This window comes from Dromiciops gliroides, chromosome 3, assembly GCF_019393635.1.
Source record: "Dromiciops gliroides isolate mDroGli1 chromosome 3, mDroGli1.pri, whole genome shotgun sequence".
Taxonomy (NCBI): Eukaryota; Metazoa; Chordata; class Mammalia; order Microbiotheria; family Microbiotheriidae; genus Dromiciops; species Dromiciops gliroides.
Window position 1 is genome coordinate 185,676,663 of NC_057863.1, and position 144,179 is coordinate 185,820,841.

Below are 144,179 nucleotides of genomic sequence, written 5' to 3' on the forward strand. Positions count from 1 at the left end.
ATAATAAAAAAAGGGAAAAGGACCCACATGTACAAAAATATCTATAGTAGCTCTTTTTGCTGTGGTAAAGAACTGGAAATTGAAGGTATGGCCATCAGGTGGGAAATGGCTTAACAAGTTGTGGTATATGATGTGATGGAATACTACTGTGCTATAAGAAATGATGAGCAGGCAGATTTCAGAAAAGCCTGGAAAGACTTACATGAACTGATGCTGAGTAGAACCAGGAGGACACTGTACATAGTAACAGCAACACTGTGCAATGATCAACTATGATTGACTTAACTCTTCTCAGTAATACAATGATCCAAGATAATTCCAAAAGACTCATGATGGAAACTGCTCTCCACATCCAGAGAAAGAAGCAGGTAGTCTGAATGCAGATAGAAGCAGACTATTTTCATTTTTTTGTTCATTTTTTCTTTCTCATGATGTTTCCCTTTTGTTCTGATTTTTCTTTCAGAACATGATTAATGTGAAAATATGTTTAACATGATTGTATGCGTATAACTTAAAAAAAAAAAGTATCTATCAAACATGCCAAAGGGCTTTCCTTCAGAACAAAGGCTTCTAACCACACACCAGGACATGGGGAATATTTGGTAAATATGTACATTATCCTATTAAATTAACCCCAAAGTAGTAATATTAATGAAAAGAAGTGGATTGAAGTGACAGAGCATTTACTAAGTGCTTATTATGTGCCAGTAGATACAAACAAGAAGTTTACATTCTAATGGGTGAAGACAATACATTAAAAGGAACTGGAAAGGGGGTGGCTAGGTGGCGCAGTAGATAAAGCACCGGCCCTGGATTCAGGAGTACCTGAGTTCAAATCTGGCCTCAGACACTTGACACTTAACTAGCTGTGTGACCCTGGGCAAGTCACTTAACCCCCATTGCCCCGCAAAAAAAAAAAAAAAAAAAAGGAACTGGAAAGCCTGGGCAAGACAGCTGGTTAGAACATGAAAAAATCCAGAGAGAGTTGAGTCAGTCTTGAGACTGGAAGATTAGTGAGGGAGGTAATGAGGAAGAATAAGGTGGGAAATGCTATAAGCACACCTAAAAAATTGGAAAGAGATAATTTCTACCGACATCAACCAAATGCAATTTGCATTTCACATTGAGCTAGAAAAAAAAGCAGTGACAATAACCCAGTAAAAGATGAGCAAATTGATCTTGTCAATTGGTTTCAAATCAATGAAGTTACAAAATGTTTGGTGATTCCTTGGAGAAACTTATGTACCCCATACTAAATGTGTCCACAAAGCTTTAAATCCATTCTAGGCATAAGGATTTTGGGCCCTGTTCTCAATCAAGTCCAAGGCATTTGAACAAATTGGAGGGTAAAACTGATATGCAAATACACTTCAATTAATAAAAACCTATTTTCTGTCTCCTGTGGGGGAAGGGGACATTGAAGAGAAAAAGAAAAACAAAGTTCTTGTAATACGTAGTCAAGCAAAACAAATTCCCACATTAGCCACATATAGAAAAGCTATGTCTCATTCCTCATCCTGAGTCCACTACCTCTCTGTCACATGGTAAGTAAAATAATTCGTCATCAGTTCTCTGGAATCAACTTTCAGACTTACTTGTTTTTAAAGTATGCATTGTTCGTATCAAATAAATTGTTCTGGTTCTGCTCACTTCATTCAGCATCACTTCATACAATTCTTCACAGATTTCTCTGAAACCATCCCCATCATAATTTCTCAAGGCGATGGCATTTTGTTTCATTCATATATCATAATTCATTCAGCAATTCCCCAATTGATGGACACTCCTTTAATTTCTAGTTCTATGTCAACACACACACACACACACACACACACACAATGTTTTTAAAGAAATGGGTCTTTTTCCTCTTTCTTTGCTTTGTAGTTCTCTAGAATGGTTGTATCAATTCATAGTTCTACCAAGAAAAGATATGCATTAGAGTACTCTCCGATGTTTGTTATTTTCTTTTTTTTAAAGTCAGCTTTGCCAATCTTATGGATGTGAGGTGAAATCTCAGAGTTGCTTTAATTGGATGTTTTTAATTATTGGTTACTTGAAGCATTTTCCCCATATGCTTACAGAAAGCAGTCCATTTATAACCTGACCATTTTTCATTTGGGGAATGGTTATTATAAATTTAAATCAGTCCCTTTATATATATACATATTATCAGGGAAATTTGATGTAAAGATTTCCCCCTCTAGTTTCATGCTTCCCTCCTAATTTTAGCTCTGTTGGTTTTGTTTGTGAAAAAACTTAATTTTATGCAATCAAAATTGTCCATTTTCTCTCTTGTGATACTTCTTATCCCTCAATTCATCATGAATTGTTACCCTATCAATAGTTTTGAAAGAGAATTTCTTGCTCTTCAAACTTGTGTGTGACATCATCCTTATTCTTTAAATCATGTACTCATTTGGAACTTAGCTTGCTTTAAGCTTGATCTATATTTAGTTTCTGCTGGACCGCTTTCTAGTTTCACTAGTGGTTTTTGTCAAATAGTGAGTTCACACCCCAGCAGCTGAGGTCTTTGGGTTTATCAGACACTAGGCTATTGTGTCAATTTTTCCTTTATGTTGTATATTTATTTGGAATGCCTGAGTAGTTTGATTAACATAACACTGATATAAACTAGGTATTACTGTATTATTATATTGTCTTAGCCTACCTATAAGCAATTAATATTTCAGTAATTATTAATTTAAATCTGTATTTATTTTTCTAGGGTATTTTGCAGTACCATTCATATAATTCCCATGATTCTCTGTAGATAATCAAACATACTATACATCCTGTATTTATTTTTTAAAAAATAACTGTTTTTTTCAACTAGGAAAAATTTGTCCCTTCTATCTCCATCCTTTCCGCACCCCTACCAACTAAGGATGAAAGAAAAATAAGTTACAAACATACAGAGTCAAGCAAAACAAATATCAGCATGTCTCATTAATCCTCTGATATTGTGATTGGTCATTACAATGATCAGAGCTTCTAAGTCTTTCAAAGCTATTTACCTCTACAAATTTTTCTCTCAATTCTCTATTCACTCGGTATCAGTTCAAACCAGTCTCCCCAGTCTTCCTCTGAAACTGTACCCTTAATTTCTTACCCAACAGCAGGAAAAGTGAACTGGGGAAATGGACTCTTTCCCCTCTTTTTGTATCCCTAGCATGTAGCACAGTGATTGACACACAGAAGGTGCTTAATAAACGTTTACTTATTGATCACCTCCATACACCACAGACCGATCAACCATTCCCCAAGTGAAGGCACTTCCTCAGATTCCAATTCTTTGCACCTCAAAAAGAACTATATTTTAATAGACCCCCTAAGTTTGTTTTGCTTAGCACTAATCCCTCCCTTAAACTATCCTCCCTTTTGTTCTCCTCTTTCCGTCTCCCTGTTGAATGAAATGTATTGTTATACCCAAGTATGTGTGTATATTATTCCCTCCTTTTAATAGTGAAGATGAGAGTGAAGTTCAAATGTCAACTACTCCTCTCCTCTCTTCCTTCTTGTCTATAGACTTCTACTTGTGTACCCAATTATATGGTGCAAATGCCTAATCTTTCTTTCCTCCCCCACTTCCTCCTTCCCCCTAACTATAATTTCTTCCCCTCTTCCCCCAGCAAAAGGTGGTACAGCGGATAGAGGACTGGACCTGGAGTTTGGAAGGCCTGAGTTAAAATCCAGTCTCAGAAACTGTGACTCAGGGCAAGTCACTTAATCTGTCTGCCTCAGTTTCCTCAACTGTAAAATAGAGATAATAAAAGCACCTACCTCCTAGGGTTGTTTTGAGGATCATTCATATTCTCTGTCTCTGTCTCTCTATAGATAGATACACATAGTGCTTAAACTGTCACATGTGTGTTTATATAGGCATGTATATAGGTAGGTAGCAGGTGCTTAATGAATGCTTGGATCCTTCTTTCCTTCCCATACATGTTTTATGATCATTAAGACCTGAGAGAATGGGGGCAGCTAGCTGGCTTAGTGGAAAGAGCAGCAGCCCTGGATTCAGGAAGACCTGATTTCAAATTCGACCACAGACACTTGACACTTACTAGCTGTGTGACCCTGGGCAAGTCACTTAATCCTTATTGCCCCGCAAAAAACAAAACAAAACAAACAAAAAATGACAAAAGATGGTTACTGAAAACATTTCTAACTAGAAAGCCTCATGCTTACTTTCTCATCTCCATAAAATCTTTTAAGAGAATGAGCTACATTATATTGAGAGTATCCTTGATAAAAGGAAATACAGGAGGAAACACAGGCTTTGCAAACAAATTTCTACAGCAAACCAAAGAAAGTATTAAACATAATCTCGTTTATAGATAAACAATCAAGACTTAAACTAGTATAATCTCAATTTAGTATTGCAATAATACTAAGTTTGTGTGAGTAGAAACAAGATCTAAAAATTGTGGGTGAGAAAGATGTAGAAGAGAAACTAGGTATCAATATTAATATCACTGGCTTATCCAAAGTTCTACTTCCTCTGTGAAAGTTTAAATACTTTAGCCCAGACTAACCTGTTCATTCTCTGAATTCCCATGAAATTTTTTTTCTGTATCATATGACTTAGGACTTACTCTCTAATTGTGTCGTGAGGAATTCTTGCATCAAGTCCCTCATAGTATTTTGGTTAAAGAAATCATTACAGTAACAAGTTCCAAAGGTTTGTGATGCCGGAGTGGGAGTGGGGATAAGCTCCCACTCTCTATAAAATGCTCCAGTAGTGTGTCTCAAATAGCCTCTGACAACTGAAACCCAACTCCTGGCCTTCTCTTGGCGGAACTGTTTCCACTAACAGGAGAAGGGGCGAAGGTGAGTCACTGGCGCCTTAAAAACCAGTCGCTTCGGGCAGGTGGGGCTCATTAGCTTTGGCAGGCAACCCGCCTAGGGGAAGGAAACCCTGATTTTAAACCTCTGCTGCCTTGCGGCTATACCCATATATGGGAAAGGCTTCGGGAGTTAACCCAGAGGAAAAATCAGGAGTCAGAGTCCCTTAGGCAGTTGGATGTTGGACATCACATCCCTCTGGCAACTCCTGCGGAGGCACTGGTGCCAAACTATATTGGTTCTGCCTCTCCTTTGGATCCACCAGTGTCGCGGAGAGGGAAAACCTGCTGCATGGGCAACAGCTTGTTTTCCATATTGATCTGCCCAGGCCAGAGCCCTGGAGAGGACACTCCAGCTACTCCTCATGGGGTAGATACAACATGGGATGTGGCAATTACTGGTTATAAGTCACTCAGGAGCTGCGGCTCCCATATTGGACTGCACAGCCACACTGTGGCCTGTGGCTCTTCAAGGCGCTGATCCATGGTTGTCCGTGACTGGTGGAGGCCTACTACTACTACTACTACTACTACAACTACAGTAATAAGCTATTATTGTGTCTTAATCTTGTCTCCCCAACTAGATTATAAAGTTCTATGAAAGCTGGCCCTCACAGTACCTAGGACAGCTATGGGCATACAGTAATCATTACATCTCTAAGAAGTAGGTAATGAGAATTTATTATCAACATTTCTTCCATAAAGAACTGAAACAGGAAGATATCTTACCCAAGGTCACCCAATGAATGGATGGCAGAAAGAGTATTAACATTTATACTTGCATGAGTCTCCAATGCTTAGTAATTTAGTTTTATTACTGAAGAATTTATTTGGAATATTAATACTACCTTCACAAAGGGTATCCCCAAATGCCACCTATGGCAAAACATACCTTTTCACCCCAAAGGATATTTTGCAATTTCAAAAAATGAAATCCAGGTTGGTACTGAAGAAAACTTTTAAGGAGCCTCAAGAAGTAATGATAGCAAACTTAGGGAAGCAAATTTCCATGAAAATTAGATGAAACTATGGAAAGATCTCTCTATATTTTTTCTATTTGACATGGGCTGATGTAGTTCACACTATGAAACCTTCTCTGGAGAGGATTCAATCTTTTTTAGATTAAAATAGAGTTCAAGGAAAACAAACAAAAAAAGGAATACTCCACTGCTGGATTGTCTTCATAAAAAGATTTTACTTCACTTGTAGGCTTGCACATAACTCACTTGACTTTTCTAAGACTCACCTCCCTTTGCTTTACAATCTCCTGGTTTTTATGATTTTTTCACACAGAAACCCACAATTTCTCTGGCACGTATTTTGTATCACCTCAAAAGAGAGTTCGGTCATAGTCTTTCTTTATTGTGGTCGCATATTCTTAGTATTTGTATAGCAGTTAGCATGCTGAGCCTTTGTACAGAAGCGTACACTACTCAGAGAGTGCCATCTAATGGCTGTGTCATATGTAGTCTACATTAAACATTGGTGAAGCTTCTGAATAGAGAAGTCTATCTATGTGCATAATTTGAGGGAAATATTAAATGTGACTTCTGCTTTAAGAGGTTAGATTTTTCCAATATCCGATAGACTGTAAATTCCTTTAGTGCAGAAACTATGTAGCTTAGTTACCTTTGTATTCCCCACAGTATGCAGCACAGCTCCCTGACAAGTGTTTTAGGTCATTCAATCAACAGTATTTATTAAGCATTTACTATGAGTGATGTGTTGGATGTATGAAAACAAAAATGAAAAAGTCCCTTTCTTTAAGAAGCTTCTAATTTAGCCAGAGGAGATGACATGTGTACGTATGTATTTATATATATGTAAATTTAAAAAAATTTGGAAGGCACAATGAGGTTGGGAGGAAATGAAGTAGAATTAAGAAACACTTAATAGGGGCAGCTAGGTGGCACAGTGGATAGAGCACCGGCCCTGGAGTCAGGAGTACCTGAGTTCAAATCCAGCCTCAGACACTTAATACTTACTAGCTGTGTGACTCTGGGCAAGTCACTTAACCCCAACTGCCTCACTTAAAAAAAAAAAAAAAAAAAAAAACAAAAAAGAAAGAAACACTTAACAACATGCACTTTGAAGTTAACTGGGGGTTCTAAGCAGAAATGAGGTGGGTGTTAATCTCAGGCATGGGGGTTAGCTAGTGTAAAAGCAGGGAGATGGGATATGGAGTGCTAGGTATGAGAAACAGTAAAGGCGACCAGTTTTGCTGGACCACAATGTGTGAATGAAGGGGAGTAATGTGTACTTAAGACTGGAATTGAGCCAGGTTGTGATGGGCAAGCTTGTGTTTGATTCCAGTGGCAAAAGTGAGCCCCTAGAATAAATTGTAAGAAGATGGCATGGACAGAACTATGCTTTTGGATTACCTACAGGAAAAAAAATATTATAATGACTATCTCTTCAGTGTAATGGAATTTTATTTTTTAAATTATAGACTAAGAGTTAGAAGAAATGCCAAATGTCATCTTGTTCAACACCATTGTTTTACAAATGAGGAAAGTGAGACTGGGAGAAATTAAAGGACTTGTTCAAGGTTATACAGATAGTAAGTGGAAAAGCCAGGGTCTGAATGCAGGTCCTGACTCCAAGTACTCTTCCTGGGCTACTCAGCTCTGTCCTTCCTGGGACCACACATGTTTATCTTCACCCTGGCCTTTTCTGTCCTGATGCTCTTATTTTACACCAGAGGCCATGCAGCCTCCCTGCACTCCCTGGGACCATGAATCCTTACCTTTAGCCATTTTCCACACTTTTCTATTCCTTCCCTTCTAACTTTCCCTGAGAGCTGTAATTAAATCATCACTCTCATAGCCTCTGAAAGAGCATGTTCCACTTACCATCTTCCCATGACTTCTGATTTCCCAGAGCACAATTCTCTTCCCTGGCCACTACTCTCCTCTATTAAAATATAAGCTTTCTGAGGACAGAGATGATTTCACTTTTGCATTTGTATCTCCAGGGCTTAAAGCACAGTGTTTGGCACATAGTAAGTGCTTAATAAATGCTCTCCATTCATTCACTCCATTAAAGCAGAAAGTTTTCCAAACATTGTAGTTAGAGGCTTCTCCACAAGTCCTATTCATGTGGAATTATCAAAGCCTATGCCACCAGAATGTAAGTTCTTTGGGCATATTTTATAAAGTTTAACAAGATTCAAATATGGCCCTGATGATAGCCTGCACCTGAAGACCAGCCCTGTTCAAGGAGATATACTCACTACTCAAGTTTTCCAGCAAGCAATGAACTTTTTTTTTTTTTGGGTGAGGCAATTGGGGTTAAGTGACTTGCCCAGGGTCACACAGCTAGTAAGTGTCTGAGGCAGGATTTGAACTCAGGTACTCCTGAATCCAGGGCCGGTGCTTATCCACTGCGCCATCTAGCTGCCCCCAGCAATGAACTTTTTTAAGAGAGAGGTAGCAGGAAGGAATGAAGTAATGAAAAAAAAATTTTTATTTGGTTTCAATTTCCTCATTTGCAAAATGAGGGAGTTGGATTAGATATTTTCTAAAATTTCTTTCAGTTCTAATATTCTATAAAATGTTTCTAAAATGATCTTCCAAGACAATTTTAAAAATAAAGAAAAATAGGCTGGATAGAAATATTTATCTATGCATGTGTGTTTATGTGTATATACATATCTATGTATATTTATTGTTAATTTTCAAATATATTGATATCAGTCTGAAAATAAATTACAAAGATCAAAACATTTCTAAAAGTGCTGCCCAGCAGAGTCAATCTTTTTCTTTGAATAAGACTTAGCGTTTCTTCCAGGTGAATTTCCTGCGGGCTCCCTCTTGGCCTGGTTTCTTTCGTTCTCTTACACGAGGATCAGGAGTCAGTAGACCAGCTGTAACACAAGATGAAAATTAATGAGTCATGGGATTTACATGTTGCCTAAATAGGGAAGAATGTGAATGATATGCAACTTATAAGTGTTGGGGAGAAAGATAATGAAGAGAGACAAATTCAGATCACTGGTAAGTTATTCTTTTTGTGGGGAGTGGGGACCAGATGTACTTAGGATTTCAGTTGGTACAGAAAACTTCCATTGAGGAAACTCCTTCCACTAATACAAATTTGCAACTGTTCTGAAACTCCTAGTTTTAAAAAGTCACCTGGGGTATCCGAAGGTTCAATCAGTAAACACTTTCAAACCCCCTCCACCTGAATATGTAATAAAACTGTATTTGTGAGCTGCCATTCAAAAACTATAACTAACTATTAATAAAGATACATAAATCTCAGTGTAATTGATTTAGGATAACAGGTGTGGAATATGTGCAGCATCTTTCATGTTGTGAAAAATGACAGATCAAAAGAAAAGAAAAATCATGAAAATAATAAAGTGAAAAATAGAATGCCCTCATCTGCATTCAGACTCCATCATTTCTTTCTTTGGATATGGAGAGCATTTTTATCATGAATCCCTTGGAACTGTCTTGGATCATCATATAATACTGCCGTTACTGTGGACAATGTTTTCCTGGTTCTGTTCATTTCACTTTGCATCAGTTTGTATCTTTCCAGGTTTTTCTGAAATCAGCCTGTTCATCATTTCTTATAGCAAAATAGTATGCTATTACAGTTATATACAACTTGTTCAGCCACCTCCCAATTGATGGGTATCCCCTCAATTTCCAATTCATTTTGAAGGGCCAAATTAAGGCAATGCTAAGTAGGTTAGTTTGGCGTGTGTGTGTATGTGTGTGTATAAATACACACACACACACACACACACACACACACATACATACATGAAGGGGAGTAATGTGAAAAAAAGACTGTAACAATAGGGTGGAAGAGAACTGTAATGAGCTTTCAAAGCCAAGTTGAAATGTTTGCTATTCTGTCCTAGACAAAAGTGCCATTAAATTCTTCTAAGTGGGAAAGCATCATAGTCTGTTCTTTAGAAAAACTTTTGGCATGTGTGGAAGATGAATTGGTAAGGGGAAAAATATCCAGAAAAGAGATGATGAGGGCCTAAATTAAGATGGTGGCCACATGAGTGAAGAGAAGTATATGGATATGAGAGATGTTGCAGAGGCAAAATTGACAATACTTGGTAACAGATTAGATATGTGGGTTGAGGATGAGTGAAGAGCCAAGGCTAATTCTGCTGTTGTGAATCTGGATGACTAGAAGCATAATGAATTCAGTTTTGGGCATAAGTTTGAGATACCTATAAGAAACTCAGGTGCATATATCTAGCAAACCATTAGTGATATTGGACTATGTCTCTCTCTTGACCTCTAGAAATGAGAAGTAAAAAAAGGCTTGGTATAGTCTAAGAACAATTTAAAGTATTAAACACAATATACCAAGGGTATACATACATATAGATATGTCTATATATCACCAATAATACCATGGTGTATTTATATTTGAAAAGTTTATTTCACTTATCATGGTAATATATGTATATGTTTTCCCTTGATATTTTATCTCAGATTAAAAATTTTTTTTTTGGATTCTACTTCTCAGGGATCACTTAAGTTTATTAAAATAGAAATTTAATTAATATGAAATTCTTGATTAGATTATCAGCTATATAAACGCAGCTATACTAAATACACAGCCAACAGATCAGAAGGACATTCTGTTGCATTGGTATTTAGCTTTTGTTTGTTTGGTTTTTGGTGGGGCAATTGGGGTTAAGTGACTTGCCCGGGGTCACACAGCTAGTAAGTATCAAGCGTCTGAGGTCGGACTTGAACTCAGGACCTCCTGAATCCAGGGGCAGTGCTCTATCCACTGTGCCAACTAGCTGCCCTGGTACTTAGTTTTTAAAACTGGATAGGTATTTTTTTTTCCTCTTTCCATTTTTTTGTTCCATTCTAACTACTTCTGGAATGTGAAACTGCAAATCTCTTAGTACATAAAAGCATATAATAATTCAACATTCAAAGTTGTCTTGTTTGTTTGTATTTCCTTCTAAATGTCCTTCTGTCCTCTGCCTTACTTTCTGAACTGGGACTTGGTATCATGGGCAGGTTACACGGTTTTTCCCATCAGGGCAATAAGGGTTAAGTGACTTGCCCAGGGTCACATAGCTAGTAAGTGTCAAATATCTGAGGCCAGATTTGAACTCAGGTCCTCCTGAATCCAGGGCCAGTGCTTTATCTACTGTGCCGCCTAGCTGCCCCCTGGGTTGCACTTTTGAAAGGAATAGTGGGGCTTTATTTCATTGTGATTTGAATTATCTGGGGTCTGGATGATGTATACTTGTGTTCATTAATGACCTCAGAAGTAGCTCTGGCCAGTGACTTGTGTAGGGGAGAAGTGTTACTCAAAGAAAGTGCTCATTATTGTCCTTCTGCTCCAAGCCCAAGAGGCCCCTGGGCCTCAGTTCTGGGTCAGAGTGATGCTGCTTGTAGGCTCCAGGTGCCTCTCACTAGTCCCTGGTCCCTGAGCTGGCAGGTTTCAATGAGCTAATCTTTTGGGTCAAGCTGCTCTGGTTCAATGCCTTCTCTATTATCTGCAGACTTCTGGCTATATCTTTGTGTGGACCTGGGCTAGAAGAATACATTCACTGTGGTTACTCTTTGGGTTTGTTGCTTATTATTCAATCTGATGTTCTTTTTTTTTTTCCCTTTGTTGGATTAATTGTGAGAGTTGGGCTGTTCTATTCCTACCACTTTGTCATCTTAAAGAAAATCTGAATGAGAATTTTTGATGAGAGGTAGCATGTTAAACTAAATAGAGAGCTGTCTTTGGAGTCAGAAGGGCCTGGTTCAAGACTTGTCTGACAAAGCTGTGGCCCAGGGTAAAACTTATTCTTACAACCATACAATGTTTGCCTTGCCCACCTTCCCCTTGCCCCTATTCCAGCAACACATTGCTGCCTCCATCCTGGGAAGGCTCTATCCTGAGGCTAAACCCCTAGGAGTAATAATAACCTACCTGAACTGAATCTTCAATCTCACCCAGCCACCGTCCCCATGTCAGTGATTTTGTTCAAACCAGCTATCATTGTCCAATTTCTATTTTCTGTCTCCATGGACAGAAAAGTATCCTCCTTGACTACCCCTCCCCCTTGCCCTTATATTCTCCCCTAATGCTATCCACCTCTTCCATTGTGCTCTCTAGAACACTTCTTCCATAGGTAACAAAGTTGGTTCATCTTAAACTTGTTTCTTTCTTGATCTTTCTATCTTCTTCTACTCACCGAGACCTGGCTCCTCCCTGCCCTGCCCCCCAGATGACCCTCCCCCCCATGACATGGCTTCTCTGGCTACCCTTTCCAGCCCTGGTTGTCCTTTCACTCTTTCTCCATAACTCACTGGATCTGATGGAAGCACTCATGGCTCTCCACTGTCATTTCCAAGCTCTCTCCTACCATAACTTGGAAAACTCTCAACTTTAGAGGTTCATTCAAACCCTCTATATCTCCCAATCAAGACTCTGGTATCTAGTGACCTCTACGACACTCTCCTTTGCTCAATGAGTTCAGTGCCTTGCTCATAGGCTTTCTCTCCTTTCCAACTCCTGTTAGGGGACTTCAACATACATAGTAACTATCTCTCAACCTTAACCTCCCAGTTCTTCAGTTTAATTTCTATAACTACTCATCCACCCCATCTCAATTATACAAAGAAATAGATGATCATATTCTTGACCTTGCCAACATCCACAAATGTTCCACATTTATGTTTGAGAACTCTGAAATTCCTTTATCTGATTATAATTTGTTGTCATTCCAATTCTCCCACTGTCCTGCAATCCCTAGCCCTTTTGTCTTTGGTTCTCATTGTTACCTCCAATCTCTTTACCCCTCAGTTCTTTCTCAAGCTATTAATCAACCATTGGCTATATTTTTCCTTTCCCATCTTAACCTCTTGGTGAACCTGTTTAATTATTTTTTATCATAAAAGTATTTTATTATTTTCCAGTTACATGTAGAGATAGCTTTCAACATTTGTCTTCATAAGATTTCTAGTTCCAAGTTTTTCTCCCTTCCCCCTCCCCAAGACAGCAAGTAATCTGATATAGGTTATATATGTACAATCACATTAAACATATTTCTGCATTAGTCATGTTGTGAAAGAAGAATCAAAACAAAGGGAAAAACCTCAAAAAAGAAAAAAAAACAACAACAAAAGTAGAAATAGTATGGTTCAATCTGCATCCAGATTCCACAATTCTTTTTTCTGGATGTGGAGAGCATTTTTCATCATGAGTCCTTTGGAATTATCTTGGATTATTGTATTGCTGAGAAGAGCATCTTCTTTTTTTTAATCCTCTGCCCTCTTATCCTATCACTGATCCTTCTGTGTCAAGCCTAAGCCTTGGACTCAGTAACTTCTACTCATGTCCTGCTGCATAAAGCTTTAGAAAATCATGAAACCAAGCTGACTGATCTACTAGAAATTGATGGTACATATTCTCAACTGGCTCCTAACTGCTGGTGAAATAGCCAGAAAGGTATCCTGCCTAATTGATTCATGATGCCATTCACTCTAGCAGACTCTCCAAACCTTTCCATCCCTCCTCAAATCTTCCAAAGCCTCCTTCACCGTGCAACCCTCTCAGCAGAGAACACTGAGGCCACTCGCCAAGAGCTCCCTCTTATCACTACCTTCTCATCTTATTCCAATCAAATTCCTTGTACCACTTCTTCCTTCACTCCTTTCTCACATGAAGAGGTGGCTCTTTCTCCTTGCACAAATGATCACATTTCATCTTCTCTTTTCTAGCAGGTAGCCCTCTCCATTATCCTCACTCTCTATGACTTCTCAGCATTTCAGACAACTCTAAAACAATACCATGCTGAGCTACACTGACAAACGGAATTTCCTCATATTGAGTTCCCAAATGAAATCACAGATCTGATTCAAAAGAAGGAAAAAAAAGGGGGCGGGACAGCTAAGTGGAACAGTGGATAGAGCACCAGCCCTAGAGTCAGGAGGACCTAAGTTCAAATCTGGCCTCAGACACTTGATGCTTACTAGCTGTGTGACCCTGGGCAAGTCACTTAACCACAATTGCCTCCCCACCCCACCAAAAGAATATTTGATAAGGGAAAAGGACTAAGCATTTATGTAGTGCCCACTATGTGCCAAGTCCTGTGCTAAGTGAGCTTAAATATATTGTCATTTGATAAGAAATAAAATCAACTGACTAAAAAAGTATTCATGAACTGATAGTCTATTGTTGAATGTGTATGGTTAACACATTAATTGATTATATTCAAATGGATATTCTAAGATACTTATAATAAAATTAAATAGGTTAAACATAGAGTAGATTGCTTGCAATACACTATCACTTATTTAATAAATCATTTTCAAAGACAGTATAGACTACCTTTGCCTTAGGTCCAAATAAGTTTGCCATAAATTCCAAAGATTGTAATAAATGAGGTTGTTCAATCTGTGTAATTTTTCTACAATGTACAAGGATTCCTAGATCTACAGCCCTGGTAATCAAAGTTCAAGCAATATGTAGAAGCAGGGGAAGAAAATTAAATTCCAGCTACTATCATAATGATAAGATGAAAATGTTTGCTACTTTTTAAAAGAATGATGATGATACAATTTTTACAAAGATAATTAATCAACAGAAAATTTTATCACAATAAGATGGGAAACAACCAAATACAGTCTCAGAAATACAGCTGAGATACCTGCTTGATACACAGGGGCAAATGGGAATATCTCAAGGCTAAAATATAGTTCTAAAACCTTCAGGAAAAGGAACATTCAACAATGCTTAACTGATAGTTTTCTACTAATTTAAATTTACTATGACAGAAATCAAGACCAAAAATTACTATTATAACTTTGAAGTGTAAAAGTTCCTGTCAGTAAAATTAAATATTTAAAAATATTATTTTCTTATTAATCTCAGGCAATTATTAGTAAAGTTAGGTAAGCTGATATTACTGTGAAAATATACTTTCTTAAGTGCATACCTTGTCTCATCCATTCTACTTCATTTTCAGTGACAAAACTACATAATGCGTTTGCTGTAGCTAAACGAATTGCTCCTGCTTGTGCAGATCTCCCTCCACCCGAGACTGTGCAATCCATGTCATGCTTTCCAAGACAGTCGAGGAAATGGAACGGGAACATCAGCTGTTCTCTGTCAATATTATATATATATATATATACATACATACACACACACACAGAGATGAAAATATATTTTAAAATAAGTACAGGTTAGATCTACACAAAATAAATGCACATCAATACTTTATCTTTTTAAAAAAATGACTATTCTTTAACACATAAAAGTGAGATATAAAACTGCTAACATGACAGGGAGAAGTATGGTACAGAATAATGGCACACAACTGAAACTCTATTGCTGGTTCTTCTAAGTACTGTCAAAATACCTGACTTTTCTGTGCTTAAAATGTAAATAGTATAAAGTCACTAAAACTTGCTTCTTTCTTATCCCACAGGAATTTTCTAAGAATAAAAAAAAACCCTTTAGACTTACTAAATGAAAAAATGAATAAGGTTAATACAATTACTTTATACTACGTGACTATATTTATGCTTTGACTATAAAATGCTTTGAGCTGTGTAAACCATCGTTTGTTTCTATAATCATAATCTTGCTATGATTAGTTTGCACAATTACTAATGACACTCAATTTTCTTATGTATTAGATCTCATTTTACTTACCTTTAGCCTAAGCTAACAACCTTAATAAGCTTTTTAAAATGAAGAAACTATAGCCTTTTTATTAGCATTATCTTTTGGTTTAAGTGACTCAATGCACAACCTTTGGGTATACCATTTCAATTAGTATTTGTCTAAATGAGATTACAAAATAAAGAAAACAGCTCAATTCAATTTAATAAGCATTAATTAAGCACCTACTATACCTTAAAGCACTGTGCTCGGGTCAAGAATAGGTAAAAGAGTTAGACAAGTCAGCTCATAATGAACATGACACTTTCAACATTTTTTCACTTTGCTTCAAAATCCACTCAACATTTTTATTTACACGGAGCAATATCATTCCTAATTGCTACAGGCTAGATAGGTTACTCTCTCTGTCAGTCTTGCTTTCCGGAATGGAAGCACTGCTTATTACCAAACAACTATGGGTACATGTTGGATGACAGAAGACCAAAGTAGACAGGCATTGATAAGGAACAGACTGCTCTTTTTCTCCCCAACAAAAGCTTTAGGATAAATTTTTAGATAAAATGGAAGAGCTAAAAATGTAACAGGCTGCAAAAACAGTATAGTCAGAGAGTGAGTGAAACATATTCACTATTGCATCCATGAGCATGTAAACAGGCATAAGGAAATTTCTTCAGGAAGATAAAAGACCATTTGTTCTGGATGGTTTAGATGATCAACTCCCAAACTTTTTGGTCACAGAACTCCTTTACAGTCTTAAAAATTGAGGCCTCCCCCCAAGAGCTTTTCTTTATAAAAGATATACTTAAAATGTCTTAATATTATTATTAAAATAGTTTTCATTGCATAGCCCCCCAGAAACGATTTAGGGAATCCCTAGAGGTCCGTCCCTAGACCACACTGCTGGCTTGACATTTACTAGATTTTCTTACATGATTTAGATTTGTATTTTCTGGCTAACAAAATTTAAGTGAATCAGTCTGAAGAGGAACGAACTATTATTATCATTATCGATATGAAGAGCTCACATTTATATAGCACTTTACATAGGGATAAGGAACTCCCAGGTAAGTAAAGTCCATCTTACAGAGTTGTCTAGAGCTCTGAGGGGTTAAATGACTTACCCAAGGTCATACAGCCAAGATATATCAGAAATAGGGCTTGAACCCAGGTCCTCCTGATTTTGTGGCTGGCTCACTATCCACAGGGTCACACCAGCTCTGACAGAACTTTATATATACTACGCCTGTTGATTCTTACAACAAACGAATGAGATAGGTACTACAAGTATTATTATTCCCATTTTACAGATAAAGAAAGCTCAAAGAGGCAGTATATGAACCCAGTTCTTGACTAAACACAAGTCCAGTGATATTTCCAGAATGCTTTTATTTTTATTTTTTTTAATTTTTTTTTTGGGGGGGGAGGGGTGGGCAATGAGGATTAAGTGACTTGCCCAGGGTCACACAGCTAGTGTCAAGTGCCTGAGGTTGGATTTGAACTCAGGTCCTCCTGAATCCAGGGTCAGTGCTTTATCCACTGAGTCACCTAGCTGGCCCTTTCAGAATACTTTTAAATGATGGCTTTAGAATTAGGAGGCCCGGGACCAAACCAAATAACAGCTTTGCCAATGATTATGTGACTTTGGGATCTCTCAGGTCCTTACTTTCCAAATCTGTAAAATGAGGAGATTGGACAACAGGTCCTTTAAGATTTCTTTAAACTCTAGATCTGTGACTCTTTGCTGCCTCTTACGGGAAATTAATTTGGGTGTTACTTACAGTTTTATTTCAAAAAATGTACTAACCTAAGTAATACCTTCAGACTTGTTTTTAGCTGTCCTTTGGTAAAAAGAAAAAAATACTTGAAAGAAGGCCGAGTTTTAGGAACAAAATACCTATGCAATTTATATATAGTTGTGAAATATAAAATGACTGTAATAAAATTAAGAATACCCTACTGCAATTATAATTGAAAACAAATGGAAATATGGTTATAAACAATGAGTTGCTAATAATTTTGTCTTGTTTGCTGGCAAACAAAGATTGTCAATTTCCATTATTCCAGGGAGAAAGGGAGAGAAAAGGAGGGCAGGATCTGGAGAGGAACAGGAACAGGGAGAGGGAGAGGGAAAGGATATTAGCATCTAAACTGACAAAAAGCAAGTCATTGGAGGTATGTTTTAAAATACACAGTAAAGAGAAGGGGAAGTTCAGAAGGAAGTATAGATAAGAACAGTTTTTTAAGTAATTTATTCACTTTATTACTTATGAAAAGCATCATAAAATGAAGATTAATGATTTCATTTACAATCCCTTTTGTGTTTTGTTGTATATAATGGAAATGAGTATATTTTGGGTGCATTTAAGTTCAGAACTTAAAAAAACTAAATATAAAAAACTGCCACCATCACAAAAATCAAACCTGCAGCACCAAGGACTCCAGAGTCAAAATATGATATGAGTTGACTGTGAAGATGTTGGGAGGCTCCTAGGTTATGTGCAAATGAGGTTTAGGCCTAGTGTATTTATTTGGAAACTGCCTTTTTTGGGTAAAGTATCATATTGAGCAGTAACTCATATTTATAACCTATTTTACAAGCGATGTTCATCACAAAAAAACCTGTGAGGTAGGTGCTTTTCTTATCTTCTTATTAAAAATGAGAAAACTGGGGCAGCTAGGTAGTGCAGTGGATAGAGCACTGGCCCTGGATTCAGGAGGACTTGAGTTCAAATCCGACCTCACATTTAATCCCAGTTGCCTCACCAAAAAGAGAGAGAGAGAGAGAGAGAGAGAGAGAGAGAGAGAGAGAGAGAGAGAGAGAGAGAGAGAGAGAGAGAGAGAACTGAAGATCAGAAAAATGAAGTAACTCCTAGATCATATAACTATTAAGTGGCAAAGCCAGGATGGAAACTCAGGACCTCAAATTTTTCCCCCCCTGACAACTATATCTCAAGTTGCCTTTTAAAAAATTCCAAACTTGGCACATTGGCAGAATCTTCTGTACATGGGAAGTGCTCAAATAAGTTCTGGCTTATTTGACTAACTGAATCAAAAGGACTGACTGAAGGAACATTTGGTTTGTGTAATTTACTCAGGTGCTAGAGGGTGGTCAGGAGACATTCTATGGAAATTTGGCTGTCACGACTGAATGCATCAAAAAATAGTCTTTAGTGACTTTTATAACAATTTACAAAAGCTCTGTAGTGGCTGATGTGAAAGCAACGTATTTGACAAAACTTAAAATCTGTTTGAGATTTATTTAACCTTAAAGAAGCAGCCTAAGAAAAGGACTGCCTAAAAACCTATTTCCATTCATATATCTATTTTCAATGGAATTTAGGGTAGGTCATTGTTTTTTGATATAGAATACAAAGTAATGAAATCTTTATTGAACTTAAGTCCTGCTGAGAAATTTATAGAGGATTAAAAGGGTAATACCCTTATGTAAGCATTAGGAACAGATGCCTGACATTCTCATTTGCCTTTACAGCCCAAGACGCTTTAAAAAAGAGAGGAGACAAAGGGTTAGGACATATGGGAACAATCAATCAGAACTTCTATTCTAGTGAATAACCTCACTTTCCCTCGGATGTCTTATGTAAGAGTTTAGAAAGGTAGCTAATGAAAAAATGTTAAGTGGCTGAAGAAAAGGTCCTCATACACAGTGATTTGTTCAAAAAGAATTTGTCCAAGATGAGTTATTAATAAAATGCTTCTTGAATTTAATTTATATCATGCTCTAGTGTTTGCTTTATGAGCATTTAATCTTTACACACCAACCTTGTGAAACAGGGAGTGCAGGTATTATTACCTCCATTTTACTGATGAGGAAAGAGGTTCCGGGGGTTAAATAACATGTCAACATCCATCATAAAACTAGTAGGAATCAGAAGGAATCCAAACTCAAGTTTTCCGGACTCTAAATCTAGTGTTCCTTCTAATCAACTATGATGTGTCTTAAGCAAAGCAACATTGTTTATTATTTGTATTTATTTCCTTTTAGATTATATACAACTGAAAAAATATAATGGTTACAGAAAAAAACAACACTAATTATTGCATAAGATTTTGCTATCACCTCAAGCCACTAAGGGAAAATTGCTTTGCCAGCTCAACACATAATCAATTTTCCACAGTGAATAAGAAAAGCCCCTATATTTTCTAACATTTGGGGGAATCAAAAGAATGCATCCTGAGAAATAAACAGCAAGAAATTCACTGCTGCCAAGTTAAAACAGCCAAAGTTTCTCCGGAACTAAGAAAGGGAGAAAAATATTTTTTTGTGGACGTTGATTTAGCATAAGAAAAGGAAAATGACAGCTTCTAACAATACCTAAATCCTAATAATATCTAATGAAGAATTCTAGGTAGCTAACTGTATAAAAATGTTAATTGTGCGTAGGAAAATCTCCCTCTCCAGCTTAATGAAATCATCTTTCTTTAAAACAAAAACAAAAAAACCCCAATGACACAGGAGCATGAGATGGGAACTTACAATGAAAGTGATCAAAAGAAGCTTCACATTAAAAAGCAAGCCGAAACTAGAACTTACCTGTCCTGTGTTACTGGAAAGTAAAGCAAATAATCTACTCCATTCACTTTTACTCTTCCACTTCCATGTTCATAAACTATTACTTTTGCTTTTGCAGTTTTTCTTTTGCCTTAAAGACAGAAAGCTCTTATGAGTGGGATCTTAAGTTCACCTTGGAGTATTTAAAAATACAAATAAATATTTTTAGAGTAACATATACTGCTGAATAATCCTTGCATTAAAATCCAACTAGAAGAGGGCAAATTACCCTGAAAGTTTTCTAAATTATCTAAGGAGCTATATTTATATTTTTCATCCCTGAAATCATCACTTGGGAAAAAAAGGGTAGAGTCTTCTGTTTTCTGTACATCTTTTTTCAGATATTTTACGGTTAACAAATTAAGAGATTTGTGTTTACAAACTTAAAATTATCAAAGTAAAACTGTGTTTAGTGAAATAATGTCTTTCAGAAAACCATCTGTAAAAATGGAAAGAATTAGCAGGACAAAGTTAAAATTATAAATTTCTGCTATCTAGTGCTTAATGAACTCTGGAAAGTTACTTTGTGTTCAAATGTCTGCATACATGAAGAAAAAACATCTAGGATAAAATTAAAGTTAGTAAGTTTACTGTAAATTTATAGTAAATAAGTTTCACCACAGTGGTCATGTGGATTCACTATGCAGAGTCATTTCACAGAAGATAAATTTTTTAAAAAATATTTTCTTTGCTCTGTCAGCTGAAAAAGAGATGTGTGCAACATTAACAGATTCATATAATACTATATGCACATGTCCATATTTCCTTTGAGATATTATTACATATATTTTTCCAGAGATACTACCTTCAGTACAATCTTAGGAACTTGGTAAATGTTAAAATAATCAGGGATGGACAACAAATGAAAATTTTATTTTTCTATCTGAGATTATCTTCTTGTCACTACCTTCCCCACTGCTGTAGGCCATTCCTTGCTCATCATATTGTAGAGGCTCAATCAGCTTTTTTTTGGACTGAATAGGTATAGCTCTGCGAAACTTGTGTATGTATTCTTCTTCAGTGCTACCACATGGCAATGTCAATAACCTTTCGAGCAGCTGAATGAACCGCATATGCTGTAGACAATAAAAATTCATTAGAAGATGCAAGTGTAATTGCATTTGCTAAAATTTTCTATTTTTATATCCTTGATCTTTCCTATGTTGCTTTTCTTGATGAATTGTGACAGGATGACACTTTTGCATCCGCATGCTGCTTTTAAAGCTGCACACAGATGCATCTTATTCTAAGGGTCTGAAAATACTGAATCCTTTCTTTAACAAACAATGAAGTCTTCCACTCAAAGAAAAAAGACAACCTCTTAGTAATACAGCATTATAATATAAGATTGATGTTTCTATTAATTTTAAAAGAAAACATATGGGTGATCTTAAATGTGATTCTAATTCTTTTATTAGAATTGCATCAAGAAAAGCTTTGCAAGTCTTCTCCAATAAGTTATGTACATTGAAATGGAAATAGTTTGATTTCATGAAAATGTACCTCTTAAATTATATTTTATAATACACTTGGCAAATATATCTTTGCCTTTCAAGCTGTGTTCCTTTAATGTTTATGATTTCCTTTAAAACTGAACAATCAAGCTATTTAAAAATTCAAGAGATACTTGACTTAAAGGGCAACCTCTTGAAATAAATTATCCCTGCTACTCTGTGAGGTTTTTTTTAATAGTTCTTGAACATGTGATTAGAAAGTAAACAACTTGATATTAACCCTTTACGAATGGAAGCCAAAATAATTTACCTCTAAAGTGTTAATGCAAAAATCAAACAAATGTTACATGAGCTCTCTAAAATATGGGTAACTCTGCTCTACTCAAATTAAAAGAAAAATTAATAAATAATTTTGTTTAAAGTTTTGAATTCCAAATTTTATCCCTCCTTCCCTCCCTCCTAGCTCCCCTCCCCAAGGTGGTAAACAATAAGATATAGGTTATATATATATATATATTCAAAAAATTCTTACAAAAATTTTTCAAACTTAAAAATTTCATTAATTTACATAGAAAAATTATTACCAAAAGCATTTCCATAAGAGCCAATATTCTTGTGATGTATGAAATAATGCCAGGGGCAGCTAGATGGCACAGGGGCAGCTAGATGGCACAGGGGCAGCTAGATGGCACAGTGGATAGAGCACCAGCCCTGGATTCAGGAGTACCTGAGTTCAAATCCGGCCTCAGACACTTAACACTTACTAGCTGTGTGACCCTGGGCAAGTCACTTAACCCCAATTGCCTCACCAAAAAAAAAAAAAAAAAAGAAATAATGCCAATAATGTCAAAGGTAGACAACCAAGAGTGTTATGATAATCAACATGTCATCCCTTTTCTCGTTGGATTTAACTCTATTTCCTCTTCTATGCTCTTAATTCTTATCATTTATTTCTTTCCCTTTTCCTTCTTTTTTGTCTATGCCTGGCATCTGCAGAGATTACTTAATCCTGCTAGTGAGACTAAAGCATAGCATAGTTGCTGGGCCTCCCACATTTTAGTCTGTCCCACCTCTCACACACTAGAAGGTGAAGAAGTCACACTGGTATACCTTCTTAGAATGTTTAAAAATAGAAAACATTTACTCATAAAACGAGAGGCAGCAAGAAAATGCAACTAACATTGAAATGATTCCCTGAAAGAATAAGGAAATGCAGATTTTTTCTTAAAGAAAGCTCTGAGAGTACCAGAACTGAATTGTAATTTTGGTTAAGGAAAACGGGGTCTAGCTTTAACACCAAACTCTCTCTATTCCTTTATTCAATTTACCAAATATGGATAATAATGATTCAACCTAAAGTAAAAATATAATAATACATATATTGTGTGCTGGGAAGGCTATGTGTTAATGGTACTTTTTCATTTCATTTGTTTTGTACAGAGCCATAGAGCTAGATGGCTAAATTTGAGGTCCAGTCCTCTTTCAGTTTATGAATTGTAGCATTCCTTCTGATAGATTTGAGTGTGGAAGCAACATGAATTATTAACTATAGAGTATTTAAAGTATAAGTTTTCTTACAGTTACATATAGCTATGGAAAGATAACAGCATGTAATAGATAGAAATAATAAAAAAATAGAGTAGTATAGAGCATAGATAGCACAATGTTACTTCCCCTATATCCTTAATTTAACTTATCTACTGCATATAATAGTACCTTTTTATGTACTGCTAGCCAGCACAAACTAGCTAATGTAAGCCTATAAATAGGCTTATTTATATATGAATAATTCCATCTGCTGAATTCACCAAAGTTATTAGATAATGTTGGGGGTACTGATGAAGGGAGTAGCTGGAGAATACCCATACCATTTTCCTAACCACAGACAAGATATTATCAAGGCACAAACTAATGGTAAAAAAGAGGAACATTTTGTTAGGAGCACCTGCCTCTGAGGAATATTTCTATTGGGTTCCTAAATACCGCATGTGTCTGCTTTCTTATGACACAGGTCCCCTTAAATTAAAAAGATTAATTACTCACATCTTGATCTGACAGTTTTTCCACTAACATTTCTTCTAGTTCCTCCTTAATCAGCCATCTGCTGCCAATCAGGTCTCTGTTAAAATATCACATATATTCTCATTTTAATTAACCATGCAATTAGAGTTATATCACAAAGGACCACACATACAGTCATGCATGATTCAGAAAAACATTTTTATACCATAAAAGAGTATGACTTCATTCAAACATCAGGCAACTTACATTAGTTTAAGGCACATTTTACTGTTTTGTCAATGTACTTTTTTAGAAAAAGATATTCATACCTTTAGTGATTTCACTGTATCAAGAATCAAATAAGGAACATATTGGTAATTAAAGGCTATCCTAAATTCTTAAAAATTCATTTTTGCTTGTTTTATAATTAAAAATGTACTTTAGAGACAGCTAGGTAGCACAGTGGATAAAGCACTGGCCCTGGATTCAGGAGGACCTGAGTTCAAATCCAGCCTCAGGCACTTGACACTTACTAGCTGTGTGACCCTGGGCAAGTCACTTAACCCTCACTGCCCCGCCCCCCCCTCCCAAAATGTACTTTAGGATCAAATTAAAAACATAAATGGACAAAAAAGTTCTGAGAAATTAAGAAAAATTAAGTTTATTTAGCAAATGCTAAAAAAAAAATAATAGCAGTGCCATTGACAATAAAGACCATTAATGGCATGAAAAATCAAAGGAAGGTATGTTCAAAGACTTTATGCACAAAAATACCAAAAGAGGAGGCAGATTTAAAACTCTAACATTTACGGAGGTGGTCTACCACAGCTGATCAATCTCTACATCAAAAGATAAACCCAGAGTAAGAAAAAAAGCACATGACTTTTAAAAATGTATATTATGTTCATTGAAGACATTAAAACAAAGTATTATGAAGCCCAAATCTTAACTACAAAATACAATCAGATCAAGGATACGAGTATTAAAAGTCAGAATCAAATCAATATTGTAATATCTTTCTACATAAAAATCACCTACCATTTTGGACTCAAATGATGATAAATTTTTCAGTAATACATAATTTTTAAACTTTAGAAAAACTACAAGTTTTATTTAAAAGTATGTATCTTACCTCAAGAGAGAAACTTACTGTTTATTTTTCTGAGGCAATAGACCTTTGGCTCTCAGCTGATCTGAGTGTTTTTCCAGGTCTAATTTCATTCCATATACTTCCTAGAACATGAGAAAGGACCAGGTTAAAATGTGTACTATTTTAACAGTTTTTTAATACATTATATTCCATATTTCCCTATATATGCTATATTTAAATGGAGCATCCTTTAGCCATAACCTAGATACTGAAGGGTAAAACTAAAGGTTCATTCAAAGTAAAAATACATTATTTTTGGTTTAAATGAGGAGGCTAGCCTTCACCATTAAAGAGGACTTAATATACACTTGCACTTACCATGACTTGTTTTTAAAGTCATGTAAAAATATTCTCTAGCTTTTATTTCAATAAGTTTTTATATGGAACAAATCTAATTGTTTTCCATGATCCCTATGAACAAGTTATGTGTCAGCCTAAACCATTAAAACTGTAAATCTATACAAGGATATATATTCTTTGGAAGAGAAGTGGTTGCAGGTCTTAAATAAAAAATACAAAACTAAATTAATTTTAACAGAAGAATTTATCAAAAGAAAGTTTGATAGACTACAAGTATATATTTTGACTTGCACAATTTATATCTAAAAAAAGGGCATTTTCCGTTAAATGTGTTTTCCATTTTGCTCTGTATTTTACTGCTACATTTTGGATGCAAGACACCTAAACTACATATACAGGGTGTTCCAAAACTCTTTGTGCAGTTTTAGGGCTCAACAGGTTAATTAAGCCATAACAGCTTAAAACTATACTTAAATAAGGTAATGTTTGCCAACATGAAGATAATATGATAATAAAACTTTCTTGGATTATCTGATATGCTTATTTGGAACAGTCACGTGCAGAAACACACTGAACAAAAATGTTGGTAAATTTAAGAGTTATAATTAGTTGGTTCTTAATTCCTCAAGGAAAATTTTCTGTAGAGAATTTTAAAAGTCAACTTTCCGATATTTAACCAGAAAAATCTGTCCTTGTCTTAAAACACAGATCAAGATATAAATGTTCATTTATTAAATTTCAATTAGAACTAACATATCTACTTCCACAATATAGTAAAACATTCAGCTTTTTGGTTCAACTCTGAACCCTAAAATAGCACCACTTTCCCCACATTTCTAATCTTTGAACATCCATCAATAACAAATATGTATAACCATGATAATTATAACAACTGGGAATCCCTGACTGAATCCAGGGCTCTTTCAATTATCCTACATTGCCTCTCCCAAAGAACTAAGATCAGAATATTATGCCCTATAAGCTCTGATTTATTTATTTCTGGTAAAGAAGGAAAAGAGTATTCTAATTGTCTGGTGATGTTCATAAAAGGCCTACCAATAGGTACAAAAAGTCAAAGGAGACTGAAAAGACAGAAAAACAAAAGAGCAGAAAGAAATAGAAGGAAGAGAAAAATACTGGAGGTGATAGCAGAAATAACAGCAGTGATAAGGTATAAACAATGACAGAGAAAGAGACAAACATATAATTTAGAATAATACCTCTTTATTCTGGAGGGCAAATTCAAGAAACGTTCACTAATGATCTACTTACATGTAGTGCAGATTGCTAATTACTAGGGATACAAAGAGTAGAAAAATGTCAGCCTCCACCAACAAAGAACTAAATCTAGAGGGATAAAGCATTTGGATAAGGATAGGATGGTTCATACCATCATTATTTGTATGTGTTAAAAATATGATTATTGCATAGGCATGATTAAGGTCAACATAGTGGCATAAGATATCCAAGGGAGAGGGATTTCTTCTAGCTGGGAATGAAATGTCTAAAGGGCAAGCAACTTCTGAAGTTACAATCTGAAGTAGACTTTAAAGGTTGAGAAGTGTTTCAGATGGGGGCAATGCAAGTGAGCAAAGTCTGTTCCAGTATCATCAGGGGAATTTACCAACTCCACTAGCTGAACCATAGATTTTTAGGAAGGAGAATAGTATGAAATAAGGAAAGAAAGATAGTCTAGGGTCAGATAGTCATAGGTGGGTCTTCAACATCAGACTTAGGAGTCTGTATTGTATTCAGTGAGCTATAGGAAACTGCTAAAGCTTTTTAAGCAGGAAAACTGTGATCAGTTTGGAAGAACATCGAGGGCACAAAAGTGTAATGGTCATAACCTAAAATTATAAAGCATGATACAGTGAAAAGAGGTCATAATCAGAGGCCTGGACTTGACAACAACGGCAGAAATATACTTGCTCCGTAACAATGAGCAGGCGTGTCACTTAGCCTCTTAAGGTCTTAGTGTCCTTATCCATAAAATGGGAATACTAACAGCAGCCTTTTGAGAAAAGCACTTTGCAAACCGTAAAGTGCCATGTAAATATAAATAATTATGACTCCCATCAGCACATCTGATCCTCACAACTCCAGGATGTAGGCACATAGAAGCATTACTGTTACCACTCTGCACTTGAAGAAACTGAACCTTAAGAGATTTGAAGTAACTAATTCATAGTTTCTCAGTTCTATCTTCTGACTGAGCCTCAGTCCACTACTTTTTCTACTCTGTTCCACACCATTACCACTTTACATCTGCATCTATAGCTGCAGTAACACAGTATAATAACTGAAGGTGGAGAATGAATATTTTAAATGATTTCCATAAAACAAAAAATACAGCAATCAGTAACACTAACTTTTCCAGAACCATTAATTCCCTAAAGGTGCTAGATGGCTGAGGTCTAACTGAGTTTATTTTTATGTTTAATATGCTTTTAATTTTCAAAGGATGTAAAGAAGCTTTCAACCTTACAAATCCAACTGGAACAGTATGCCAAAAAAAATTCTATGTACCTCTGAAAAATATAAAGGGATTAATTCTCAAATGTTCTGATAAAGTAAAGAACCAGATAAAGATAAAATGTATAGTTATATAATCCCACATCTTTGAGGTTGGAAAAGTGCAAAAAGTACTTTATAGCTAGAGATTGTTTGCCTAAGGACATCCCGTCAGCCTGGAAGACCCCAACTAATTCTCTACAGCTTTTATGGTAGGAGGTAGAGAGATTTTGATAATATCTTAAAAAAAAAAAATCCAAAGCCCTTCGACTTTGTGGGGTTATAGAAGTTAGAGCCATCAAATGGCCTTCCAAATATCAGTTTAGGAAACTGGAAACAATTTAGCAATCAAAGAGATATACATCAATCAATCAATACATATTAAGAGCCTACTCTGTGTCAAGTGCTGTGCTAAGTGCATTATTAGTGCATTATCTAATACCAACTAGAGAAGTATTATACTCTCCATTATTTTTAGAACTTTATCATATTTTTCTTGAGGGAGGTATAATAGGAAAAGCAAGAATTTAATTTGTTCTACTAGAATCTGAAAATTCAAGTTCCTTTTGACAGAATTATCTGAAATACACATTTTATCTATGTGATTGCTATGTAAAAGCCAGCATGTTCTTAAATTTTCTTTCCACTGCTGTATTTTGGAAGGGGAGAGAGAGAGAGAGAGAGAGAGAGAGAGAGAGAGAGAGAGAGAGAGAGAGAGAGAGAGAGAGAAAGAATGTGTGAATTTGACATTTGCCAATTTGCCAAGAATAAGGATGGTAGAACAATGTGTGCATCTTGATTTTTACTTACATTCTAAAATATTATACATTTGAGAAACATTCAGATGACTATTTCACTGAAATTAATTTAATATTTACTAACTACCGATATGATTCTGGAACTTGTAAGATATGGGTTTTGTATTCTGGATGTGATACAACATATTATAGCTATTTTTCCTTTTTATATACTGAATTTTTTCTCAAATTTTACTTGGTTAGAGGACACCATACACTAAAGAGTAAATTATATAACCTCAAGTCCCCAAAGAGATGTCCTAATCTACATCAAAAGATCCTTGAGAGGATAAAATATGTCAGGAAGTATAAAAATCAAAAAATTTCACCGGCAATTTCTCCTACATCATTTGGTTTCCACTTAGTTTTACAGGGACACTAGAGAATTAGTATGAATACTCTTACAATAAGTTTATATACTGTATTTAGTAGTATAATTTTCAAATATGACAGAAATAACCCAGATGTGAAATGCTGAATCATTAATCACAGTCATGATTAATATTTCATAAAATCAAAGCAAGCCTATCCACCCCTAGTGTCATCATATTTCCATAATGTATGAATCAAATTTAGAAGATGTCTGATTTGAAAATACCAGATGCTCAGGTTGCAAAAAAGGAATGCTCAAAAACTATACCCAAGAACAGAGCATTATTTAACTTTACAGTTTAAATAAAAAAAATATTAATCATATGGAAATTATAGTTTAGAAAGAATAAACAAGCAACATTAGATGGGAGGAGAAATAAAGCTAGCTGTATTTTTATACTTAAGCAGCACATTAACATTTTGGAGATAATATCTTCCAAAAATAAACAGAAAAATCAGATTTAAAATTTAAAGATTACTTACAGAAGAGGTTCTAGAAATGCTATGTGGTTTCAAAGCAATATACTGAATTCCTCAAGGTTTTGGTCAGTGGTAGTACTCACATAAAATGAAAAAATGTGAGAACAAATAAAATCCATTTATCACAAAATCAGTAAGGGTTTAGTTAAGTACTAAAAGCTCTAAATTCTACTGGCGGCCATTATTATCATTTTATGAACTATAAATTGCTAACTATTTAGCACTGGCTGAGACATCACAAAACAAATAAAACCTGTTATGTAGCTCATATTACAAAAATAAAAATACTCTGGGGAATGATATACCCACTAGGAATAATATGTTTTTAATTCAGGCCTCATATATTTTTATTTCTTAAATTAAAGGCTAATTGTTTACTACATTAACAGTTGCCCTAGTATAACACAAGTAACTTGTTTAAAGTGAAAGTAACTACACTTACGGTAAGTTAATCTTCAAACAACAAACTCTCTTAAGTAAATTTAAAATGTAATTCAACTTGCAAAAAATTCACTGAACACAACTTTTAGGAATTTATCTGAAAAAAAATATAATTCAGCATTTTTTTTTCCAGCAACCATGTGTGAGCATGGACATTGGCACCAATTGATGCATATTGGCAAACCTCTCAAAGTGTGCTGTTAATACACTGTCTATTGTAACCTTGAGGCAAAAAACCCAGCCTGAAGGTAGAATGCACCTCTCTACAATTTTAGATAAGCATTCTCCTTCTTCCCTTGACCTTGTTATAAAATCTCCCTTACTACCATTTTTTTTTTCCTTAGCAAAAATGTGAGCAGGTATAAGCAGCCTTGCAATATGTGTATGATGATGTACATCATGTATGAGATTCTGTTTGTACAGTTAATATGTACGTCATAAAATAACATTTTCTCATTTTTCTCAGCTCCTAAAGTAATTTAAAAAAAATTATATGTGTCTTTTGGTTCCCCTTTTCCTCTCTGACTACTAGCAAATTTTTTTTCCAGAAAAAATTTTGCGTACTGATATTTTTATTAAAATTCAAATACTAGCACTTTTCAAAGTTATAAAGTTACCAAAGTCTTATACTTCTTGTACTATCTTCCTCCCCCAACTCCAATATTCCTCTGCTTCCATACAAAACATGTTCAACAACCAAACTGTTTTAGCCAAAAGTACCTTATACTGGTCAGTGTGAGGAACAGTTTCCTTATAATTAAGGTTGTCCTAAAACTGAAGGGCATCCTCCAGAAAGAAGCCAGCTCCCCTTGACTGAAGATCTTCAAGCAGAAGGTGAATGATCAACCACTTGTCAGAGATGGTATAAAGGATGGACCTACTCTATGATAGGTCTAATACATTTTTAACTTTTCTTAAACAGCAGAAATTAATATTTTCCTGCAGGTTATATATTCTGGCATCTATCTGGGTACAGGTTAGATTAGATAACGTCTCGGATCTATCCCAACTAAGAGTTTCTGTGAATCTATGATTTTATCTCTTATCCACCATCCTCTTAGAGCAACTGTGTGCATGTATATCTTCATAAATCCTTTATCCAAAACCCTTCTTCACTGATCTCAGGAAAATTTCTAATTCCCTTTCATTAACCTCAGTTTATTTTTTAACTTCCAATTGACTCAAATGATGCCCAGAAAGCATAAAAGCAACGAAAGTTATATATTTGTTTCAAGAAAACAGAAAACTATAAGTTTTGAAATGAAAGAAAAAAACTAGTGTTGTCAACCTCAAAAGTACTTCAAAATTCACAGATCTTTAGAATTCCCAAAAGTTTCCTCATCATCTTTTAGCCATCAATTTTTTCCTTAATCACTAGTCTTCAAGATTTCAATTCTATTTTTTAAAAATATTAATTACTAATAGTGCAATAGTAGTGTTTTCTACTATTTTTTCCACATCATAGTATTTCAGGTATATGGTAAGTTAAATAGGCTTGGAGCTTCACCACCACTTATAACAGCAGTTCCCTAAAAAAACCAACAACAAAATAACAATTCACTTTTAGAAAATAAACCCATTTATAAATTAGACTTCTTACATAAGCAGCATCCTAATTAATTTATATTTCTGAACTCATTTCCGTACTCCTCATAACAATCCTTTGTCAGTCTCAAAAAAACCCAAAACAAAACAAAACAGAAATGATGGATTTAACAACCCAAGAAAAAATATAACTGTATAAAGTAGTACTCTACCTGCTATCTTTTCACTCTCCCTCAGCCCCCACCAAAATAAGGCTCACAATCATGTCTACTTAATCTGCAGTTGGTAAAGGTTAGACATTGAGAGGCTAACAACAAATACAAGTCACTTAAGGACTTCCCTTAATTACAGGGTTGCATATCAAAACATTTGCTGCTATGCCCAAGTATCAACATAAAATGAAAATAAGGTTTAAATTAAAAAAATTTTTTTTTCAGTTTAGAGAAGGAAGCATTATTTTCAGCACAGATTTATTACTGCATAACTAAGTCAAGAAATAAGCAAACTGCATTCTTGTCTTGGAAAAACCTCCTAGCAGAACATGGACATCACTATAGTGATCTAAAATGTGATTGATCTAAATCCTTCTTGCTAAAAGGTTTGTTGGCCTGCTACATCTCACACAAATTACACGTTCTGAGTCTACAATGTGGGTGTGGGAAAAACACTATTAGTTTTATATATCGAATTCTGAGACCAGGAAAGGAGCTATGTCAACACAAACATCACAAAAAAATTTATTAACTTCAGTTCTGTTTAATAAGTCACAATGTGAAAGGGACTAATTCTTTTAACTGTACACTGATGACTCTTACATACACTTTCCCCAAGCCAGAGCTAAGGATGGGAACAAAAAGGACAAATTAATACAAAAGATATTCAAGTTGTATTAGCAAGGCTTACTTTGTGTATAAAAGGCAGAATTAAAAATAAAAGACATTTTGTAAGCTGTAGAGTTCATAAGCAAAAGAAATGACCTACAAACTGAATAAAATGTGTGATGCATTATATTCAGTTGGCACCTATCTGGATTAGTATTTATTCAAATTTCTGAGCCACAGTAATTACTTTAAAAATTCCACCAGGGGGCAGCTAGGTGGCGCAGTGGATAGAGCACTGGCCGTGGAGTCAGGAAGATCTGAGTTCAAATACAGCCTCAGACACTTTTAACACTTACTAGCTGTGTGACCCATGGCAAGTCACTTAACCCCAACTGCCTCAAAAAAAAAAAATTCCACCAAAGAAGTCTCAAACATATTAACATATTTTTATTAATTCTAAATTATGGTTTTTCTGGTTTAACAAATACATTTGTAATTTTAAAAAATGTAAATCAACTTGATTAGAGATCAAATGGTAACCATCAAGTTTTCTACAACTGTTTAATTGGACCTGATAACACCTTGCAAAACAAAATGACCTCAACATTTTGTTTAATGAAAACATAAGGCATAAAGAACTCTCCAATAGTTAATATTCTTCTTCCACTACTGCTATTACCAATACCACTACTATTATTACTACTACAAATTCCTATTTTATAGTATTTCTCTCCCAAATTTCCCAAAATATCACTTTATAAGCAATGAAATTGAAACTCCTAGGGTTAAGTGAATTAGATGCTCCTGGTGATATAGCTAGTAAATGACAGGTTTAATACTTTGTACTTGAAGGTCAGGTTTTTCCACTACATTATGCTGTCTCCTAATAATTTCAACAAACATTTCTATAATTTAAAAATTTTCAAGTGATTCTGCATATCTTATTTGATCCTCACAACAGCCTTAGCTCCACAGATAGGTACAAGTATTATTACCCCCATTTTAGAGATACAGAGACCAAGAAGTTATGGCTTTCCCAAAGTGACACAGCTAATAAAATGGCAGAACTGGGTTTCAAACCCAGGTCCTCTGACTTCAGATTTGGTATTCTTTCCACTGAACATATAAAATTAATGCCAATCAGATAGTTTGAAGTACCAGTCAAGTGATAGGGAAACATCTGACCCTTTGAGAAGCTGGCATGGTTCCTGGACAATCTTATGTGTCTTAAAACAATACAAAGAATTAAAAGCAAAGTTATACTCCTTGTAAAATGTGTAATTTCTTCATTATGATGGAATGCAACAAAACATCTTGCCCTTGGGTTGCTCTGTTTCAGCCAAAACAAATGCAAATGGCTTGTCGGATGACAGCTGTTTGATAAGGCTCCTCTACAAGACCTGCATGCTTTACTTTTTTCCGTGAAACTTGGGATGAAAGGCAGAAGGCAGGAAGAGAATTAATGTAGCATACAGTCTAAAGGCAATGCTACAACCGTGATTAAGTAGAAAAGTTAAAAGGCACAGATTTTCCACAGCTTCGCTGCGTGCAACCCATCCGTGTAACAAGTTGACAGGCCTAGCGCGTCAGCTCCATCATCCTCTCCGACAGCTAAAACGCAGCATTGCATCCCTTTTCAGAGAAAATTTGCGTCTGCACCATGAAGCGTTGTACATTATTTCTTAGCACTGCAGGGGGCTCAAGTCCATATGGAACCTTCACAAATATTACCACAGATCAAACCAGCGGCGTTTCGAGGCAGATTTGACATACCTATTTAAATGAACAGCAGGGGTCCTCGGGCTGCCTCAGGCTGTGCAGGAGAAAACCTCTGTGGAAAGCCTCGGCTGCAGCTCCATTACTCAGCAAAGACACCCTCTACATTTATCATTCATTTCATTTCTGCCAGGGCAAGAAGCTCATTTGCCCAAGGTCAACAAAAAATGAAAAAAGGGTTGTTCTTCCCCCCCCCCCCCCACAAGAAATGAATGCACCTGACAAGTGGGATTTTGTCCTTTGGGTTTGTAGAGCACAAATAAACACCAGAAAATCTAAGGACAGGAAAGCTTTGTATGGAATAGGAATGCTTGAAATCTGATATCAGATTGGGGAGGAGAGGATGGAGGATGTCTGATAAATACTTGAGTAACTTTTGTAGAAGCATGAAATGGGTGAAATAAAACTTAACAGAATCAACTTCTTTTTAAAATGTTCAATAGTTTCTTCCATTTATAAGTGGCCTTCTTTCTACAGGATAATTCTGGGAAATTAAAGAATTTGTACACTATCAACATCCATGGCTGTGAAAGAACTGTTCATAACACAGCAAAATGAAGCTGGAAGTCAGAGTGTAATAAGCCAATATCTGAGATAGCATTATTATAAAGGTAAATGGGCTAAAATTTCAGATTCATACTCATTTTTGTCCAGGAGTATGAAAACCTTAGATGAACAATTTAAATACATAATTAGATGTAACTGTCTATATTTCCCTCATGTCAAATGCCTCACTGAAACTAACAGCTTTATGTTATACTATATCCCTTTTTTTCTGCCTTATTGCTTTACCAGACATTTTATATAATGCCTTAAAAAAACAAAACCCTAACTCTCTAAGCAAATCATAATATAAAATAAGAAAACTGGCATAACAAATTTCAAATTATTTATTAAGAGAAAATATTTAGAAAGAAAACAAGCCATTCAATTAGAAATTCAATAAAAGGCACATTTATTTAAATTAATGGTAGGAATGTTAAACTTTATCTAATAAGTCTAAAATCAAACCTCTAGGGGTCTTATCATTGTCCATTATGAAAATGAGTAGATAAATTCTGAAGCTTCTGAAAGCTCTGATGTAATTAGTTAACTTAGATTGTAGCTAATGTTATTTATCATAGAATATCATGTACTTACGTGCATTAATGAGTAATATGATGGCTTGCCAGTATAAAATAGAAAGTGAAATGGACGGCCATCTTCTCCCCATTGGATTGCTAAATGAAAAGCCAGATGAGACAGAAAAAAAGAGAGAAAAATGTATATCAGCTGTACTGAAGTGCAGTTTTAAACCACTTGTATAATGCTAATATTTAAAATACAAAGCTAAAAAGAAATATTATGGATATTCAGTTAGATGTTTGATAATTTAGAACATATCTCATTTAAATTTTATTATGAGAAATGGCAATATTCTAATATAATCTAATATATCTCAACATATGATAGATTCTTGTTATGTCTTAAATAAAAGTTTAAGAAATGGGTACTATCACATTTTTACAAACAGAAATATTAAATGTGAATTTATTAGTCTAAATGCACCCTAAAATGACTAAACATACTAAGTGCTACATAATATATTCTTAGCAACAGAAACCATTATAATCAAATGTAGGAATTTATGTGGAAAAAGCTTTGAAAACTGAAACAATACAGAAATCTAAAATTTTTGACTTGTAGGTTTTATTCTTGTACATGCTTTTGTAACTACTATTTACCTCAGTGCTGTTTTGTCAATCTACAAACCTCCCAGTTTATTCACTTGTCAAATACAGGGTCTAAAGGTATTAATTAGAAATTATGTCTGTAATGACAAATTATTCCCAAATAATTTGATATACTAAGTTCTAATATGGGGAAATTAATATGGAATTGAAAATTTTTAAAAATATTTAATTAAAAAAACACGTCAAAAAAGGTATTTGTGTCTAACATAATAGTTCCCTAATTTAGAGAATCTAGAACATTGTTGATGTCTGGAGAAATTCATGTAGGGCTATTCATTTGCAATATTTATTACACTAAAACACTATCAGCTCCTTTAAGTTCTAATTTAGGCAAACTATACTAGTTCTAGAACTCTTAAAAATTCTATTAAATAAAAATTAAACTATAGCCTAATTTGCAATATGCTTCTATGTTGAAAAATATGGCTAAAGAAATAAAATTGTAGAATGGGACAATATTGCTTAAAGAATCAATCAATAAATACATATTAAGAGTATAATCAATCAATCAATAAACATCTAGTTAGCACCTACTATATGCCAGGCACTGCACCAAGTGCTAACGATACAAAATGAAGCAAAACATGGGTTCCTAACTTTGAGGAGCAAAATAATCTAATGGAGGAGAAAACATACAAATATATAGAAATCAAGCTTTATAAAGTATAAATAGGAAATGATTTACAGAGGGAAGACACTGGAATTAAGAGGGGTTGGGGAAGGCTTCTTGTAGAAGGTGAGATTTTAGTTAGACCACTAATCAGAACCTTAAGGAACTTTAGAGGTCACTGGTTTACATGCGAAATTATACTGTTAAAAAGTTTGTCATGAAGCTCTCTCCATGAGTGAGTCTATGTTTAAAAACAGTCCTATTTAAATGTATCTCAAAGATGCAGAATGGAAGTGGGGCAAATCCACTGAAAGAAGGGCACAGCAGGAAAGTGAACAGACTTCAGGAAGAAAGACATCTTCTATGAAAGTTAAGTAAGCCTAATTCACTTGGCATTACTGGGTTAGTAACACAGACACCAAGAATCCTGACTGGGGATGGGCCTGGAATGGTGGTCATGTTGTCTTCTATGCTTTTCTTCATTAATCATAAGTAAATTAGAAAAGGAAAAAACAAAAGCAAGCAGACAAAGAAAAATAAGATAGCCACTTATAAAAACTTTGTGGCTGGGCAGCTAGGTGGCACAGTGTATAGAGCACTGGCCCTGGATTCAGGAGTACCTGAGTTCAAATCCGGCCTCAGACACTTGACACTTACTAGCTGTGTGACCCTGGGCAAGTCACTTAACACCCATTGCCCTGCCAAAAAAAAGATAAAACTTTGTGGCTGTGCCCAAAATGGGAAACAATTACTTGCCCAGGAAACTATGTTCCAGAGCTCAGAAATAACTTTACATTCTGATAATTAAAATTTAGGCTGAAAATAATTTAGATATTCTATGTCTCTATAGTTGCATCCATCTACTACAAAAAATCAAGAGATATATTTAACAGGAAAAAAAGACACAGAATTCTGAATTATGAGCTTTCCCATCTTATTCAGCTATTCCCTTTAACAGCGCCTCATGACACTATGGCTAACTATTTGGGCCTGGCCCATCTTGTTGCATCTACCTGAATTGCTGGCCCAGAACTTAAGAGCACGTTTCCACTGAGCTTTTTTTCCTTGTAGATTCAACCACAGGTAGATTCTGCCACAGTCAGTGGCAGAAACTTTGCATTTTGATAAAATATTTTAGTTCAAATGCTTTCATTACTAAACTGTAGGTAGAATCCCGTTTTAATGACTTTGGGGCGTTGTGATATACTGCTAAGAACACTGGACTCCTATTAAAGAGACCTAGATTCTAGTTCCAGTTCTACCACTAAACTGCTGAGTGACTTAGGAAAAAATCACTTACTCCTCTGGGCTTCTGTGTTTTGTCATTTGTTAAATGAGGGGGTGGCCTACATGATTTCTAACCCTAACTCTTGGAACTCTAAAATTATGAGAGAACAGACCATTTGGGTATTGTTGTTAAAATGGCCTAAAAAGGCTAGAGATAGAGACTGGACCTGTGATTTAATTACAATAGCGCACCCTGGGGTTCTAGGTGGCACAGTGGATAAGAGGACCTGAGTTCAAATCCAGCCTCAGACACTTGATGCTTACTAGCTGTGTGACCCTGGGCAAGTCACTTAACCCTCATTGCCTCACCAAACCAAAACAAACAAAAAAACACACAATAGAGCACCCTCAGAGGAGGCACTGTTACTCTAACTCAGAGAATTGCCTCAAGCACCAGAAGAGTAAATGATTTGCTCAGGGTCACAGAGCCAGTGTCACCATGCTGTTTTTTTCCTACACTCCCTGCTACTACTATGGAAGGCTATTTATTGCTACCAGATGCAGAGAAATAAACCATGTTTATTTTTAGGTATTTGGTTTCAGTTTTCATACTTTTTAAATAGACCAAAATAGTTGCAATGAAATATTCCTGATGCTATTTAACAAGTTTTTTAAAAGCATTATTAATTGACAAACATTTATTAAGTGATTACTGTGTGAAAGACACTAAATGCTAGGGATACCAAAGGCAAAAAACAGTATCTGTCTTCAAGGAATATACATTCTGGCCAGTGCTCTATCCACTGCGCCACCTAGCTGCCCCAAGGAATATACATTCTAATGAGAGATAACATGTAAACAACTTAGGTAGAGACAAGATATAGACAGTGCAGGTGGAAGGTAATCTGAGGGAAAGGCACTAGGATCTGGGGGATGGCCTTTTGCAAAAAAATGAGATTCTAGCAGAGCCTTGAAGGAAGTCAAAGAAAGCAAGAGACAGAGGTAAGGGGGTCAGAGCACTCTAGCCATAACAGATAGCCAACAGGGGTTGGCGTGGGGGGGTGGCCAAGGAAGGAAGGGGAATGTGGAAAAAGTATTTGTGGTATAGGCAGCTTTTGAAGGACCTGCCCTTTGGGGGGAGAAAAGATTGAATGCTCCCTGAAGGGAGGTTAAAGGGCACTTCTGGAACACCAACTCTAGAGTGACTTCCAGAACTCGAGTTCACTCTCTCTGGCTGGTGACTGAGGTCCTGGTGGCACACGAGCAACCTTAGACTGGCGGGCTGTTCAGGTTGGTGAGTTACTTACTGAAAACCCTAAATTCCTTTGAACCAGCTTAAGCTAAGTTTAGAGTTAAGAGCATTTCTCTGTATTTCTATTTTCCTATTTCCTTATCTTTGATTTTTATTAGTTTCACCTTTGTTGTTTAATTAATTCCCAAGTAATAAAATCTGATCCTTTTGTGAACTAAAGCTTAGAGGCTCCTTTCTTTGTTGTTGTTTGTTTTGTTTTTTTGGTGAGGCAATTGGGGTTAAGTGACTTGCCCAGGGTCACACAGCTAGTAAGTGTGTAAAGTGTCTGAGGCCAAATTTGAACTCAGGTCCTCCTGAATCCACTGCGCCATCTAGCTGCTTTACAGGTTCCTTTCTTATTGGCCTGGGAGAAATATCTAAAAAGGGCAGTTCAGAGGGGAAGGTTAAACCTAAACGGGTCCCTCATATTTCCGGGACCCCAATATTAAGGCTAGTCACCCAAATAACGTTCTGTATATCAAATTTTGGCCCTCACAGAACATGAGAGTATAGAGGTACAGAGATAATGGCCTGGAAAAGAACAGAGGAGTGGAAGGAATGGTGATGGTGAAGAAGATGGAATAATGTTAGGGAGAATAAAACAAAGGGAAAGATGAAATGGTAGAAGATTATCATCAGAGAATCATTTACAAAGAAATGGAACAGTTGAGGTGGAGCAAAGGAGCAAATATGTCATAGGAATTAAATATACTGAAAAACTGGGAGGTTAGAGTACTTTAGAGTATATCAATGTATATATGGAAATTCTCTAGTATAAAGGCAGGAACTAGGGAGGAAAGAAAGACTGAGTCAGGCAGTGACTCATTAAGGAAAGGAGAACATCTTGGAGCAAATCTCTAGAAAACAGACACCAGGATCTAGACAGGATGCTAAATGTCATTGGTGGAACATGAAGGAGGAGAGTTCCTTAGTGGAGGGAGTAGTGGTAATGGAGTGAAAGGAGTGTTTCAATTGCACCTCTATTACCTCATGACCAGTGAGTTGGGGGTATGAAAGCATAGCCAAGACTGGAAAAAAAATGGCAAGGAAAAAGTAGTGACAACAGAAGGTGAGTCATGTGTGAGTGGGAACCAGATACAAGGAATGAAGGAGGAGGTTAAAGATAAAAGGAAGTGTGCATTGATTATACACTTATATATGAATGTTTGTTTCCCCTCTTAGAATCCAAGCTCCTTCAGAGTAAAGATTGTTTCATTCTTTCTATCTGTATCTCCAGTGACTGGCACTCGCTCAGTTGTGTCTGATTCTTCTTGACTCCATGTGGGATTTTCTTGGCAGAGATATTGGAGTGGTTTGCCATTTCCTTCTCCAGTGGATTAAGCAAACAAAGGTGATTTGCCCAGGGTCACATAGCTAGTGAGTGTCTGAAGTCAAATTTGAACTCAGATCTTCCTGAGTTCACCCAGTGCTCATTCCACTGAACCACCTAGCTGCCTTCAAGTGACTGGCACTTAGTAGACATTTAATAAACACTTGTTGATGGACCGACTGAAGTAAAAAGGATCAAAAAATCATAAATTTAGAGCCAGAAGGGAACTCAGGGGTCATTTAGTACAACTATAGATGAGGAAAGTGAAGCCAAGAGAAGCAAAATAATTAGAAAGGTCACACAAAGAAGGGTCAGAGGGGCAGCTAGGTGGCGCAGTGGATAGAGCACCAGCCCTGGATTCAGGACTTACTAGCTGTGTGACCGTGGGCAAGTCACTTAACCCCAATTGCCTCACCAAAAAAAAAGGAAAAGAAAAAGAAAAAAGAAGGGTCAGAGCCAGGATTCAAGCCTTGGTCCCCTGAGAAACATTCCAGCCAATGGTTGCAATGGGGCTTTTGTCATGAAATCTAGTCCCAATGTAATGTGAAAAAAAAAAAGTACTTGAGTCCGGGAGACATTAATAGATGAAAACAAAGAACCTTAAGTCCAATCCTTTGCACATAACAGGAGCTTAAAAAAAAAAAAAGTCTGAATGAAAAGTAATGGATAGTGAGTGATGCAACAAGTATAGATGGGTTAGATAAAGAGGCAGAAATCAGAGCACCAGCCAATTTAGGGGTGGAAGCTTCATACAGTACATGATGGTAAGCAGGAGCAAAGAAAGAAATAAATCAATAACAAAACAAGCATTTACCAGACACTTACTATTAGTTTATATAAACTTCACCATCCCACAATCCCCATCTTCACAGATGGAAAGGTAAATTATACTAATATAAGGAGGAATAACAATGTATGGTTCTGTAAACACTTTAAGACCTCATAAAAAAGATTTATGGTTGACCAAAAGAAAGGTCTAGCCATCCATGCAAGAAAAACAACATGGATTAATAATGCATATTGCTTAGAAGATGTTGAAATATAGTTAGACCATTGAATTAGTTCACCACTACATATGCAAGCTTAGACAGTTGCTACCCATAGACAATAAGCTAGACCGAGAATTGTACAGCTAAGTTTATCACGTACATATCAGGCATACATAAGGTGTACAGCAATTTAAATCATACTAAAATGCAGTCAAAGTCCATTTTTTTTAAAGTGAGGCAATTGGGGGTTAAGTGACTTGCCCAAGGTCACACAGCTAGTAAGTGTTAAATGTCTGAGGCCGGATTTGAACTCAAGTACTCCTGACTTCAGGGCCGTTGCTCTATCCACTGCACCACCTAGCTGTCCCAAAGTCCATCTTTAAAACACAAGAACAGGATGGCTGGCCCCTTAGTAATTTATCCAATGATATCAATTTATGAAACAAACAAAAAGCATTGCACAAAATGGCCTTGACTCCTTTGAATATGTTGAAATTCTGTAGTATGATGGTAGACAAAGGAACCAAAACCCACAGTGACTTACACCATCCATAAACACTAATGGCACCTGGTCCTCTAAAAGTGAAATCCTTATTCAATCACCAATGCAAGAACATACTACACTACCCTAAGAACTGAATCACTGAATCAAAGAATCATTCTGAAGGCTCTTAATATAAACAAAAGTAGGAGACAGAAGCGAGTTGAAGTTAAATTGAAGAATGGCTCACAGGTACTCTTAACCCATAAATAAAGTTAATGAGGTGGTTTTATCATGCAACCAAAGACAAAAGGAAACAACTGCATGGGATATTTGGTCTTTTAGGACCACAAGAAGAATAAGTGCAACCTATCCATTAACATCAGTTGTAGAATAAGAAGAGGGAGGTAAGTTCTTAAAGAACTGAGACTATATGTAAATAATTAATAGTAATATTTTTCAGTCAAGTCCTGTGATTCAAGTCTCAGAATCTACCAAGTAGGTAGAGGGGTCAAAGGAATCCAGAAGAAGTAGGAAAAAAGTAATTTTGATGCTACAATTGTACTTTGGCTTGATAACAGCTCAGTGTATCTCAGGGCAGGAAAAAAACCAAAAACCCAATCCTAGAGATCTGAATAGAACCTCTTGGTTTGAATGACAAAGGGTTTTATATAGATTTTTTATCAAAGCATGCAGAATACAAGAGTGCATAGGCATGGACAGGATGAACTGGCATGAATGAGTTGTAATATGCATCATCAGTGAAAGTATCTGCATTGATATCACAGATTCATATGAGTATGGAATAACTGAATATTTTTCAGAGGAAAAATCAGTTGTAGGTGGACAACTGTAGGGCAATGGATACAAACATAAGAGCTGAAGTTTATAATAAAAAATTACTTGCATGCAAAGTGACATAAAAAAAGCTTCATCAAGGATATTGACAAGCTTTCTTTAATGCAGTCTAGTTAATTTCTTATCATAGTCCCAACCACAGGCATTCTTTATTGACTTCATTTTTCTTGTGTGGACAGTTAGGTAAAACTCCATCACTTCTTGCTGTGTTATAAGAACTTTAGATGGCAAATATGGTAGTAGCTATTGATGCTTATCACCAGAAAGGAGAGCTGTGAACATGAAGCAAGAGTGAAGGATAACTGATAGAATGCCCAGAGACTTCACTTGGTATCGCTGAAATATAAAATACACACACACTACCTTGTTCTTATCTTTTTTCAATGGAGCTCAGATATAAATGGTTCTGGAACAAGTTGCTATACTGCCTATCATTCTCTTTTTTTTTTCCCTTCAGGGCAATGAGGGTTAAGTGACTTGCCCAAGCAAGTAAGTGTCAAGTGTCAAGTGTCAGAGCCCAGATTTGAACTCAGGTCCTCCTGAATCCAGGGCTGGTGTTTTATCCACTGTGCTACCTAGCTGCCCCTCTATCATTCTTTCATATTCAATATCCTATGGGTGACTGAACAGTAGAATAACAAAAGGTAGATAAGTAAAAGTATTAGGATGTAAGTTAATCTTTTGTAGGTTCAATTAGCATAATTTGAAGACTTAAGAATTCTGATCAGTGCAATAATTAAACAAGATTCCAGAGAAATGGTGATGAAGTATGTTACCAACCTACTGCGAGAGGTGATGGATTCAAGTTGTAGAATAAGATAAACATTTTGGAATGTGGTAAGGTCCGGAATTTGTTGTTTGTGTGTATTTTTTTCTTTTAAGTGAGGCAACTGGGGTTAAGTGACTTGCCCAGGGTCACACAGCCAATGTTAAGTGTCTGAGGCCGGATTTGAACTCAGGTACTCCTGATTCCAGGGCTGAACTCAGGTACTCCTGATTCCAGGGCTGGTGCTCTATCCACTACGCCACCTCGTTGCCCCCTTGTTTGTGTATATTTTTACAAGGGTTTATGATCATCCTTTTTTCTTTTCCAATGGAGTCATAAGGATGGAAAGAAGAGAGGGGATAGATAGGGTAGTGAGGGGGAAGGAAGAGAAAGTGAGAGAGGGAGAGAGCCTAGAGGGGGGTGGGGGTGGGGGTGGGGGCCGAGGAGGGATGGGGGAAAAAAGGAAGGCAGGAAAATAAAAGGGTCACTTAAAAATCTAATTGGGGGGGGGCAGTGGGGATTAAGTGACTTGCCCAGGGTCACACAGCTAGTTAAGGTCTAAGGCCAGATTTGAACTCAGGTCCTCCTGAATCCAGGGCCGGTGCTCTATCCACTGTGCCACCTAGCTGCCCCCTAAACATCTAATTTTTAAAAAAATGCAGAGAAGAGAAAAGAACGGTGTCACAGGGAAGAAAGGAAAGGGAGAAAGGAAGGGAAAGGAAACAAGCATTTAAGTGCCAATTACGTGCCAGCTACTGTGTTAAATGCTTTAAAAATAATATCTCATTTAATTCTCACAACAAACCTGGGATGGGTGCTATTATAATCCCTAGCAGAGGAAAAAATGAGGCCCAAAGACCCACAGCAATTTATTATTAACTATAGCTAAGAGACTTCCAGGGTGGAGCCAAGATGGCAGAGGAAAGGCAGTGAGCTCCCGAACTCATGACACAATCACTCCAAAAAGCATCCAATAACACAATAGGTTAAATGCCTGGAGCAGCAAAACTCACAGAAGAATGTGCTGAAATCATATTCTAACCAAGACACCTTGGAAGGTCAGAAGGAGGGAGCTGCTGTGCTGATACAGGAGTCGAGCCACAACCCCAGAGTCACCCCTGACACAGATCCAGTCCCAGGACTTTGCATTATTTTGCTTTGGATAACCAAGAAGGCCTCACCAGAGAAGTAGACCCCAGAGCCCTCATGAATCAGCTGAAGTGCCAGTGTTGTCTGGAACTAAGCGCACAGTCTGGTGAGTGGGCTGTAGCCCTCGGGCAGGGGGGGAGACTACAGGGTCTATGCTGGTGCTAATAAGGCAGAACTTGGATTTTACACCCCTGCTGAGAACCAGGTGGTAGGCTTGAGTAGCAGTGGCCCAGGTCGGGGAGGTGCACAGGCTTGTGGGAGCTAACAACCACAACAAACAAAGCTGGTTGATTAGCAAGTTGGTCTGGGGTCATCTAAGAACCAGGGAACAGGCTGGGGCAAGGGAAGAACCTGATTCTCCTTAAATCATACCACCTGGGACTTCTTAAGGCTTGGAATACTGCAGCCTAGAAACAGTGCCCCACTTTAAGGAGCTAAAAGTCAAGTAAAAGAAAGGCAAGATGAGCAGACAGAGAAAGGTGAGGACCATAGAAAGTTTCTTCAGTAACAAGAAGACCAAGGGGCACTCTCAGAGGAAGATGGTCAACATCAGGGCCCCTATATCTAAAGCTTCCAAGAAAATACGAATTGGTCTCAGGCCAAAGAAGGTGCTCAAATAGGACTTGAAGATAAAGTTAGAGAGGTAGAAGAAAAAATGGAAAGAGAAATGAGGGTGATGCAGGAAAGACATGAGAAAAAGTCAACAGCTTGAAAGGTCAAATAGGCCAAATGGAAAAGGATGTACAAAAGCTCTCTGAAGAAATAATTGCTAAGAATTAGAATTGAACAAATGGAAGCTAGTGACTTTATGAGAAACCAAGACACAACAAAGCCAATCCAAATGAATAAAAAAATAGAAGGCAATGTGAAATATCTTCTGGGAAAAACTGCTGACCTGGAAAAAATAGGTCCAGGAGAGATAATTTGAAAATTATTGATCTACCTGAAAACCATGATCAAGGAAAGAGCTTCAACACCATCTTCAAGATATTCTCAGGAAAATTGCCTCTGAAATTCTCGAAGAAGAAGCTAAAATAGAAATTGAAAGAATCCACCGATCACCTCCAGAAAGAGATCCCAAAAGGAAAACTCCTAGGAATATTATAGCCAAATTCCAGAGCTCTCAGGTCAAGGAGAAAATATTGCAAGCTGCCAAAAAGAAAGAATTCAAGTACTGTGGAGCCCCAATCAGGATAGCACAAGATCTAGCAGCTTCTACATTAAAGGACCGGAGGGCATGGAATATGATATTCCAAAGGGCAAAGGAAATGGGATTACAACCAAGAATCACCTACCCAGCAAAACTCAGCATAATCTTTCAGCGGAAAAAATGGGACTTTAATGAGAAAAAAGACTTTCAGATATTTGTGATGAAAAGACCTGAACTGAACGGCAAATCTGACTTTCAAATACAAGACCCTAGAGAACCATAAAAAATTGGAGCTGGGAGACATACCTGGGGTCGTACAGTGGGCGACTGTCTTGTGTCTGAGGCCAGGTTTTGGCTGGGATCCCCTTGGGTCCAGGGGGATGATTCTGTCCACTGTGTCATTTAGCTAGATGATAACATCTTTAGGGTTAAATTGAGGGTGAAGGGAATTCACTGGGGGAGGGGGAAGGGCAGAAGTGAAATCCTACATGAAAGTAACAGGAAAAGGCTTATGGAGTTGGGGAAGAGATGGGAGAGGAGCCAGGGCAGTAAATGAATTTTACACTCATCAGAAAAGGCTCAAAGACCTTAAATTTATCAGAGCTGCCTCAAGGAGGGACTAACAGACACACCTAACTGGGTGGAGTAATCTATTTAATCTGGGCTGTAAATGAGCCTAACACTCATCAAAATTGGCTCAAAGACCACAATTCTCATTAGAATTGGCTCAAGGAGGGAATAATGTACACACGCAATTGGGTGGAGTAATCTCTCTAATCCGGCAGGAAAATAGGAGGGGAAGGGGATAAAGAGAGAGGGCAAAAGAAGGAAGGGCAGAGTGGGGAAGGGGACAGACAGAAGCAAATCCCTTTTGAAGAGAGACAGGATGAAAGAAGATGGAAATAGAATAAATTATCATGGGGAAAGGAATAGGATGGAAGGGAAAACAGTTAACAACAGTAATCATGAAAAAGAGAAAGGGGGAAAAATTGTACATAAAATATTTATAGCAACTCTTGGTGGAGGCTAAGAATTGAGAACCAAGGGAATGTCCATCAATTGAGGAATGATGGAAAAAGCTGTGTTATATGATTGTAGGGAATGGTCTTGTACTACAGGAAATGACAAACAGGAGATCCCCGAAAAACCTTGAAAGACTAATGAACATCGATGTATAGTGAAGTGAGCAGAGCTGGGAGGACTTGTGCATATGTGACAGCATTATTGTTCAATGAGCAATTGTGAATGACTTAACTACAATCAGTAGTGGAATGATCCAAGAAATCCCAAGGAACTAATGAGGAAGTTTTACTATGCACCGCCTATTAGAAAGAACTGATAAAAAGAGCACTTGTGGATTGTACATATTAACCTGATGTGATCTTGTGGAGGGGGGAGGAAAGGGAGGGAGGGAGAAAAATTTGGAACTCTAAATTTTATGAAAAGGAATGTTGAAAACTACCCTTACATGTAAATGGAAAATAAAATAAATGTTTAAAAAAATAAGAAACAACATAAGTTTTAATGATAAGGAAAAGTCAAGGAAGATGGGTACTCTTAAAAAGGCTGTGTCATAAATAAATTAGAAACGAAAAAAAAACTATAGCTAAAAGAAATTCACAGTTTCATGTACAATACTATTCTTCTGAAATACTACGTATATGGAAATCCATTTTATTTCTAAATAAAAGCATTCTACTGCAGCAGACAAATCAACAGGGAGGGCATGTACAGTCTCTGCTCCTTCATCATTTTGATTTCCTCTGCCACAATTTTATATTTTTTAAAGCTTATTATCGTTATTGTTACTATTATCAACAGACAAAATTAATGTAGCACTTTTGAGTTTTATAAAGCATTTAAAATACATTCTCATTTAATTCTCAAACCTTTGCAAGATAAATATACATTATTTATTATCATTTAAAAAATTCATGCCCACTTTTATAGATCAAGAAACTGGGGCAGCTAGATGGCGCAGTGGATAAAGCACCCGGCCCTGGATTCAGGAGTACCTGAGTTCAAATCTGGCCTCTGACATTTGACATTTACTAGCTGTGTGACCCTGGGCAAGTCACTAACCCCCATTGCCCACCAAAAATGGGGCAGCTATAAGGTGGCGCAGTCGATAGAGCACCAGCTCTGGAGTCAGGAGGACCTGAGTTCAATCCGGCCTCAGACAATTAACACTTACTAGCTGTGTGACCTTGGGCAAGTCACTTAACCCCAATGCCTCAATTAAAAAACAAAAAACCAAAAAAACTGAGGTTTAGAGAGGTTAAGTATTTGTCCAATGTTTACACTAGTAAATATCAGAAAGACTTAAATTCATGTCTCATGACTTAAAAGTTTCAGTGCTCTTTCCACTATACATACTGCCTCTCTCAAAAAATCCAAACCAAAATGAAAAAAACTCAGAAGACTTTAAATATTTCTATGAAGGGCATATGAAAAAAAAAATGGAAACGAATCACACAGATTGAAAAGGCAAAGGTGATCTATACTGATAAAGTACCTGCATTGATAAAATCATGAATGTAGGAGAATATTAAATAAACCAATGCAAGTTATTGTAGCAAAAGGTTAAAAAAAAGTCTACAAATCATAGAGTATTTTCCCCTTTGCATGGTAGAGGTAGGGAAAATCTTGGGCAGAAATTCTGAAACTTTTAAGACTTATTAAAATTTGACCTTTAAAATCTATGTGGAGGGGCAGCTAGGTGCACAGATAAAGCACTGGCCTTGGATTCAGGAGGGACCTCAGTTCAAATCCAGTCCTCAGACACTTGACATTAGCTGTGTGACCCTGGGCAAGTCACTTAACCCTCATTGCCCTAAAAAAATAAATAAAATAAAATAAATCTATGTGGAAAGTAGCTTAGCAAAAATTAAGTCTAAATTAGGATCTTACCCAACATATTACACATAGCTCCAAATGGATAAGTAGCCCAACATATTAAAGCTCATAACAATGGGAGAAAGCTCACAAAAGATAAAAGATAATTGTGACTACATAAAATTAGAAAGCTCTTGTAAATCACAATCAATATGGCTAGAAGAAGAGAAACTGCTGAGTGGGAAAAAACCCCCCAACAACTTGACATCAAAAACCTCTACTAAAATTATATATCTAAACTATATAGGAACTGACATAAAAATCTAAAACTAAGAAGCATTTCCTAATACAAATGGTCAAAGGATATAAATAAAATTTTCTAAGCATGTAAACTATTAATTATCACATAAAATTGTCTAAGATCATTAAAAAGAAAAGAAAACAAGCAAATCTTCAAATTAAATGCAAATTATAACTGCAAACTCATGAAGTTGACAAAATATTTTTAAAAACCTATCAATATTGGAGGGACTGTGAGAAGACAGGCACACTATACTGCTGGTATACTTCTGATTATGGTTCAAATGTTCTGGAAGACAATTTAGAATTAAACAAGAAAATCACTAAACTGGTTTTTACCTTCTGATGTAGTGATCCTACTATTTGAGTATAAAATTAAGTAAAGACAGAAAGAAAGATTCTATTATACTGACATAGTAACAGGTAACCTTTTTTGGTAGGAAAAAAAGAGAAAACAAATCAGGTGCCTATTGTGAACATACTCACCTCTACGCTTTGGAAAAAATGTCTTCAGGATGCTGTGAAACAAGTAAAAGATGCATTAATCACTGGATATAACAAGAAAACCATAATGAAAAAAATTTTAAATAGTAAATAAAATCAATATACCTTCATAATTGGTCTGGCCCTTTCTCAAATAAGCCACTTGGGAAGAGATAGGCAATAGCTCTCTAGAAATAAACAAAGCATTTAAATGATCAATTCAATCCAAATTTTTCAAAAAGCATTATAAATGGCTACTATACGCAATGGTACAAAAAGACCTGAGCTCATGTGCCTAAAATCTAGAAGGATATTTTAAATAGAAATGCAAATAATATATTAACATAATTTAGAATATGATGGGCACTAGAAGAATTCCATTGTGTTATTAAAAAGAATACAGGAGGGCAGCTAGGTGCGCAGTGGATAAAGCACCGGCCCCTGGATCAGGAGGACCTGAGTTCAGAATCCACCCTCAGACATTTGACACTTACTAGCTGTGTGACCCTGGCAAGTCACTTAACCCTCACTGCACCTTTCAAAAAAAAAAAGGATATAGGAAGGAGAGAGAATTTCCATCTAGAGTAATAAGTTGATTAAGTTTGTCTTTCCATCTAAGTGGGGTATTCTCTCTAACAACATAATACAATGCCTCCATGATTAAATGTTCTCCAGATAGCCACAGAAACCCATAGATTTCAATAAGCCCTTATAGTAGGAAAAATCATAACCTAACAATAGGGCTTCTCTGAACTTAGCTAGATGCGTCTTCAGAGAACAGAGAGTCCTTCATTAGGTCCAAACTCAAATGACACTTGCAATCAAGAACCCAGGGTCATTTCCATGGCACAATTGAAGCACTGAAATATGACCTTCATTTAAGGACAGTGGTTGAAGGAAAAAACAGTTATTTAGACAGAACCTGATGCCCCGAACCTGTGATTTTAATGTGAACATAGAAAACCAGAAATTGGGGATATAACCTTTGCAAGTAACATCATTTGATGAAAAAAAACTGGTACCATACAATATATTCTCGGTACTCTTCACCAAAGAAATTGATTTTTTTTCTATATTTGTTTCTTCCTGACTTCTGGAGATGAAGCACAGTGCAGTAGAAATAATGAGTCAAAAAGAACTGAGTCTAAATTCCAGCTCTACCCTTATGTGTGATCCACAGCTAAGTCTTTTAGCATCTCTGAGTTTTAATTTCCTTGTTTTTCAAGGGGGAGAATCATATTAATATTATCAACATATCAAGGTGGTTTTGTTAAACAAGTTACCTACATGTGGAATTATATACTTCATGCCTAACATAATGTCCATAGGACATGGGCCAGTGCTTTGAACTTAATATTTACTGAATTAATTTTACTCATTGTGAAATCCTGGGACACAAGGGATGAAAAGAAGGTGGGTAGTAGAGCTGATATACTCTGATTCTAGTCATGTAGTTACATGTAGGATGTCAACTCTTAATGTAGATGATATGAAAAAGAGGTAACTGCACTCAGTATCTAGTTATGAAACAGAAGATACCAAGACTTTCTTAATCTGTTAACTAGGACCCACTGCTAGTGATTTACAGAGGCCAGAAGGAATCTAGAAAAACTGTGAAGGAATACAAAGTCTTGGCAAGGAACCAAGGACCTTAGCTTCCCTCTAACAAAGGGGGAAAGGGAAAGAAAATCTTTGTTTAAACAACAAATGTGTGTGCATGCTTGTGCAGGTGCATTCGTGTGACTATTTTTTCACATCATTTTCTTTTTTTTTGTCATGTTAGCCAATATGATAGGTGTGAGATGGTATCTCAGAAGTTATATTTTAATTGCATTTCTCTAAACAAAAGTAATTTAACAGCATTTTTATGTGACTATTGATAGTTTTTGGTTTTTTCCAAAATTTTTTCTCTCTCTCTTCAAATTGAAGCCCTCCACTGTGAACTCCCTCTTTCCTCTCTCATTCCTCATTTCCTATCACTCAGATATCTTCAGATACTACCCTCCTTCTTCACAAACCCGTCTTCTCAAACTGATGAACCGGCGCTATACTCCTTACCAAGGTTAATCCCTCTATTTGTTCAGGTGATCCCACCATTCCATCCTCTTTCTTCCAACAGATTGGTCCCCCCTCCCCCCATTCATAATTCTCCTCCATTTAATTTCAATCTTTCCTTTATCTACTGGCTCATTTCCTACTACTTACAAACTTTCCCATGTCTCCCCCTAACTGAAAAACTCTCGTCCTGATTCTTCCATTCTCCACTATCATTCTATATCTCTTACTGTGACCTTTAAAGCTAAAATCCTTGAAAAGGACGTCTAAAATGGTACCCCCACTCTCTCTTCTCTCACTTTCTCCTTAACCCCTTATCCCTTCTTCTGAACTTATCCTACTGAAACTGTTTTCTTCAAAGTTACCACCAATCTCTTAAGTTGCCAAATCCTCATTCACCTTGACCACTCTGTAGCCTCTGACACTGTTGGTCATTTCTCCTTGATAATCTCTTCCTTCTGGGTTTTTGGAAAACCACTCTCTCCTGGTTTTCCTATTACCTATCTGACCATTCCTTCTGTCTCCTTTGCTGGATCCTTTTCCATACCCTCTAACTGTTGGTCTCCCTCAGAGTTTAATTCTGGGTCTTTTCTTCTCCTTCATAACTCCTTTGTTTGGTATCTCATCAACTCCTATGGATTTAATTACCATCTCTATGCTAATGGTTTTCAACTCTATCTCTCCTGCCCCAAACTCTCTGCTGACATGCAATCTCACATCTCCAATTGCCTTTCAGACATTAAAATCTGACGTCCAGTAGATATCTTAAACATCATATGTGTAAAATGGAACTCATCTTTCTCCCTGCCTCCTACCTTCCATATTACTGTAGATGGCAACACCATCCTCACAGTTGCCCGGTCTCACAATCTAGGAGTCCATCCTGGATTTCTCATCATCTCTCACCCCCGCCATATACAAACTGTGCCAAGGTCTATTGATTTTCACTTTTGCAACAGCTCTTGAATGTGTCCCTTTCTCTCTCTGACACTGCCATTACTCTTTTTTTTTTTAAGGCAATGGGGGTTAAGTGACTTGCCCCAGGGTCACACAGCTTAGTAAGTGTCAAGTGTCTGACGGCTGGATTTGAACTCAGTACTCCTGAATCCAGGGCGGTGCTTAAACCACTGTGCCATCTAGCTGCCCCTGCCATATACTCTTTAAAAAACAACAAAAAAACCCATATTTATTTTGTTTGTTAGAATTTTCCCCACCCTTACATGTAACAGACACATCTGTAACATCGATTTTAAAAACTTCGTGTTCCTGGGCGCTAGTAGTGGTGCAGTGGATGGAGCACGAGCCCTGGAGTCAGGAGGACCTGAGTTCAAATCTGACCCTCAGACACTTGACACTAGCTGTGTGACCTTGGGCAAATCACCTGACGTCAATTGCCTTACCAAAAAACAAAACAAAACAAACCAAAAAAACTTCGTGTTTCCCAAATTCTCTTCCTTCTTCCCTATTCCCCCTCCAAGGAATTCAATATGTTATATATGTGCAGTCATGTAAAACCATAGCAGACAAAAAAAAAACAACTTTAGAAAAGGAACTAACAACAACAAACAAAATATACTTTCATTGTTCATTCAGTACCATCAGTTCTTTCTCTGTAGATGAAACTGTATTCTTCATAGGTCCTTCAGAGTTGTCTTGGCTCATTGCATTGCTAAAAATAACTAAGTCATTCGTAGCAGATCATTCTACAATATTGCTGTATATTTTGTACACAGTACATTTCACTTTGCATCAGCTCATGTAAATCTTTCCAGGTTTTTCTGATAGCATCCTGCTCATCTTTTTTTTAATAGTAAATTACATTTATATAGTACTTTAAAGGGAGATTTCCTTGCAAAACACCCATAAGGTTGATTATGCAACAAAAATAATAGCTTACATTTTATATGAGTACTTTATACCTGACAAATAATCTCTTCACAATTGGCCCAGCAAAGTATCATCATCCTCCTCATTTACATTGCTCTTGTCTCTCGCTTCAAATTTTTCCCCAGTTACTATTGCTGTGTTTCCCTCCATCTCTATTCGCTCCCCATGATATTTACTCTATTCCTATGTTCTTTCTACTGCCAATTACTCTAATGTAGGCCTTACCACTTCATTACAGCATTATTGGAATAGCCTGCTGGAGGGTCTACCTGTCTCAAGTGTTTCCCCCCTCCAATTCATCCTCATTCTGGTTCTAAAGTGATTTTCCTCAAATGTAGGTCTGATCACGTCATCTTCCTCAATAAGCTCTAGTGGCTTCCCACGGCCCCCAGGAGCAAATACTAAATGCTCTGTTCAGCATTGGAAGCTCATTCATTACCTAGCTCCCTTCTACTCCCCGGACACAGAATCTTCAACCCAGTGAACTGGCCTCTTTTGCTGTTCCATAACAAACAAGACACACTTTCTCCTGAATCTGGGCATTTTTTCTGGCTGTCCCCCATGCTAGGAATGCTTTCCTTCCTCTGATAAGACTATTGACCTCTCTTGCTTCTTTAAGCCCCAGCTAAAAAGCCCACCTTCTATAGGAGCTTTCTCCAACCCCTCTAAAGTCCAACAAAAAACTCATCACTGCTGCAGAAATCTTTAAAAATGTTCAATTAACAAATGGACTACAGGATCAGTATTCATATAGGATGTGTAATACATCATATCTGACTAAGCTGATCATTGAACAATTATAACGAATCATCTTTCAAATTATGGTGGGCTAGCTAACCCCTGGGGGGGAGGGGGAGCATTTTAGAACCAGGATTTTTTAAGCTGAATGATAAAACTCTATCTGGTCAAGCCATCAGGAAATTAACTACTAGAGCTCAAATTGAGCATTATTATAAAAGTTCTAACTAACCTCTTGCTTGAAGTATGGGACAAGTAAAAGAGAAATAAAGTTGTCTGTTGCTTTCTGAAACTCCAATGAATGGAAGAAGAGGTCCACGTATTCCCCTTAAATGATATACAGCTAGAAGGCGCAAGAAAGATTATCAAATCCAAGACTCCTCAATTTGCAGATGAGAAATTGGGAGTGTAAACTGAGTGGCTTCCTACGGTCACAAAGAATATAGATCCTGAATTCAAGTTTTCTCATTGTTCTTATCACACTTACATGTCAACTTGCCTAAAAGAGCAACTCCATCCCCACCTATACGATATCTTGGAGAGCATCATTAAACCGTCCAATCTTGTATTGACACTGAAGAGGGACCCCGAGTTTATACAGGACAACAATCCTTCTCATTGTGGAGATTATGGAGGAGGAAATGGGATTATTTGTTCTCCTTTTAGGTTAGTAGTAGTGCTGGGGGTGGGGGGAGAGATGTGGACTATCAGTCTACCTGTACTGAAGGCTTTCACTGTCATACTCAGGGCCTAAAATGTAACTATCAGCCATGCCTGTGTCTTTCTCCTCCAGACTCCTGTTGCTAAAGATGTAGTATAACCTGCAAAGGCTGGATGCCCATCAGTTGGGGATATTACAGAGGTAATTCTTGTTAAATACAAGCTGGCCGAGTTGGCCTTTGAGGTCCTTTACAATCCATGTTCTGTGATTCTGTGAAATTCAATTCAAGAATGAAAAAAATGTGTACAGCACTGTAACATAAAGATTCACTGATGGCAGTAATTACAAATTCAGCAAGAATAATAACACATGAGGAGGGGATTGTGAAGGATGGGAACAGACATGAAAGAAAATAGTAAATTAACAATTAAAAAAAATACTTGCCAACTGAAATGTTGACAAAGAATAAGTAATCTTGACAGCGATATCAACTACTTAATATGCATAGTGTGTGACCAACAAGATCTTAACCTGTTACTTTCATTAATCTCCTACTGGCATTCTGAACAGAATTTTAAGAATTCTCAAGGTAAACAAAGGATTACCTTGATTTATGAAATGTAATTTGGTTTCTTTCTGTATCTATAGAATAGACAAACCACCTGAAACTCAAATAGATGAATGCTCCATTTGGGTAAGTGAGAAATAATCAGGATAAAAATTCACAAAATCATAAACAGAGCATGCTGTAAATCATTAAACAGGCATGTTTTGGAGCACAGTATAAAGTATAGATGGCTGCTCTATGGTAAACTCCACTCTTTTCTCCTCTTTTTGCTGGTAACAGGGGGATAAAGGTAGTAGACTTTTGTGCCTCATTCTAGAGGCACAACCTTGGATCTTAGATACTACACTACCTAGAAAGCCAGCAAGGATGGACTCATGAAAAGGCTGTTTTAGAGTCTGTGGAGAATGCCCATCCTGGAATGCTTTCACTCTACTTACCAAAATGCTACCAACTTTGTTTTATTTTTGCTGTAGGACTTTATGAAAAACAAGGCAAGGAAAAGTTTAAATCTGCATCAATGGATAAAATATTCATATTAATGAAATCACAATCTTTTAAGAATCCTGAAAAACAATACTTTACTTCTATGTAGGGTTTAACAGTTTCCGAAGCATAGCCCTCAACATTATACAAGGTAAGATTACTAATACCATTATAGGATTACTATCACCATTTTACAGATAAGGAAACTAAGGGTCAGGAAATTTGTGCGATTTAGGCTCAACATTTAAAATTACAAGGAGATTGGGAGAGGGGGATGGGGATTAAAGGTCATCTGGTACGACTCCTTCATCTTAAGATAATGGGATCACATTTCTAGAGGTAGAAGGGTCCTCAAAAGCCATCTAACTCAACCATCTAACTTTACAAAGGAGAAAACTGAGGCCCAAAGAAGTTAAGTGACTTGTCAAAAGTCACATAGATAGTAAGCATCACTGGGGGGTGGGGGGGGTGGGGGGTTAGGTGGCGCAGTGGATAGAGAACCAGCCCTAGATTCAGGAGGACCTGAGTTCAAATCCGACCTCAGACATGAAGCTGTGTGACCCTGGGCAAGTCACTTAACCCTCATTGCCCTGCAAAAACAAAACAAAACAAAGCATCACAGGTGGGATGTGGACATAAATCCTGATTCTAGAACCAGTGCTCTTCTGTTTATAGTCATAAAGTTACAGTATACAACTGGGACTTAAACCCCTATCATCTGATTAATTCTAGTGTTTGCCATTATACCCCACAATGCTTTCTGTCATACTGTAATGCCAACAATAGGGCAGCTAGGTGGCGCAGTGGATAGAGCAGGTCAGGAAAGACCTGAGCTCAAATCTGGGCAAGTCACTCAACCTCTCTTTGCCTTAATCCACTGGAGAAGGAAATAGCAAACCACTCCAGTATCTTTGCCAAGAAAACTCCAAAGGTTCATGAAGAGCTGGATGTGACTGAACAACAACAACCAACAAAAGGCAGTAAGTCAGGAGCTCTTAACCATTTTTTGTGTCATGAACCCTTTTGGGACCTCTGCAAGCTAGCTATACATGCCTAAAAATTATTATAGCGGGTAGAGTTGACAGCGCTCTTCCTAAAACCTCTAATTCGTGTGATCTACTGCAGAAATTACCATCCACCCACTTACGTCTCCATCAAAAATCTCCATGTGGATTTTTTGAACATGATCGTTTTTTTTCCTGTCACTTTAAATCCTAAGACTATCTCCAACCTTTTCTTCCTTCCTCTGCCTTTTATGGAACCTGGCTACTCTCCAATCTAGTACTTGCCAACTCCAGTTTCACAGACCAATCCTGTTTCAAATTCAGACAATAGTTGCTGTTATCTATACTTGAAATTTTCTATTTTCTATCACACATTATTTCATACACTCTTCAAAATTAATTCCTTAAGGATTAAAGGACAAAATCAAATTGCATTTTAAGCTATTGTATTATTGACAATACATCAGTGTTTTTCTTCCTTGTAAGCATGCAGAGTAATAAATACATTGAGCAAAAGTGTGAAACATAAATATTCTGCAATAAGAAGCAGCTCCCTTACCAACAATAGTGAAAACTTGTCATAGTGAAATGTCACTAAAGTTAAGGTGCTGCACAGAAGTGAAATTTTTAAAAAAATGAAATTATGGTAACTCTAACAAAGGGGAAAAGGGAAAGAAAATTCTGTTTAAACAACAACTGTGTGTGCATGCTTGGGCGTGTGCATATGTGCGTGTGTGCATAAAATCCACAGAGGATGGGGAGGTGAGAGTACAAGAAGACAATTTCTGAAAGGAAAGCTTTTGTGGTAAGGCTGGTAATTATTTGCTTTTCTTGGCATTGGCCCTATCTTGACAGTACTGTGACTTTGCTAGTCTGTGAAAGGACAAAGAAATTGATTCTTATCTGAGCAGATTATGCCATTCTAACTTGAGCTTCAATAGTTTGGGGTCAGGGCCTACCATAGGAAGTAGCAGTGAATTTGAAATGTTTTCTTCCCTAAATTAAAATGCTAAAAATAATAACTCCAAAACAATATCTATATTGTTTAGTTGCCCTAAAAATGCTGCAAACAGGATGCAATGTTTTAAATATAACATAGTTATATAAGCATTTCTCCTCTCAAGTTTGAAAAATCTGAGAAAAACAAAAATGCACATAGGCGCTAACCTACCTTTCTAGTCTTTACACATTCCATGGGACAGGCAAAATGGACTTCTAGCAATTCCAAATCTCTAAGGAATACATATGAATCAATATGTGGTGTTATAAGAGAGATCATTCACTAAGGGTAAGAGGAAAAAGAAATCAGTGGTGGTGGTTGTAATTCTTCCTAAAGAGTACCAATGTAATGTCCATTATCACCACTATTATTCAATATTGTACTAGAAATGTTAGCTTTATCAATAAGAAAAAGAAATTGAAAGAATCAGAATAGGCAAGGAGGAAACAAAACTTTCACTCTTTGCAGATGATGTGATGGTATATTTAGAGAATCAACTAAAAAAATACTAGAAACAATTAACTTTATAAAATAAATTCACATAAATCATCAGCATTTCTATATATGACCAACAAAGCCCAGCAGCAAGAGATGGAAAGAGAAATTCCATTTAAAATAACTGTAGACATATAAAATATATGGGTGTCTACCTGCCAAGACAAACCCAGGAACTATACGAATACAATTACAAAACACTTTTCACACAAATAAAATCAGATCTAAATAACTGGAAAATTTTCAATTGCTCACGGATAGGCCGAGCTAATATAATAAAAATGACAATTCTACCTAAATTAATTTACTTATGCAGTGCCATACCAATCAAAATACCTAAAAATTATTTTATAGAGCCAGAAAAAATAAAAAGAAAATTCATCTGGAAGAACAAAAAGTCAAGAATATCAAGGGAACTAATGAAAAAAAATGCACAGAAAGGTAGGCTAGCTATACCAAATCTGAAGCTTTACTATAAAGTGGCAGACATCAAAACTATTTGGTACTGGCTAAGAAATAGAGTGGTGGATCAGTGGAATAGGTTAGGCACAGGAGACAGTAGTAAATGACTATAGTAATCTACTGTTTGATAAACCCAAAGACCTCAGTTTCTGGGATACGAACTCACTATTTGACAAAAACTGCTGGGAAAACTGGAAGATAGTATGGCAGAAACTAGGCATAGGCCAACATCTTATACCATATACCAAAATAAGGTTAAAATGGGTACATGATTTAGACATAAAGGGTAATAATATAGGCAAATTAAGGAAAGGAAGGAATAGTTTACCTCTCAGATCTATGGAGAGGAGAGGAATTTATAACCAAACAAGAGATAGAGAATATCATGAAATGCAAAATGGATGGTTTTGATTACATTAAATTAAAAAGGTTTTGTACAAACAGAGGCAATGCAGCCAAGATTAGAAAAAAAGCAGAAAGCAACAATTTTACAGCCAGTGTTTCTGATAAAGGCCTAATTTCTAAAATATATAGAGAACTGAATCAAATTTATAAGAATAACATGCATTCCCCAATTGAGAAATGGTCAAAGGATATGAACAGGCAGTTTTCAGATGAAGAAATCAAAGCTATCTGTTGTCATATGAAAAAAAAAATCCTCTAAATCACTACTGATTAAAGAAATGGACATTAAAACAACTCTGAGGTACCATCTCACACCTCTCAGATTGGCTAATATGACAAAAAAGGAAAATAATAAATGTTGGAGAAGCTGTGGAAAAACTGGAACACTAATGTATTGTTGGTGGAATTGTGAACTGATCCAACCATTCTGGAGAGCAATATGGAACTATGCCCAAAGGGCTATGGAACTGTGCATACCCTTTGATCCAGAAATACCACTACTAGGTCTGTATCCCAAGGAGATCATAAAAAAGGGAAAAAGACCCACCTGTACAAAAATATTTATAGCAGCTCTCTTTGTGGTAGCAAAGAACTGGAAATTGAGGGAATGCCAATCAATTGAGGAATGGCTGAAAATTTTGTGACATATAAATGTAATGGAATACTATTGTACTATAAGAAATGGTAAGCAGGCGAATTTCAGAAAAGCCTAGAAAGACTTAAGTAGACTGATGCTGAGTGAAGTGAGTAGAATCAGAGCATTGTACACAGTAACAGCAACATTGTGTGATGATCAGCTATGACAGACTTTCCTTTTCTCAGCAATACAATGATACATTTCCAAAGGACTCATGATGGGAAATGCTCTCCAAATGCAAAAAAAAGAAACAATGGAATCCGCAGATCGAACATATTAATTTTACTTTTTCTTTTCTTTTTTTCTTCCTTGAGGTTTTTCCATTTTGTTCTTTTACAACATGACTAATGTGGAAATAAGTTTAATGTGACTGTATATATATATATAAGCTTTATCAGACTGCATGCTGTCTTAGGGAGGGAGGGAAAAATTTGGAACTCAAAATCTTATAAAAATTAATGTTGAAAACTATCCTTACACATAGCTGGAAAAAAATAAAATGCTATTAAGAGGGGAAAAAGCACCAATGTAGTTATGTGTCAGTCTGACAAACAACAGAGAGGTAATGCACATATTGGAGGTATGACAAAGCCTCAATGACCAAATGATCCTTAGCCACTTCCAACCTCCCCTGATTAACATTGGCAGAAAATATTTCTGAAGGATTATACAGTCATGGGCAATGTGCTTAGGGATACAGAGATAAAAAAGCCATATAGTTACTGCTTTCAAGGAATTTACAAACTACTGGGGGAAACTATGTGTCTAAGTAAATATGAAATAAATACAAAGTAATGGGGGGAAGGGGAGGTGAAAAGGACAGGAACTAACAACTGAAAGAATCAGGCATAGTCTTTTGATGGAAATAGATTATGGCACATAAACTGAGCTTTGAAAAGGACTATGGATTATAAGATTAAGTACAAGCACATAGGAAGAACTTAATAAATGTTTATTTACTGACTGAATGACAAGAAGCAGGAGAAGAGGAGATGTGTTCCAGGAATGGGGGGGCAGGTGATGGAGTATTATATATAGGGCGAACAGCAAACAGGACAGTTTGGCTAAAATGCAGAGAAACTGAGAGAGTGTACAATTAAACTATTTCTGGAAAGATAAATTGGAGCTGGATTGTGAAAGGTTTTTAATGCCATACAGGAGTTTGTATTCTATAATAGGAGCCATTGGAGTTTATATTTTATCTTTGGGGGAGGAATATGTTTGAAAATGAAAGTGATATAAACAGAGTATGTGAATAAAATAGGACTAAGAGAAATAAAGCTAAAAATCAGTTACGGTTGACAAAAAATGCTAATTTAAAATAATAGTGGAGAAAATAGGAAGATACTAAGGTTTAGGATGAATGAGATGAAAATAATGGATAAGGGAGAGAAGACAGAACTCTTTGATTCTTATTTTGTTTGTCTCCATTTAAGGAAGAGTTATCAAATTGGCCTGCTAAGCTTAGGAGTTTATCATTAGAGATCTTCAAATGAAGGCTGGATGACCACTTCAGGGAATTCTTTTTTTTTTTTAGTGAGGCAATTGGGGTTAAGTGACTTGCCCAGGGTCACACAGCTAGTAAGTGTTAAGTGTCTGAGGCTGGATTTGAACTCAGGTCCTCCTGACTCCAGGGCCGGTGCTCTATCCATTGCGCCACCTAGCTGCCCCGGAATTCTTGACCTGTATAATACCTTCTAATTCTGTAATTATAAGACTTTGATATGAACCCCCATGCTTGGGCCTTTCAGATTCCTTCAAAGCCCAAATGAAGGTCAAAATCTCTTTCCTGTTCCCCACCTCTCTCAAACTCCTCTGTTCCACACCCCCACCCCACCCAATATCCATATTGTCTGGATCTTTCTTTTGTTGCCTTCATTGCTTAATATACTTATCTGTGTACACTGTATGTGCCCCTATAAACTTAGACATTTTACAGATTTTTACTTTTGTATCTAGCACGTAGTATGCATATACATGCACGCAGTATGCATATACCATGCACGCACGTACACACGAGCACACACACACACACACACACACACACATTTAATTTAGTAGAATATTTGTAACAAATAAACTTTAAAAAAAGAGTACTCTGAGGACCAGACCATGCTCTCAAAGCCCAGGAGAAAGATTTTCTACAAATTCTTACACTAGTAAAAAAAAAAAAGCTTCTTTTGGAAATGATCCTGATTAGAGCACAAATGGTATGGTGTAAATAATCTGCAACATAGAATGTGAATGCCTGGTTAGATTTCAGCTCTGCCCGTGTGGCTTTGAGCAAGCCCATTCAACAATGCTAGCTGCCAGATTAAATGTATATGTGTGTGTGTGTGTATACACACACACACACACACACACACACACTTCACCCCAAAAAAAGAAAAAAAAAATCCAACCAAAAAGGCCCAAACCCCAAATAGACCCTAACCTAAAGGAGCTTATATTTTACTGAGGAAAAACCAACATCTATATGTTGTATACATACACATTTGTGTGTGTATATATTATATACATATTATATATATATGCATCTAAAAGTAATTTCTAGGGGAAGGTACTAGGGAATAAAGGGATAAGAATAGGGTTCCTGTATGGGGTGGCATGTGAACTAAGCTGTGAAGGAATCTAGGCGTTCTAAAAAGTGGTGGCAAAGAATAACATTCCAGGTATTGGGGTCAGCTTATGCAAGGACATAGAGGCAGGAAATAAAATGCCGTGGTCAGGGAAGAGCAAGAAAGTCATTTTGGGCAGGAACACAGTTTGTTGGGAAAAGCAACATTCAAGAATCCTGAAACAGTAAACTAGAGTCATATTGTGATGAGATTTAAAAGCCAAATTCCTATTTTATCATGAAAACCAGGGAGGCAGCTAGGTGACGCAGTGGATAAAGCAATGGCCCTGGATTCAGGAGGACCTGGGTTCAAATTCGACCTCAGACACTTGACACTTACTAGCTGTGTGACCCTGGGCAAGTCACTTAAGGGGGGGGGGGGAAGAGACCAGAAGGAATCAGTGAAGGATTCTAAAAGAAGGAAGTTATATGGTCTGAACTTAATTTAAGGAAAAATTAATTTGGCAGCAGTGTGGAGGATGGTTTGGAGAGGAGAAACACTGAAATCAGGGAGATCAGGTAGGAGGTGATTACAAGAGTCCATGCAAGAAGTGATGAGGGTACAAACTAGGGTGAACAAAACAGGATCTATTAAGTGTTTTTATGCTGCAAGAACAGTGCTAAGCATGGGGGTATACAAAAAAAAGAATAAGATAGTCCTTGTCTTCAGAAGCTTAGTATATTAAAAGGGGGAGATAAAACATATAGGAGGGAGCAACCTCGGGGTAAACAGTAAGGCCCGATGTGCAGGAGGGCACAGAAGTAGGCAGATGGCAAAATACAGAAAATATATATGAATTCTTGATTTTTCCAAGTTCAGAATAAAAAAAAAATATTTGTAAAAAAAATATTCACTTCAAGAAGCTTACAGTCTATTATGGAACTGTGTAAGTACAAATAAGAGGAATCTAGCAAGAAAAGTGTTGGATTTGAATTTAAGAAGAGATGAATTCCAATTCTTACTCTGATATTTACTACCTGTGTGACTATGCAAGTCACTGCATTTAATGCTTCAATCAACTCCCTATGACTGATTTATTAAGTCATGGATATGGCTGCAACCAAATGGTAGAAGGAGTTAACAGTTCAGACAAATTATAGACAATGAGAGAGATCAGGCCTGGTTAGAGGGAAGAGGGTTAGCTTTATGGAGGAAGTGGTATTTCTCTCTTTTATAGAAGTTGAAGAATACTGGTGTGGAACACTAAATAAGCTGGCAGGTGTGTTGGTTAGTTTTTTTAAAATGTCTCCTCCCCCTCTTTTTTTATTCTTTGTTACAAGACAGAAGCCTGGGTAAAAAAATAGGGATATTTTTGGAATTAAAGTGATGAAAAAATTAATTTGAAAAATACAAGCAACCAAAATAGAATTAGTCTTCTCCTTATTCATATATTTATGTGATTTCAATTCCCTCTAAGTACAAATGTTTATATTGTTTTATTAATCAAGTATTACCCAATACCGAAAGACAAAACATTGGTCTTTTAAGTATAGCTTTGACCAGAACACATTTTGCAGTGTTACTTTTTTATTTTGTAAGTAATTTGACAAAAATCTTTAAGTACCTACTATGTGCCAGGTATTGTGGTAAGCAAAGGACACACGAAGATAAAAATGAAATAGTTCCTCACTCCAAGGAACTCACATTTTAGCAATTTCTTAATCTGTGTGGTTTTATCAAAATAAAATGTAAAGGGGGCAGCTAGGTGGCACAGTGAATTAATTAAGCACCAGCCCTGGATTCAGGAGGACCTGAGTTCAAATCCAACCTCAGACACTTGACACGTACTAGTTGTATGGCCCTGGGCAAGTCACTTAACTCTCATTCCCCGGGGGGTGAGGGTGGGGGGGAAGCTCCTAGTGACAAGTGATCCTTTCATACAAATTTCAATGGACTCAAGCCTTGTATAAGACAGACACTAAGCACTAAAGCAACCTCTCTAACTCCCAGTAACCCCATCTACTAAATCTCAACTAACTTCCACTGAGCAAGCACTCTTAACCTCAATTATATGAACTTTAAAAAGAACTATTATCTATGAGAAGAGGTCCAGATGGGTATATGACATAAAAAAATGTTAAGAACTCCTGCCCTAAAGGATTTTGTTCTTGGCATAAGTCCCCACATCCTAGAATTCTGGATTTGGAGTCAGAAAAGATGGGTTCAAGCCTTTGTCATTTAATGCATAATCTTGAAGAAGCCATAAACCTTTCTGGCTTTCAGTTTTCTCATCTCTAAAATCAAAGTGTTGAATGAGATGGTGTCTAAAGTTTCTTCCAACTCTAGATGTATGATCTTATGACTCTTGCTGAGGATTTCCTCTTCAGCATTAGTCTACAAACCACTAACAAATTTATTTTCCTTACCTTCCACTGCATGCTGTAATTAACCAGGATGAAAATTAATTTCAAACTGAATATCAGCAATAAAAGACTGTCAACTATATAACAGGAAGATTCAAAGAAGAAGGAACAGAATCAATAGAAAAGAAAGCTTAATCAACAAAACAGAGACCATTGTATAGTGAGAACTTTTTCATAAATAGATAACACATAAAGAATACTTCTTAAATTACTTCATAAGCACTTAAACAAGTAAATAGAAAACAGGAGAAAATTTTAAAGCCAAAAACTAGTACAAGAACACAATCTGAAGTGAAAAATCAAGTAGAATAAAGCTCTTAGCCTATCCACTTTTGGATGGTAGATATTATAAAAGGGACAAAAAAGAAAATATTCTGATGAAATAGCTTTTAAATTAAAAAATTACTTCCTTTAACACTTTTAAAATACTGAAAAAGACTTCTCCTTTGAGTCAAATAAAATAAAAGTACATTTTAGGTTGAATGCTAATTGAATATCCCTAAGATATATTTCTACTATGATGAAATATAGAATACAGATCCTTTGAATAAAACTACAATTTCTTCTTAAAGAAACATCCTGAGGGGCAGCTAGGTGGCGCAGTGGATAAAGCATTAGCCTTGGATTCAGGAGGACCTGAGTTCAAATCCAGCCTCAGACACTTGCTCTGGGCAAGTCACTTAACACTCATTGCCCCGCAAAACAAACAACCCCCACACCCCCAAAAAAACCCAAAAAAACCCCCCACAAAGAAACAGACTGAAATTATATGTTCACCCTATTTTTTTTCAATATTCTGGGGAGGAGAAACTTTTTTTTTTCCATGTAAGTAAAATATTTAATTAGTATTAATTCCTTATTTAAAAATACATCTGAGACTATATACAACCAGAAAGCTAAAAAATTAATTTTTCCTGGATATTTTGACACCACAGATATATTCAATAGACATTCAGTGACCATAATATTACCTATGGAGTAACTTGGCAAAATTATTGTGTTTCTAAGTGAAGCCACTTTCTAAAAAGTATTCTACATAATAATTTGGCGTCAATAGTTAGCTAATCATTTTAAAAGTGCCTTTTCTAAAACTACAAGATCAGAAAATGACTTTTCTAGTTTTCTGAAAATACTATGCAATACAGATTCTTAAGTTGAACAAACAGCTATATATACAAAAAAGTGGATAATAATAAAAGTTAATCTAAATAGATCATGATGTTTAAGGTAATCTTTGATTATAAAAATATTAGTTACATTTTCAGAATTAAACTAGAACATCAATGGTCTTGAGTGTTTGCTGAAAGGAAGGCAAAGTATTTACTACATCCTTAAGCTTAAATTGAGAACTAAAAAAAGATTACAGACTCAAATGGGGAGAAGCACTGGGTCAAGACTGCAATCTCTATTAATTAGGTATCCCAGCTGGCAGTGGGTATGCAGCTGTTACTTGATCAATGACTTACCTAAATGTCATCTCTACTGATTCGGCTTATATAATTACCAGCAAGTGAGACTAATGTACAGGTGCTAATTTATTTAAACTGTTCTCTGCAGTTTCTACATAGCTTTATAAACTGCATCTGGCACCTAATGTTAGCTGTCAGTTGTACTTAGACATGCCTGTCCTAACGACTCTGTTCATTAGAAATGGCACAAAATTATGAAATATTTGTGAAAAATGATACATCAAATGGAATGGGCACAGCAAATCAATTAGAGAAACTTCATACAGCATATTCACACTTAGGAGAATAAAACATTCTGGTTTCAGAGCAAGGTCTATATACCAATTAAAAGTAATTGGTAGACTTCTGCAGTTATATATCAATTTGCTGGCTTTTCCCTGAAATTCAAAAAGTAATGTACAGCTGAAACTTTAATTCCCAAATATAAACATTAGTATAATTCTATAGTCACGAATGGTCAACATGAACTGAAATGTCTTTAACTACTATCTTAAACCAGCAGTAGTTTAAAAATTCAAATCTATATGTGTTTAATATACAAAAAACAAGCAAGGACACATTTAGGCCTATTTCTAAAATGTTTTGAATAACTTATTACCCACAATGACATGGAATGGTACATAGGCATAATGAAGAATATATACTGTTCGAAGTATAAAGCCTGATAATTCTGCTACCCATTGTGCTAATTCACTTTTATAAATTTTAAAACAGAAATTTAATTATATATAGCATAATACTAGTTTGTCCTTAAAATATTTCTCAGCATCTGACTATAAGTGGAAAAACTAAATAACTGGTAGACATAAGACATAGACCCTGTAATATTCTACTTGTTCTCTTATTAAATCTTCTCAGAGACCTGGGTCTTCATTCAGAGGTCCAGCCAAATTGTTCTCACTATTCCTCACACACAAAACTTTATCTCCAATTTATATGTCTTTGTATTGCCTGCACTCCATGCTTGGAACACAATCCCTCCTTCACTTGCCACTTAGAATCCCTTGGTTTCTTTCCAAACTCAGCTCAAATGTCACCTTTTACATGAAGGTGTCTTTCACCCCATTATGTTGTTTTTTGTTGTTTTTTAGTGAAGCAATTGGGGTTAAGTGACTTGCCCAGGGTCACACAGCTAGTAAGTGTTAAGTGTCTGAGGCCAGATTTGAACTCAGGTACTCCTGACTCCAGGGCCGGTGCTCTATCCACGGTGCCACCTAGCTGCCCCCTCACCCCATTATGTTGTATTTATTTGTATCTGCTTATATAAATACATGTTGCTATTCTCTTATACTTACACACACACACACACACACACACACACACACACACACACACACACACACAACACACACCACACCCCTATCACCACCACACACCACATACCATACAATATGTAGCTCCTTGAGAGCAGAGACTTTCGTTTTTTTGTCTTTGTAACTGGCACATAATAGAAGCTTAATAAATAACTTGCTGATTAATTGACCCTTACTCCCTGTGTGACCAAGGTAAGTAATTATCTTAACCTCCCTAGACCTGTTTCCTTATCTGTAAAATGAAGCAGTGGACTACATTAGATCCTTTCTGAGTTCCCTTATGATTTTAAATCTATGCTCCTGGGAAATATGATCCTCAAATATCTACAAGTTAATAGAGTACTATGAAAGACACCATAATAGCTTTAAAAACAACCATTGATAAACTGTTAACATTCCTACATGGAAAGATGATACTTCTAACTCATAAGAACTTTCTCAATATTAGGGCAGCTGAAAGGAATAAATTTAGACAGAGGGAACAGGTGGGAATTAATTATGAAGGGATTATATCTGTAAAGAATTTATTTTTTGTTTATCTTTTTTTTTTTTGCAGGGCAGTCAGGGTTGGGGTAGCATGCCCAGGGTCGAGCAGCTGGTGAATGTCTTGTGTCTAAGGCTGAATTTGGGCTTGGGTCCTCCTGGGTCCAGGGCAGGTGCTTTTTCCACTGTGTCACCTAGCTGCCCCATGATGACATCTTTAAAATAAAATTACAGGGTGAAAGGATTGCACTGGGAGAAAGGGAAAGGGAGAGGTGTAATGGAGTAGAGTATCTCACATAAAAGAAGCAAGAAAAAGCTTATAGAGTGGAGGGGAAGGTGGGAGGGGGGCGGAGAAGTGAATGAGCCTTACTCTCATCAGAATTGCTCAAAGAATGAATAATAATATAGTCAAGTGGTATAGTAATATATCTTGCCCTGCAGGGAAGTGGGAGGAAAAGGGGATAAGGGGGAGGGCAGATTGGGGGATGGGGCAAGTCAGAAGCAAAACACTTGAGGAGATTATGGGTAAAAGAAGATAGAAAAATAGAGTAAAATATCATGGGTAAACAAACAGGATGGAGGGAAACAGTTTCCCAGTAACTGGGAAAAAAATATGAAGCAGAGGCAAGAGCAAAATATAAGATGATGGATGATGAGGATGATAATGGTACTTACTTTGCTGGGCTATTGTGAAGAAAATTCTTTGTCAGGTATAAGGTACTAAATAAATCTTAGCTATTGTGTTGTTGCAATAATCAATCTCATGGATGTTCGTAAGGAAATTTCTCTTTAAAGTACCATACAAATGTAGTTTTGCTATTTAAAAAAAGATGAGCAGGATGCTGGTGAGGGAAAATTTAAATAAATAAATTAAAGTTTAACCAAAAAATAAAAACAACCATTGATATATAAAGAAATTTGCTTCTTTATAATCTGTTTTACTCAAGCTGAGAGCAAAGTGAGAATTCTATGGATCAAATCTCTAAAAATATTTTTGAAAGGTATAGTTAATCATAAGTAACTCCTTCCTGATAGTTTTGCTTTTTAATGAAGGACTTTCAAAATTTTTCATCTTCATGTTTTTATTTAGTCATAATTTCTACTGGATGTCACACTATTTAGTTAGATCATGGCCACTGCCACACAAGTTTAGCCATAACAACCTACAATAACATGTTTTGCTTGGATGGCTAACAATTATGTGGGAAACAGTCCTGAGGAACAGAAACAAGAATTATATAGTACTTACTACTATACCACGTCATTTTCTAAGAGCTGAGAATATAAATGCCAGCAAAAAGAAAGCAACCCTTGCCCTCAAGGACACTTCCATTCTAAAAATAGGAAGAAACACAGAAAAGAGTTGGAAAATGGCTGCGGGGAGTGGGGCAGGTAGAGGGGATGGTTTGAGGATGAAGGTTTGAAGTTCAGAAAAAGTCAGGCACAGGAAGGGGAATGAAGGCAGGCTAGCCTGGGCTCCTCCCTTAAATTGCAAGAGAAACTCAAGCATGGCAGAAGGAGGGCAGACTTTACAGAGGGATATTCCATGGTAAGCAGGCCATAGGAGTGGAAGGCTGTGCCAGAGGAAGGAGGCCCTGGGTCTTAAGCAACATTCTGAAGCAGTTCTAAAGCCAAGAGGAAGTTGGGAAAAGAGCTGGAAGGGAACTTAACCTCAAAGTAACTGAGGGTGGGAGGGTGAAGGGTAATCTAAAAAAAGCAGAAATAAATAGCACAAGGGCTCTACACTTAACTTCACAGTAGAGACTTTTTTGCTCTCACAGCCTCCCAACTTGAAATATTACATACAATTCTAACAGGTTTGGTTATGGCAATTGATTAGATAATGCATTTTAAAGGGGGTGAAGGGTGGGAAAAGTGGCACTGTAAGAACATAAAAGACTGATAGCAGTCTGACAGAGTACTAGAAAAGGGAATTCAATTAATCAATCCAGAGGCATTAAGTGATTATGATGTCAGGTACTGTGCTAAGGAAGTGTGAAGGATACAAAGAGAAGTGAAAAGTCACTGCCCTCAGTTTACATTCTAATGGGAAAAGCAACATGTATTAATCAGAACACACAGGATAAATACAGTGGATGGAATGTAACCTTGGAGAATTAGTAACTAGTGTATGTGTGCAGGGTGTCAAGGACCAGAAAAGCATCCCTGGACATGGTTCTGAGCTGTGTCTTAAAGCCAAGGATTCCAAGAGTCAGAGGTTGGGAAGAAGAGCTTGGAGACAGGAGATGGTGTCATGCGAGCAAAATAGCAAGTAGAATTAAATAAAGCAAATATTCACAAAAGCACAGAGGCCTGAATCATTTTTTGTATACATCAATAATCTCATTAAAGGTATCACCATCCACTGTAAAAGGCACAGCTTAATAATCAAATATTCATAATGACAACAGTCTTCAAAAGGTCAAATCAGGTTCATTATGCTGTTAGGCAAGTCTAGGATTTGTGCAGGTGCTAATTCCATAAACATACACCAAAGCTATCTGAACTGCACTGCATTTTGTTAGACCACAGGATTCGACAACAAATTGCGAAAAGATAAAAAGAATAAAAAGGATGTGGTTTTGACATCCCAACCATTCTTACCTTCAACTATTCAAACAAACTACGAATGCTGAGAAATGGGAAGAGAATAAAGAAGTCATTCACTATGGCCTACCACCATTTCCTATAAAAGTTTAATGGATGTAAAGCAATTGCCAAAATCAGGCACCCAAAGGGCCCAGAATTAGCCTAAAGCAACAAGTTATTTGATCTCCCTGAAGAGTGGAGACAGAAAGAAACCAAGGCAACAGTGGTTCAGAAAATACATTTGTATCTGCAAAAAGGAAGATGGTGAAAAATTATACATAGTATCACCTGAAAAACAATGAGAAGTGAAGGAAAAAAACAAATTTGCAGTGACGTGTGAGGCCCAATTAGACTAGTTCAGGCTAAAATATTCAAAGATGAAACTGTAAGAAGGACAACATGCAAACAAAAAAGAAAGCATTCTTTCACCTTTTCTAAAATGGATCTTTTCCCCCTCATCATAACAGCAGAACTACCACCTGTAGATTTTTTTTTTTTAACATCTTTACGTCCTGATGTGCCATGTGAAAAGGCAGAAATAACAGTAAGGTTGAGAATGACAGGAAGAGCACCTGGACCAGGCCCACTAAGAGAGGAAATCTGGGCTGGAGCTGATAGAATTGTGAAGCATTGAAAGGACTAGTTCTCAAGATGTCTGAAAGCGGGAAAAACACTGATGAAGGGGGAAAAGAGCACAGATGGGATCAACAAGGCAATGAAAAGGACATCATTAACTAGTGACCCATATGCCTAATTTCTCACCTCTTTAAAATCATGAGGAATAATTAATCTACATATACATTGAAAGAATATAAAATATGGTAAGAGAACAAGTGGGCTTTCACAAATGAGATTCTTCAGTAAACCAGATCAATATATCTTAAGCGTGTAAACAGACACTGCACATAGATAGTAAACTGGATCCAGAAAAATAACAGAAGAGAGAAGATGGAATTTCACTTGGGAAATTATGCTGTGTTTTCAACTATCCCAATCTGCTTCCCAAAACAAAAACACTTCTTTTTAACATCAACATTCTTCTGATGATGGTATGTGGTTATGGATAGAACACACAATATATTTTTAAAAAAATAAACATTTTAGGGGTAGCTAGCTGGTGCAGTGGATAAAGCACCTGCCCTGGATTCAGAAGGACCTGAGTTCAAATCTGGCCTCAAACACTTGGCACTTACCAACTGTGTGACCCTGGGCAAGTCACTCAACCCTCATCCCCCCCCCCCAAAAATCTGATGAACTTTTGGGGCAGGTAGGTGGCACAGTGGATAGAGCACCAGCCCTGGAGTCAGGAGTACCTGAGTTCAAATCCAGCCTCAGATACTTAACACTTACTAGCTGTGTGACCCTGGGCAAGTCACTTAACCCCAATTGCCTCACTAAAAATAACAAAAACAAAACCAAAAAAACCCCATTTTAGATGGTTTAAAGGGTAATGGATAAAAATGTGTGGAGGGCAAAAGTAAGATCAACAGAGGAAAAACCATAGGCTTAGCATTATAGATAGAACAAAAAAGAAGAGGCCAGCAAGTCCAATTCCTTTATCTTATAGATGAGGCCTAGAAAGATATAATTTGCCCAAGGTCACAGGGGTAGTACCTAGGAATCAATTTACATAGGAATATGTATGACCAACTATAGTTTTCTGTAAAAGAAGTTGTGTAAAGAAAGCATCTAGAAAATGTCCTGATCAGAAAAAGGGAGTAGACTGATCATAAAGCAAGAGCAAGAGACATCAGATGGAAACCCAAGACCTGAGGGGAAGGAGAGGGAAGTATGCTAGTGTGTGGGATGGATCACTCATACTGTATCCATGCACAGGACATGAAGAATCATATAGGAAAAATATATGGATAGGCCACAAATTCCATCATTGGATAAAATTTCCACTTTGAAATAATGGATCCCTATCCAGCTTCAGACACTTGACACTACTAGCTATGTAACCATGGGCAAGTCAACTTAACCCTTATTGCAAAAAGGAAGGAAGGAAGGAAGAAATAAATGATGGATCCTGAAATATACTAAATTATTTCATGTCATAGCAAAGGTACTTCATAAAGAGTTTTGCACAGGGGGCAGCTAGGTGGCGCGGTGGAGAAAGCACTGGCCCTGGATTCAGGAGGACATGAATTCAAATCCGACCTCAGACACTTGACACTTATTAGCTGTGTGGGCAAGTCCCTTAATCCTCACTGCTCCGCAAAAAAAACCCAAACAAACAAAAACAAAAAGAGTTTTGCACATACTATTTCTTCTTCCATTTCTTACATAAATTACCTAGAAGATTTACAAGTGACATTATGTACAGTTTCAAGGACAATAATCATTGAATGATCTGATTTGACCATTTTATTACTAATAGTAATAATAACAAAAACACATACAAATCTAAAATACAAAGTTAAATAGGCCAGTAATTAATAAGCACAAGTCAGCATTTAAATTTTCTTTTTCTTTTTTTTCCATTCTAGCAATTTAATTACGGCCACGTAATTTTACTCTTGCATTTTCTCAATTGTTTCTTCCTTATATTTGTCCTTTTCCCTTTCCTACTTAGCAGATTTGGCTTTCTGTTCAAGGATCTTTTTTCGATCTTTGTCCAGTTTTAGTCTTGTGATAACACCTTGCTGGGATGAATACCCACATGGACAGTTGTGCCATTAGCCTTCTCCTGCTGCACACACTCAATGTAGATCACATACTTCTTTCTATAAACCTAGACTACTTTGCCAATCTGCTGTCCTTTGTAGTGTCCTTGAACTACCTGGACTTCATCATCTTTTCGAATGGGAATGGACTGGACATTGTACTTCTGCCTCAGTTCCTTTGAAAGAGGAGAAGACATAATCTTCCTCCGAATATGGGAAGGGGCATTAAAATGTCTCTTGCGGTTCTTGCTCTGGTCAGATGTCACAAAGGGATTGAACTTCATTTTGACTTCAGAGCCACCGTGGAAGACAAGATGCTGAGGAGCGTAGCATTTAAATTTTCTAGAGCTACTTTCTTTTTCTGAGTATATTATGTCATCCATTCTATTTTGGAGTCATCGTTTTACACACACACACACACACACACACACACCACACACACACACACACACACACACTTGTAAAAATACAGAAAATCTGTTCTTTCAATCCTAAGTAGTAGCTTAGTGGCATAGGGATCAAGTGGAGTCAGAAAGATCTGAGTGTGAATTAATGCCTCCAAAAATACTGTCTTATTAGTTGTATGACTTTGGGCAAGTTATCTAACATCTTGCTTTGCTTCAATTTTTAAAATTTCAAAATGAAGATAATAATAGCACTTACTTCCCAGGTTGTAAGAGGCTCAAAATGAAAATATTTATAGAGTACTCTGCAAATCTTAAATGCTTTATAAATGTCAATTATTATTATCTCAGTACACTGGCACCAACAAGCATGTTATATCTGGGAAAACAAATTTATGATCTGAGAATGAAACTATGTCTTTGAAAGCTCTTTTTTTATTTTTTTTTTTAGTGAGGCAATTGGGTTAAGTGACTTGCCCAGGGTCACACAGCTAGTAAGTGTTAGTGTCTGAGGCCAGATTTGAACTCAGGTACTCCTGACTCCAGGGCCGGTGCTCTATCCACTGCGCCATCTAGCTGCCCCTCTTTTTTTTTTTGGTGAGGCAATCAAGGTTAAGTGACTTGCCCAGGGTCACACAGCTAATAAGTGTCAAATGTCTGAGGCCAAATTTGAACTAAGGGCCTCCTGATTCCAAGGTTGATGCTCTATTCACTGCGGCTACCCTGAAGTTTAATCTTCTTGACTGACACTAATTTCCATTGTTTAATGTGCCTATAATACAAATAATCATTTTATCTTTCAAAGTAAATGAAGAATTTCTTGAAACCCTGCCTAAACTAAATCCCTAATCTAGTTTTGTTTTAAATTTATTTTCAAAATTTGTTTTCAAAAGGCATTTTAACATATTTATAAATATGATTTTTATTGATGCCTTAGTTATCAGTAGCTAGCTAGCTAGTTGGATTGTTGACTTGGATTCAGGAAAACTTAATTTCACATCCTGCCTAGATGTGTGGACTTAAGCAAGTCCACTTAACCCTCTTTCAGCCTCAGTTTCTTATCTGGTAAATGAAATAATAATAGCACCCATCTCACAAATTACTGTAAGGATCAAATGAGTTAATGCATGTAAAAGCCCTCTGAAAACCTTACACTGACAAATTATTATTATTATTGTTGTTGTTATTATTGTTATTATTATTAATATTGGAATTAAGTTTGTGTGGAAAACTAACTTCTAAAAAAATTATAAAAATAATCAGTAGTTCAGTCTGAACCAACTATTTGTCGGATTAACTCTGTATTCTAATTAAGTTTTATTTAGTTCATATTCTACTAATATCCAAAAACCTTAAGCAGCTTTCTCAAAATGCCCAATTCCTCTTTTAACCTCTGTGCTGAATGCTAACAAAGATATCTTTAATGTCTTAGAAAAATCTGACCTACTTAAAAAACTAGATAAATAATACTTCACTGTAATAATGCTCTCTCCCTTGAGTTAAGCTGAATTTTCCCTGTGTGAGCTTCATATTGTATTTGAAAAATGAAAAGCTGAAGAAATGATACACCCACGTCCTCCCACTCCTTCTCTCTCTCAATATTTTGAGATGGTAGTTTATCAAAAACATTAAACAAGTTTTTTTAAAAAGCCATGGCTTTAAAACCCTTTTCCAAATTACATCTTGTTTTGGGGTTTTTTTTGCAGGGCAATGGGGGTTAAGTGACTTGCCCAGGGGTCACACAGCTAGTAAGTGTCAAGTGTCTGAGGCCAGATTTGAACTCAGGTATTCCTGAATCCAGGGCTGGTGCTTTATCCACTGCGCCACCTAGCTGCCCCTCCAAATTACATCTTAATGTGAACTGCTTTTTTTTTAAAAACCACTGGGCTCAATCTGGCTAATGCTTGCTACCTGATATTATTACTATGAAACTAAAAAATTAGCTATAAAATTATGAAATGTAACCAGTTATGATATTATCATCTTTACTACTACTACCACTCTCCTCCCCAACTAAAATGGAACAAAATTAAAAAAGCAGCCACCCACAGCCTCAACTCAGCTGGAGTTCAATGGGTGAAGGAAAACTGGTATTGAGATTTTCCTTTTGAATGAGACTTCTGGACAACATGAAAATAATTAATATATATAAAAAAAGAATCATGTCCTACACCAAACACTTTAACACTGATGAAGATTACACTTTGTAATAAGATTCTTATACCTGGTTATAAATTATTCATAACATTTAAGAATAAGATTACATAGATGTTAGAGCTGGCATTTTTATCAGAGCAAGTTAAATAGTTTCTAGTTAAATTGAACAATTTCTCCAGTTATTTCAAGTTACTTAGCAATCAAATATCACCAACTATTATTCATAGTTCCCTAATTTAACATAATACTATAGTGAGTCTCGGTTATAGGGGAACTAGAACTAAACTCAGTCCAATTCTCAAATCACCGGAACTTTTTTAACAATACAAGTATATGTTTTTTGTTTTTTTTTTTGGTGAGGCAACGAGGGTTAAGTGACTTGCCCAGGGTCACACAGCTAGTAAGTGTCAAGTGTCTGAGACTGGATTTGAACTCAGGTCCTCCTGATTCCAAGGCCAGTGCTTTATCCACTGCGCCACCTAGCTGCCCCACAAGTATATGTTAACATACCAAATTCATGTTTATTGTAGGATTTCCCAAAATCTGACATTTCCATTATAATCTGATATATCAATCTTGCAAGAGAAACATAACCTATCTATAACAAAGAAATATTTACCCATAATTTAATCATTTAAACACTTGTAGAGGCTCTCACTGACCCTGAAACAAAATTATCTATTACAGTTGAAACTAAAAGTTATATGCAATAAAATATACAATTATGCAATCCTGTACTGTGATGTCTGACCTTATACAGCAGTAGGGGTGGTATTTCTATTCAAAGCCATATTTCCATAAGATAAATGTTATTTTTCATTCATCTAGCAATTTGATTACAATTTAGAGAAATCTGAAGGGCTTGTGTTAAAGTATATGCGTTCAATATTTGACACTATAGTAAATCATTTCTCCAACAGAACGACTGTACTTACATCAATATCCTCTTGGGTAAAAGTTTCTGGATCTTCTCCCATCATGTTGGCTAAATGTCTCTTTCCTATGTTGAATTCTTCGATCTGTTTTTGATAAAAGCCATTGTATATTCTTCACGTCCTGAGGTTGCAACATTTTTCTTTTGTGTTTTGCTCGTGGTATGTATTAACCTTAATACCTGACAAAATAAAAAAACAAAAAGAATTTTTTTTTTTGTTATTCTTGCAATAGTCATCACTAAACAAAAGAGGCTGTAAGCATACAATCATCAAAGGGAAAGGAAGATTTGTTTTTAATGGGACTGGGTAAAGAACTTACTAAACAACTTGCTGAGGTTCCTTAGCAATGTCAAAGACATACTCTTACATATAATATCCTGGATAATCTAACATTTCAACCAGATATGAGCTTATTGCCTACTATATGCATCCACATTTAAAATACAAATATACAAAATGATATTTTTAATTATGATTTTCATTAAATGTGAACCACAACAAAATAAAAACTATTTACTAAAGAAATAATTGGATTATGTACACCGATGCAAAATGTTAAGTAGAAGTTATTATAAAGCAAAGTTGTCTGTAAACAAGCATTCGTTAAGTATCTACTATGCAATAGCAAGGAGGCCAGTATCACTGGATGGTAAAGGGTAAGAAAGTGATAGAGGGAGATAGTATGGAGGTGGTCTGGGTAGGGCTGCTGTGTCAGCTAACAGTCATACAACAGGCCCCACAAGAGACACTGGTGAAGAGTTCTCCTTTATTCATCACTTGTCCCTGACATGGACAACTAGAATCTGGGCACCCTGGAGAAACTGTTCTGAGACCCAAAGAAACAAAGCTGGTACCTGGTATAAAAGTTAAAGGGTGATAAGGCAATTGGTTCTATCATGGCAGAGGCCAGATGTGGTTCAATGTCATTCCTTCTGGTGACAGTCCTCAATATCCAACTGATCTGGATGCTCAGTTGGCAAAGAAAATCTGGAGTCTACGCAGGAAAATAATGAGACCCAAAGCACCAGAAGGTACCAAGTAAAGATGCTGCTGACTCCAGTGGGCCATCAGATGTCAAGGTCTACTCCAGTCAGAGAAAAAGTACGTGGCTGTGGATGGCCCCATGTTCCTGGAAGATGAGGCTTGGGATGAGTCATGAAGCATCCATGTCATTACTTTCAACCAGGCTACATGCTACCTGATGGCAAAGCAGATATTTTCACATTCATATTTGTGTGGTGTGTGTGTGCGTGTGTGCGTGCATATGTGTGTGTGTGTGTGTGTGTGTGTGTATTCTTTTCCTCACTATGGGGGCCTCAGGCCATGTGCTCCTCTGTATCATCAAGGACAAGAGTTCTTTCTACCTCAAGGTTATGGCCAAGAACCTTCTCTAGAGGCTGAAGAACCAAGCAGGACTAGTCCTAGGCCAGAGAGCAAGATACACAGGCCAAAAAAGAAGGACTGCCTTTGCCTGAGAAACACCACAAATCATGTATCTTGTCCTCATGGGGGGAGCCCATCCTACTGAAGATAGGTATCACATTTGGCTTTGGCACACATGGAGTTGAAATAGTACTAAAAGCTTCTGAGGTAAAGCTGAAAGTGTATGGGAATAGTTGCAGCTACTGGGATACCAGACTTATTAAGTTCAACCATGTTCCACCCACAAACAACAAGACTGCCATTGTGCTTTTAACAGTCATTGTAGGACCTGGCCCAATTACTCATACAGGATGCTATGCTCTCTGCTTAGGGTATAAAGTTCTAGATGACAAAAGTTTTCATATGGGGGTAGGTAGGTAGGGCAGTGGATAAAGCACTGGCCCTGGATTCAGGAGAACCTGAGTCCAAATTCAGCCTCAAACACTTGACACTTACTAGCTGTGTGACCCTGGGCAAGTCATTTAACTCTCATTGCCCCACAAAACAAAAGCAAAAACAAAAAGACAGTTACCATGGAGAATAGATATGGTCACCCTGTTTGGTTTGAAGGAAATCTAGCACATATCCATCAGCAAAAAGGAAAAGGGGGGGGGGAAGCTAGGTGGTGTAGTAGATAGAGCACTGGCCCTGGAGTCAGGAGTACCTGAGTTCAAATCCGGCCTCAGACACTTAACACTTACTAGCTGTGTGACCCTGGGCAAGTCACTTATCCCCAATTGCCTCACTAAAAAAACCAAACAGGGCAGCTAGGCAGGGCAGGGGATAGGGCACCAGTCCTGGAGTCATGAGGACCTGAGTTCAAACACTTGACACTTACTAGCTGTGACCCTGGGCAAGTCACTTAACCCCAACTGCCTCACCAAACAAACAAACAAAAAAACCAAAAAAGGATATATGGGTTTTTATTACTACAGGGCCAGCCTCTCTTTACCCTAAAGCAAAGTCTGTTGCAGTCCCAGAAGACACAGATATTGCTACCAATTTCTTCAACTTTCTCAGCCAGTGCATCCACTGGATTTGAGTCCCTGCTTGATTAGAGTAACTGTCCGCTGTATCTTTGCCTATAATGATCAAGTCTCTGAGCAGACAGTAGAGGGCCCATCACTGCTGTACTGAGTAGAGATCATACTCAGTCTGGAATGACTACTCTGGAAATCCTTATATGAAAATGAGTTGGAACCATCATAGTTCCCTCTGGAGAAGCTCTGAGACTGGGACATTTGGGTGTGGATGCAGAGCAGCACCATGGAAACAAACACCTAATCTCTGATGTCTCCTATTCCCACCACTTCATAATAAGGCCTACAGAGATGAATGGCTACTTCTATGAGGCCTTTCAAGAAGCACACAATCAACAAGTCACTTAACCCCCATTGCCCTGCCAAAAAAAAAAAAAAAAAAGATCACCTGGACCCAGTTTGGGAGAAGAAAGTATAACAAATTGATAATAGAAAGCTGTGGTGATGTGCCATCATTTACAATGTATTTTCCCTAATTGTTCATGGTTTGCTCTAGGACAGGTTTTGTTCGGAACTTCATTTTTCTTGCTTATGATTTTAAGTATTATCTTTTGGTTCTTCTATAGATAGGCAAAGGTATCTGTTGATGAAAATATTTTTAAAAATTAGCAATAAAAATATGTTCTTGTACTTTTAAATTATTTCCTCACATAAAAGAACTGAGTTCTAGTCCTAACTCCACCATTTACTAGAAACAAGGCAATATAGTACAATAAATAATAAAAAAACCAGGTTCAGTTCTAGCTTGAGAATGAATTATACAGGCTTCATATTTATTTAATAGGATAAGGGAGTTGCTCAACTAATATAAAGATATTTCTTATTATTAGCAATTAGGTTCAACATGCTAGTTTTCACAATAAGAGCTTTCACATCTTCTTAAAATATCAGTAATTGTATTACACTGGCTGCTGCTGAACCCTTTGTGCTATGGCAATGAAAATTTCTCCCCAAGGCACTAATACTTCACCTTTGACAAAGTGGTTACAGAACCAGAAAAAAATGCATTCAAATGACATTCAGTTGTCATTCAGTAGTCTGGTACAACGAGAACATATCCTTTTTCTAATCTTTTTGGCTTTTCTTGATATTTTAAATTGATTTAATCTCATCTGTCATTATAGCTAAGCAGAGAGGGAAAAGGCTAGGAGACTAGCAATGAACTAGTCAATAATATCAGAAATAAATATATTCTCATACTCATTGGTAATTTGGAGAATTCTTTTCTATAGCTTACAATTTGCGATTTTTTCTTTTGGAAACTGACTGTTCATATCTTTTTTTAACCGCAGGGCTCTGGTGATCTATAGGAATGGCTTTGACCATCTATTTCATTTAATTACCTATATATCTCAAATATCAGACATCATTTTACATAGAAATTTCCCCCTAATGTTTGCCTTTTTATCCTAGTTGCATTAATTTCATTCACACAAAAGATTTTTTTTTTTTGCGGGGCAGTGGGGGTTAAGTGACTTGCCCAGGGTCACACAGCTAGTAAGCGTCAAGTGTCTGAGGCTGGATTTGAACTCAGGTACTCCTGAATCCAACGCTGGTAATTTATCCACTGTGCCACCTAGCTGCCCCAGATTTTTTAAATAAACATTTTTATTTAAAGTTTTGAGTTCCAAATTCTATCCCTCCCTCCCCTGCCCTGAGGTAGTAAGCAATCAGATATAGGTTATGCATGTGCAATTATGTGAAACATTACCATATTAGCCATTTTGTGTAAAGACTTGAATAAAAGAAAAAAAATGAAAGTGAAAAATAGCTTGCTTCAGTCTCTGTTCAATCACTATCAGTTCTTTTCTTTGGAGGTGGATAGTATGCTTCATCATTAGTATTGTTTCTTCATCAAACAATACTGCTGTCACTATGCACAATGGTCTCCTGGTTCTGCTCATGTCACTATATATTAGTTTATATGTCTTTCCGGGTCTTTCTGAAATCAACCTGCTTGTCATTTCTTATAGCACATTCCATTACAATTATATACCATAGCTTGTTTAGCCATTCCCCAATTGATGGACATCCCTTTGATTTCCAATTCTTAGCTACCACAAAAAGAGCTGCTATAAATAGTTTTGTACAAATAGGTCTTTTTCTCTCTCTCTCTCTCTCTTTTTTTTTTTTGGAATGTCTCTGGGATATAAACCTAGCAGTGGTATTACTGGATCAAAGGGTATGCAGTTTTTCTTTTTCTTTTTCTTTTTTTTGTGGGGCAATGGGGGTTAAGTGACTTGCCCAGGGTCACACAGCCAGTAAGTGTCAAGTGTCTGAGGCCGCATTTGAACTCAGGAACTCCTGAATCCAGGGCTGGTGCTTTATCCACTGTGCCATCTAGCCGCCCCCGAGTACGCAGTTTTATACGGCCTGGGGCATAGTTCCAAACTGTGCCACAGAATGGTTGGATCAGTTCACAACTCCACCAAAAGTGAATTAGCATCCCAGTTTTCCCACATTCCCTCCAACATCTAACATTTTCCTTTTTTGTTATATTAGCCACTCTGATAGGTGTGAGGTGGTGCCTCAGGGCTATTTTAATTTGCATTTTTCTGATCAACAGACACAAAAGATTCTCAATTTTGTGCAGTTATTTGGACATTATTTTCTATCTTTGAATATAACATTGTATGTATGTTTTGTTTTTTTTTAACAAAATGGCTCACTAAATAAACCTGTTCAGTATCAAAAGACAACTGTAATTCCATGGACTTCTACAATACAAAGATTAAGGTATAAATACTGTGATTTACTGGGATATAAATTTCTGCTACTCAGGAAAGCCCAAGAAAACAAGTCTTTTAAAAACATTTTGTTTTTCACAAACAGCATATTTAACTTTTACGCTTTCCATAACTTGAAATAAAAATACTATGAAATGATAAGTGGTGATTTGTATCATTACATAAACCCATTCTGAGTAGGGATTGTTTCATTCTTTGCTAGTTGTATTCCTACAACCTGGCACTTAGTAGGCAATTAACAAATACTTGCTGATAACTCTTAATACTCAGCATGTGTCTTGGCTAATCTTTTATAAACAGATGAGTGTTTGGTTTGGTTTTTTTTTTGGTAAAACTCAGGAAAGTTTTCAAACACTAACTTCATAACAAAACAATCAGGGCTGTGCATATGGTTGTGTATAGCTTTTGCTTGAAAAAAATAAATATTTAATTAAAAATTTTATTGATGCCTTTTTTGTTATATCAGTTATTTCCAGATATATCTATCTCTTCCCTATTCTTCTTCCTCCCCCCAGCCCCAAAGAATTTTCCCTTAAGAAAAACTGAATAACAAAACATTGTGACACCATTTACAACATTGTGCACCTAGAGTCTTACCATATTTCATACTGGCTATGTTTCTTCTTATTACATCATTACGTAGATATCAAATTTTATTGATAGATATTTAGAGAAAAAAATTCCCTGAACTTAAGGGGGATATCCTCATTTTGTTACTTTACTCTGTCATTTACAAAAAATAAAATTAAGGTGGTTTAACCTATGGTTATTCTTAAGCTTCCTAAAGATGTTCACAGTCAAAGCAGTACTAAAAAGTTCTGTTGGAAGTACAATCCTAAATTAAAAGAACATACTATAGTTACTAAAGAAGAAAGAACTGCTTTAAATACTGAGTTATTTTCATCTTACAACTGTATCCAAATATGACAAAGTAACTATCAAAGTCTCACAAAAGAAAATTATTGAAAAGTTTTGACACTTTTAATATTCAATTTTACATGTGCTATATGAATCATCTATTTTGGGGGGAATATACTTTGGATTTCTTTTAATAAAGACAGCTGTGCATAATTGTTTAACAACATGACACACTGAACATTCATAATATTTATTAAAAACATCACACGGCTAAGTCAAAAAGTCATTAAATATATTTGTACGATGTTAAGAATAGAACTAGACAAAAAGATTCACACAAAGATAATATTTAAGCTCAAAAGATTGGTGGCTTTAATGCATTCTAAACTAAGCATTTGCATTGAATTTTGAAATAACTAGATTTTTAGTTGATATTGAACAGAATTTGTCTTTTTTTTTTTTAAACTAGAAAACAACCCCACCTCTCCCCAAATGCTGTTGTTTCTAGTAACAAATGAAAATACATGATTTGAGAGACAATTCTTCAAGCTTTTTCATTCATATAGAATAGTATGGATATGACTAGACAGATTTGGGGTTTTTTCTCCTGAAAGATAATCAGTGGGTTAGACAGCTATAATTTCAATCAAGCAGTCTGCCAAAGAAACAGAAGCTTCAGTGACAGAGCAGTAATGTCCCAATTTTGGCCAAATGCCAATTTTATACACTACTTTGTCCTGAGGCACTATTAAGTAAGCCTCTTTTCAGTTTAATTACACTACTGACTGAACTCAGATGAAGCAATGCACTGATAATTAAAATGGTTTTTAACAAAATTTGTTTTAAAAGTCTAAGACTAAAGGAAAGAGCAAAGATCAAGGGCAGAGAATATAGGGGGGGAAATGTAAATTTATATTAATCATTCTGGGGAGAATGATCACTGTAGCCTACTTGAGATTAAATAGCTCCATTTTAATTTCTACTTAGTAAAATTCACTTATTTGAAATTTTAAGAAAAATAAGGAAAAACCGAATGAATAAAAAAATACTACAAGATTAAAAGATGTTTAGGTGCTGTTTACAAAATTAATAGTACTATGTGGCAAGCAAGAGTCATAGAAGTGTTATATAAAAGTAACTGCCCTTTTTACAAATATGAACTCAACAGCTGCCTTGTATCTTAGCACTACTGGAGATAGAAAAGATATGACCTTACTCTTATATGTGTACAAATTCATTGGGAAAACAAGATACTACAATAAAACAATAGTAAATAATAAAATATGGCCCAAACTTTCAGCATTATAGTTACTACTGGATTTGGAGGTATGGCAAGAGGTATAGCTAAGAATACTCAACTACTGGTATATTAGTGTACCTGTCTTTTATTTTATTTTGGTGCGGCAATGAGGGTTAAGCGACTTGCCCAAGGTCACACAGCTAGTAAGTGTCAAGTGTCTGAGGTAGGATTTGAACTCAGGTCCTCCTGAATCCAGGGCCAGTGCTTTATCTACTTCACCACCCAGCTGCCTGTGTACCTGTTCTCTTACTGCCATTTCAACACTGTTTCCATCTTCACATGTTTTACAACTGAATTGGTGTGAGATGAATTCTCAGACTTATTTTGATGAGCATATCTCTTATTATAGTAATTTAGAATATTTTCATCACTTAATAGTTTTTATTTTTTCCCAATTACATGTAAAGATAGTTTTTCAACACTCATTTGTGTAGTATTTTGAGTCCCTCCCTCTCTCCTCCCCAAGGAATTGTCTTGGATGTATTGCTGAGAAGAGCTAAGCCTATCATTAATAAAGGAGACCCTGGATTCAAATTCTGTTTTTACCCTTACAAGGTAAATTACTTGTTTCAGTTTTCTCATTTGCAAAATGAAAGAAAACAAGAACAGATGACTTGAAGGTCTGCCAAATGCTTTACATATATGACTTCACAGGTTCAAATGAGATAATGCATGAAAATGTTTTGCAAATTTAATGTCAGTTAATATTTTGATTCTGAAGTCCTCAGTTTGCACCCTGGCTCTACCCTGGACTTACCTGTGCGATCTTCAATAAGTCTCCTCACTTTTCAAAGCCTACATCTCCTCATTTAGATTTCTCCCAAAGCCTCATCATATGGTCCTATAGTTCATGTCCCCAAGAGCATTTCATTTTTATCTGCTACGACTATGAAGCAAATGGCAAGGAAGATAATGTTATCTGTGTTAGCTCCCTTTAAGTAAGAAATAAACGATCCAATACAGGTGTGGGAATTTTTAAAAATTGTTTTAAAGTACTAAGGCAGCAACTCAAATATTCTTTTGCTGAGAAACTCCCTGAACAGCTTCCAAAGTCATCAGTGGTCTGCATCACAAGCTATGATATGAAGGCTATGGGGAAACTTGCTAAATAACCACAGAAGGGAAGAGCCAAGATGCTTGGGGATGAGGATGGGAGTGTAGGGAAAGTTGCCTCAACAATCTCTAGTTAAGCCAAGAGACCAAGAAGTGGATGTTGCAATGGGCTATTCTGGCAAGATACTATACTAGTCATAGATGCAAAGTCAGCTCTGTAGTAAGTGAAAGATGAAACAACTGAGCATATCAATTTACTAAGCAATGCATGCTAATTGTACAACCAATCAGCCCCAGGTCTCTTCAGCTTTGGCACTCGACCACAAATACAGGGGGAGAAAGATTTTTATGCAATAAAAATAATTCATCAAATAAGACCAATGAATTAAAAGAATACAATTAACCAGAATACAAAAATAGGTAATCTGATTTGTTATCCAAGGAAAGTTTAGGGACTTTCCAGGTTGGGAGGGGGAGAGCAAACAGGTACAATTCCCTGAAATCAGAAAAAGAGGTGTCCCACTCCCCCCAAATGTCTTTATTAATCAAAGGAAAATGAAAACAACTGATTGGCTAGTACAGGGCCAGTTTTCAGATAAGACATATAGGTTGCTTGAGATGTATAATTGTGAGAAAACTCCCTGCATCAATCTTTGGATCTGACCAGGTTTCTAGGTCTTTAGTTAAAGGGCTCTAAACAGCAGACAGAAGTAGTCCAGTTTCCCCAGTCATGCAAGGTTAGGTTCAAACAATGCAATAAAGCTTTCTCAAAATTCTCATTAGTGACTAAAGTTTTCTGACAAGAAATTGAACCAGATCCATAATTAAAGAGAAAAGGAACTGAGCTAGCTCTAGAACTAAGTCACAAGATGGCATCAGTATGGTTCACTCAATTCCCACTACCACTTACTGTTTCAATTCCCTCAGCTCTGGTGGAAGGAATCTATCAGTGCCTGGATAAATGGACTTGGATTGGCTTGGGGCAGGCATCTTAAGTCTAGACAACTGTCAATATTTCCATTTAACAGCATCTAGAGGATGCTGTTAGTGCTGGTACTGAACAAAGCAGATCTTTTCCCAGAGAAGCAAGTGAACCACATCACTGAAGGAAAGGAAAAAAAGTGGAAGAACACTGAACTAGGAATCAAGATACCTGGATTTTAGTTCTGACTCTGTCACAGATGAGCTGTGACTTGGCAAGTGATTTAATTTCTCCAGGCCTCATTTTTCACAGCTATATGGGGGTTAATTAAATGCAGTATGGTACAGTGGGAAAAGCCCTGTATTTGAAGTTAGCTTATGGCAGATGACCAACAATATGTAGAATTAAATCTGTTCTCAATTAAATTACCAAGGGATTACTTTATAGAACTTTAAAAAAAAGTTATAGAAACATTTATTTGAAGGACCATAAGGTCTAAAATCTCATGAGAAATAATGAAAGTGAAAATGAAGGGAGGCCTTAAGAATCAAATCTCAAACTAAATTACAAAGCAGTAAATCATTCAAACTATATGGTACTAGGTAAAAGTAGATCATTGGAACAGACAAGATAAGCAAGACTCAGAAGAAATTTAATACAATAGCCTGTGTCTAATAAACTCAAGATCACAACTCACTAGTTAAGACTTCCCTATTCAATAAAAAGTCCTAGGGGAAAAAAAAAAGACCAAGAACCATTATACTCAAAAGAATGACAACCTGTATGAAAGATTGTTCCAAGTCAGAGAAAAGCACGTCAAAAAATTCTGAGATTTCACTCCACACCTTAAACTTGGAGAAAGGGTGGAGAGCTAGGGGACCCTCAGGGGAGATAGGAATAGTTCATGTTAGAGGGGCTTTTCTCTTTTGTGGTCTCATCAGCTCCCATGGATTTAATGACCATCTCTACGGTTCTCAAATCTACCTGTCCAGCCCTAACTTTTCTACTGACCTCCTCTCTGTGTGCAACTGCCTATTAGACATCTTAAATTCAACTTGTTCAAAACTGAACTCCTAATCTTTCTCCCCAAATTCTCTCCTCTTTCAAACTCTCCTGTTACTGTTGAGGACACTACTAATTTCCCACTCCCCCAAACTTACAACCTAGGTGTCATCCTTGCCGCCTCACCTTTTCTCACCCCTGCCCCTTTCCAAGCTGTTGCCAATGCTTGTTAATTTCACCTTTGCAACATCTCTTGAATACATAAACTCTTCTCTCTTCTTCATACTTCTACTTCCCTGGTTCAGGCTCTCATTTCCTTAGGCCTGGCCTACTTGTCACAAATCTCTTCCCTGCAACAGTCCAGCATCCATTCAGCCACCACAAAGCAAATCCCATTATGGCAACTCCCTCCCACCTCCTTTCAATAAACTCCAGGGGTTTCCTATCACTTCCCGGATTAAATACAAAATCCTTTGTTTGGCATTCAAACCCAACTTTTAGTCCAGCCCCTCTCAGGAAACTTAGGTCCCTGAAGATTCAACAATTTGCCTAAAATGTACCAAGGTCATATAGGCAGTAAGCATCAGAAGAAGAAATTAAACCTAGATCTTGACTTCAGAGTCATGATCTCAATAATAAAATTTAAAAGCATATGAACAAAATCAATGTACCTAGAACAAGAAGAGAAACTGCTTACCTGTGTGGGGGAAAAAACCCCAACCATTTCTATCAATCTTATAAAAAAGCCTCATACCCAGGATATATAAGGATACAAATATATTAACCCAAGAGACATTCCCCAATAGATAAGGGGTAGGGATACAAAGTTGCTGTTTGTCCTTCATTCTTGAAGAGGACCATGACACTGAGGTGATGTCATGACTTGCAATGAATTGGATTTAAGTGAGGGAGGGATGCACAATCTCACCAACCTCACTCTCTCCTCCAGAGCCATCTGGGTCCAGTAGTGATATATATATATATCTATATATAGATATATACATATATATCTAGATATCTAGATATATCTCTCTCTATATATATAGAGAGAGATGTATGTATACACACACACATACACATATGTATATATGTGTATATAATTCCAATTCTCATCCAATTCTCTCTCTCATATATATATTTATATATACATATATATAGTGAGAATTGGAATGACACCCCCTGCTGGGAGAGATATTGCAGGGAAGCTCCACCATGAGGAGAATGCATGTGACTTTAGCGTCTAGAAGTTACATCTATAGAACCAGCCGTGGAACCTGTCAATCAGAGCTACCAACTAATTAGCTTGGAGCTATGTGTGTGGAAGGCCCTGTTTCTGGTTTCACAGGGGGGATTCTGGGAGAAGCCCCTAAGAAGGGGTCTTTTGGGTTCCTGACCTTCTGTTTGGTGGGTCGGATGCTGGGGTCTATTAGATAGTTAGAGGAAGTTTGCCTTTTACCTCTCTCTCTTTCCTCACCAACTTCTGTTTTGTTTTTTGGGGTTTTTTTTTTGGTTTTTAGTGAGGCAATGGGGGTTAAGTGACTTGCCCAGGGTCACACAGCTAGTAAGTGTCTGAGGCCGGATTTGAACTCAGGTACTCCTGACTCCGGGGCCGGTGCTCTATCCACTGCGCCATCTAGCTGCCCCTCCTCACCAACTTCTGATGCACTTTAATAAATACTTCAAAGGGGGCGGCTAGGTGGCGCAGTGGATAGAGCACCGGCCCCGGAGTCAGGAGTACCTGAGTTCAAATCCAGCCTCAGACACTTACTAGCTGTGTGACCCTGGGCAAGTCACTTAACCCCCATTGCCCCGCAAAAATAATTAAATAAATAAATAATTAAAAAAAAAAAAAAAAAAGCCAACTTCAAAGTCTAAACTCTGCTAAAGCTTCTAATTTAAGGTGACCACTCATTAGATTTTAGACACCATAGCTAGAATTTTAGGCCCTTACAATATATATGTGTGTATGTATATATACACATATACATGCATATACATACACACACACACACACACACACACACACACACACACACACACACACACTACATATCTCTCTCTCTCTCTCTCTCTCTGGATGACTGAAGATGGCTCCGGATGTTTAAGGCAATTGGGGTTAAGCGACTTTTTAAGTGTCTAAGGTGAAATCTGAACTCAGGTCCTCCTGACTTCAGGGACAGTGTTCTATCCACTGTGCCACCTAGCTGCCCTTAAGGGATATAAAGAAAGACAAAAAGAATACCTGCCCTCAAGGGGCTTACATTCTAAAGAAAAAACACAAGTAAATACTATTTACAAACTAGATGCTGAATAGTTTGTTTTTCAAAATTTACAAGATAGAGAAAGGAATTAACATCAGAGTGGATAAAAGGTAATCTGAGGGGGAAGGAGTAACAACTCAATAGATAAAAAGTTTTTAGAAGAAATACAAATAAGCTAATAAAAAAAATTCCAAATTTCACATTAGAAAAATGCACATTAAAACAGTTGGAACTTTTTCCCCACCCCTTTCAAACTGGCAAAGATTATGTTTTTAAGAGAAAAAAAACAGTCAATGTGGAGGGGTATGTGGAAAGACAGACACAAATACACTACTAGTACAGTTGTTACTCTATCTAACCACTTTGCAGGGGGAAAATGGAACTGTGGTAGTGATAACCTCAGTTTACTGAGAACAAATTGATCCTCACCTATTCATTCCAAGGTCAATGAATTGCCTGGGGTTGACCAATCTTTGTCAATTCCAGACTACTGATTGTTGTATGAATCTCCCAAACTATTCCCCTCCCAAAGATACCCAGGCTTACTTCTTGGACTTTAGGTTATTATGCAAAAATTTACATTAAGTAGTTTCTATCTGTAAGAAACTTACTTTTCCCAAGGGCAGTCTCATAGCTCCCTCTGTTCTGTTATCCCATATAAACCCTGTCCTCACTCCTCATCTTTGGATATTCCTAGAAATTTGCTTTGAGTTATAGCTCCTCTGCCCTGATTAAAGACCTTAATTCTGTTAAACTGACTGATTAATTTTCAGGTTGGCATACTGGGGGCACCATTCAGGATTTGAAGACTCAGTGTCCAGCCAGCCCCCATTTTTTGACTTCAAATGCTTGGCACTAGCAGGAATCTTTTGTGTTCCAATCTGCACTCAAATTCAGAGGCTAGGTCTGGGGTAAGGTTCTTTCAAATTCAGAACTTGAGTCCTTTCCCCTTGAGTTCCTAAATCTCTTTGATCGGGAGTCTGGTTATGTCCATGGATGATTTGGTAACTTGGGTCTATTCTAACTCATACCCCAAAAGGGAATGGCAGCATTTTGTATTTATGGAACACATGTGGCCACTCTGACAGGTCCCAAAATAATGGCTGCCGGGCTCTGTTTTCAAATCATAGACCACATGAGTACAAGTACTTGGAAAATTAGCAGAATTTAAGTCTGACCCACAACACTGATGGCCACAGTGGGGTCTCCTTTTTGAGTTTATTCTTGATTCTGCCGGCCCAAAAATTAAAGGCACTCAGTGGGACTCATTTTCTTTCTTTTTTTTTTTTTTTAGTGAGGCAATTGGGGTTAAGTGACTTGCCCAGGGTCACACAGCTAGTAAGTGTTAAGTGTCTGAGGCCGGATTTGAACTCAGGTACTCCTGACTCCAGGGCCGGTGCTCTATCCACTGCGCTACCTAGCTGCCCTGACTCATTTTCTTTTGAATCAACTAAGCTAGAATATGAATCTGAACCCTCCTCCCTTCCATAAAATAGCCCCCCCCCCCAAAAAAAAAGAGAAAGAGAGGAAGATTTTTGTCCCTCAGAAAACGGTCTCTAAATTTAAAAAGGAGAAAAAAAGAGACCAATTGATATGGCTTAGATTAATGGATCTTTAAGGTTATAGAGGACTCAATTTGTGCATGCTAAATTATCTTAAGAATCTTTACCGTTACTGTTTACTGTTTTGTGTTTGTCCTTGTAGAGTGCTATTTTTGTTAAAATGTTCTCTGTGTGTGTGTGTGTGTGTGTGTGTGTGTCCCTTGCTATTCAAGCTAAGTTCCTTATCTTTCACTGAGTTAGCAATCCTCTCTGCCACTCAAAGCAGAATTGTCAGAAAGGTAATTTTAAAAGAGAGGCAGTTATAGGGTGACTGTAGCTTGACTTTTTTTTTTTACCTGTTTTTAAGAAAATTGTTAAAACTTTAATTGGGAATTGATCTTCAATATGAGATATTTTAAATCCAGGTTTTATGAACCCCCAAATTAAAGTTAATCAGGTTCAATTTAAATCTGGGGAATTATCTGACTTCTCAGTTACTAGTGTTTATTACTATGTAAAAATGAGTTTCTTGATAATGGTCTCATATTGAAATGCTAGTAGATGGGCCTTAAATAAATTGAAAATTTCACTATCTGGGAATAGTTTTAATTGAATTTCTTCTAGTGAAATATGTCTTCTAATGCTTTTTTAAAAAAAAGTCAGGATTTATTGTGATATTTGCATTATGACAAAGTGTTTAAAAATTTCATGGATCTGAAAATTTGTTAACTGCATGATCTTAAAACAAACTACTTCAGTTTACCAATCTGTAATGTGAATATCTGATAATTATATAGTATTCTTTTGGGCTATAAATTATTATAGATTCAACTATTAAAAGAAGCTCAAATACTTGAAACTTTTAGAAATGCAGTATTATTTTAGAAATGCAATGAATTCCCAAAGAAATGATCTCAAAGTCAGGAACACCTGGGTTCAAGTTTCCCCCTCCAGGATGATACTTCCTTGGCATAATGAATGTGTGTGATCATGGGAAATATCACTTGGCTTCTAGGTGTAAATAGCAAGAACAAATTTTAAAATTCTGAAAACTGGAGGTTCCCTAATAGGCCAGAGAAACTTGTTCCACTTAGTCGAGGCACTGTTTGATAGTTTTTCTCAATAGCTCTGTTAAGCAGTTTCTTAATCTAAAGTCAGACCAGTTAGATACTATTGAAATAATCACACACACTAATGTGTGGTAGGTAAAAACAACTTTGTTTTAACTCTGTTAAACTTTTACTTTTTTTTTTTAAGCTTCACAGGTATTTCAAGTTTTCATACCCTTAGCATTCAAATATTATGATAGCTTTCTAAGTTTTATTTCATAATAGGATATTCAATTGGTTTTTGTTTTATTACTATCTGGTGTTTTTGTTAAAACCTATGCTGTTTTAACCTTTTCCCTTCCCTTAATATTCTATTTCATTGCCAGGATTACAAACTTCCATAGCATTCATTTACTTTTTAAATGTTATCCTATGTTACTATTAAAGTATTTTCAGGAAAACTGAATTTTCATACCAAGTGTGACTTATCAGAGCCAACCTTAATGAGGTATCTTATTTTTCTTCCCCAAAAGGTATGGCTACTGTAACAATCAATTTCTAATGAAAATGTAAAAAGATGTGCCTCTCCCTCAACCTTCTAGGCCACCATGACTTTCTCCACATATACAGACCTAGAACTTAGGTGAAGTCTTGTCAAATACTTGAGCTGTAAATGTTTGTGTAATTCCTAGAACACCTGTGGTCCCTATACTCCCTGAATCTCATTCCCCATGATTCCACTGATTTTATATAGTGCCTTTTTCAGTTTGCCCCTTAATGTGAATTGCTAGTTTCTTTTTGCTTTTACCTGGGCCTGCAGTATACTTGGACTGTTCTGCCTCCCACTTCTCATATTGCTGAAAATAACTAGTCATTATTTTGTATTTGGACAGTCACATTTGTATTAGGTATTTTAGGCATGTGTGTTCAATTTTTTTTTTAAACTGATAGGGGTGCATGATCAAAAAAGTTTATAAAACACGGATTATAGATTACTGTATTTGTTCTGCAGACCATGAGGTAGGGCATACCCAGGTAAGGGTAAAACAGGAAGGTGAGAGGAAAGTAAGTCATGAAAATGATATTAAAGGAATAACCACTGGTAATGAAGAAATTAAAATATCTCCATTTATAGATGACATAAACAGTAAGTTTAGAATATGTAAAACAACCAAAAAATTGAGTCGATAATTTCAGGTAGACAAGCATACTCTGAAACCATGAATATCAACTTAGAAAGTGGGAAACTAATACATACAAACCAAATTCTAACTATAATTTTTTAAAAGTTGCTTCAGAGGTACATTGTTTAGCTTGTCTTCATGATGTAAACAACTGTGATCATCTATTATGTGGTAGTATGGAATAAGGGGCAGGGATAGCCAGGTGGTGAAGTGCCAGGCCTATACTTATCTGCCTGAAGTTCAAATCTAGCTTCAGACACTTACTAGAGCTAGCTGTGTGGCCCTGGGCAAGTCGTTTAATCCTGTTTGCCTCCATTTCCTCATCTGTAAGCAGTAGTATCTTTGCAAAGAAATCCCTAAATGGGGTCACAAAGTGTTGGACACAACTGAAGGTGACTGAACATGGCAGTGGAAAGAGCATTGGATCTGGATCAGAGGACCTGGATTCCCAAGTGCAACCAGAACCAGATTAAAAGTGTGATTAGAAAACACTTAACCTAATAAATAAAAATGTAATCGAACAGGAGCAGCTAGGATAAAGCACTGGTCCTGGATTCAGGAGTACCTGAGTTCAAATCCAGCCTCAGACACTTGACGCGTACTAGCTGTGTGACCCTGGGCAAGTCATTTAACCCCCATTGCCCCGCAAAAAAAAATATCGAACAGATAATGTTAATATATGGTTTTCTATGTCAACATGCAGCTGGCAAGGATGTTTATGCATAGTTTAGTGGCCCTGTTTCTATATGACACCAGTGGCCTAGAAGATCCTCAGAGTCACTTCTAGCTCTAAATTTATGCTCCCTATGTAGAGCTCCCTGATAAGAGACGGAAAACAGAAAGAGGTCTAAGCCATTGAGAAAGTTAAAAGCTAATTGATCTATTGTGCTGTAAGAAAGGATGAGCAGGAGTTCAGAGAAACCCAAAAGGACTTGCATGAACTGTTAATGAGTGAGATGAGCAGAACCAAAAGAACATTATGTGCTGATCGACTGTAATAGACTAGATTCTTTTCACCAATACAATGGTACAAGAAAGTTCCAAAGGACTCATGATGGAAAAGGATCTCCAAATCCAAAAAAAAAGAACTATGGAATATGGATGCAGATTGAACCATATTATTTCTTTTGGTTTTGGTGCTGTTGTTTTCCTTTTTTGAGGTTTTTCCTTTTTGCTCTGATTCTTCTCTTATAACATGACTAATGCAGAAATATGTTTAACGTTATTGTACATATATAACCTATATCAGATTACCTGCTGTCCAGGTGAAGGGGAGAGGGAGGGAGAAAAATTTGAAATTGAAAATCTTATAAAAACAATTGTTGAAAACTATCTCTAAATGTAACTGGAAAATTATAAAATACTTTTATTAAAAAAAAAGCTAATGGAAAAGATAAGACATACATAAAAGATAACAACATAAAACAGAACTGCATTAATTTACAAGTAAGTACCTGGAATGTAGCTGGCACTCAATAAATGCTTGTTGACTGATGTGAGGAAGACTAGTACTGACACTCTTCTTATGTGTGAAGACAAAGGAAAAGAGGGATGTGGTCAAGTCAAATTGGGAATTTACAGCCTATGTACACCAAAGGCTGGTGCTAAATTACCCAGTGTCTCTTCAAATACAAATTATGTTATCACAACAAAAACATGCGGTTTCTCTTCTAAAAGTTCAGAAGCTGCCAAGTCAGTTCTAAAAGCAGTCAGTCTTTTAGAGAGATGAGATGTATTTGGATCACGGTTTCAGTTATGTACCCAGCTGTCAAACAGCTCTTCCAAAAAGAAAAAGAAAAGAAAAAAGTTGTGGCAACATGGTTGTTATATGCCTTAAGAGTCAGCTTTTTAGTACACTAGATGATTCTACACAGGAAATCTTCCATTACTGATAGTGGATTAAGAACTTTCATGAGAAACCAATGTAGAAAATATTGAATCCCAATTCCAGTTTAGCACAAAGAGTTATTAAGTAAGCTATTATCTACTTCCTCCAAGGTAAATAGTCCTTATTTTCACTGTTAATGTAATAGGTTTCACTCACCTGTTCTAAGATCTGTTCATTTCTTATAAAAATTTTTACTGGATGTTTTAAAAAAAAAAATCACAAGCATTTTCCAGTATTCACTTTCCCCCATAGAATCTCCTCTTATAACAACACAGTAGTTAAACTGATACACCTACAATCTACCACCTCTCCACGAAAGGAGAGGAGACAAGAAATCCAAGCACTCATATATTTTAATATTATTTTTTCTTTTCATTATTGTGATCATTGTGCAGATTGTCCTGTTTACATAATTAGTTCACTGGACTTGGAAGTTGGGGAGACCAGAGCTCAAATCCAGTCTCAAACATTTACTAGTTGTGTAATAACAAGTAGACCATTTAATCTCTGCCTCAGTTTCCTGATATGTAAAATGGGCATGATAATATCACCTACCTCCCAAGGGTCATTGTGATGATAAAAAGTAACAATGTTTGTAAACAGCCTTGTAAAACTTAAAGCATTACATATATGCTATTGTTGTTGTTCATACTCATCTTCTCAAGTTTCCCTGAATTTTTCATATGCAATAATAGCCTATGACATTCTTAAATCAAAATTTGTTCATCCAATCAACAAGCATTAACTGAGAACTATGTATCAAACACTGTGCTCAGTGCTAGGGATACAAAGACAAAAATAAAAAGTCCCTGCCCTCAATAAGTTTACATCATAATAGTGGAGAACTACATGCTTATGTACAAAAGAATTTAGTGGGAAAGGGAACCAGCAGCTGGGGATGTGGGAAAGGCTTCTAAAGTATTTAAGTTGAGTTTTTAAGAGAAGAGGAGATTGTAGGAGGCAGGGGTGAGATGAGAGTGCATTTTAGGCATGGGTTATAGCCAGTGAAAGCACAGAAATGGAAGATGAGGCATCTTTTGGGGGAATAGCAAGAATGCTGTCTTGCTGGATAAGAAAGAAAAGGAAGGGGGGCAGCTAGGTGGTGCAGTGGATAAAGGAGTACCTGAGTTCAAATCCAGCCTCAGACACTTGACACTTACAAGCTGTGTGACTCTGGACAAGTCACTTAACCCCCCATGCCCTGCAAAAAGAAAAAAAAAAAAGAAAGAGAAGGAAGGGAAATAATGTGTAACAGGGTTACAATAGTAGGTTGAAGTTCGTCTGTGAAAAGCTTTAAAAGGCATAGAAGAATTTATATTTGATCTGAAGAAAACTACTGGAGTTTACTGCACATTAGGAAAATCACTTTGGCAGATATGTAGATAGATGATAGACTAACTGAACTAAGGAGAGACCTGAAGTAGGAAGACCAATTGGAAAGTTACTGTAATAGTCCAGACAAGTGATAAGTGACTAATCTGGAGTACTGGCAATGCGACCTGCAAAGGAACAGATACAGATGTTGTGGAGGTAACAAAAGCTACCATCTCCTTTCCCTACTCCCAATCTTGGCTGTGACCCATTTCATATCCTTCCTAATGATAATGGCCAAGGCCTCATCACAAACTGCTATTAGTAGTGCATCAACGTGCCTGTTATCTCCCACGCCCTCCAACATTATTAATTTTCTTTTTATTTTTGTCTACCTGCATAATTCTTAAGGTTTGTTGTTTTTCCCCCCAAGGTGAACGGATGAGAGGGAGAGAAAATAAAGGCTTCTAAATTGGAAACAGGAAAATGTCATTTAAATGAACGAATCCCAGGCAGATTCTATCTCCACTCGATAAGTCTCTCTGGCAAAAAAACTTCGGCCTGCAGCACGCCCAGACACCATGCCAGAAACACTAAAAACCTACACAGCTCTAGAACCAGAGGCGTTCCTTTGCCGCCTCCCGGGGGAACCTAAGAACACGTGGGGAAGCGGGCCAAGTTGGGGCGAGGTTACTGGGGGAAAGGGGCGGAGCGAGGGCCAAACGCCCTCCTCGCACGCCCTCCCCCCATGCGCGGCGGCGTGCAGGAAGGAGGAGGGGCCAGCGCCATGTTTCCCCACGCCCCTTTCCTACCTCTACGTCCCCATGACTTTCCTTTTCTTTCCTCCCTTCCTTCGGGACGTTACCTGGCTCCCGATTACCGTTCTCTGCTCAGTTGCCGCTGCTTTCCAGGCGATTCGGCTCCGGGCCAGTCCATTCCTACTACGGGTAAATAGGAAGCTAGTGACCGTTGCGGCGAAAGGCGCCCAGGGAGCCGCCATGTCTACCGTGGGAAGGGGAGGAGAAAGGGGAGGTACCGGATACTGCGCGGCTGCCGAATGGCAGCCGAATAAGAACGATGTTCTTTTGCGTTCGCTGACGCTGCGAAAGAAGTCAAGCAATCACGCATGCTCATTGGTAAACCCTCAGCGGAGCCTTGGTCTCTTCTGCACGTCGATGATTGGCTAGGTAGAGGGGAAGGGCGGGGCGAGCCATCAGTACAGGGCTCCTGGTGTGCGTCTGCGCCTGAGTTAAATCCACAATTTTGGAGTGCGGCTGATGCAGCAGCACATTCAGCTCGGTGCGTGCCCGGGTTTTCTGGCCATGTAGGTCTTTCCAAAGGGTCTAATGGTGCTTGGTCCTAAAGAGACCCTGGCTCTTGGCCTCATGTTTTTGACATTTTTTCTTCTTCTTTGTGGTCAATCAGCAAGTCAATCATCCAGGGTTTTAACAATAACTTCTCACATGTTTATAGCGCTTTTAAGGTTCACAAGGCATTTCTTCAGGAGCACCCACTAAGGTAGGTGGTGCAAGTATTATTATCTCTCTTTTTACTGAGATGGAAAAGACCCTTAACTATCCAATGTCCATTCTCTTTACTATAGCTCCACCAGGATGCAGCCTTATAAATGTTGCAACATCTTTCACTAGCACAACCTTTACCATGCTCCTACTATGTACCAGGCATTGCAAAGAAAGGCAAATCCTATGGAGGAAACCAGTCCAGAAGGACCTTCAGCTATCGTCTAGCCCACCCTCTACCAAGGCCCATTCTCTTGACTTCAGCTATACCAGGATGTAATATCCTCCACTACCACGACTGGTCATTCAATAAACATTTGCCAAGGCCCTTCTATGTACCAGGCATTGCCAAAAAAAAAAAAAAAAGAGGCAAAAGACAAGTTAATGGAGGAGACCAGTCCAGAAGCACACCTAGTAGACTAGTGAATAGCCTCCTGCCTAGTCTCTAGCTGCTTGTTTCAGGCAGCCCCAACTTCTGTCTCTCCTACCCAAAGCTACCAGATCCAATGGTCTTGGGATGGTGTTTTCACCCAATCACTATACTATCTAGATGGCACATTGGATAGAACATTGGGCCCAGAGTCAGGAACACCTGAGTTCAATTTGGCTTCACACTAACTACTTGTGGGACTGTTGGCAAGTAACCTCTTTTTATCTCAGTTTCCCCAACGGTAAAATGGGGCTGACAACAGCACCAACCTCTCAGGGTGATTGTTAGGATCAAATGGGATAATAATTGTAAAGCACTTAACAAACTGACTGATACATGGTAAGTACCAGATGAATGTTAGCTATTTAAAATCCTTCTGAGAGTCTCCATTTCCCAATGTAATTTCTTCCATGGCAACTTAACAATTATTGTTCATTTCAACATTCAAGCATATTTATTAAGACTTTATAGGCCCTGGGGATGCAAAGACCAAAAAAAAAAATCCTTCCTTTGGACAGTAATCCAAGACAAGCAATATGATATCAGTTTTACATGTAAAATCATGCAAAACATTTCCATAGGCATTTTTTTTGGGGGGGGGAGGACAAGAAAAATAAAGTGAAAAAATATACTGCAATTCATTAGTTCTCTTTCATCATGGGTCTTTTGTCTTGGATTGTCTTTATTTTCATATTTTATTTTTCCCAATTACATGTAAAAATTTTTAACATTCATTCTTAAAAATTTTGAGTTACAAATTCTCTCGTCCCTCCCTGAAAAGGCAAGCAACTTGATATAGACTATATATTTGCAGTCATGCAACACATATCTCCATATTAGCCATATTGCAAAAGAAAACATAAGCTAACCCACCCAAGAAAAATAAAGTTTAAAAAATATGCTTTGATCTGCATTCAGACTCCATCGGTTTTTTTCTCTGGAGATGGATAGAATTTTGCATCATAAGACCTTTGAAGGAATGACTCATTCTTATAAATTTGACTTAGTTCTCTATATTTAAGAAATGAGGCCTTTAGCAGAGAAACTTCCCACATTTTTTTCCTTTTAGAAATATTTAATTTTTCCCAATTGCTTGTAAAAATATATTTTAACATTCCTTTTTTCAAATTTCAAATTATATGTCTTTCTTCCATCTGATTCCCTGAGATGATAAACAATTTAATACAGGTTATACATGTGAAATCATGCAAAACATTTCAATATTGGTTATGTTGTGAAAGAAAATACAGGCCCTCCAAAAGAATAAAGGGAAAAATAGTGTGCTTTGACTTACATTCAGACTCTTATCAGTTATTTCTCTGGAGGTGGATAGCATAAGAGCAGCTCTATGTTTTGATACTTTTCTCTCATACTCCTTAACAATACTGAAAGACCCAGCCAGTAATCCTTTATGTAAAATGCCTAACTTCTCTGTCACATGATCTATATTGTGGATTTAGTCATCAGCAATAGTTGATGATTTGTTGAGTATCTCATGTGAAAAACTCTATAATTATTATAATTTAGACACTGGATTACCAGAGAAGGATTATGGTAACAGTTGATCTGAGATTGTAAAGCTGTACTAGAAGGCATTATGTTGATAGGAAGATGACATTTTCTTTATAAAAAGCAACAATGGAAGATCCATATGCAGATCAACCATAGACTGTGTACTCTTATACAAAGTAAAGCCAAGTAGTTTCTGAAAACTTCCTTGGTCTATATTTTGTTCAGAAACATTTTATGGGGCAGCTAGGTGGCGCAGTGGATAGAGCACCAGCCCTGGAGTCAGGAGTACCTGAGTTCAAATCCGGCCTCAGACACTTAACACTTTACTAGCTGTGTGACCCTGGGCAAGTCACTTAATCCCAATTGCCTCACTAAAAAACAAAAAAAAAACAAAGAAAAACAAAACCAGAAACATTTTATTTCCTCCCATAGTCTAACCCACACAAAGAAAATAACAGAGTTAAATTGAGGTTAGTTATATAAAAATGGATACCTTGATTTGCTTGGGTCCCCTAATTATCTAGGTAACCAGAACAACTGTATGAAAACTGGCTGCACTGGCTACCACACCAACAATCCTTTGCAGTGACCAGAGTAAACTCAGCTGGAAAATTAGTAACTTTGAAGCCAATTAAACTCATATCAGCTTTGAAGCAAATACTGAACTATTTAGTGGAGGTTTATGGAACTTCAAGAGACATCCCTATTTTCAAAGACTTACCTGACTGCAAGTTATGTGACCATGAACATATTCCATTTATGATCTTATTGTCTTCAGCTCTTCTCTGACTTTGGTTATGGGACTCTCAAAATTATCTTGTTTTTGTGAGAGCTCCTTATCAAGACATCTCCTAATCAAACCTTGAGCTGTGAACTGCTTATCACCAAGAATGCCTTCTTATTCATGTATCTAAGGTCACATCCTTGACCCCTGGAATTCCTTACTCCCCTTTCCCTTGAGAACGGGACCCACTGACATTCCTTTCTTTAAAAAAACAAAACAAAACAATAAATATTTTCATTTAAAGTCTTGAATTCCAAATTTTATCCCTCCCCTCCTTCCCCTCCCCCTTCCTCAAGGCAGTAAGCAATCAGATATGTTATACCTGTGAATTATGTAAAATATTACCATATTAGTAATTTTGTATAAGAAAACTTGAATAAGAGAAAAATGGAAGAAAGTAAAAAATAGTATGCTTCAGTCTCTGTTCAATCAATATCAGTTCTTTCTTTGGAGGTGAATAGTATGCTTCATCATTAGTCCTTTGAGATTGTCTTAGATCATTGTATTGCTGAGAATAGTTAAGTCATTCACAGTACTTCATTAAACAATATTGCTGTCCCCGAGCACAAAGTTCTCCTGGTTCTGCTCACTTCACTATACATCAGTTCATATAAGTCTTTCCATGCCTTTCTGAAATCATCCTGTTTGTCATTTCTTATAGCACAATAATACTCCATCACAAAGATTTACCACAGCTTGTTTAGTTATTCCTCAGTTGATGGGCATCCTCTCAATTTCCAGTTCTTAGCCACTACAAAAAAAGAACTGCCATAAATATTACTTGTACAAATAGGTCCATCACCCCTACCTCTTTGTGTGTGTGTGTGTGTGTGTGTGTGTGTCTTTGGAATATAGACTGTAAGGGCCTAAAATTCTAGCTATGATGTCTAAAATCTGATGAGTGGTTGCCTTAAATTAGAAAATGTATAGCACCTATCTTTGGGCATTAAGTATTCATTAAAGTATATTAAGGGTTAGTAAAGAGAAACACGTGGATAAAGTATGAGATTTGCCTGCTCTCCTTATCCTGCCTGTCTCTGCCACCAGGCCCGGGTCCGGCAATGAAAAGCCCTTTTCCCTCCCAGAAGCCTCCTGTGAAACAGAAAACAGGGCCATCCACACACACACACACAGCTCCAAGCTAATTGGTTGGTAGCTCCGATTGACAGGACCCATGAGGAGGCAAACATCACTTCCTGACGCCGGAAAAACCCTAGAAAGGTCACTTCTTGATGCTAAAGGCACATGGTTTCTTTTCAGGCCAGAGCTCACAATGTCCCTCCCAGCAGGGGGTGTCATTCCAATTCTCACAAGACCTAGCAGTGTTATTGTTGTATCAAAGGTTATGTAGTTTTATATGGCTTTGGGCATAGTTCCAAATTGTTCTTCACAATGGTTCGATCACTTCACAGTTCCCACCAACAGTGCATTAGTGTTCCAGTTTTCCCACATCCCCTTTAACAGCCAACATTTTCCTTTGTTATATTAGCCACTCTGATAGGTATGAGGTAGTACCTCAGAATTGTTTTAATTTTCATTTCTCTGATCAATAGTGATTTAGAGCATTTTTTCATATTACTATAGATAGCTTTGATTTCTTACTCTCATTCCCAAGACCACCTTTCCTTCCAAAATTCCTTAACTGCCTTTGTTTAAAATGTATATAAACTCGGGGCAGCTAGGTGGCGCAGTGGATGGAGCACTGGGCCTGGAGTCAGGAGGACCTGGGTTCAAATCCGGCCTCAGACACTTAACACTTACTAGCTGTGTGACCCTGGGCAAGTCACTTAACCCCAAATTGCCTCACTAAAAAAAAATAAATAAATAAAATGTATATAAACTCACACAAGCTATTACCTGGTGTCCTATTCAGAATAAACTGAACCCATGCAGCATTTAAAGTTTTCTTTTTCTTCCCTGCGTAATAAAAACCTTTCTTTACTTTTACAGTCATTGTCTTTCTCTGGTTTCCTTCCCTTTTAGGAAGGAGATTTAAATCTTGAAAATTAGCTTCAGCATTTTCTGGTCTTTTCCTTTTGGGGAAAGAGATCTAAATTCCATCAAGAGAGTGTTTGACTCGGTTTATAGCAGAACAACCTGGAAGTTTGGTAGTCAATCTATTCTCTTTTGTGTAGACTAAACCTAGCTAAAGGAACAACATACATATAATATTGGGAGATAGGTAATACTGTGTTTCACTGAGCCATTTCAGATATTTTGTAGTAGAGATATATTACTGGTATAGTCATTCAATCTTAATCTTCTGCATCAGTATAAAAATATGCCTATCATGTCCCACAAGTAGATCTATCCTACAACATTCATATGTTTACCCAATATTAGTTGAATTTTAAAAAGCAATAATTAAAACAAATTTTCCTTTTCATTTCACTTTATTCTATACAGACAAAATAATGCCACTCAGATTACACGTGCTCTTTACCTAAGGGCTGTCAATTTTGTTTGCTATAAAAGACACAGCATTTAGAGAGCTGTCAGTCAAGTCTGTTGTGAGAGACATTTCAAGAATCATTACTCCAGTCATAGTTATAAAAAATAAAATTTACATGCAGACACGAATGCAGATCCATCATTTGTTTTGTAGTGAAAGTGACTTCAAACATATATATGAGTAGAGAGGAAGTAATGTCAGAATGTTTCCCTGAAGGTATTTTATAGAAAATGTTTTATCGGAATATAAATAGGTGTTTTGCTTCTGACCACTGCCTCCTATAATCTACCCTCCCTTTTATCATTTCCCTCCCTGTTCACTTATCCCCTTCCCCTCCTAGGGGATTTTGAAACTGAACCAATTCAGACAAGAGTGAGGTTCAAGCGTTGCCTACCCCCTTATTTCCCCTCTACTGTAAAAGCTCTTCCTTGCATGCCCTTTTCACATGAGATAATTTCTCCCAACTTTTTTTGAGATCATCCCAACATAATTCAGTTCTATGCCCTCTGTTCATGTAGAGTCCTTCTAAGTGCCTTAATAATAATAAAATTCTTATGAGTTATAAGTATTTATCATCTTCCCATGCAGGAATATAAATAGTTTAACCATATTACTTCCTATTACTTCTCTTTCATGATTCCTTTTTCATGCTTTTCTTGAGTCTTGTGTTTGAATGTCTCTGGTCTTTTCATCAGGAATGCTTGAAAGTCATTTCATTAAATGTCTATTTTCCCCCCTGAAGGATTTTACTCATTTTTGGTGAGTAGGTTTTTCTGGGTTGTAATCTTAGCTCCTTTGCCTCCCAGAATGTCATATTCCAAGCTTTCTTCTTTTTTAATGTGGAAGCTGCTAAATCTTGTATGGTCCTGACTGTGACTCCACAATATTTAGATTGATTCTTTCTGGCTGCTTTGCAATATTTTCTCCTTGACCTGGGAGCTCTGGAATTTGACTGTAATATTCCTAGGAGTTTTCATTTTGGCATCTCTTTCAGGAAGTGATTGGTAGATTTTTTCATTTTCTATTTTACCTTCTACTTCTAAGATATCAGGGCAGTTCTCCTTTATAATTTCTTAAAATATGATTCTGGGCTCTTTTTTTTTATCATGACTTTCAGGCATTCCCATAATTCTTAAATTACTTCTCCTTGATTGATTTTCCAGGTCAGGTTTTTTTGTTTGTTTGTTTGTGGGGTTTTTTTTGGGGGGGAGGGATGAGATAGTTCACATTTTCTTCTATTTTTTTCTTGTTTGCACTCTGTGTTATTGTTTCTTGATGTTTCATGGGGTCATTAGTTTCTCATTTGCCCGTTTCTAATTTTTAAGGAATTATTTTTCATCAGTGAGCTTTTGTACCTCCTCATTTGGCCAATTGTGCTTTGTAAAGAGTTATTTTCATCAGTGAAGTTTGTTTCCCGTTTGACCAATTCTGTTTTTTAAGGCATTATTTTCAGTATGCTTTTGTGCCTTGTTTACCAAGCTATTAATTGTCTTTTTATACTTTTCTTATATTGCTCTCATTTCTTTTCCTAATTCTTCTCCTTATTTGATTTTTTTTTTTGGCAGGGCAATGAGGGTTAAGTGACTTTCCCAGGGTCACACAGCTAGTAAGTGTCGTGTCATGGGCTGGATTTGAACTCAGGTCCTCCTGAATCCAAGGCTGGTGTTTTATCCACTGTGCCACCTAGCTGCCCCCTCTTCCAGGAATTCTTACTGGGCTTGTGTCCAATTTTCATATTTTTCCTTTGAGGCCTTGATCGTAGCTGTTTTGGCATCATTGTCTTCTTTTGAATCTGTGCCTTGATCTTTCCTGTCACTATAGTGAATTTTTATGGTAAGGTTCTTTTTGTTTGTTTGCTTGTTTTTCCTGACTATTTCTTGACTTTGAACTTTATGTTAAAGTTGAGTTTTGTTCCTGGGCTGGGAGCAGGGGAGGAGTCCTGTCCTTAGCTTCAGGCTTTCTTGAATTGCTGTTTTCAGAGGTAGTTCTAGAGCCTCCAATGTGTGATTTGACTAGAGGTGTGGTTGCTGCTCTCCTGGTCCTTGTTCTGGTCCTTACCTAGAAGAAAGGCCTCTGATTCCTTGTAGCCACAAACAATACTTCTCCTCCAGGCTTCTGCTCCCTTTTTATTGAAAGTGATACTGCTTCTCAGGGTCCCAACTTCCTCATGACTGAAAGAGCTGCTCTCTATATTAGAATTGTGACCCTGAACTGGGTAGGGGCAATGGGGTTGCCAAACAGTATTTTGTCCTATGCCCAGTTCTAGCACAGGGGTCTTCTATAATCTGTTTCTGACCAGTTGCCAGATCCTCTTACCATCTCTAGCTTGAGAGCTTCTGAAGCTGCTGTTGCTGCTATTGCTGTCTCCAAGACCCACAGCTAATGTTGGTGCCATGCAGGCTCTGGGCCAGCCCCCATCCCAGTGTCACAGTCTTCTCCTTCTCACCTTTAAGTTGTCTTGGGCTGGAAAAATATCTCACCTTGACCTTTTGTTGGCTCTAGCACTCCAGAATTCTATCTGAAACTTTATTTTAAAATTACTTAGAGGGCAATATTGGAAGAGCTCAGCTGCTTCTTCTACTCTGCCATATTCACTGCACCGCCCAAGTCTATCAATGTATTACTTTTTTTTTGTGGGACAATGAGGGTTAAATGACTTGCCCAGGGTCACACAGCTAGTAAGTGTCAAGTGGCATAGGCCAGGTTTGAACTCAGGTCCTCCTGATTCTAGGGCCTGTGCTTTATTCACTGCCAAGAAACTGTTGGATGGAAGTTGGCATCAAACAAATAGTGTGTTAAGCTATCCAGGTATCTCCCTTTATACTCTTCTTCCAAAACAAAACCCTAGATATACATTTGGCTGTCTATCATTCAGATAAAATTATGCTAGATAAAATCTTATCTTCTAGATTCCATAGATTTTTTCTTCCATATTAGAATATACTCTGTGTGTGTGTGTGTGTGTGTGTATAACTACTAATCAGGCTACTTCCATGTACACACCATGGTGGCTGTGAATGCATATGTCAGTCAGTTAACTACCATTCATTAAGCTCCTACTATGTGTCAGGTGATATGTCAAAAATGTTTTTTAAAAGTTGGTCTTCTGAAAGAGTCAACATGAAAATAACTACATACAAATGTAACAGGATAAACAGGGAGGGGGTAGTCTCAAAGGGATTATTAAGATTATTGAAGTCTGGGAACTTCTTGCAGAAGATAGGGTTGAGAAACTGAGGCTTGAAGAAAACAATGGTAATCTAGGAAGCAGTGATTAGGAAGAAGAGCACTCCAGACATGGGGGACAACCAGTGAAAACATTGGGAGTCAGAGATATCTTGTACAAGCAACAAGAGGGAGACCTATGTCACTGGATTGAAAATTGAAGAGAGGAGTAAGGAGTGAGAGCACTGGCTCACCAAAAGTGTGAGGGCCAAAATTTGATATACGGAGTGTTATTTGGGTGACTCACCTTAATATTGGGGTCCCAGAAATATGAGGGACCCTTTTAGGTTTAACCTCCCCTCTGAACTTCCCTTTTTAGATATTTCTCCCAGGCCAATAAAAAAGGAGCCTCTAAGCTTTAGTTCACAAAAGGATCATATTTTATTACTTAGGAATTAATTAAACAACAAAAGTCAAACTAATAAAAATCAAAGATAAGGAAATAGGAAAATAGAAATACAGATAGATATGCCTAACTCTAAACTTGGCCTATGCAATCCCAGACCATTCCCAAGTAAGCTAGTTCAAAGGAATTTAGGGTTTTCCATAAGTAACTCATCCACACCTGACCAGCCCGCCAGTCTAAGGTTGCTCGAGCGCCACCAGAACCTCAGTCACCAGCCAGAGAGAGTGAACTCGAGTTCCGGAAGTCACTCTAGAGTTGGCATTCCGGAAGTGCCTCGAGAACTTAGTGTTCCGGAAGTGCCAATCTTTTCTCCCCCCAAAGGGGAGGTCCTTCAAAAGCTGCCTATACCACAAATAATTTTTACCACAGTAGAAAAGAGCCAAGCTGTGAAGAACTTTAAAATCCAGAGGTAAAGGTTTATCCTGAGAGTAATAGGGAACCACTGATGTTTATTTAATAAATAGAGGGTGATATGGTTGGATCTTCATTGTAAAGAGGGGCAGATGAGTGGGGGATTGATTGGGATGGTGAGTGATTTGAGGCAAGACTTGAGGTGATGCAGGATGGCACCAGGGTGTTCGTGGTGGCAGTATCAGAGAGAGAAGGGGGTGTATACAAGAGATGTTACGAAGGTGGCAACAACAGGACTTGACAGATGATTTGATATCAGGTGTGAGAGTGGAATGGAGGATGATAATACCTATGTTGTGAGCTGGGATGACTGGAGGATAGTGATACTCTCTACAATAATAAGAAAGTCAGGAAGAAGAGGTTTGAGGGAAAAGAATTTCAGTTTACCATAATGAGTTTAAGATGTTTCTGTGATTTCTATTTGGAAAGGTTAGCTCCCCTAGGAAGCTTCTAAATGTACTTTTCCTGTCCCAGTTTCTCTGCTCTCCTTCAATTGCCCCTCAGACATCTTAAACTTGATGTTCAGTAGATTGTTTTTGTTTTTGTTTATTTATATATATATATATATATATATATATATATATATATATATATATATATATATATATTTTGCAGGGCAATAGGGGTCAAGTGACTTGCCCAGGGTCACACAGCTAGTAAGTGTCAAGTGTCTGAGGCCGGATTTGAACTCAGGTACTCCTGAATCCAGGGCTGGTGCTTTATCCACTGTGCCACCTAGCCACCCCTTCAGTAGATGTTTTAAACTCAGTATGTCCAAAACAGAATTCATTATCTTTCCCCCTAAACCCTCCCCTGCCTGTCTAACTTTCCTGTTATTATGGAGGGCAAAACCATCCTCCCAATCCCCCAGGCTCATAACCTAGGAATCATCTTAGATTCCTCGCTATCTCTCAACCCTGTATCTGGCTATCCCCCATGTTTGGAATGGTCTTCCTTCTCAACGCCAACTACTGACCTCTCTGGCTTGATCTAAATCCCAAGTAAATTCCCCAATTGATAAATGGTCAAAGGATATGAACAGTTTTCAGAAGAAATTAAAGCTATCTATAGTCATATAAAAAATGTTCTTGATCACTAATGATTAGAGAAATGCAAGTTAAAACAACTCTGAGGTACTACCTCACACCTATCAGATTGGCTAATTTGACAAAAAAGCAAAATGATAAATGTTGGAGAAGATGTGGGAAAATTGGAACACTCTTGCATTGTTGGAGGAGTTATTAACTGATGGAGAATAATTTGGAACTATGCCCAAAGGGTTATGGGGAAAAGGACCCACATGTACAAAAATATTTATAGCAGCTCTCTTTGAGGTGGCAAAGAATTGGAAATCAAAGGGAAGCCCATTAATTGGGGAATGGCTGAACAAGTTGTGGTATATGAATGTAATGGAATATTATTGTGCTGTAAGAAATGATGATCAGGCAGATTTCAGAAAAACCTGGAAAGACTTAAGTGGACTGATTCTGAGTGAAGTGAGCAGAACCAGGAGAATGTTAAGGGCTAAAATTCTAGCTAGTCTGTCTAAAATATCTAATGAGTGGTCACCAATAAATTATAAGCTTTACTGTCCATACCCTTTGATCCAGCGATACCACTTTTAGGTCTTTTTCCCAAAGAAATCATGGAAAGGGGAAAGGGACCCACATGTACAAAAATATTTATAGTTGCTCTTTATGTGGTGGCAAGGAATTGGAAGTTGAGGGGATGCCCATCAATTGGGGAATGGCTGGACAAGTTGTGGTATATGAATACAATGGAATACTATTGTGCTGTAAGAAATGATGAGTAGGAGGAGTTCAGAGAAACCTGGAGGGTCTTGCGTGGGCTGATGATAAGTGAGATGAGCAGAACCAGAAGAACATTGTACACAGTATCATCAACATTGAGTGTTGATCTACTGTGATGGACTATATTCTTCTCACCAATGCAATGGTACAGAAGAGTTCCAGGGAACTCATGATAGAAGAGGATCTCCAAATCCAAGAAAAAAAAAAAAAAAGAACTGTGGAGTATAGATGCTGAATGAACCATACTATTTCTTTTGTTTTTGGTGCTGTTGTTTTTTCTATTTTGAGGTTTTTCATCATTGCTCTGATTCTTCTCTTATAACATGACTAATGCAGAAATAGGATTAATGTGATTATGTGTATATACATATATATATATATATATATATATATATAACCTATATCAGATTACCTGCTGTCTAGGGGAGGGGAGAGAGAGGGGAGGGAGGGAGAAAAATCTGAAATTGGAAAGCCTGGATAAACAAAAGTTGAGAACTATCTTTACATGTAATGGGAAAAAAATAAAATACTTTATTAATTAAAAAAATAAATTATAAGCTTTAGCAAGAGTTAGGTTTTTAAGGAGAATAAGAATTTGGTAAAGAGAGAGAGAAAGGCCTAGATTCCTGTCTATTAAAGGGAGAGCGCATTTCTAGCTCCCTTCTCCACCAGCGTCCTCAGGAAAGAGCATGAGTCAGAGCACCCAGCTCTTCCTTCTTCCTCCCAACTAGCAAACGTCACTTCCTGACCCCAAAGAAAAGACCTTCCTTTCATGGCGGAACTTTTCTACAGTAAGTCTCCAGCAGGTGGCGTCATTCCAATCATTACAAGAACATTGAATACAGTAACAGCAACATTGTGTGTGATCAACTGTGATCAACTTAGCTCTTCTCAGCAATGCAATGATACAAGAGAATTCCAAAAGACTCATGGTGAAAAATACTATCCACATTCAAAGAACTATGGAGTAGGAATGCAGATTGAAGCATACTATTTTCACTTATTTTTGGTTTTTGTTTTTTCTTTCTTATGGTTTTCCCCCTTTTGTTCTGATTTTTCTTTCAGAACATGACTAATGTGGAAATATGTTTAACATGATTGTACTGTATAAAAAAACCCAAGAAACCAAATCCCAATTAAAATCCCACCTTCTACAGGAAATCTTCATCAACCCCTCTTAATTCTAGTGCCTTCCTTCTTTTAACTCTCTCCTATTTATTCTGTATATAGCTCATTTTGTGTATATTTGTATGTTGTCTCCCCCAGCATATTGTATGCCCCTTTAGTGCTTACTTGGTACAGTGTCTGGCATATAATAGGTGCTTAATAAGTATGTGTTGCTGCTCTGATTCTTTCTCTTGTAACAGGATTAATGCAGAAATAGGATTAATGTTATTATGTGTATATATATATGTGTGTGTATATATACATATGTATATGTATATAGATATATAGATATAACCTATATCAGATTACCTGCTGTCTAGGGGAGGGGGGAGGGAGGGGAGGGAGGGAGAAAAATCTGAAATTGTAAAGCATGTATAAACAAAAGTTGAGAACTATCTTTACATGTAACGGAAAAAATAAAATACCTCATACATTAAAAAAAAAAAAATACAATGATCCCAGATAATTCCAAAGGACTCATGATGGAAAATGCTCTCCACATCCAGAAAAAAGAATTGTGGAATCTGGATGCAGATTGAACCATACTGTTTCTACTTTTTTTTGGTCTTTTTCTGAGGTTTTTCTCTTTTGTTCTGATTCTTCTTTAACATCATAACTAATACAGAAATATGTTTAATGTGATTGTAATATATAACCTATATCAGATTGCTTTCTGTCTTGGGAAGGGGGGAGGGAAGGGAGGGAAGGAGAAAAATTTAGAACTAGAAACCTAAAAAACCCACATATTGAAAACTATCTCTACATTTAACTAGAAAATAATAAAATACTTTCATGAGAAAAAAAATAAGTATGTGTTGATTGATTGATTGATTAAGATGAAGGACTAGAAGTTAGGAGAGAGTGCATTACTTTTTTTTTATTTGTTATTTTATTTTATTATAATTTTTTTTTGTGGGGCAATGGGGGTTAAGTGACTTGCCCAGGGTCACACAGCTAGTAAGTGTCAAGTGTCTGAGGTCGGATTTGAACCACCTAGCTGCCCCCAAGAGTTCATTACTGAAAAGAAAAGTAGATGTGAGAATCATCTGCAAAGAGATGATTGTTGAAACCATGGAAGCTGCTAAGATCACCAAGTGAAATAGTATGGAGACAAAAAAGAAGAGGACAAAGGACAAAGTCTTGGGGAATATCTCTGGAAATCCAGTGTGACCTAGATGAAATAAGATTAGGGAAGTATAAAAGGCATTGTGAGGAAATGGGGATTGGTCTCCTCTCAATCCGGACCTGTTTGAGGAAAAAGGTCTGCTTCTCCTCCCCTCCCCCCACTCCGGCAAGCAAAATCACGTGATTCAGGGAAACCCTGGGGTGGTCATAATTAGGTCTGCTCCTGAGCTGTGTCCATAAGAGGGAGGAATTGAAGAACTGTCCCTGCATCACCTCCCGCATTGGCTAAGAAATACTGTGTTCAGATTAGCTAGTTTTTGCCCATAGATTGTAACCCTTGAGTAATCGAAATAATGGTGAAAAAGGGGAGGGGCCATTCCCATTAGGGACTAGGAGATAAAAAGGCCTTTGAGCCTCCATTTTGTGGTCACCCACCAGCTGGACACAGGGTGGCCCATTCTCATAAGAATGACAATAAATGAGCCTTTGACACATCACCAATGCTGAGTTCCAGAAGTTATTAGAGGAGTGAAATTCCTCACAGGCACGATCTATATGAAGATACAGTAAAGAAGACAGAGTGGTCAGAGAGGTAGAACCAGGAGGAAGCAATATCACAAAAGAAAAGATTAATCCATACTGTCAAAGGCTGCAAAGAGGTCAAGAAGCAGGAGAATAAGACTTGGAGAATAAGAGATCATTAGTAACTTTGGAGAGAGCAATTTCCATTGAATGACAAAGTTAGAAGTCAGACTGCAAAGAAAGTAGAAGAGAGGGAGAGGAAAGAAGTGGAAGGACCGAGTATAAATGACCTCAAAGAGTTTAGCTACCAAAAGGAGGCGAGATGTGGGATGGTAGCTGGATGATGAATGAGATTTGGATATGTTGTAGGAAGTTGGGAAGCAGCAGTAGAAAGGGAGCAATTGAAGATAGGTGGCATTGGGGGCATTATGATGTAGAAAATGTAATGGAATGAAATCCACATGTGCATGTAAAGGAATTTGCCTTGGCAAGGAGGGTCCCCCCTTTAAGAGAAAAGTGTGGAAGAGATAGTGACAAAAGGCTTCTGAATGATATAAGAGGAGGAAGGGAGAAGATAGAGCTTTCTGTAAATGGCCTAAATTTTACAGGGAAATATGAGGCAAGATTCTCAGTGTAGAGGGTGAAGAGGGAGAGAACTTTGGGAGATTTGAGGTATTAAAAGGTTTGGAAAAGCCACTCTGGCACGTACAATAGTGAATAAAGTTAGGTGAAATAAAAAGATTTCCTTGATTCATTAAGGACCGAGTTGAGATCGTGTAACATAAACTTGTAGTGGACCTAAGTCAGCACAGTTTTGTGATTTTCTCCAGCTTAGTTCGGTAGCACATTGGTGCAGTGGTTAAAGCACCAGCCCTGGATTCAGGAGTACCTGAGTTCAAATCCGGCCTCAGACACTTAACACTGTGTGACCCTGGGCAAGTCACTTAACCCCCATTGCCCTGCAAAAAAAAAAACTTTGGTAAAGATAAACTCAGGCACAAAAATTCTGAGATAATCTTTTGGCAAGGAGTAATTGCAGCAATAGAAGTCATTGGTCCCTCAGTGACCAGAGAGCACTTAGAGCAGACAGAATAGTCTTTTGCATAGTTGTTCTGACATGGTGCTTAGGACGCATCAAGAAATTAAGGGACTATTAAAGTTTAAACTGGCCAACTAGATATCCGGACAGACACACCTAAGAATTAAGGGAGATAAGTCCATTAGGTGTGGCTACTACTTGAGATAACTCCTGAAGTCAGGACCACTCCCCCTCATTCAAGCTTTCCACCCCCACCCCCCCCCCAGGAACTTGCCATTGTCAGGTGGTCACCCCCTTCTATCCTCTATAAAAACTTTTGCCTTCTGTTCTGGGAGGAGAAAGTTTCTAAGCCATCTCCTTCCCTTGAGGCAAGTCTTTCACTTCCCTTTCCATCACTTTCTCTAGCCACCAAATAAAAGACCATTTTATTCTAATACGATTGTGTGTGAGAGTGTAATTCTTTGCAGAGGAATCCCCAAGGACCTCCGCAGCACCTATTTCCCTGTGACAGTTTGGTGATGTTAAACTAAGATTGTGATTGGTCTGTAGCAGAAGTAGAAGTAAAGGTGATGGGTGGGCTTGCATTTGGCTGCCAACTTTGTGCAACTCTGCCTCACTTAAATCCAGTTCACACTCAAGTCAAGACATCACCCATGATGTCATTGGTCCTGTTGGGGGGGGGGGGAGGGACAAAACAAAAGACAAACAACATATGTGTCCCCTAGTATTAGGGCAAGAATTGGGGAAGAGAGAAAGACTCAACCAGACCCTGAACTCCCTGAGGAATGCCTGTTTACAGGTTTCTAAACAACAGCTATCAGACTCTTGATGGAATGACAAATATGAATTGAATAACCCTCAAAGGAGGGGAGGTTACTGAGTGATTATGGTAGAGAGAGAGCATAGAAGTGGCAATGGGGAGAATGGAGAGAGTAATCCAGTTTAGACTTAGACTAGTGAATCAGGTGATATGAGTGAAAGGGCAACCAGTTTTGGAAAGGGTAACCAGGGAAGCTTTGTCATTAGGATGGAACCAGGTCTCAGTGCATGCAAAAACATGGAGGGAGTGAGAAAGGTGTAGGTATATAAAGTGCTCGTCCCTCCCCTCCCCCTGATGGAGGAGGCTAAAAGGGTTAACAGATAACCTAAGAAGAGGGTTAATAGAGAAACTAAAGACCTGAGTTCTTATCAACCAGAGGGTTCCAGTCCCTATCAATCAACACTATTGTTGAGGGTGCAGAGCACGCCAGAAGTTCTCTGGGGCACATCAAGGAATCTTCTCCTTGAGAAACTAAACCAGAGGACAGATACGCCCAGAGAGATAAGCAGAACCAGATCTAACTGAGCTAACTTTGGGATCTCTACCCTTCATTATCTCCCTTACCCCTGGGGAGATAAATTTGGGTGTGGCTGAGGCCTTTGTATCCTGAAGTGAGATCCTTAGCCACACCTCGATCAATTCCTCTAGCCACCACCAGTGGAGGATGGTCCCTCCCTCACTAAAGGAATTTACCACAGTCAAATGGTCACACCCCCCCCCATCAGTCCTCTATAAAAGTGCCTGCCAGTCTCCTGCTTGAGGAGATTGGTACCTCAGAGCCACGTGCTTTGTGCCTTTCTCCCCAAGAGAAGTCTAAGGATTTCTCTTGGTTTCCCTTCCCTTCCCTTCCCTTCCCTTCCCTTCCCTTCCCTTCCCTTCCCTTCCCTTCCCCACCATGTCTTTATGAGCATAAGCAGAAGGACCAAATGTGTCCTTAGGTTTACCTTATAACATTTATTTTAAAAATCAATTAATTCTTTTTTTTTTGGTGAGGCAATTGGGGTTAAGTGACTTGTCCAGGGTCACACAGCTAGTGTTAAGTAAGTGTCTGAGGCTGGATTTGAACTCAGGTCCTCCTGAATCCAGGGCCAGTGCTCTATCTACCCCCACCTTATGACATTTAAACCCCCAAAACACAGCACTAGGGAAAAAGGTACCCACCTTAGAGGACGTCTTAGGACCCCAGGAAGTCCAAAATAGGATATGAACCTCCCACAAGGAGGACATTAAGATAATGAGGAGATAACCTACTTTTTTCACTATATATAAAAAACCATTTTTCCTCTCCCTATTCTAGACACCTTTTTCCTTTGGGTGCTTCTCCCTGTGGCCACCAATCTTTTCCTTTTTTTTTTTTGTGAGGCAATTGGGGTTAAGTGACTTGCCCAGGGTCACACAGCGAGTAAGTGTCAAGTGTCTGAAGCTGGATTTGAACTCAGGTCCTCCTGACTTCAGAGCCGGTGTTCTATCCACTGTGCCACCTAGCTGCCTGCCACCAACCTTTTAATAAAACTTAGGAAACTGAGTCAGTGAGTCTTGTAATTCTTTGGGACTCCTCACAATCAATTTGATCAATTAAATCCATCTCACACATCACCCCCAAATATCAGACTAGTATATTGTGTGGCAATTATTTATTCTCTGGATTCTAGAATTTTGAAGGAACTGGTTATTGGGAACATGAGATGTGGAATAGAATGTACAAATCTTCCCAAGTCGTACCCTCATTTTTACAGAGAACAAAACTGAGGTCCAGAGAGATGAAGAGAGATGGACTCTTACAACATATTATGTCTATCCCACCACCCATTGGTCACTTAGTACCTTATAAGAAGACACAAATATAATTTTTTATTTCTGCTTTCATTTAAGCTTCAAAATGTTCATGTTATGTACCTCTTGATAGAGAGATGATGGACTCAGAGTGCAAATTGAAACTTTTTTTGGACATGCCCAATGTGGGAATCTGTTTTGCTTGACTATATGTGTTTATAACAGTTTTTGTTTTTACTGCTTTCTCAATTGGGGGTGGTGAGGACTGGGAGGGGGAAGTAGAAGGGAGAGAAGGCACATCTTCATGAAAATAAATAAAATTTAATTTTAAAAATGTCATGTTAATTTTATAGACTTAGCTAATGGGACATGATTAATCAGATAATCATAACAGTTTTCCAAACATCATGTCTTTGGTGTGATTACATCAATGTGATTTTTGGTTGAAAAATAGCAATGAAAACTGTGAGTTCATCTGCAAACATATCTTCTTGTCATATTTTCATGGCCTTAGTCTTCCAAAGTATTTTTGTTTCTGGGCAAGAAAACCAGATTTTTCTCAACATTTATAATTTATTCAGGGCATGCTTGGCTATATCTTCATAGTCAAATTAAAGCAAAGGCTAATGATTAGGCATGTAATTGGTAAACAATGTACTTTGGATTTATAGATTTGGGGTTTGTTTTTTATATAAAAGGATTTGTTTATAAAGATTTTTAGTGTAGTTAACAAGGTGAAGTATTGCAATGAAGAGTACTAAATTTAAAGTCAGAAGATCTGAGTTCAAATAGTCCTGTTATTGGTGACTTCTATGAATCTAGGTAAGTAATTTAGCCTTTCTGGGCCTCAGTTTTCTTTTTTTTTTAAATTAGGGTGGTTGGGCTGAATAATCTCTAAGGTTCCTATAAACTTTAAATTAGTACTCCCCAAATTGAGCACATCTGTCTTTATTAAAATAAATGTATTGCATTTGAAGCTCTATCATTTAGTTAAACCTATATCATTGAAATGGTACTAGGGGCAGCTAGGTGGAACAGTGGATAGAGCACCGGCCCTGGAGTCAGGAGTACCTGAGTTCAAATCCAGCCTCAGACACTTAACACTTACTAGCTGTGTGACCCTGGGCAAGTCACTTACCCCCCCCCCGCCATTGCCTCACTTAAAAAAAAAAAAAGGTACTATATTTTCCCCAGTTGAATTCATCTGCTGCTGGGCACAGAAGATACTATACACAATATACTGTGGCATGAATCTACAGACTAAAATAAGATTAACTGTCATCAATTGCCACTAATTGCCTTTCAGCTTAGGATCCACCTCTTTCCCTACCTAAAGACAGACAGGCAAGCAAGAGGTCTACATTTCCTAGGGACCAGATCCCCTCCTTTTAACCAGAGCTAAGGCCCTGACCTAGGAAAAATACAATATAAGGAATAAGGGTCTGTCACCTGATACCGTATTGTGAATATTTATAGGTCATTGGTACTCCAAAAGGTATTTTTCTCTCTCAGACACAGCCTTGCAGTGTTCTCTACTATATATGGAAGAACAAGTTTTGTGGCAACCAACAGTGAAGAGTTTCTCTGTATGACTTCTATAATCTTTTCTAAGATAGGAGAGAGTAATTACTTACTTGTTGAACAGAAGGCCCTTGTATGGAGCTCCATCAGTGGCATTCTGGTGGGCTACTGGGGCTACTCTCAGGCAGGTAGATTGTGTGAATATGTGCTTGGATTCAATAGCTCATGTTTGCTGTCGATGGTTAAATAAAAACCATGATTCATGTAATATCTAAAATTAGTCTACTGCATACTTCCATTTCTGAAAGACCTTTCCTTAAAAGTTGTAAGTTGATTCTTACAAAAATCCAATTAAATTGTGAGCCCACTGATTAGAAACTGTGTCAAGTTTGGTATTCTGTATATACTGTTTTGGATTTTTTAGTTTTCATTAAATGTTAAAAAGTAGATGTTAATAATGACTTATATGCATCCAAAATTGGAAGGGAGGCAGAAAGCTGGGAAACAATTTTTATGGCCAGTACTTCTGACAAAGGCTTCATTTCTAAAATATATCAGGAACTAAATAAAATTTATAAGAATCCAAGTAATTCCCCAATTGAGAAATGGTCAAAGGATATGAACAGGCAGTTTTCTGATGAAGAAACCAAAGCTATCCCCATATGAAAAAATGTTCTAAATCTCCAGTGATCAGAGAGATGAAAATTAAAACAACTCTAAGGTACCACCTGACACCTATCAGATTGGCTAAAATGACAAAAAAGGAAAATAATAAATGTTGGAGAAGCTGTGGAAAAACTGGAACACTAATGTATTGTGAACTGATCCAACCATTCTGGAGAGCAATATGGATTTATACCCAAAGGGCTATGAAGCTGTGCATAATACCCTTTGACCCAGCAATACCACTTTTGGGTCTTTTGCCCAAAGAGATCATGGAAAAGGGAAAGGGACCCATATGTACAAAAATATTTATAGCTGCTCTTTATGTGGTGGCAAGGAATTGGAAATTGAGGGGGTGCCCATCAATTGGGGAATGGCTGGACAAGTTGTAGTATATGAATGTAATGGAATACTATTGTGCTGTAAGAAACGATGAGCAGGAGGAGTTCAGAGAAACCTGGAGGGTCTTGCGTGGGCTGATGATAAGTGAGATGAGCAGAACCAGAAGAACATTGTACACAGTATCATCAACATTGAGTGTTGATCTACTGTGATGGACTATATTCTTCCAAGGAACTTATGAAGAGGATCTTCAAATCCAGGAAAAAAAAGAACTGTGGAGTATAGATGCTGAATGAACCATACTATTTCTTTTATTTTTTCCTCATTGCTCTGATTTTTCTCTTATAACATGACTAATGCAGAAATATGTTTAATGTTATTTATATATATATATATATATATATATATATATATATATATATATATAAACCTATATCAGATTACCTGCTGTCTAGGGGGAGAGGGGAGGGAGGGAGAAAAATCTGAAACTGGAAAGCTTGTATAAACAAAAGTTGAGAACTATCTTTACATGTAACGTGAAAAAAATAAATAAAATACTTTATTTTTAAAAAATAATGAATGACATAACATCAGAAGAAAAAAAAGAGCAACTTATACATCACAACAAAAACACATTTCAAAAAAGAAAATGTTGAACAAATGAGATATGAAAACCAACTTGCTTTCCAAATTCTTACGGGGTGAACAAAGGTAAATCAAGAAACAAAGTCAGATCAGAACTAAAATAATCATTTGCACAAAATATGAAGCAGTGATGGTTCTTCTGATATGATGTTACATTGTATTGTACATAGATTCACATTGTATTAAAAAGATAGGCTTTGGGTGCAGCTAGGTGGTGCAGTGGATAAAGCACTGGGCCTGGATTCAGGAGGACCTGAGTTCAGATCCCGCCTCAGACACTTAACACTTACTAGCTGTGTGACCCTGGGCAAATCACTTAACCCTCATTTCCCCCCCCCCCTTCCCCCCAAAAAAAGATAGGCTTTGATGGAAATGAATAGTATAGGATAATTAAAAGCATTTCGGGGCAGCTAGGTGGTACAGTGGATAAAGCACAGGCCCTGGATTCAGGAGGACCTGAGTTCAAATTTGGCCTCAGACACTTGACACTTACTAGCTGTGTGACCCTGGGCAAGTTGCTTAACCCTTATTGCCCTGCAAAAAACAAAAAACAAAACAAAAACATAAAAGCATTTCACATTTTCTCAAATGTGATTCAGACCGATCTCTATTTCCTATTAAGTTCTGGGCCCAACTCAATGCCCATCTGCAGTAAACTTGTCCAAGATGTATGCTTTAGGGGGCTGTCTATCCAACTGCATATCATATATATGCCTTAATACTTCAAGCCCAGGTCGTAATTTGGGGAATATGTGCTCTTTGTCCACTTGTTTTTTCTAGTACAAATGATCTTATTTGAATGAGATAAAGAAACTAACATCCCTCCAAATTATAGCCTTAGAGCAGGGGTTCTTAATTTTGGGTCCATAGACACCTAGAAGGTCCTGGATTCCATTAACTTAAATAGAAAAAATATATATACATCTTTATTTCATTATAATAATATAATTTATTTGTGATATTATGTATTTTATGCATTAAAACCACTTTTTTTCCCCCTGAGATGGCATTGCTTGGCTTCCCCAGACTGCCATAAAAGATTATGACTCAAAAGGTTAAGAACCCCAATTTTAGAGAGATTCATAGGGCACCGAGAGGTCAGAAAACTTGCCAAGTGTCACATAGACAGTTTGTGTCAGAGTCAGGATTTGAACCCAGGTCTTTCTATCTCTGAGGCCAACTCTATTACCTCTTTATAAATGATACATTATTTGCAAGGTGGAGCATCTGGAGAAACTCTGTCAATAGGGAATCCTTTTTTCTATTTGGACTTTATGCAGCATAATCTGCATCTTGCTCCAAATATAACTTATCAGATCATAATTAATGCTTATATCCATATATCTTTCATATAGTAGTTACTCAGAAAATATTTGTTTAATTTGAATTTATTGTGGGCTGACTTCTTATTACTTTTCTATCTGATTTTTCAATTACATTGCTTCAGTTCCCAAATCTGAGTCAAACAGCTATTTTTCATAAAGGAGATAGAACTAGAATTTTCAGAATATCAGCATAGTGGGAATTTATGTATGGAAGAGAGGATAGGGGAGCAGAGTGAGGGAAGGAGGGGTGAAGCAAACCATCTTCAAATATTTTTAAATTAACTATTAATCTCTAAAGAAGTATAACAATCACTGAAGAAGATTTTAATCTTTTCATAATTTAACAAATTTTTTAAAAAAATTATTCGATAGTACCATTCAGTAAGTACAAAGAAGAATAATAGTTTCAAAGGTTTAGCAATCAAAATATATAATAAAATTTAATGTAAAATTGTCAAAGATAAACATGAAAATTTGAGCCCGTGAAAATTGCTCTTTTTTTTGGGGGGGGCAATGAGGGTTAAGTGACTTGCCCAGGGTCACACAGTTAGTAAGTGTCAAGTGTCTGAGGCTGGATTTGAACTCAGGCCCTCCTGAATCCAGGGCCGGTACTTTATCCACTGCTCCACCTAGCTGCCCTCTAGGAACATTTTTTGTTTGTTTGTTTTTTGGTGAGGCAATTGGGGTTAAGTGACTTGCCCAGGGTCACACAGCTAGTAAGTGTTAAGTGTCTGAGGCCAAATTTGAACTCAGGTCCTCCTGAATCCAGGGCCGGTGCTCTATCCACTGCGCCATCTAGCTGCCCCTCTAGGAACATTTTTAATCCATAATTGTGATTCTATCAGTGTAGAGAATGAAGGAGAGTCTGTAGGACTCCACAGTAGGGAACTCCTGCTGTGGACATTCTTTCCACCAATAGAAATCAACAATCTATCTGTAAACAATTTCCTGAGTAATGAAGAGGTTAAGAAACTTGTCCATGTTCAGAGTCAATACTGGCACCCGGGTCTTCCTGACTCCAAAGCCAAATCTGTCTGCTACACTACATTGCCTGTCATGTAGGGACATAGTTCTCTGAAGAGGTGGAACATAGTGTTTGCCTTTGTTCTTGCAGTGAAAATGTTGATTGATTCTTAATTGCTTATTATGACTCAATAACTATTTGGTGACCATTAGGTGACCACTTGCTTGAAGAATAACACAGTGGTTTAGATGTACTTGCTGACATAATCAGGTACACTAGATCACAAAAAGTGATGCTTTAACTTCTCAATGGTATACTTACAATGTCAGTGTTGGCAAAGGAACAAAGGCTACCAAGAGTGATCCTAAGCCACTGCTTCAAAAATGGGCCCTCTAGGACAGAACAACAGCAGTCTGAAGGTCCTTTGTTGAACACCATGTTCTGAAACGGAATAAAAAGCTTCATTTTCCAAAGCTGTCAGTTGGATGCCTTTTTCAAGAATTGAATTCACTAAACAATTTTATAGAAAAAAAGAGAAATTAAGCAAAATATCCAGATGTCATCTGTTAAAAATGCTTTATAGAGACAATAAACAAATAACATCAACAAGTACTAAAATTTTAATTAAAATATGATTTACAATGTTGCTATGCACTTCTAGGAGCGTTCTTATGAACATGAAATAAGATTGCCTCTGTTTGTATCCTTAGGACACTCAAACCCTCAGTTTGACTTTGTCATTCTCAGACCAGAGTATTGTGGTATAATATGCTTTTTCTGTCCCCATAAGCATAAAAATCTTTCTCAACACTTTAAGAGACAATTACAGTATCAATTGTTCCCTTTCATTGATGGCTATATCTCCAAATAAATGTATATTATGTTGTCTTGCCTTCTGCTTGGAAAATCTAACTGTTGCATTTCTGTCAATTCACTGATTGAAGATCATCCTGCTCAGAGTGAACAGTTGCTTCAAATGTTTATAAAATTGCTGGTATGAGAACTGGACTTACTGGTTAAAGTAGATTTTGGCCCATGTAAGTATCTCTCATAGAATGAATTGTAGCAGTTGCTTACATCTTGGCTGCATGGTTCCTGTTAAGCTTCAGGGTAGCACCTACTAATGTTCCATTCACATTTTGATCCTTAAGGGAGGTTTTTAAAGAACCATTATCTTTATTGAATTGATCTTTAGGCAAATACTTCAAACTATTGTCTAGTGGTTCTGGTAAAATTCTAAAATGTTATTAAAAGGAGTATTTAGAGTAAACAGAAAAAGAGAAAGTGATCACTGAGTACCACCGTGAGTATATTAAGAACAAATTAGGACAGACTAACCTAATTTCCATTTTACCCCCTTACTTCCATTTTTGATAAAGTTAATCAACTAATGCAGCATGGTGGAGTGGAAAGAACACTAGTTCAGGTGATCCAGGTTCAAATCCCATCTCTGACCTTTACTACCTGTGTGACCTTAGTCAAGTCACTCCCTGGGCCTCAGTTTCTTCAACTGTAAAATAAGTGACGGACTAGATGGGCTCTGAGGTCCCTTCTGGCCCTAGTTCTATAATCTAGTCAGTGAATCCTACTGAATGTTCTAGAAATGATATACCTGGGTTTTAGCTGGGTATTTAACAAAGCTCCTCATGCTAGTGGACAAGATGAAGAAATGTGATTAGCAGATAGAACAGTCTAGTAGATTCAGAAAATATTGACTCAGACTCCAAGATGTAATGATTAGAATGATGCCACCTGCTGGAGACTCACTGCAGGAAGCTCTGCCATGAGGAGAAGGCATCTGAAGGCAAGACATCTGGCTCTTTGGCATCAGGAAGTGATGTTTGCTTGTGGGAAGAGAGGGGGCAAGGCTGGTGCTCTTGCTCTCTTTCGTCAGGACGCTAGTGGAGAGTGGAGCTAGAAATGTGCTCTCCCTTTGATAGATAGATGAATCTAGGCTTTTCTCTCTTCACAAAATTCTTATTCTCCTTAATAAATGCTTTAAAGTCTAACTCTTGCCAAAGCTTATAATTTATTGACAACCACTCATTAGATATTTTAGACAGACTAGCTAGAATTTTAGCCCCTTACAGATGGTGACCATGAAGAGGAAAGCTGAACCTATAATCTGATCTTCCGGTTGGGTAAGAAATTTCCCCTACCCTGTCCCTTTAAACTCTAAAGTACTGACTATTTTCCCTTTAAATTTTCAAATGGGTTTTTTCAACTCCCTAAGTACCCTGTTCCTGATTTTAGTCTGTTTAACCAGACAAATGGGGGATAAGATCATGTTAATGCTTTGTTTTTGTGGATTTTCTATTTTTATTTTTATTTTTGTTAGAAGAGCCAGCAAGGTGCTCACACAAGGGAATATAAATATCACCCCCTCTCCTAACCATGCCTTTTCAGAGATACCTCTGACTCCTGCAGTTTTTCCAAATTCTAACACTAATTGTTGCTCTAATCTTGCATGCCTGGAGACAACAACCCAGCCTCTAGAAGCCTTTAATACCCTAGAAGCTGGGGAAGGGGAAATCAGACCTGAGTTTGAGTCCCATCTGTGCACCCCTCCTCTTGGGACCCTACCCCCTCCTCTGGTGCCACCTCCTACTCCTCCCATGGCCAAGCCCCTTGATCCTCCTGCCTGGGAGGTCACAAGATCTAATCTACCAGCTTCTACTCAGTTACTGGAGCAGTCAGGCTCAGCCCTTCCCCAGCCTGGCTGTGATTCTGACTTAACCTGCTGTGGTTCTCCCAAACCAACCTTAGAAAACCCTTTAAATTTCAGATATGCTTGTTTTGTTCATAATTTTGTTAACTTGCTTTTGTCTTTAATTAGTAACGTTATGAAGCATTTATATTATGAAAGGACCAACAGAGAAAATAGAGGGGTTAAAGAAGACAAACTTAAGCTGAATAAAAATGACTATCATCATCATATTTCAAGAAGATATATTTTGCAGAAATGTAGAAGTAAGCAGCGACGTATTGATATGAGTATTGGGGATTTTAGATATCGGAATCAAAAGTGTTCCAAATTCACTCAGAGAAATAATGTCAGTTCAGAGGTTATATAGGATTTCTATGCTATTACATCTACATTTAAAAAAATTTTTTTTTAGTGAGGGAATTAGGGTTAAGTGACTTGCCCAGGGTCACACAGCTAGTAAGTGTTAAGTGTCTGAGGCCAGATTTGAACTCAGGTACTCCTGACTCGGGCCAGTGCTCCACTGAGCCACCTAGCTGCCCCCTATTACATCTACATTTTGAAATTAATGGTATGGGTTTATTTTCATAGAGATTTTCATGCCTTTGAAATTGTGTTTTATACTTAGCTTAAAAAAAGGGGGGACAATATTTGTAAAAGTTTTTTATAGTGATGGGATCAAATTTATATTTTGTAATACTCTTATTAATATTAAGTTCATATTCATCTAGATTTCCCTAGTTTGAATTTCATTGTCTTTTATTCTTCCATGTGTATTTTCTTCTATTCATTCATCTATCTAATTTTGAAACAATGCAAGATGGTTTTGATTTCATAATACAATGTTAATTCTGGGAGTATTGTGCCGCCATATTCTGAGTTGTTTGTTTTTGTTATTTTTTTTCCTTTCAATTGATTATTTGACCGAACTCTATAAAGCAGTTCCCTGGCAAATTGGTTGCCATGGTGAGTGTAAATTGATTCTAGAAGTATTATTTTTGATAAGCATATTCAAAAAAAGAGGGGAACATTTGTAAAAGTTTTCTTTTTTCAAAAAAAAAGTTTTCTTTAAGATTGTGTTGTGTTTTAACTTGTATTTAAATATGTTCCTATTTTTCACAAAAGTAATTGTATACTTAGTAAAAAAGGTATTATTTGAAATTATTGCATAATTGTATATTATATTCTAAGTCAAGGTACATTCACATTTTTTGCAATCATTTATCCTCAATTTTTAAATCCATATGAGATTTGGATTATGGGAATTTATCATTTAAGACATTAATTGCCTTCATTCTGAGTTATCAGATGCCATTTGGCCAAGATGCCATCCAATCGAAAGAGGAATACATGCAAGAGCAGACATTGAATTGTCACATAAGGGGAGACATGCATGAAGTCAAGGTACGGCCAAGGGAACAGCTTTTGACAAACGTTGAGGTTGGTTTCTCTTAGTTTAATTTTTTCCCACAATATTGTACAGATGGCTAGAAGTTTTCACCGGACCTATCTCATTCTACACCTGGCTTCTATACCCCCTCCTATATGCCTAATGCCATGGATGTCTCAATGCCATGCATCTGATTAAGTCTGACTCAGTTTCCTCCAATATGTTTGGTGGCATGGACGTATATACCATCCACCTATTTTAAGCCTGGCATACTGCATGGGCAGTATATATTGCTCAAGTGTGGGAATGCTCATATCCCATCATTTCTCTGTTCTTTTATGGTAACCCCCATAATTATCTCAGGTGTCATGATAAATGCAGTGTTGGATTTGGACTTGACATTTATTACAAATTATATTAGATTCTTTAATTTCTCATAATGCCATGAGGATAATTAGGCAGATGATGCAAAAAGTAATGAAACAAAGATAATTTTTTTAAAAAATTAATATCACAGCAATTTTCTTCTCAATTTACCCTCCATAAGGAGGGACTATAGTAATATTAAGTTTTAGAGAATATTTCAATTTTTGTTTTATTATATATTTCATGAATAACAACTAAGATTCTGAATTCCCTTAGACATGTTTTTGAGAACTTTCATTGTTTGATTTGATTATTGACAAAGCTATTTTTTTTTTGAAGGGCAATGGGGATTAAGTGACTTGCCCAGGGTCACACAGCTAAGTAGGTGTCAATTGTCTGAGGCTGCATTTGAACTCAGGTACTCCTGAGTCCAGGCCTGGTGTTTTATCCACTGCGCCACCTAGCTGCCCTGACAGAGCTATTTTAAAGTTATGTTAAGCTCAATCTTGTAGAAAATTTTCCTGTCTGATTACCAGCATCCACACATTAACCCCTGAAAAAACTTCCATTCCATGACTACACCCAGCGGGTGTCTGAGAAAAGACTTTCAAAGACTTTGAATGAACAGTTTTGTTTTGTTGATTTTTATTCCCTTCTGTTGTTATGTATACCATTTGTAATATGTATTCTCTGCAGAGGCCCTCCCTCTGCAGGCCAGTGTCAAAGCACCGGTTCATGAGGGACCACCCCTCTGGACAAACTTTCCTCTTTCTTCTTTTCTATATTGTTATTAACATATTTTTTGTTAGCATAGGGTATTATATTCTGTTATTTTGGCTGTTTCATCAAGGAAACACCCTGTGTTTCTTGAAGAAACAAAGTGGGGGATTGTAACAATTGGAATGATGCCACCTGCTGGAGACTTACTGCAGGAAGCTCTGCCATGAGGAGAAGGTGTCTAAGGGCAAGACGTCTGGCTCTTTGGCATCAGGAAGTGACGTTTGCTTGTGGGAGGAAGAGGGGGCAAGGCTGGCGCTCTTGATCTCTTTCATCAGGTGGAGAGTGGAGCTAGAAATATGCTCTTCCTTTGATAGACAGATGAATCTAGGCTTTTCTCTCTCTCTTCACCAAATTCTTATTCTCCTTAATAAATGCTTAAAAGTCTAATTCTTGCTAAATCTTATAATTTATTGGTGACCACTCATTAGATATTTCAGACAGACTAGCTAGAATTTTAGCCTGTTACAGAGAGCACAGACCTCTATCACCCTGGAAGAATGTTCTCTACTGGAATGCTCTAAGGAGATTTCCATGGATCTGTTCCATTCAGCATTTCTAGCAATAACTTAGATGAAAGACATAGAAGTGGCTTATGATAATTGCAGATTACAAAAATTTGGGATGGACTGGAATACTGGGCTGATGTTAGCTAGGTGGAGTTTAGTAGGGATACATGTGAAAATACTGTAGTTCAGGAAATCAATTACATAAGCATGAGATGGCAGCTAGGTGGTGCAGTGGTTAGAGTGCCAGGCCTGGAATCAGGAAGACCTGAGTTCAAATGCAGCCTGAGACACTTATTAGCTCTGTGACCCTGGGCAAGTCACTTTGTTTTCCTCAGTTCTTCATTTGTAAAATGACCTGAAGAAGAATATGGGAAACCATTCCAGTACCTTTGTCAAGAAAACTCCAAATGGGGTCATAAAGAATCAGATATGACTGAAAAATGACTGAAAAACAACAATAATAGGTATGATATAAGAGCAGTATAGCTAGAAAGCACTTAAAATAGAAAGGCCCCAGGAGTGCTAGTAGATTGCATGATTAATGTGTTTGCAGGGTGATATAGGAGCTAAAATATTATTTTTAGAATGTATTAATATAAGTATAGTGTCCAGAGCAAGGAGGTAATAATCACATTGCATTAGATACTGGACAGATAAGAACAATCACATCTGGAATATTATGTCCGTTTCTTGCCACTGTGTTTTGGAAGATGTCAAGGTGTTCCTAACATCATAATTATCTTGATACCTCCCTACTTTTATTATATTTGGAAGAGAGGTTTAATGGCACATGTCTTTCTTCCAGCCAGAACAATAAGTCTTGGAAAAGGGGGAAGCACTGGAACATATGACCCAATTGAGGATGAGTTTTTTCATTGTTATTTTCTCAATTCAAAACTGAACTGTCTCATGAAAAGAAGCCACACTCATCAAGCAGCCCTCAAATCTAGAATCAATCTTGGAATACAGAAGGTAAACTTTTTACTATAATTCTAGCAATAGGGAAAATGAATACCCATGAACTAACTAAACTAGTAGTAGTGAGAAAGCTATTTGCTCTCTTGTGGCCAGATGAACAGACACATCATCTCTATAGACTCTTACCTATGACCACATGCCATAACTCTCTCAGCACTAGGAAAGGTTCCAATTTGTAACTGGATTATGTGGTGAGGGACAGCATTGCATATGGATTAGAGTGCTATGCTTAGAGTCATTTAGAATGTAGGTTTAGATTTGGAAGGGTCCTCAGGCCATCTGTCCCAACTCCTTATTTTTTATTATTATTATTATTTGTGGTGAGGCATTTGGGGTTAAGTGACTTGCCCAGGGTCACACAGCTAGTAAGTGTTAAGTGTCTAAGGCCAGATTTGAACTCAGGTACTCCTGAATCCAGGGCTGGTGCTCTATCCACTGCGCCACCTAGCTGCCCCCCAACTCCTTATTTTGCAGAAGAAGAAACTGAGAACCTGCAAGACATATGCAGATTAATCAAGGGAACCAGAGGTATTCAGCCTTGAAAAGAGAAGAAAGGGAATATTATATTGTCTTCAAATATTTGAATGTTTGTAATATGGAAAAATAATGATGGAGATAGCTAACATTCATATCATCACTCTTTAAGATTTGCAAAGTGTGGGGCAGCTAGGTGGCGCAGTGGATAGAGCACTGGCCCTGGAGTCAGGAGTACCTGAGTTCAAATCCGGCCTCAGACACTTGACACTTACTAGCTGTGTGACCCTGGGCAAGTCACTTAACCCCAATTGCCTCCCTAAAAAAAAAAAAAAAAGATTTGCAAAGTGCTCAACATATATTGATAATTAAAATAAGATTAGATTTAAAAGTGAGATTAGTCTTATTCTACTTGATTCTGGTGGGAAGAATGAGAAATAATGGTTGAAAGTCACAGAGAGCCAGATTTTAGTTCAACATGATGAAAAAGTTCTTAATAATTAAGAGATATCCAAAAAGGGTAAAGCTTGGAGGTCTTCAGATGGGAGATGGATAATTACAAGTGAATGGGATTCATGACCTGGATAAAGGTTTGACTAAATGTATTCTAATTGTAATGTTCTGCGATTCTCTTTTGTGATTCTATGATCCTATAGCTAATTTAATTAACATTGGTATTTAAAATTTTTCTCTTTTTTTTTTTTTTTTTTGGTGAGGCAATTGGGGTTAAGTGACTTGCCCAGGGTCACACAGGTAGTAAGTGTCAAGTGTCTGAGCTCAGATTTGAACTCAAGTCCTCCTGAATCCAGGGCCAGTACTCTTATCCACTGTGCCACCTAGGTGCCCCAATTTTTTCTTCTTTTACATGTTTTGTATATACATGGTTCTGAGAGTAAGTAAACTGTAGGCAATCTATGGATATATTGAGATAACCTAATACCTCAACATGTGTTAGGTACTCTATAAAGAGAGAATAATCTTAGTCATCCAACTGTATGAACATTTTTTAATTTGTAAGGGTATAATAAGAATATTTCGAATGCCTAAAAAGACTATAATATATATTTTTATGGCTTTAAGAAAGATGTCTATAATTCACACCAACTCACCTTCAAAGTTCAAGAATATTGAGCTTCTACAAAATATGAATAGTAAAAGATGGCAGCATACCAAATATTACAGTATGCCATATATGATGCTATGTAAGATATTATACCATAGTCTAAAAAATACTGTAGCTTATATTTTTAAAAAATGAAAAAAAATTAGAAGGTTGCCCAGAATTATATGAGGACTATTTTAGCTGTCAAATTGAAAAAAAAAAACAACCAGGCAGAATAAAACTGATGAGGTCTAAAATCTCCATGAAGGAGAATACTTGATGATACTTAAAAGAGAGAATGTTGGCTCTGAATTTGACACTAATGAAATACTAGCAATTTGTCTTAGATATGGCATCCATATGTCAAGGCAACCAGATAGATAGATAGATGGATAGATAGGTAGGTAGGTAGATAGACAATATGTGTATATATGTATATGTATGTGTTACTATGTCATAGATCTACTTTATTTTTGTTTATAACTTTATCTTATTTGAGTTAGGTGTCTATTAGAAGCATTACATTGGCATTTATAGAAATTGTGAATAACTAAGAAAACATTTTAGAATATGCCTCTTTTAAGATTGTAAAATAAATAGTAATAAGGGGAATCAGGCAATATTTCACTTATCAGAATAGAAAAAGCAACATTTTTATAACCCCAGAACCACATGAGTAAACAATCCTCAACAAATTAGGGAAAGATTTTTCAGCATGTGGATATCTCCTACAAGCTTGGCAAATTTAAATTGTGAGTATTATGTCAAAAAATACTCTCTTTCAGAAGTCATAATTAATTTTGTGATGTTTAGCCTAACTGAAACCAGAGGAGTTGACCTATAATTAAAAAGCAGATATATTAAGTCAATGTTTGTTTTATATTACAATTATATATGTGACTAACATATATAGTAATTACTGAGTTGGATAGATTATTAGAGTCAGGGATGGAGTATTGAGGAACTTGGGGAGCTGTTTAGTGAAATGGTAGATTCAGAAAAAACGGAGAAAACCCAGGATATGGTAAATTTCTTCAAGATACCTTAATTGTATATCTTTTGAGCAGGCTGGATACAGTAAGATAGCTTTCTCCTTGATTATGCATGTTGATTAATGGATTGAGTGACATGTATTAACTGCTACATGGCAATCTTTTTATTTTTGCCTGATTAACTCTCTATCATAATTCTTACAGTGACTGTTCCTCTCTCTTCAAATACCCTACACTGTTGTTGAGTAATTTTTCATTTGTGTCTGACTCTCTGTGACCCTATTTGTTTTTTTTTGTTTTTTTTTTTTTTTGGCAAAAGTATTGGAGTGGTTCTCTATTTCTTTCTCCAGCTCATTTTACAGGTGAGGAACTGAGGCAAACAGGGTTAAGTGATTTGCCCAGGGTCACACACTAGTAAGTATCTGAGGCCATATTTTAACTCAGGAAGATAAGTCTTCCTGACTCTAGGACCATTGCTTCATGCATGGCGCCACCTATCTGCCCCAGAACAGGTGACCTGCCATAAGCTTTCCCCTATTCCACATCTCAAAGTCCTTACATCATTGTGACCTTTCCTACTTTACTACAGTCTCTGAGAAAGAGGTTGCTCTTCTTGTCAAGTTCAACCCCTTTATTTGTGCTCACCAACCTCACTCCTAGTACCAATTGAATTAATGTTATTTTGGCATCTATAGGGGTAAATTAAATGGAGAAATTTATCAAATTGTCTTGTCCTTTCTCTTGTATTACTTAGTAATAACTTTCTAAAAGAGTGATAATATGTAAACTTTCCATTCTATCTGAGAGGAAAATCAGTCATGAATGCAGCTTATTTATATCAATTAGGTTTATTAAAGGCAGAACTCTCAGGAAGGCTGAATATGGGCATGCTCAGGTTCCCTGGTCTCTGTCTCAAATTAGGCATCCAGTGGTTATCTGGGCAGTTCAGAAGCTTCTCATTTCAGATTAGTTTACGCAGGTACAACCCCTCAGATGGTTAATGTATGTTGCAGCACTGCCAAGATGACTGCAGGGCTGGAAGCATAGAAGATGGAGCCACAATACCAAAGATGGTGCATCTGCTTTCCCTTTTATAGAGAAAAGGTTCCTTCTCTCCTATGCCAGTGATGATTAATTTTTCTGGTTCCTAGGGATATCATAGCAGTGATTTGCTAAAATAAGATTACAGGAATAGGATTGGAATGCTCATCTTTCCTATTCCTAGTCAAAACCTCAGTTCTCCTTTATGCCAGAAATTAGAGTTCTACCAAAAAAAATTCTTCATTTGGACCACGATAAACATTACTTATGAAATCATCATTTTTGGAAACAGAGGAAGTCCTCAGTACTTTAGGAATGTAAAGCAAAATAGAGGAAAGCAATCAATTGTAAAGGTAAACAGGGGAAAAACATTTTGCATGAACTTGGGGATTTTAAACAGGGTTCTCTTTATCCCTAGTTAAACTGACTATTGGGCTTGGATCTTATTCTTTGGTGCAAAGATCATAGAACCTTTGCTCAAGGAATTTGTAGCTTTCCTTCTCTATATTTTCTAACATGCAGTGTCAGTTAATTTATGAAGAGATGATGACATCTATGGTTATAAAAATCTTAAACAACAAATTTTATTTATGTTATAAAAAGGTGTATAGCACCTACAAACTGGAAATGCATTGTGGTAGTCACAATTTTGCTGTCCTAGTTCATCAATTTTCTCTTTCCTACTAAGTGTGGGTATACCCCTAGGTTCTATCCTAGGCCTTCTTCTCTCTCTGTAAAACTCTCCTTTGGAGATCTTAACTCCATTAGGTTCAATTGTCATCTCTATGTGTGTGATTCTAAAATCCATATGTTCAAAAATATCCACATAGATGTGTAATCTCATCTAATCTATATGATGAGATCTTTCTACAGTGGATAACCCATCCATTCCTCTGGAATCTGTGTTACTCTTATCCATGTCTTCTCATAAGTTTTGCCAAAGGGTACACCCAACATGGTGGGGAGCCTTCCTCATTTTCTTCTGACATCATGAGGATACCAGTAGAACACACCATCTCTTCATTGATTATCTGTCATTCTCATCATGTGAGAAGTCCATATTCTCTCATATATTTCTTTGATGACATTCTTTACTCCTGATATTTTTCATGGTCTTTTATTTGCTATGTTTTTTTGGGGGGGAGGGTGGCGTGGGGCAATGAAGGTTAAATGACTTGCCCAGAGTCACACAGCCAGTAAGTGTCAAGTGTCTGAGGCCGGATTTGCTATGTTTTAAAGACTACACATCCTCCTTTCTACCACCCCTTCTCCCCTCCCCCCCCCCCCCGTGCCTTTCCATTATCCTCTGAGTAATTCTAATCTTAAATTCTTCAGAGATTATAAATTTCCTGATTCACTATCACATGACAACACCAGTAGAATGCTGGTATTAAAAAGATAGATCTTTATTTCTGAAAGAAGTTTGAGATGATTAAAGAAGTTTTGTGATTTTCCAAAGGCAGTCCAGGCTACACTCTTCCTCTTGTTTAATTCTGGACCCAAGTCATTGTTCTTTTGCAGTACCTGTCTGAGATATACATACTGATGGATGAGCTAGCAATCAAATTAATCAAATTAAATATCTGATATATATCAGGCACTGTGCTAGGCACTGGAGACGTAAGTACAAAGGATAAAATAATCCTTAGTTGCAATGAGTTTAGCTTCTAATGAGTGATACGACAAATACACATAAAATATGTATAATAGAAATATAAATTTAATAAATATATACCTATAGATGCATGTATACTGTAACGATTGGAATGACGCCACCTGCTGGAGACTTACTGTAGAAGAGTTTCACCCATGAAGCGAAGGTCTTTGAGGGCAAGACCAGGAGTCTTTTCTTTGGCGTCACTTCCTGACGCGGGCTAGTGGGAGGAGGAAGGAAGAGACTGGCGCTGAGTCTCGGGCTCTTTCCTCTGGACTCTGGTGGAGAAGGGAGCTAGAAATGTGCTCTCCCTTTAATAGATAGGAATCTAGGCCTTTCTCTCTCTCTTTACCAAATTCTTATTCTCCTTAATAAATGCTTAAAAGTCTAACTCTTGCTAAAGCTTATAATTTATTGGCGACCACTCATTAGATATTTTAGACAGTTTAGCTAGAATTTTAACCCTTAACAATACATACAGATAGAAGTCTACATACACAGAAACACACAATGTAGTAAAATACAAGGTTGTTTGAGTTGCTAGTATTTTTTGGAAATTAAGATAGGCTTAATGAAGAAGATAATACTTGAATTTCATCTTATAAGAAGAGAGGGACTCTATGATGGGGAGGTAAGGAAATGAGTAGTACAAAGGGACAGAAAGGGGAGATAGAATGTTGTGAGGGAGGAACAGATAGAAAGCGAGTTTGACTAGATCAAGAGTATAGAAAGGAGAGAATGCCCACCGAGGTTAGAAACATAGAAGTTTGTATGGAATTTAAAAAGCTAAACGAAAGATTTTCTATTTTATGAAAGAAGCAATCAGAAGCCACTTGAGTTGGGTAGTCATATGGTCAAGTCTATTCTTATGGAAAAATATTTGACATCATTATTATTGGCATGGACTGAAGTTGTGAGATATGAGGCAGGGAGACCAATCAGGAAGCTATTGCCTCTGAACTAAGGTGGTAGTTGTGTGAATAGAGATAAAAGGTAGGATGGAGAGGAGATGTGATGGGAGAAAATGGCAAGAATTAGCAACTGCAAAGAGTCAAGGTTAATGCCAAGGTTATGAATTTGGGAGTCTAAAAGTATGGCAGTACCTTGGTCAGATATAGGAAATTTGAAAGAGAGCAGGGTTTAGAGATAAAGAGAATGAATTCGGTTTTGGGATATAATGAGTTTAAAGATGTCTTTGCCTATTTGTATAAAAATATTTATAGCAGCTCTTTTTGTGGTGGCTAAGAATTGGGAATCAGAGGAATGTCCATCAATTGGGGAATAGCTAAACAAGCTGTGATATATGATTGTAATGGAATATTATTAAGCTATAAGAAATGACAAACATGATGATTTCAGAAAAACCTGGAAAGATTTACATGAACTGATGTATAGTGAAGTGAGCAGAACCAGGAGAAGGTTATGCACAGTTACAGTAACATTGTTTGATGAAGAACAGTGAATGACTTAACTATTCTCAGCAATACAATGATCTAAGACAATCTCAAAGGACTGACTAATCCTGAAGCATACTATCCACTTCCAAAGAAAGAACTTATATTGATTGAACACAAACTGAAGCATGCTATTTTTCACTTTCTTTCATTTTTTCCTTTTAGTCAAGTTTTCTTGTACAAAATAACAAATATGGTTACGTTTTATATAATCATACATGTATAAACCATATCTGACTGCTTGCCCCCTTGGGGAGGGAGGGAAGGAGGGATAAAAATTGGAATCCAAAACTATAAATGAAAAAAAGCATATTACATTTAATAAATAAATAAAAAATAAACAAAGATATCCCAAAGACATCTTTTTTTGTTGTTTGTTTTTTATTTATTTATTAAATGTAATATGCGTTTTTATTTATAGTTTTGTATTCCAAGTTTTAGTGATGTTAAAAATTTTAAAATTTATATATATGTACTTTAACAAGGTAATACTAAAATTGTGTCTCCTGTACTTTTTTGTGTTGTGAATTTTTTAAAAGAGGATTTATTGGTAGTCTCTAAAAAAAAAAACGTATCTATTACTGTCTACTGGCCTACAATCCCCCCACTCAAGCTCTGTATTATAACAAATATGTATGACAGCAAAACAAACTGGAACATTGGCCAAATCTAAGAATACATATCTCAAACTTAATCTTGGTCCATCACCTCCCTGCCAAAAGGTGGGAGGCATGTTTCAACACTATTATTACTGCTTTTATCAGAGTTCTGAGGTGGAACAAAGAGCACTTCTATCCAAAGAGTATTAGCTCCAGAATTTCGGCTTCATTATGTAGCGCTTTAAACAACTGAGCTACCAGCCACATTGTCAAAAGCCTTTGTTGAGTTAGCAGAACACAAGCTCTGCACCAGCTTCAGTAATTGTGAACACATAGGAAATATTAACCAGGAATGACCCACATATTGTAATTAGTTACTCCCACCCGTGTTCTCTCCAAGTTGATTACTGCCACCACTAAGTATTTAAAGATAATAAGTTGTTCTTAGACCCCAAAACACAGTGAGTGAACTCTAAAAGAGGAGTCCCAAGTGTACTGGATTGTACTTAATTTAATTTTGTGTATATACAAATTAAGGTGTAGTGCCAAACAATGCAGAAAAATTAGTATGACAAACACGCATTCCAGAACTGTGAGGCAAACGTCAAATTAGGGTATTTATTCAGATGTTTATTTTGAAATATTTTCAGAATTTCAACAAATACATCACCTGGAAAGAATACATTTCCTCTCATTATATTCATTTTTGCCCAGATGGAAAAACATGCATTTTTTTTTTGGTAATTCTTAGAATTGGTTGCTGCCCATGCAGACACATGCTGTGTGTGTGTGTGTGTGTGTGTGTGTGTGTGTTTGAGGTATATCACAATTCTCTTTATCCTGAAGACCAAGATACAGAATCAAGCTCTTTTGTGTCTTTTAAAGGAAGAAAAAAAATGGCCAATAAGCTCTGGGATCTTATATAACTTAATATTGCCTATATTTATGTTGTAGTTGCAAACAAATATTTAGACAGGTAGCCAATATATAATTACCAACATAATTTCCTAAATAGTAATATAATTTAATGTTGTGATTAAAACAATCTTTTCAATTAAAATATTGGCCCCTTTTAGAACACCCACCATTGTTGTCTCCAGAGAAGCAGAAGAATTGTGCAAATTTTAAAAACAGAATATAAGGCCAGCAAAGCATCATTTCATATTGATCTCAAAAGAGAGACTTCAGATTATATTGAAGATTAGGCTGAATATAGTATTTAATTCTCTTTGCTACCAGTATTTCTGGTAACTGAAGGAGCTTTCTTAATAGATCTAAAATGTGGAAGGAATGCATTCAGTACTCTAGATTCTTATATCATTTGGTTATCCATTTTTATTTTGAGTAGATTTCCATTCTTCCCCTATAATTTAGCTTTATGACATGAGAAGTTTGTTTCTTTTTTTTGTTCTAGAAAGCACCTTTTACATACATAATGTGAAAAACATTAAAAACTTGAAATTAGTTTCAAAATATCTTCTAAATGTTTGAAAATGAGGCTTATCAATCTGATTAGCTCCAAGATTCCCTTATAAATATTTTTATACTGGACAATATTTGGTCAGTAACATTTTCATTCATTGAATAGATAATGGATATATTTTGGGACAAATAGTTGATAGTGTGCTTATTGGCTCTGAGGAAATATGCTCATATACAGCTTAATACAGTGGTGTATATTATGGAGAATAGAGGGGCAGTATGATGTCAAAGAAAGATCACTGACCTTGGATGACCTGGGTTCTAGTCTTTGGCTCTGTTACTAAGTAGTTGTGTGACCTTCTTCTCTAGGCCTATGTTTTCTCATTTATAAAATGGGGATAATTACTTGGAACACACTTGTCACTTCCACCTCTTAAAATCCTAAGCTTCCTCGGGGCAGCTAGATGGCGCAGTGGTTAAAGCGCTGGCCCTGGATTCAGGAGTACCTGAGTTCAAATCCAGCCTCAGACACTTAACACTTACTAGCTGTGTGACCCTGGGCAAGTCACTTAACCCCCATTGCCCCGCAAAAAAAAAAAAAAAATCCTAAGCTTCCTTAAAAATTCATCTCAAATTCCATATCATACATGAGAACTTTCCCTTTCCACAACTACTTTTGTCTTCCTCCCCCTAACCTATTCTTTTTTTTCTTTGCATATTTAAAAATTTACTTCTTCAAGTAGATCTTATTTTCCAGATTGAATGCTGGACACATTTGTTGTCTTCAGTCCTTTCAGTCACGCCTGACTCTTCATGACTCCATTTGGGGTTTTCTTTTTATTTTCTTTTTTTAACTCTTTAAATAGTATTTTCTTTTATTTTTTCCCAATTACATGTAAAGATAGTTTTCAACATTCATTTTTGTAAGATTTTGAGTTCCAAAGTTTTTTCTCTCCTTTCTTTTTTTTTTCCATCCCCAAGACAGCAAGCAATCTGATATAGGTTATGCAGTACAATTATGATTAACATATTTCCACATTAGTCATGTTGTGAGAAAAGAATCAGAAAAAAGGGGAAAGCCAGAAGAAAGAAGAAACAAAGCAACAGCAACAACAATAGTGAAAATAATATGCCTCAATCTGCATTCAGATTCCACAGTTCTTTTTATGGATGTGGAGAGCATTTTTCATCATGAGTCCTTTGTAATTGTCTTGAATCATTATATTGCTGAAAAGAGTTAAGTCTATAAGTTGATCATTGCACAATATTGCTGTTACTGTGTACAAGGTTCTCCTGGTTCTGCTCATTTCACTCAGCATCAGTTCACATAAGTTTTTCCAGGTTTTTCTGAAATCTGCCTGCTCATCATTTCTTTCCTCCCTGCCCCAATCTTAAAAGTATTTTATGATTTTCCAATTACATGTAAAGATAGTTTTCAACATTTGTTTTTATAAGATTTCGAGTTCCCTTCCTTTCCTCCCCAAGACAGAAAGCAATCTGATATAGATTACATATGTACAATCACATTAAACATATTTCCCCATTAGTCATGTTATAAAAGAAGAATCAAAACAAAAGGGGAAAACCTCAAAAAGAGGGGAAAAAAAAACAAAAAAAAAGTACAAATAGTACAGTTCAATCTGCATTCAGATTCCACAGTTCTTTTTTCTGGATGTGGTCATCATTTTCTATCATGAGTCCTTTGGAATTTTCTTGGGTCATTGAATTGCTGAGAAGAGCTAAGTCTATCACAGTTGGTCATTGTACAATGTTGCTGTTTCTATGTACAATGTTCTTCTGGTTCTGCTCACTTCACTCAGCATCAGTCCACTTAAGTCTTTCCAGGTTTTTCTGAAATCTGCCTGCTCATCATTTCTTATAGCACAATAGCATTCCATCACATTCATATACCACAACTTGTTCAGCCCCTCCCCAATTGATGGGTATCCCATTGATTTCCAATTATTTGACACCTCAAAGAGAGCTTCTATAAATATTTTTGTACATGTGGGTCCTTTCCCCTTATTTATGATCTCTTTGGGATACAGACCCAGTAGTGATATTACTAGTAGTGGGTTAAAGGGTATGCAGAGCTCCATAGCTCTTTGTGCATAATTCCAAATTGCTCTCCAGAATAGTTGGATCAGTTCACAACCACCAACAATACATTAGTGTTCCAATTTTTCCACAGCTTTGCCAACATTTATCATTTTCCTTTTTTGTCAAACTAGCCAATCTGATAGGTGTGAGGTGGTACCTCAGGGTTGTTTTAATTTGCATTTCTCTAATCAATAGTGATTTAGCTGCTCATCATTTCTTATAGTATTCCATTACATTCATATATCACAAGTTTTTCAGCCATTCCCCAATTGATGGGCATCTCCTCAATTTCCAATTCTTTGCCAGAAATAGAAATATTTTTGTACATGTGGATTCTTTTCCACTTGGTGTTTTCTTGGCAAAGATATTAGAATAGCTTGCCATTCTTTCTCCAACTCATTTTATGGATGAAGAAACTGAGGCAAAGAAGGTTAAATGACTTGCTCAAGGTTACATAGCTAATAAGTGTTTGAGGTCAGATGTGAATTGAAGATGAGTCTTAATAAATTATTTTAATTGATTTATATAAATTCCTTGAGGGTAGGAATTATTTTCTTTTTTGTTAAATAGCACATATTAGCTACTTTATAAATATTTGTTAATTGACTGATTAATTGATAAAATCATTATTTATGCAGGACTACTAAAGAAAGATAAGGTATTATTATTACACCAATTGCTTAGTCATACAGGAATATAAATTCCTGTAGAACATTATCATGTTTTAATATAAATAAGTTTATCAGAGGCATATTAAGAATATATATTTATTATTTTATGTTTTTGATTTATATTTTATATGTTTATGATTAATAACAATAATAACTACTATTTATGTAGAGCTTCAAGGTTTACAAAATGTCTCATTTGATCCTGGACTTCTAAAATTACACTAATGTTCCTTCTTTGTGCAAAACTGTCAGTTACCTTTGCTGTGTTCTTAAAAAAGCTGTCTGTGCTAGAGGTTTTTTTTAAAATCTGAGTTTCTAGAAGTACTATTGGTGCAAAAATAACTGACATACTATTGCTATAGCCCTAGATTTAAAGTAAACATTATTTTCATCAAAAAGAAAACCAGTTATTTGCATTAAGCCTCTGCACACCCAGGTGTCGGAAGGGTAATTAAAGGGGCATGTGCAATATGTCTGCAGAACCTGAAAACCAAGATAAGTCTTATTTTTGAGTCTATTGCTTGATTATATCTTTTCTCATCCTTCCACTTTTATTACCCTCTAAATGAAAAATGAGGTTAAACATTTTTTAACAAGTTCTTGCAGTTGGGCATTTTTTATTTAGTAAGAAGGGTACCTTTTATTTTTTGAAGTTTTATATAGATATTCTCAACTTTGTATAACTTAAGTTTTTTTTAATCAGAGCATTTTGAATAATTTTTCCAGTAGGGAGGAAGTATGGTCTGGTTCAGGAATGGGAAACTTTAAAAAATCATTAGTCATCATTGACCCACAGGAAGCTTCATTCAAAAACCAAAACGATTGGCACATAGACATGAGTGTACATTTTCTCTATGTCAGTGACAATCAGGTCTAAATTAAAAAAAAAATAATTCCTCATTCCTGATCTAGTGTCTAGGAATGGACTTTTCTCCCCTTTTTGGGTAACTAACATGCTATAAGATCTCAGAGAGTTCACACTACTTTCTATGTTCCGTGTACAAAATATGGAAAATAAGTTACCACTACCTTCTAGGAATTTTAAGCTTATGATAGTTAAATATGTTGAAATCCAGGAAGAAAACATGGAAATATAAATATGTACAACATCTGATTGCTGAACAAAAATAGAAACCAAGTGGTAGACTTAAAGGATGTGAAGCTATGAATACTGTGAGTAAAAAGACCTTTATTTGCTTATTTATCATTTTGGTGTTTTGAGAATTGTGGTAAGCAATGGACAATTCTTTTTTTTTTTCTTTGCAGGGCAAAGAGGGTTAAGTGACTTGCCCAGGGTCACACAGCTAGAGTCAAGTGTCTGAGACCGGGTTTGAACTCAGGTCCTCCTGAATCCAGCACTACCTAGCTGCCCCTCACAATGAGCAATTCTTGAAAGTATCCTATTAGTTTCTGTATTCCTTGGGAAGTCACAAGGTTAGGCATATTCAAATGCTTATAAATTTGAAAAAAAAATGGACATTTAAAAATGAAAGTACATATCGTTAGTTAAGGTGACTTTAGAAAGTTATAAATTCACAATACTTTTCATAATTTATTTATGCCTTATAATTTTCTATCAGAAACCAAATCATCAAAGAGACCTTAGAAAAGGATATTTAACATTCATTTATAACCATTACCTAAAAGGCTAGCTATTAATGCCAATTAAATGACAATGAAATAGATTTCACTTGACTTTGCATATCCACCAAAGAAAAAAGAAACACATGGTTGTCTATCTTAATTTAATTTATTCATCATTTGTACAATTTCATGTGTGTTTTAGTGCTGTTTTAATGTTATCATAGACTGCTTATCATGTGTAATCTTTTTATGCATATATTTTATCTCTCTAAGAAGATCATCCATGGGAGCCCTGAGCATCTTATATTCCTTTATAGCCCCTCTTGGTACTTTGAACAAACAGGGTGCACTCAATAACTACTGATTTTTTTAGTGTGCATTCAAAAGAGGCAAAGATCAATCCATATAACTAATTGTAGAGTTATAACACATCACTATGCTAATACAAGTGCTTAGTATACCATTCATGAATTTGATAAGGAGATATAGTATCTTAGTATCAACAGATTATAGACTTTTTATTTTTTTTTGGTGAGGCAATTGGGGTTAAGTGACTTGCCTAGGATCACACAGCTGGTAAATGTTAAGTGTCTGAGGCTGTATTTGAACTCAGGTCCTCTTGACTCCAGGGCCAGTGCTCTATCCACTGCACCACCTAGCTGCCCCGCGATTATAGACTTTAAATCAAGACTATTTCTTTTTTTTTTTGTCTTGTATCTCCTGTGCCTATCACAGATCCTGACAGATAGTAAACAATTACTAAATGTTTGTTGAGTGCTTGATTCATTGGCATTATGGTTTACTGATCTTAATTGTGAGGTAGTCAAGTGTAATGGAAAGAGTAATGATAGATGTGATATTAGAGAATTTTCTATGTGCCTGGCACATAGAAAGTGTTTATCAGATCTTTGTTGATTTATTGATTTGTAGTTTTATATACTGGAATGGTGGTCCTTGTCCCAACCCCCACTTGCATGGATAAATTGAGTCCCCAGAGCACAGCTGCTACATTACCTGCTTGGTGTTGTAAGTTTAGTCCTGAAAAGTTGGGGCTGTTCACTCATGATATAAGCTCAAGCATCCTTTCTGCTGTGCTCTCCCCAATATCAATCATCAGTGATTAACTCCCAATTTCATTTAAGCAAATAATTTCAATTAGCTTTTACAAAGGTGTATTAACTGAGAAGATATAACAAGAGCAGAAGTACAAACTAGTCCTTGGCCCCTGGGTAGAGTGGGCTCAAACTTAAAGCAGTCATTACGTAACATTTGTTCCACCACATTCACTTCTGGACCTTGCTTGAAAGACCTGGAATCATGGTTGTGGGATAAATCCAATGTTAGGTCAGGTCCAAGTTGCTTTTCTGAGCTATGTTAACAGTGTGACCCTGGGCGAGTCACTTAGCCCTCATTGCCCTGCAAAAAAAAAAAAAAATGGTCACTGACATAGAGAAAATGTGCATTCATGTCTACATGCAAATAGTTTTGGTTTTTGAATGAAGTTTCCTGTGGGTCAATGTGAGTCAGCTGCAAGTACAAACTCTGTGTCTCTCTACCTGGAGGTTTACATTAGCCTACTTACTCTAGGAAAACCGAGCAAGCAAGAAAAAAAAAATGCTTTGGTTGATTAGAGTCTTTTGAATACAAACCCAGTTCTGACTAAGTAACCATTCAAAAGTCTTTTTTAAAAAACACCATATAGTAGGCTATCACTTATGGAATAATTGCACATTCTTTATTTCTTTTTTTCTATTTCTTTTCTTTCTTTCTTTCTTTTTCTTTGTTTTTGTGGAGCAATGAAGGCTAAGTGACTTGTCCAGGTCCACTGTGCCACATAGCTGCTCCTATACATTCTTTAAGTAGAGCACAGGGCCCCTCCATTCTATCCAGAACTTCCAGAAGCAGGCTCACCAAATGTGCACGCTTCTAGGATTGAACCCTCATTGACACATCTCCTCTTCCCACAATTGCCTCCCACCATTAAAGATTAATTGACCAGAAGATAATCTCTAAGGTCCTTTTCAACTCTAAATATGAAATGCTTCACTTATATCCTCAGAAGAAAGAAGTTTGAGTGGAATTTTAGTCAGACCAAAAAGATTGGTTTTAAGGACTTCAAAGACTAGCCAAAAGACTAGGAAAACTGAAAATTATGACTCCCCCACCCCCATATGATTCTGAAACAACTGGTTAAAAATATATATGTGTGGGAGAGTGATTCAGTCAAACAACAGTGGTTTTATCAGTGAGACATCTAAGAATTTATTAGCATGATTTCTTCATTAATTGTGTAAATTTGCTAAATTTGCAGAGGTTTTGAAATTATGTAGGCATGGTTTATATTTAAAATCGGTAGATATTCCTTTTAAATTATTTATTTTTAGGGGCAGCTAGGTGGTGCAGTGGATAAAGTGGAATCAGGAGGACCTGAGTTCAAATCCAGCCTCAGACACTTGACACTAGCTGTGTGACCCTGGGCAAGTTATTTAACCCTCATTGCCCCATAGAAATTTTTAAAAAATTATTTACTTTTCCATATGTTCCCTTTCCCACTTTCTTTTTTCTCCCCACCAATTAACCAAACTAGTTGATCATAGAAAAATTTGTCTCATTAGGTCTTCTCACTCTGTTATTTTTTTATCTTGCCCCTTGATCTTTTAGTTTCATGGGTTTTTAGTTGTATAGATTATGCAATTTCAAAACCCCCTTTCCACTCAGTTTGTTCTAAAATGCTACGTTCTTACAGAGCTTATACTTGATATGGATATTATTTGAGTTTATACAGACTGGGAAATGACTATTATCTCAACCTGACAGTAAAACAGTTGATTACTTCCTGAAGTACCTCTTTAAATCAAGAATACTCCCAATAAAATGTCTTTTAAAATTCCTTTTAATCCCAGAGCATACTACAGTTAATCAGCTTCAATAAACGGCTTATGTTACTAGACCAAAGGCTAGAATGCCCCTTTTCTCTTCCCAGTACAGCTCAGAATTGGAGATTAATATGAAATGAACAAAGTACTTATATGATCTGCTGGCCAATGATTGGCATTGTTGGGAGTGAGAAGTTACTAATTCTGTCTCTAGCTCTGACACTGTGTGACCTTGGATAAGTCACAATCTGTCCATCCATCAGTTTCTCTTTCTAAAACTGAGGATAATGAAAATGCTATCAGAATATACTCATAATTAAGTCAGCTGAAAGCTTTGAATCAAAATTGCTTATAAAAATAAAGTATGATCATAACATTTGAATTATGATTCCCTATTTCAGGCATTTATAATTAAATAAGAAAGCTAAATTGATTACAGTTGAAATTGCTGAAAGTCAAGGTGAAAACTCCAGGATTGCTTTGATGTTTCCCCTGAATGGACTAATAATTGCTCACTCTTGATGTTGTTGTTGCTGTTTTTTAAGAGGCTGAGAAATTCCTCCAATAGAACCATAGCATTTAGAGCCTGGTCCTTTAGTAATTATGCTGGCAAATCTTTCATGGAATTTATCAGGAGTTTTTCTCATATTTGTGCTGAAAGATTGGACGCCTTTCTCAAGCACAGAAAATAGGTCTCTGACTTAAACTTCATGTGGCATATTGGGACTCAATTTTTATCAATATCAAAAAGAGCATTTGAAACTGATTAAAGATAAATGCATGAGAATTATAGATTTGAAATTCTTAGATCAGGATTAATCCTACCCCAGTCTTTAGGAAAGTCAGGTAGGTGTATGTCAGCTGTAATTGGATATTATCATTATTCCCACCTACTTACTTAAAAGGATATTTTGTCGACTTGGAGTCCATGGTATAGTTGAGGAATTTTTCTGCATATGAATGTAAAATATGATCCTTTCTAACATGTAGTGAGATATATGATTTGCAAATAAATTCTAGGCTTTTTCCCCCTTTGAACTTAACTATTTACCATTTTAAAAGAAGTATCAATGTCTTTTGTTTTTACATTGCAATTCCCAATATTCTTTCTTCCCTTCTTTCCCCCAAGCACTTGTAACAGATAAAAAAAATGAACAAACTAAGCTTTACTAACA

At 36.9% G+C, this 144,179-nt stretch overlaps 1 protein-coding gene and 1 pseudogene across 1 annotated transcript; both read right to left on the bottom strand.

The window, feature by feature from the left end:
- Window positions 1–5,333: 5,333 nt before the first annotated feature.
- Window positions 5,334–96,927, bottom strand: MRPS9 (mitochondrial ribosomal protein S9). Its single transcript, XM_043996220.1, is given in 14 exon segments — window positions 5,334–8,709; window positions 14,773–14,942; window positions 20,017–20,125; window positions 20,942–21,110; window positions 23,532–23,607; window positions 24,640–24,722; window positions 34,823–34,902; window positions 48,377–48,381; window positions 48,894–48,919; window positions 49,011–49,033; window positions 49,036–49,072; window positions 76,277–76,368; window positions 76,371–76,455; window positions 96,720–96,927. Coding segments are annotated over 14 exon segments (1,182 nt in total). The 5' UTR covers window positions 96,855–96,927; the 3' UTR covers window positions 5,334–8,617.
- On the bottom strand, window positions 72,628–73,070 carry LOC122749728 (annotated as a pseudogene).
- Window positions 96,928–144,179: the final 47,252 nt, after the last annotated feature.